This window comes from Perissodus microlepis, chromosome 10, assembly GCF_051167445.1.
Source record: "Perissodus microlepis isolate ML-2025 ecotype Zambia chromosome 10, ASM5116744v1, whole genome shotgun sequence".
NCBI classification, from domain to species: Eukaryota; Metazoa; Chordata; class Actinopteri; order Cichliformes; family Cichlidae; genus Perissodus; species Perissodus microlepis.
The window spans coordinates 22,471,338-22,579,541 of record NC_140470.1 but is presented as its reverse complement, the minus strand read 5'-3'; the positions used below and the strand labels follow the sequence as shown (position 1 = coordinate 22,579,541).

The 108,204-nt window shown below is 38.1% G+C and overlaps 4 protein-coding genes and 1 long non-coding RNA gene across 6 annotated transcripts; 4 read left to right on the top strand and 1 right to left on the bottom strand.

The window, feature by feature from the left end:
- The first annotated feature begins 10,978 nt into the window (after nucleotides 1–10,978).
- Nucleotides 10,979–19,515, top strand: LOC146379438 (uncharacterized). The gene is made up of 9 exons (XM_084940700.1): nucleotides 10,979–11,222; nucleotides 11,412–11,472; nucleotides 13,400–13,484; nucleotides 13,659–13,716; nucleotides 14,048–14,368; nucleotides 14,714–14,980; nucleotides 15,309–15,575; nucleotides 16,340–16,471; nucleotides 17,999–19,515. Exons 1-9 carry the CDS (start codon nucleotides 11,195–11,197, stop codon nucleotides 18,097–18,099), a joined length of 1,320 nt encoding a protein of 439 aa, XP_084796826.1. The 5' UTR covers nucleotides 10,979–11,194; the 3' UTR covers nucleotides 18,100–19,515.
- Nucleotides 19,516–22,095: 2,580 nt separating this feature from the next.
- Nucleotides 22,096–23,605, top strand: LOC146379437 (uncharacterized). Its single transcript, XM_084941106.1, has 3 exons — nucleotides 22,096–22,477; nucleotides 22,883–23,149; nucleotides 23,562–23,605. The coding sequence occupies exons 1-3, from the start codon at nucleotides 22,099–22,101 to the stop codon at nucleotides 23,603–23,605; spliced, it is 690 nt and encodes a 229-aa protein (XP_084797232.1). The 5' UTR covers nucleotides 22,096–22,098.
- A 4,030-nt stretch (nucleotides 23,606–27,635) lies between these two features.
- On the top strand, nucleotides 27,636–28,917 carry LOC146379436 (uncharacterized). The gene is made up of 3 exons (XM_084940882.1): nucleotides 27,636–27,650; nucleotides 27,747–27,805; nucleotides 27,912–28,917. The coding sequence occupies exons 1-3, from the start codon at nucleotides 27,636–27,638 to the stop codon at nucleotides 28,915–28,917; spliced, it is 1,080 nt and encodes a 359-aa protein (XP_084797008.1).
- A 12,842-nt stretch (nucleotides 28,918–41,759) lies between these two features.
- On the bottom strand, nucleotides 41,760–86,192 carry pdlim4 (PDZ and LIM domain 4). The gene is made up of 7 exons (XM_084940698.1): nucleotides 86,091–86,192; nucleotides 76,058–76,209; nucleotides 66,109–66,190; nucleotides 54,446–54,711; nucleotides 52,396–52,553; nucleotides 45,681–45,819; nucleotides 41,760–44,191 (listed from the first exon to the last, which is right to left on the bottom strand). Exons 1-7 carry the CDS (start codon nucleotides 86,181–86,183, stop codon nucleotides 43,987–43,989), a joined length of 1,095 nt encoding a protein of 364 aa, XP_084796824.1. The 5' UTR covers nucleotides 86,184–86,192; the 3' UTR covers nucleotides 41,760–43,986.
- Nucleotides 86,193–86,467: 275 nt separating this feature from the next.
- LOC146379434 (uncharacterized) lies at nucleotides 86,468–98,821 on the top strand. 2 transcript variants are annotated; one of them, XR_014801433.1, is made up of 4 exons: nucleotides 86,468–86,630; nucleotides 89,918–89,980; nucleotides 93,495–98,120; nucleotides 98,204–98,398. It is a non-coding gene; the product is annotated as an uncharacterized LOC146379434 (long non-coding RNA). The 2 variants fall into 2 exon arrangements; XR_014801432.1 differs by having other exon boundaries at nucleotides 89,918–98,120; nucleotides 98,204–98,821.
- Nucleotides 98,822–108,204: the final 9,383 nt, after the last annotated feature.

The window sequence follows — 108,204 nt, the reverse complement described above, 5'->3', positions numbered from 1 at the left end:
TTTGAAAGATAAATTGAATATAATCTGTTTTGTAAGCTATTTTCTTTTAAAATACACTGTGTGGGTTTTTTTTTTCAACATCGTAATTATAACACTCCATAATTATGTGGATATGCATATTAGATATTTTAAGTGAAATACAAGCCCTCCAGAAAGTTACTTACTTACTTTAAAACAAAATATGTTCCCCAAAATGGTGGGCAGAGCTACAGACTCATGACACCCTTACCCCTTACCCAGTTAGCTAGCGGCTAATAACCATCACTACTTAAGCAGTTAGTAAAAGGACAGGTAACGTTTTGTTGCACTGTTACACACACAGAATTTGTTTTGTTTTAATTCTTCAGCTGCAACAAGACAACTTAACAATGTATAGTTAAATACTATTGTTCAGGGGCACAGGCAGGACTGCCTGATTGTAAAAACCCTTGATGTGAAACACTAGAGTTGAATTGCAAATAATGTAATGATCTGTACTAGCCACATGATGGGGCCAAAGTCCCAAACTGGAACTTGAACCTGGGGCCAAAACCAGACTGTAAAGACTCCAGTCTCACTCTACTGACATGGTATGCAAATTTATAAGACCTCTATCGTTTGAACTACCAAAGCTTTTTCTCTCCAGTTTTACTTCTTTTATTTTTACTTTTATTTTTTTGTTCTTTCTTTATGTCTTAAAATATACACGAGTCAGTTAGTGTATCTTCGGCAGAGACACTTAAAATAGAAAGCGCTGTGGTTTTAGCGTAATCTGGTTTTAACATCCCACATTAAGGAGTTAACTGATACTTTCTCTTAGCTTCTTTTCACAAACTCTCATAATGTTGACATCATCTACATCGCAAGGGCGTAAATGAAAAAGAAAAATGGATAAGTAATTTAATGGTATGTATACAAAGATCCAGACTTTGTGGACCATTCTGACTTTTTAGCCTGCAATGTCAGACATTCAAATTTATATTGTTTTTACTGAGAGTGTCTTATCACCATTATAACACTGGTCCGGGATCAACTTTGCAACTGACAAATCATGAAGTTGTGATGTCATAGCTTTGCAATGTGGGGGAAAAGAAAAAAAAATACTCTTGTTTATTTAAAACTCTCTCCTGTATGGAAGCCCGTTTCCGCCACTAAATAAAAACAAAAAAGCTAGTATCCATAACTCGAAATTTCGACTTATTAACTCGAAATTTCGAGAAAAGTAACTCGAAATTTTGAGAAATATAACTCAAAATTTTGAGTTACTTTTCTCAAAATTTCGAGTTAGCTCTGCCAATCAAAAATATACGCGAATGAGGTCGCTTTCTTGTTACCCGGAAGCCTATGGCGCAGAGGAACGCGCACTCAAAAACGGATCCCAACAAATTGGCGCTTTCGCGAGTACGTTTGCTGATAGTAACACCATGTGATTCAGCTAATAACACAGGGATTTCATCATTTGTGAAGCCAGGCTGAAAACACTCAGCAATCTGTGCATTCACGACTGGATGTAATACCGGTAGCTTAGCTGTAGCATTTGTAGCTGAGGGCTTCAGCTTCCGGGTAACAAGGAAATGACGTCATTCACGTAGATTATTTTGAGTTACTTTTCTCAAAATTTAGAGTTAATAAATCGAAATTTCGAGTTAATATGTCGAAATTTCGAGAAAATAACTCGGAATTTTGAGAAAATAACTCGAAATTTTGAGTTATGGATCCTTTTTTTTTTTTTTGGGGGGCGGAAACGGGCTTCCATACTCCTGAAACAAATAGTAAGCATTTCAGTTGCTTTGGTTTATTTAATAATTTATGCAATATAATAAGTATGTTATCAAGTTACATTTTCATGTTGATTTTCTAGTGATAGTTTTTAATAATTTATTATCCATCCATCCATCCATTTTCCTCAGCTTATCTGGGGCCGGGTCGCGGGGGCAGCAGCCCAAGCAGAGAAGCCCAGACCTCCTTCTCCCCAGCCACCTCCTCCAGCTTATCAGGGGGAACACCGAGGCGTTCCCAGGCCAGCCGAGAGATATAATCTTTCCACCGTGTCCTGGGTCTGCCCCAGGGCCTCCTCCCGGTGGGACATGCCCGGAAAACCTCGCCCAGGAGGCACCCAGGGGGCATCCTTGTCAGATGCCCGAACCACCTCAACTGGCTCCTTTCGATGTGGAGGAGCAGCATTATATAATGCTAAATAAATGCTCAGACAACACTGACAGCACTGGTCAGTTGCAATGCTGATCTTGGACCAATCTTGTTATGAAGACGTAGGAACAATACTAACACAGGATATCAGATTTTGCTTTGTACGTACTGTAAAACATACCTTTGAACAGTCTTTCCTGTGAATTATTATTAACAGTTTAATCTGGAGATGATTTCTGTGCCTCTCTTGTACTCAACTCAACTTGTACTCAATACAGCAGCTTGAAAATGCATATTTAAAAAATGTATAGCTCTAAATTAGCCAGCTACTACAGTATATGTACATATTTGTACAAGTACAGAAAAAAATATGATACAACACTAAGTGCCTTAGTATGACATCAGTGACTTTAAATAGATGCTTACTCATTTCTGTCCAAACCAAAAGACCATAGCTTGTCCCACCCTGCTGCCACAGAGAAGGACTTCTGCTGCAGGTCAGTAGTGCTAAACTTATGTCTCACAAAATGTAGTGAAACAACTGTACTTTGAAAAAACAACAAAGAATTCTAAAATATATATATATATATAAAAAACAACCTTGAAAATTCATGCAAGAAATCTTTTTACAACTTCCTATGTCCTCATGTTCTTGCCTTCTATTTTGGAACCACATATTAGTTGTGTTATGTCATATGTGCAGCAGAAACAATATTCTAATTGTATCTCAACAGAAAATGATTTTGATCTACATGATTGTCACAGCTCCGGCAATCATTGCTGTGGCACAAGGTACGCTTCAATTATTTATGTAGATAAAAAATTCATACAGCTTTTCAATCAATTCACAAAAGCATTTAAATATTTGATTGTATTATTCATTGTGTGGTCTGATGTCATAAAAGCATACATAACTATATATATATATATATATATATATATATAAATGCTGTATAACATTACATTAGATAATGGTTTCATTAGTTGTTGTATTGCCCTGCGACAGACTGGCGACCTGTCCAGGGTGTACCCTGCCTCTCGCCCTATGACAGCTGGGATAGGCTCCAGTGCCCCCCGCGACCCTGAAAAGGATAAGCGGTAGCGAATGGATGGATGGATGGATAGTTGTTGTATTGACATTGTCATTAACAAGTCATTTCAGGGACATGAGATGTGTTAGTAACTGTAAAAATAAACCATTTGAAATGTATAATATTCAAAGTATATGGTTTTCACTGTAGTAAAAATGAATGACAATGGTTAATTTCTCCTTTTCTTAATTTTCTCATTAGGGTTATTGAAATGCAATCTAACTGAACCTCGACCCCAGACGTGTTTTGGATTTTTAGGAGAACCACTCATTTTTTACTTACCTACTATTCTGCATACAAGGACAAGCTTGACAAAGAATAAAGATGTAATTTTAAGATTAAAAAATAATTCATTAGTTAATATAAATGAAAACTTCAAGAATCGTACATTCTTTGGAAATGGAATATTCAATCTAACAAAAGCAACAAAAAATGACTCTGGAGAGTACACGATGGAACAATACGATTCTACTGACGGTGTATTATTGCACACAGTTAACATCTATCTGGATATACTAGGTAAAACCAAACAATCACTGCCTTCAAATAACATATGTGCAATACTAAAGTAAATGTCAGAATGTGTTATGAAGCTAAAAACAGAGGGGAAAAGAACTTTTTCAAACTGAGGACTTTATGTCTGAAAGGTCACAAAATTCAAAACCTGCAGTTTTTTTAGTCAGTTTTGCAGGTACATACGAGTTTCAGGATTATAATTATAGTATTTAATACATGTTATTTTATTTTATTATAATTGGCAGTTATATATTATAAAAGACTTCCAATTATAATCAAATCAAATTAGTGTTCATATTCATACATATTTCAAACATAAGTACGTATATATTTAGAAACAGATCACAAGTTGTAGAGCTGTTAATGACATATTATAATTGTTGTTGCATCTATATGTGACTGCGTGTTTGTGTTGTCACCAGACCGCCTGACAGTCAGCTGCTCCTCTGAACAATATGACCTGGAGTTCATTTTCTCTTTGGACACTAACATGCTGATACAGACACGAGCAAAGAGTCCAGAAAAACAGAGCATTTCAAATGCTACCATGAGCTTACATGGGCAACTGATGGGAAAGCTGATGTGTATGATTGTCCAAAACAATGTCAGCAGAGAACAAACCACCATTCATCTTACAGGCTGTTCAGGTATTACAGTTGTTTTTTTATTAGTTCTTTTGTTTAGTGTTTACTACTACTACTACTACTAATAATAATAAATCTCATTGCTAAACCCTAACCCTAACCCCACAATGGATTTTAAATGAAACAGCTCTGATGCAGTTAAAGTGCAGACTCTCAGCTTTAATTCAGTGGGTTGAACAAATCTGCCAAACTGTAGATTTTGCCACTTCTAATATTGCAGTGATTTCTTGGATGTTTTTTTTTCTCTTTTCTCAGCTGGCAGCTTTTGAGCTGCATGGAGAGCTTCTTTTGTTGTCTGTTTACAGTGAAATCTTCCAAATGCAAGCACCACACCTCAGATCAACTTCAGTCCTTTTATCTTCTTAATTGATAATGACATAACAAAGGAATTGCCCACACTTGCCCAAGAAATAATCTTCGAGTCAGTTGTCCAATTACTTTTGGTCCCTTTAAAAAAAAGGTGGCACATGTTAAGGAGCTGAAACTCTTAAACCCTCCATCCAATTTGTATGTGGATAACCTCAAATACAAGCTGAGTGTCTACAAATTCTGTCTATGTCCATCATATAACTCTAATTGGAAGTGTTTTAGTAAACAGGTAAAAAAACAAAACTTGTGTCAATGTCCAAATATATATGGACCAAACTGTACGTGTGACTTGAGGTAATTGTAGCCCTTTAAACTATATCTTCATCTACAAGAATGTATTATCTCAATGTATTCTTCTTAATGATTTTATTTTCTAGGTACTAAGTCTCCCCTCTGCGTTGTGACTGTGGCTGTGGTTGGAAGTGTTGCCATTCTGCTTATTTTGGCTATGTCCTTTGGTACTCGGCATTTCAAAAACACAACTGATATCATGACTGTTAATGAAGGTAAGATTTGTTGTACATGTTAAATTAACTCTACTGCCTTTGTCAGTTGAGTCTCATTGAATACCACACTAAAATTACGCAAAGATTTCCTAAATTAATATAAAACAATGCAGGTGTCTCGACATTCCTGAAAATAATTTTGGAAAACATGAAATTCATCTAGTTAAGTAAGTTATTCACCTTACAGTTAGAGCCATGGCTTGTTGCCCAAAGACACAGTTTTTGTTGTTTTGTCTCTGTATACCACAACAATGTATTTTAAATAAAGTAATCAATATGTGATTGAAAAACAGTCTGTGGTGGTGAGGAAGACTGCCAAGATGGTATTTGGTTTAATTAATGAACAGAGGGAAGAAGACAAGGAGATTTGGTGTTGGAATGAGTAAGCACCAGAAAGTACAAGGCTGGGAAAGAAAAAGTCAAAAGGTCGGGAAAACTTGGTATCTAGTGTACAGCGAAGAGAGAGGTGACAAAGGAAAAAGGCTAAAAACTGACGTGTATGTGAGGCTGGATACTGAAGAAGGAGGAAGTGCCTTGTATTGACTTGTTATTTAAAAAAAATGAGCTGGAAAGGATGTGCAGTAAGTTAGAGTGAGTATTTTAAGGACCACCTTCAGAAAGGAAGGCCTCAAATGGAGTGAAGATAGTGAAGAAGGAAGTGCAAAGGATCTGTACGGAAGCGTTGAACTCCAGATTACATACCTGTGAAGATATGATACAAGATACAGGGAAGATACTTGCAAAACAGACTGAACCATTCCCTGAAGCTGTGGGAAGGTGGTTTTTAACATTAGGTTAAGGAGGGATGAGGTAGTCATATGTTAATGAGACAGTTTTGATAGAGAAGTATAGAGAAGGCCATAAGGAGTTGCACTGTGCCTGGGTGGAGAAGAGAAAACAGGGCACTATATGAGGAAGAAGAGTGTCCAAGAACTATATGAGGGTGGTGCAGGACATGTATGAAGACAGTGAGACAGTAGTGTAGTGTGAGGAAGGAGGTCAAGGTGGGGGTGGGATTACATGAGGGATCTCAAAGAGCCTCTGAGGTGGAGGTATGCATGGCAAGAAGAAGAATGGCATTGCTGAGCCAGCCAGTGAAATCCTTTTTTTAAAGAATGTACCTGTTTGTTTGAATGTTTACTGACTTCTAAAGTTCTCCTAAAGTTTTGATGGCCTGCATCAATTTGGGTCTTTGGGATGCAATCTAACATCAGGGTTCAATAGATCCAACTCATAAACAGCTAATGCAACACTTTTGTTAAATTCCCTAAGTCTGGAATTCAATCATATTTTGGTTGTTTCTTTCAGAATCCATTGCAGTGGTGCACATAGCACAAACTAAACTGAATCTGACAGTATCCTAACATTATTGTTAAGTCTTTCATATATAATTGTAAAATCTTTTGACTACCTAAAAATCAATTTCTGTTTCTATGTGTTTCAGATGATGCTGAAGATGACATCATTTACTCAGATGTTAAAGTGAAACAGCGTACAAGAAAAGCAACACCACGTTCAAATCAAGATGCAAGTTAGCTTTCCCCTAATACATTCTGACCTAGCACCAGTCTTAAACCTGTTCATGCCAAGTTAGCAGTTTCAGTTAGAAGCTCTCACCAACATCTTACATATAACACTGGAGATTTTAAAAGCTGTGGTCATTAGTGTTTGTGCATTTCTTGTGCTCTTCTTTGTATATAAAGCAGATAACAGCAAAGGTGAGCTGTGCCTCTCTAAGACAACAGCAGAGTCAAGCATCAACCATCATCTCATAGCTTGAACATTTTAGCTAATATTCACTGTGTCTGTCATGACCGTAAAACAATGAAACCATGTGATACTAACTTAGTTGCACACGCTGAGAAAGTGCATACTATACATGTATCTTGCGTAACACTGGCCTGATTTTACTATTAGGAATCATAGCAGATATCAAAATGCCCACTTGTTCTATGTAACAATACAAAAAACATGAAAGGCTCACTCTAGAAATACTTCTCCTGTTACAGTTTGTTATTTTAGTCATGTATTCTCAGTGCATACAGCTTTTTGCCTGCAGCTTAGAGTCTCAGTATTGTATGTCATGTTTTGTGATCATGTGACATTTTGAAAGTATAATAAAACTTGTGTTTTCCTCGTGTTCCACACAATTCCTTCTCAATCAGCATACTTTATTAATCCCAGTATTAATCCCAACATTCTCAAAATGTTGCATTTATTTTCTGTGTTTTGCAGTACAAACTATAAACCAAAGCCAGGCATAAAGTGGAAAGAGACAAGAGTGTAATAAACTCACCCTGTAACTTGTGAACAAGAATTATTGTTTTCTTTTATAATCAAATCAAATCACTTTTATTGTCACATCACATTATTGGCACACTGGTACAGCACATGCGAGAGAAATTCTTGTGTCCAAGCTTCACAAACAACAGTGGTGTGCAAAATACAAGAAAAATAAGAAGCAAAGCAAAGTATAAGAATAGGAATATGAGAATTTTAAGAATAAATATATGTACAAATATAAGAATGTATGAACATTATTAAATATGTATACCAAATATATATGTATGCATGTGTATATATACTAGGGCTGCCACAAACGATTATTTTGATAGTCGACTAGTCACCGATTATTTTTGCGATTAGTCGACTAATCAGATCCTTTGGACATAACACGTACAGCTTATTGCACCAGCATGCATCTGCTCTTATATAACTATCATTAGCTTACAGCTTTAAGTGTTTAAGGTATGTGCTAACTAAAAATAAAGACAAGATGATAGTTTATTAAATTTTAATGAAATTTGCAGATTGTTTCGGTGAAGTTTAATAAACTCCTTGCTATCTAAAATATAACAGGACACTGGAGTATATTCTCGAGCATCTCATGCTTCTGATAATCAGTTGTCTGCTTGACGTTTATTCAGCTGTGTAAAAACTATAACTTTAATCTCAGCCAAACCGATTTACTCAGGAACAAATAAAATACTAAAAAAAGCCAAACAATAACATTTTAAGTTATCTAAGTGACTTATATATATTTAACCTGAGTAGCGAAAGACAGCGGTGGGTTTGAAAACGATTTGCCCGGAGTCCGGTGTTCTCACGGGCTCTAGTGAGCCGTGCCCCCGGATAGCTATCGAGCTAGTGGGTAACAGACGTCTCCGAAAACGTCGGAGCGCTTTTGAAAATATGTGGTGTCTTGATAAACTGAGCAGATATTTGAGGTTTACACAGCTACATTCTCGCCTGAAAATATGTTAAACGTTTATTTTGTGACACAGAGAGAATAATAAGAGTAATATTAAAACTAACTAGCTGCCGCCATTGTTGGAAACTGAGCTGGGCTGTGCTATGAATTCTGGGACAGAGCTACTTCTTCGGGGTTTAACGGCAGCTGGCATCCTTGTACATTCAGTGCTGCCATCTTCTGTTTCAGTCCATTATTGCACTCTTAAATCCTACTACTTATTCCTGAGTCTTTTGTGATCTTACAAAGCTTCAAACGACTCGTCGACTATTAAATCAGTCGTTGACGATTTTGATAGTCGACGTAATCGTGACTAGTCGAATAATCGTGGCAGCCCTAATATATACATATATATAACATATAGAGAAGTCGGCAGTATGAATATTGTGCAAAAGAAATGGCATTTATGTGCAATATGGAGTGCATAAGTGTCGAAGTTTCGGTAAGTGACAGTGAAGTGTCTATGAAATGTTAGTGGTCAGTGTTGAGCAGTCTGATGGCCTGATAGAAAAAGCTGTCCCTCAGTCTGCTGGTTCAGGACCGGATACTGTCGTACCTCCTGCTGGACTGAAATAGTTTGAACAGTGTGTGACTGGGGTGACTGGAGTCTTTGATGATCCTCCCCGCTTTCCTCAGGCACCGCTTCTTGTAGATGTGCTGGAGGGAGGGAAGCTCACCTCCAATTATCTTTGCTCCACTCTCTGGAGAGCTTTGCGATTGTAGGCGGTGCTGTTGCCATACCAGGTGGTGATGGATCCAGTGAGGATGCTCTCAGTGGCACAGCAGTAGAATATACTAGTGTGTGATTAGTGTTGTTGTTGTTCTGTCATATTCTGGTAAAATCTGTAAACTTTAGTAGTAAAAGTAAAAATACTTATGGTGAGAAACAAGTTTTGAGTTGCAAGTAATGCATGAATCAGCACTCACCTCATGAATCCAGTGTTATTTACAAATATCCAGAAGCAATAAAATGCAGAACACTTGCAAGATCTTGTTTAATTGTGATTGTAAAGGCTATTACTGCAGTAATTCTTTTGTAAATTTGAGTGGATAGTTGTGTATTTGTACCTCAATCCATGTTTTCCTATTTACAACCATATGTGAGAGATCAGATTTGTAAATGTGTAAACAAATATCGAAATTTAAACAGAGATTTGTGAAAGCTTTGTAAATGTGTAAAATGTTCTCAAATATAAACGTAAATGTGTCGACAACTCTGATGCATGCATAGAAAGGAATGATTTACAACTGACATGTGTTCTTCTCAAAGCACTGAAAAGAACCGAAAACTCCTGAGTTACAGCTTCTTTTAACAGTCTGTTAATATTAACCCTGGGATGAAGCATTACAAGCTCACCACCAGGTGGCGCCAGTACCAGTGATTTTAGCCACTAGCTGCCTAGTATACTGCAAGTGCTAGTTGCATACATATAAAGCAGACTTACATTGAGAGACTATACATGTATGCTGTAAGTACATGTTTATGTTATTTTTTTAGTCTAAGTATAGTTTAGCTTTGTAAAAACTGAAATGTTATTGTTAATACAACAACTGTGCTAGCTCAGTTTATGCTTCCGCTATCAAACCCATATACCAAGTGACAGAAATGAGCAAACTGGTGGGTTCAGCACCAGAGTAATAGTATAACCTTACAGCAGTGTGTTGGAGATAATTTGAGTTAGTTTTGAGCCAAGCTGGCTTTGGCTTATCATAAAACTACATCACCAAGAAATGAATTAAAAGCAATTCTTTCTATCTGTCTGTCTAACATAGATAAAAAATAGAGTTGGCTTTTTAAGTTGATTTATTTTAACTCAGTCTTGGAGAGTGAGAGGATGGCTGAGGAATGGAGAATTGCACTGGTACTAGTTTTTACGAACATGAGTGATGTATAGTGGATGAGCCATACCATGAAGATAAAGGAAAGTTTTGAAGCTAGGTTAATAAGAGAGAAAGTGACGAGTGAGTAGCAGTATAGCTTAATGCCAAGAAAGAGTGCTACAGATACAGTGTTTGTTTTCAGGGTGTTGATGGAGAAGTATAGAGACGATCAGAAGGAGCTTCACTGTGTCTTTGTGAAGTAATGTCTCCAAAGTATAAACAACTCTTAATACACAAACATTATTCTATTACTTTTATACCAGATCATTTAACTAACCTTAATATATTATAATCACATTTCTCTCCTTGCAGTTTATATGATATTGTACCCCTCTCTCTCACACTTTGTGTGGGTGTACTAGTTCACTTTCTTTGTATCTTTAAATATAAACTTCAATCAGTCAGCGCATCTGCAACAAATTTAAAATGGAAAGAGCTGTGGTTTTTACCTAACATAGTTTTAGCATCCCACATTAGGGTGTCAACCGATACTTGCTGTAGACCATGTTGATGAGTTCACATTGCAGGACGTGAGAATAAAATCCTTTTAAAGGCATATAGTGCTTCATTGGTATGTTTACAGAGATTCAGAGAAGCATGCGGTATCACAGTCAGTCTAGTGAGAATAGAACATGGGATTATCTGTGTTGGGTGTCTTGATGAATTAACTTATCTAAACTTTTGTGATGATATAGTAATATAATGGGACATTTTCCATGATTTAAAGGAACCCTCAATGCTGTCTTTTTGCATATATTGCAAAACACACCTTAAAAGATTCTCTTCTATTATCAACAGTTTAACCCCGAGATGATTTTCTGGGCTACACTTAGTAACTGTAAGTAAAGATACTCTTTTTAAGTTCCATCCACAGCAGCTCAAAAATGACTAGTGATACTCTAATTTGTCTAACTACTGTATTTACATGTTTGTATAAGTAAAGACAAGTATGATGAGACACTAAATGCTTGAGTAAGACTAACATGACTTTAAATACATGCTTACTAATTTCTGTCCAAACCACAAGACAAACACAGCAGCCCAAAGCCCGTCATAACTGCCGCCACAGAGAAGAACTCCAGTTGCTGGTAAGTAATGCTAAACTTAATTCTCATCGGTGAAATTACTGTACTATAAAAACAATCTAAAAAATGTAAACATTGATTGATTGATTATGATTGTAAAAAACACTAGATAATACAAAAAATGTTATGAAACCCTTTTGATTGGTCACCATAGCTTTGGTTTCCACAGTTCAGACAAATATGTCATAAATAGTGCTGATGTGTTGACGACAACAGTAAAATTTAAGCTTAAAGTAGCAATTTGAAAACAGTTTTCACATGTAATTATTGCTGCAAAATATTCATTGATAGTTATAATTTGTTTGATAGGATAGTTCTAATATGGCGTTCAGAAAAGAAATGTGGCCTCTATCAGCGAGCACAGAAAAATTTGTAATTATCAGCCATATAACAATTAATATAACAATTAAAATGAGAGTTACTAGACTTGTTAAAATAATGGGAAGTCTTATACTGTGAGTGCTTCCAACAAAAAAATGTGATTTTTAGAAAGTATCTGACATACAGGTACAACCCACACATATGCACACAGAACTTTAACTAAACGTCGTACATCGTCTTAAAGCATGCTCAGTCATCCAAGTAAGTAAATCCTCAAAAGTTGATTCTGTTCATCTGGACGTAGCGTTTTCAGTGGGAGAAACGTTTGTCACTCATCCAAGTGACTTCTTTAGTCTCAGCTGACTGTAGATTGCCCCAATCTTATAAACATTACATTAGCATAATGACTGAAACCAGCACCACTGAAGGAACAATGGGCTGGGAGGTTATTTCCACTCTCAGCTTCGACCAAGTGTGTTTGCTTTTGGAACTGTATCTTAATTCCACCTATTTCACATACAAGGGTCAGTACTACAGGCAGAAACATGGGTGTGTCATGGGTTCACCAGTTCCACCCATCGTGGCCAATTTGTACATGGAAGAAGTCGAAAAGAGGGCTTTGGTATCCTACCCTGGAACGTCCCAGGACATACCACAATTCATGGATAACATTAACTCGGTGGACCGACACATCAAATTCACCAGTGAGGATATGAAAATTGGCAGGTTAGCCTTCTTAGACTGTGAGATTTCCATCAGTAATGGGGGACATCTAAAAGCTGATGTGTACCGTAAACCTACGCATACGGATCAGTATTTAAGGTTTGACTCTCATCATCCACTGGAGCATAAAGTGGGTGTCATCAGGACGCTACAACATAGAGCCAACACCATCCCCACAGACACAGCGGCCAGGGAGGCAGAAGAACATCACATCAAGAAGGCCCTGAGTAAATGTGGTTATCCCACCTGGACATTTGTCAAAGCTGGTAAGGCACCTAAAGAAAGCTCTAGCCCAGGGGTGTCAAACTCAAATACACACTGGGCCAAAATTCAAAACTGGAACAAAGTCGCGGGATAACATTAATATTTATTGAAAAAAAAATCTTCCTCCAGATATAAGAATGAATCTTTTCTTATGGACTCAAATAAGTTTTGCTGGAAAACTGAATATGGAACAAGCAAAGCTTAATACTAAACAATATATATATTAGCTGTATAATACCAGTAGGCCAGCTCTAATAGTAATTTGGTATGGCTTCGCGGGCCAAATGTAATTAGGCTGTGGGCCAAATTTGGCCCGCGGGCCAGAGTTTGACACCTATGCTCTAGCCAATCCAGGAGAGAAGGACAACTGCTGCCTAAGCAAAAACCCATAGTGATCCCGTATGTGTCAGGAGCATCAGAACAGCTGAGACACATTTTTTCTAAACACCGTGCCTTGGTGGCTTTTAAACACCCCACACAAAAAATTGGTCCACCCCAAGGATCGGGTCCCCAACATAAACAGAGTAATGTAGTGTACCAAATTATTTAATATTTGCAGTGAGTCTAGTGCTCTGGTTGTGATGAAGGCAAATAATGTCTTCCTCGATTTTCTTCATGAAAGGGAAAAAAGACCAGAAATATACCATCCAGGTGCCAGTGGTGAAGTCACATGCCAGAGAGTAAGAAGACATCTTATTTTAAATATGGTGAGTGACTGTAGTCATGGCGACATTAGTTAAAAAGGAAAAAATGTCTAGTATGTCAATAGTTGTTGCATTATTTTCCAAAGTAAGAACAGTTTCTATTGATTCATTATGTAGATAATTCACACGTTTGATAGTACACTACACATGCAAAATAATCTGATTCTGTCCAAACAGAAGATGATTTTGATCATCATCATCATCGCAACTCCAGCAATGACCGCTGTGGCACAAGGTACACTTCAGCCAGTAAACAGTACCTAGAAGAACAAAATGAATCCATATTGTTAATCCACATTAACCAGTTTAATGTTTTATCTTATTATTTGTTATTACTTAGATGATTTATTGTTTAGTCTGGTGAGAGAACATTTCTGTTTGGTATAGTGCTACATCAGATAACGGTGCCATTAATAGTATTACTCAAGTTTCATACACATGAATTTTGTCAGTAACAATTAATTGGTTACATATATACAAAGTTTATGGTTTTATATTTAGTGCAAATAAATGATAGTTATTAATTTCCCTCTTAGTATACATTTGTTTATTCATTTTCTTACCAGGGTCTTCAGAATGCAATCTCACTGAACCTGGACCCCAGACGTGTTTTGGAGTTTTAGGAGAACCACTCGTTTTTTACATACCTACTAAACCACATATGAAGACAAGCTTGAAAAAGAGTACAGAAAAAATTTTAACCTTAATAAATGATAAATTATTTGGTCTCAATGAAAAATACAAGAATCGTACTATATTTTTCCCAAATGGAACACTGAAGCTCGAAAAAGCAACAAAAAATGACTCTGGAGAGTACAGCATGGAAACACACAGTTCTACTGACGGTGTGTTATTGCACACAGTTAACATCCATCTACATATACTTGGTAAGACCAACAACTTATTGACTTATTGAATAACATCTGTGTAATAACAATGTACATGTCAAAATGCGGTTTAGAGCTAAAACTGGAAATTTATAAAAGCAGGTAGTTACATGAACAGATTATAGATTGTATTTATCGTTGTTCTTATTGCTGGTTATATATTATAAGAGAGTTATCAAATTATCATTAATTTTGTGCACACATTTTATATAAGTAAGCTATAAGTAAGCACTTACATAAAGCCTGTATTGGTATGTATTTACACTCCTTAGAGTAGCAGTGAATCTGATATTGCAGTTGATACTGTGTCTATACTATATGTGACTATATGTTTGTTTTTTTTAGCTCCTGTGTCAGAACCAGCTGTTATGCAGATGTGTTTGTCACCAAAACAGATGACAGTCAGCTGCTCCTCTGAAGGAGATGAAGTAGAGTTCATTTTGTCTTTGGATGATAAGTTGTTGATACAGTGTACAACCAACGGTACAGAAAACAACAGCGTTTCAAATGTTACCATCAACTTACCTGGTCAGCTGATGGGAAACCTGACATGTGTTGCTCAAAACAATGTCAGCAGAAAACAAAATATCACCCACCTTACAAGCTGTACAGGTAGTGTGAAATATATGTAATAGAAATGAAAATGTTAAATGTATTGTAAAGCTAAAATATATCTTTGGATAATCAAAAACATTAATAATTTGTAAGATTATTTTTAAAGCGGCATAGATCTGTTTTAAGATTTTGTTTTAAAAAATATCTATGTTGACAAACTCTCCCAAAGATCACAAAAATTGCAACATGCAGTTTTTTTTAACAATAATAATTTAGCAGGTACGAAGAGAAACAGAGTGTCGATATCGACCACTGCAGAGCTGACAGTGGATGTTAAATTGCAGTTTGTATTGCATCCATATGTGACTGTATGTTTGTCTTTCAGCTCCTGTGTCAGAACCAGCTGTTTTGCAGATGTGTTTGTCACCAAAACAGATGACAGTCAGCTGCTCCTCTGAAGGAGATGAAGTAGAGTTCATCTTGTCTTTGGATGATAACTTGTTGATAAAAACCCAACCCAGCATTGCAGAAAACCACAACATTTCAAATGTTACCATCAGCTTACATAGTCAGCTGCTGGGAAAGCTGATGTGTATCGTCCAAAACAATATAAGCAGAGAACAAACCATCATCCACCTTATAAGCTGCACAGGTAATATAAAAAATTATTACATTCTGTTATACTTAAATAGTCATTTATTTTATTATTTTATTTAGTATAGGTATTTATAGGAGTTTTTCTCATTTTAAATGATTTATTTTTCTTTAAAAAATCATTCAGTTTTGCATTTTAAATACTGAAGCATAAATTGGAAGTACGTATGACTTGAAGACTCTTGGCTCTTGAAGGAGGCGGTCGCACTTTCTCCTTCTCCCTCTCCCTTATCTTTGCTGCTTGGCTTCTCATGTCTTTTGTATAGTCTCGCTTATTCTCTAACCCTAAGAGAGTCTCCCAGCCTGATCACGGAACACACACACACACACATGCACACATACGCATATACACTGACACAGACCTACACTCACCCCCCCACCCCCTACAAAAGCTTTTGAAGCTTATGTCTTCTATGTTGTGAGATGTGATGTGCTATGTGCTGAGGTGTTTTTTCTGTTCTCAAACTGATCTCCCTGTTGGAGCGCAGTCTGGGGTTCTTTTTTCTCCTTGTCTTTCCTCATGTTGTGCATTTTGCATTGTTATACCTCTCTGACCTGTCTTCCCCATGTGATGTAGTGTAATGTATGTATGGTCGGAAGGGTAAGATGGCGCTGGCAAAAGGTCGGCAGCCTTAACCCAATTTCCTTTGGGGTCAACCTTCGGGATCAATAAAGTTTTATTGAATTGAATTGAACATTGTAGCCCAGTAAACTATATTTACATTATTTCAGTACTTTCTTCTTAATGGTTTTAATTTCTAGGTAATATTTCTGACCACTGCATTGTGACTGTGGCTGTGGTAGTAAGCGTTGTTGCCATTCTACTCATTCTGGCTGTGTTTCTTGGTATCCGGAAATTCAAAAACACAACTGGCATTATGACTGTTAATGAAGGTAAGATTTTTATATTAAATGTGTTGTCTTTATCAGTTTTGTCTCAATGATCACCACACAGAAGTATATGCTAAATTGTTCTAAAATAGTGAGTGGCAATAATTTGTTGGACAAAAGGATATTTTTGTAGCTTTGTTGCAACTTCTGTACAGGACCATAAATGATTTCAACCCAAACAGTCAATATGTGATTGAAATGCTGACTTTCAGCTTTAATTCAAAGAATTTTACAAAAGTTTTTCATTAAATATTTAGTAATATTTACCCCTCATTTGTAAAAGGCTGATGGGTTATTGTCTTCACCCTGTTAAGCAGATGGGCAGGCGGGACACCCAAGTTTGTGAATGTGATAATGTGAGAATAAAGAAACGTAGCAAATGTATCAAAATTTAATTAAAGGCATATCTACCAAAAATCTTGAGTGAGTTCGAATCTCAGTGAAATAGACCTCAAAATCAGAGTTTTCTGAAAATCTTGTGAATGTGCTTGTGAGAACAAAGCAACGTGGGATTTTGAAAGTGATATGATAGGTTTTTTTCTACGTGGACACTGAGGGTAACACTGGCCACCACCAGTATTTTTTTTTATTTCAGTCTCCAGTTTTCAAAGGAATAAAATTTTACTGGACAAACTAACACGATTTAATTCAATCTTGCAGTTTGAATGCCTACAACCCATAGACCTTACAATGCTACTTTTTCTTTTCTTGTGTTGCCACAAGCCATGTGTTGCTAGTTTGTGGCTTATCAATTCAATTATGTATTTAATAGTTGAGTTGGGGTTGCTTCATGATCATTCTACTTCTATCAGCAGTCACATCATCAGCAAGCATGATTGACCCATTTGCCCATAACATTACTTTCACCTAGTAATACAGTCTGGTATCCTCATGAGCTCATGAGCGATTTCACTCCTTTTCCATACTTTCCTCCTCCCTTCTGATACAAGTTAATATTGGTTTCATATGTCCAGAAAATTTCTTTCAGAAACGTGCAGGCTCTTTTTAGATCAAACCTCGCCTTACTCTGTGGAGTGTAACTATTGGTTTGCAGCTTGTAATGAACTTGTTATGTTGTGCATTTCCACCCAGGAAGGTACTTTACTTTTTGGGCTCCCTTCCTTATGCTCACATTTAAAATGTACAGCAAAAAGCTTCAATTACAAATAAGGAGCTTTTGTATGATTTTAGATATGATGTCTGCTTCATTTTTCAGGAAATAAAAAGGAAACAGAACTTGGCCTTAATGCAGCTTGTTAATCAATTGTCTAAATATCCAGTTTTGAGCCTCTGAAAATGAGGGCCTATTTTTTTAAGCCTTGAATTAAAGCTAATTAAAACTGAAGTCTTTCCTTCAATCACACGTTTTTGTTTGATTTGAAATCCACTGTGGTGATGTACAGAGCAAAAAATACAAATATTGTGTCATTGTGAATCTTTGTGAAAACTTTCTTGTTACAAGTTTTCAATGTACAACATCAGCGTCTTTTGATTACACAAGACACAGTTTTCTGTTTCTACTTTTTTCAGATGAAGCTGAAGAGGACGTTGTCTACTCAGATATTAGACTGAAGCAGCATGCAAGAGAAACAAGAGAAACACCACCTATTTCAAATCAAGATGAAAGTTAACGTTCTCCTAAACAGTCTGACATTCTGAAACCTAAACCCTAACATGTTGACTTTCGGTCAACTGTCTAATAAAACTATGGCACTTTAGCAGTTCCATCTTTGCAGTGAACGTGAAGGTAAATATATTTAACAAGTTCTCACTGGATTATTAATTTTGAAGAAAACATAAAGGGGGGAAAAGTTATTTAGAAGGCATTTGATATACATGAAATACTTATTTATGCTTATTTATAAATGCTTTATATTTAAACTACATTTTATTTGACATAATTGAAATAAACTACAACAACCCTGTAAAAGTTCTAACCAACATTTAACATTTAACCTTGGAGATTAAATAAAAGGCTTTGGTCAGTGATGGTGCGTTCCTTGTGTTGTGTTAAGCAGACGTGGGCTGTGCCTCTTGTTTGAGATAAAATCATCAGGGTTTCTTTTTTCTGTGTTGTCATGACATTAAAACCACAAACTATATCCTGTTTTCACTGAGCTGCCAAACTTCTAAACCATGTGACATTACCTAAGCTGCACAGTTGTCAGTGAGAAAGGAAAAAAAACTGTATTATGCATAAAACACTGGCTTGTTTGTTCACAATTGATGATCATAGTAGAGACTTAAGAGATCTGAAATGACATGAAAAGAAGGTTTTAATTTTTTTGAAGAAGTTTTACCTCTCATCAGGTGGAAAGTCCCAGTTATCTAACCCCTAGTAGGGGCTGTCCCCTAGGAGGTGATCATTGACCCACTATTAATCATCTGCGACATGACATTAGCCACAGTATGTAAAAAGGCGTGGGCCATTACCACCAAAGGTTTTGGATGAAACCACTGTAAGACCTTTACCCTATCATGTGACCTTTTGAGGGATCTCAGGACTGCATTGTGGGTAGCTGACAGTTGGTGTCGTAAGCCACTCGCTCTGTTCAAAGGTGGTCGTTCACAGTGGACATAGATGGTCTCTTTTGCTCCTCTTTCAAACCAACCATCTGTCTTTTCAGTCCAAAATGTGAACATTGGCATCCCTGAAAGAGTGACTTTGTCCTTTAGGTGCAGATGTACAGCTGAGTCTTGACCTGTCGAGGAGGCTCTTCTATGTTGTGTCACGTATTTGTCGAGTGGCTATGCGGTTTCTCCAATGTAGAGCTCTCTGCACTGCACAGCATATGCTTTGTTGCTCGGCTTGTGTTTTGGATGACTGAGAACCAACAGAGACATCAAGCAACAATACAAAAACATGAAGGGCACAAACTCCCCTGCAGGCAGTTCTTCCAAGTAGTATTTTAATATAGTTTCATTATCTTGTGTAAGGTGACATAAATCCATCAATAATTTATGTTATATGCTTGACATGTATGAAAAAGTCAGTAAGTGGACTTTGTGAGACACGTATAACTGTGTGCGTTTGGTCGGCAACCTGGTGATGCAATTAAAATTTCGTTGTATTTTCAAATGCAATGATAATAAATGCTTTGAAGCTTGTTGACCAACATTTAGATTTCCAATAATATTTGTACAATAGTACAATAAAATCTGTGCTCTCCTCATGTTTTACATGAATCTGTCTCAAAGTGTTACATTTATTCTCTGTATGTATCTCAACCATACAAACCATTACGTTTAAGTCAAGCATAATGTAGAAAGGGACAACGCTGTAATAACCTTGCATGAAACAAGAATCTGTGTTTTCCTTTACATGTATTAGTTGGTGATTAGTGATAATTCTGTGATGATCTAGTAAAAGCTGTAGCCTTTAGTAGTAAATGTAAAAACGCATAGTATCAGCACTCATCACATCACATTCAGACATTAGTGTGTCTGTAGCAGAGTCACTGAAAAAGGAAAGAGTTGTGGCTTTAATGTAATGTGGTTTTCACACCAGGATGTTAACTGATACTTCCTTTTGCTCCTTGTCAACAAACTTTTGTGATGCAGACTATAGTGATAAATGTACATTGGAGGATATAGAAAAACTAAAAACATAAAATAAACGGTTAATATTAATCCTGAGATAAAGAGCACAGGTTCAGGCTGTCTGCCACGCTGTTCTTTAGTATATAGCACCAGGTCGTGGCATCAACAGTAACTTAAGCCTATTTTAAGACATCCGCTACCCAGTGCAGACACAGACAGACATACTTGATGAGATAAATGATATGATATTCAATTTTTAGGGGTTTACGTAAGTATCTAGTGCTATATCTTTGTTTTAAAAGAACAAACAAACAAATAAAAAATCCTCAAAATAATATTCTTAACACAACTTGGAAAAGGAGTATCTGGACAGTTGAAAATATAACAGGGAGCTATAGTGATAGATAATTACACATTTACATGATAAATAAGAAAGTGCACATAGTATGTTCATAGTGTCAATGCAGAGCTACACACCAGGGCCACTGCTTCATCCACGGATCTGTTTGGGTGATTGGTTCAAACTGTATAAGGTCAGAGCAGCCTTTATGGACCTGAGTATCACCATTTCCAGGCACTTCATTGCAACTGATGTAAACGCTGCAACCCTGAAGTAATTTGTTGTGATTGTGTTTCTTTTTTGAGGAACTGATATAGCAATGGATGATTTAGTTGTACTTGCTGTTGAAGAGTTGAAAAACAACAACACACACACACACACACACAAATGTTGGCATGTACCACCAGCTGTTCATAGCGAGCACTACAGGCTAATCGGATATTAAGAATTAAGTGGTTTATCTGCATTTTTTACATCCAGTTCTCATCTATTGCTCAGGTTCTTGTGGCTCCTTGTCCTGGTACATGTAAATGAAAAGTACACAAAAAATAAGAATGAACATTTTTTAATAATATGAGAGAAAGGGTATACCAAAGCATATTGTTAAATCAACATAAATATCAATTGAAATCAATGTAATGCTCAGTAATTGCATTCACAATAAGTCTAGTACTTCTAGTACTTTAGTTAAGTAAAGAGAGATTCTAACAATGAATTCAACATGATTTCTTTGATCAACATAGTTCAATTGGCAATTTGACTCTGATTGCCCATTATGAATGAATTCCCAGTGTCATAGGAATTACGCACGACTCCTCTGAGCTTGGATAGAGCTCTGAGTAACGTGAAAGAGGCGAAGATTGGGAGGAAGTGTTTTGAGTAAAGGAGTCTGGAAGGGAGAATGACAAATAAGCAGTGAGATTTAAAACACGTAGACTGGAGGCTGATTGGCTTAAAGATGGAGGGCAGAGAGATGATTGGTACAGACCAGTGATGTCAGCAATGAGCTTGATAGCGTGACAAAGTGGAAGTGATGAAAAGCAAATACTAGCCAGTGAACACCCGGGTAGTAGACAGATGTATAGTTACAGATCTTCCTTATTGAACTTACACATAAGCTTCATTAATACTCGATGAAAAGAACTTCTTCCATCATTCTCGCCGCACAACGGAAAAAGACAAGAGCGTATCACCCAGGTGCCAGTGAGGAATTCACAGGCAACAAACTGCAAAAGAGACATATTTTAAAAGTGGTGAGTGACTTCTTTGACTGTTGTCATGGCATGTAAACAGTTGGCCTATATGCATGTATAAACTCCTGTTGATCTACTATGTAGATAATCCATACACACATAATCTATATTATCCAAGTGAAGTGTTTATTAAAGTGTCTATTTCTAGATACAACTGAATTTGGCTGCACACTACACATGCACAACACGAAATAATAAATGTCTTTGTTGTTTCTGATATTCTGATTCTGTCTCAACAGAAAATGATTTCAATCTACGTGATCACAGTAGCTTTGGCAGTGACTGCTGTGGGACAAAGTACACATCAACTTTTTAATAAACTAAGCGCATATTTTGAAGTCATTCATAAAACAATTTTAGTAAACAATGGAACAATGGAATATTTGTCATTTTAGCTTACTATTTAATATGTGGTCTGGTGTTTTTAGGGATATGAGTTTTGTCAATAATGATAAACACAAATATCATATATACAGCAATTTCTATTTATTAAACAAATGACATTATTAATTTCTATTTTGCATGTCTTTATTTATTTATTTATTTTCTTACCAGGGTCTTCAGAATGCAATCTAACTGAATTTGGAGCCCAGACGTGTTTTGGAGTTTTAGGAGAACCACTCGTTTTTTACCTACCTACTAAACCACATATGAAGACAAGCTTGAAAAAGAGTACAGAAAAAATTTTAACGTTAATAAATGATAAATTATTTGGTCTCAATGAAAAATACAAGGATCGTACTATATTTTTCCCAAATGGAACATTGAAGGTCGAAAAAGCAACAAAAAATGACTCTGGAGAGTACAGCATGGAAACACACAGTTCTACTGACGGTATGTTATTGCACACAATTAACATCCATCTACATATACTCGGTAAGACTAAAAACATATTCTCTTCAAATTTATGTGCAGTAACATAAAAACTAAATGTGTTACAGATCTAAAACCAGAAATTAAAAAAAAGAAAAAGACATTTTATTCATCTTGAAAAAGGATGAAGGTGTTAACAGTGTGTGTCAGGTCCAAAATTCAAAACCTGTAGTTTGTTAGACAGTTTTTGCAAATACGTACATGAACAGAGTTTTCAGATTATGCTGATCATTGTTATTGCTGGTGGCTGTACATTATATGAGAGTTGTCAAATATTGATTTTTGTGCACACATTTCAAACACATGTGTACACACTTATAAAGATTATATAGCAAGAGATGATCTGGCAGTTGATCTTGTGTTGCAACTGGTACTGCCTCTGTAAGTGACTATATGTTTGTCTTTCAGCTCCTGTGTCAGAACCAACTGTATCTCAGGTGTGTTTGTCACGCAAACAGATGACAGCCAGCTGCTCCTCTGAAGGAGATGAAGCAGAATTAATTTTGTCTGTGGACAATAAGACAAAATTACAGCCTACAGCCAATGGTAAAGAAAACAAAAACATTTCAAATGTCACCATCAACTTACCTGGTCAGCTGATGGGAAACCTGACATGTGTTGCTCAAAACATTGTCAGCAGAGAACAAACAATCATCCACCTTACAAGCTGTGCAGGTAGTGTTCTTTAATGTATTTTATCAAATTAAAAGTTAAGAAAGAAAATATCTTCAAAATTGAAAAACACGCTATATTTATTTTGTCATTTTGTTCAGCAAAATGTCTGAAGATTTTGCAAAATTTGCAATCTGCATTTTTTAAATACATTTTGTGGAGACCTATATGAACAAACTTCCTGGATTATATTCATAATGGATCTTGATATATATTCTTTCATGCAGTATTGCTGGTTATTTATTGTATTTTTTCAGACACATACATAACTACTACCTAGTATCTACATGTATCTCTCATTTAGGTGTACATAGGCATCACACTTTGCAGAGCTGTCAGTGAATGTTATATTGCAACTGACACTGCTGACTATATTTGTCTTTCAGCTCTTGTGTCAAAACCTGCTGTATCTCAGGTCTGTTTGTCACCAGAACAAAAGACAGTCAGTTTTTCCTCTGAAGGAGATGAAGTAGAGTTCATCTTGCTTTTAGATGATAACCTGTTGATAAAAACCCAACCCAAGATTTCAGAAAACCACAGCATTTCAAATGTTACCATCAGCTTACATGGTGAACTGATGGGAAAGCTGATGTGTATCGTCCAAAACAATATAAGCAGAGAACAAACCATCATCCACCTTATAAGATGTGCAGGTAATATAAAAAATGTTCTACTTAAATATTCATTTATTTTATATTTTTCATTTTTTTGTTTAGTTTCTGTATTTATAGGCATTGTTCTCATTAAGTTATTTATGTAATTAGAACAATGTTCTATAGACCAGTTACTTTATAGATACTGAAACATAAATTGCAAGTGGCTTGAGGCCTTGAACAAACCGTCATCCACCTTATAAGCTGTACAGGTTTGTATTTCATGGAAATATAATTTTTTTATATCTATAGCTTCCACCTGTATGGATAGGTTGGGTTTCAGAAATTTAACAGTCTGCTGTATTAAAAGCAAGGACAAATCTAGTACAGCGAATTGTTGTAACTCTTTATGTACCATCCAGCATATTTACATGATCTCAACTCTTAAAGCATACATATTTGATTTTTCTAGGTACAAATTCTCCAGTTTCTGTGGTGATTGTGGTTGTACTAACAAGTGTTGCTGCTCTACTTCTCACTTTACTTTTGACTGTTAATAAAGGTAAGAGATGTTGTCTCGTGTCTTTATTTGTCTCTCTGAATTTTGAAAATTAACCAAAATGTTGTCAAATCAGTATGTATGCACATATACAGTATATTAAACATTAAAGAAAGTAATATAGTAAAGCAGGAAAATTATGTTTGATGAATTATTTCTGTTACATCACTACTGTGCAGTATGATACTTTAACACTTGGACTGTTTTTACAAGCTTTTAATGCATCATTAACACGATGTGACTACACCACATTTACATTTCTGTTGTTACTTCTTTCAGATGTTGCTGTAAATAAAATTTTTTACTCCAAAATTGTATATGAAGAAAACATCACTCACACAAAGGCCACAGCCAGATGAGGGAGTCAGTCTGAGGGCTTTCTTATTTGGAGGAAACAGTGCGAACCACCACGCCACCATGCTGCCTCTGCTCATACATTATTACTTATTTACAAGTAGATAATCTGCACATTTATAATTTTTATTCTTTTTAATAATGTTTTACATTTTTGCTTGGTAGTGTATGTTTTGATGTGTATGATAAAATATAGTTCATATGAGATATCCTTGGATATTAAAACAAGGCTCTGGTCAGCAGTGTTGGTGCTTTGCTTACATTGTGTTTTGTTTAGAAAATGTGAGCTGTGCCTCAAGCATCACAGCTACTCTTCACTGTGTGACCTTAGAAACCACAAACTATATCCTGTTTTCACTGAGCTGCTAAACCACCACTGCTGTAGCTGCACAGAGGTCAGTGTGCACCTACAGAATCGGTATCATGCATAACAATGGCTTGTTTGTTCATTATTACAAATCATAGTAGATGATCCATAATAATAAATGCTCACTCATTCTTATGAAGCAACAATAAGAAAAACATGAAGGGCACACGAGGCAGCTGGCAATGAATTTACACATTATCCTGTTTCATTGTGGAAAGAACTCTAATTGACTAAGTAACATTTTAATTAAAATATTTTATGTGACACAAATGCAGCAGTGATAAGAATGTTTGTTGGTTGTTTTATCCATAAAAGTTATTACAACAAAAGCAAGCATAACAGATAAGAGAAATAATGCTGCATTTTACTTAATACACAAGTTGATTTTTTCTTTCTTTTTTACATTTTCTTTATTTGTATTACTTTATCATTATCAATTGGTCTGTGACAATCTGTAATGTTGGCTAGTACAGGGAAAGAACAGTGCAAGACAAGACGAAGCTTGATTTGCATTTAATGCAGTGATCAGCACTGACCACATGATGGGGCCAAAAGCATTTCTAAGTAACTAACAGTGCGAAAGTTTCATATTAGATACAAACAGTAATGATCAACTGACAGTGTGATTTACATTTGCCTATTTTTTCATCTTTAGTGCAACATGGCCTTAAATACATTTGGGTAAAGTGTGCTTTTCCTGTAAAAAATAGATATTCCAGTTGATAACTATTTTTTTTAAAGGCTTAAATGGCATCAACCATCAGTGACAGCTCTTCATGTCAGTTTTTTTTTTCCAGTGGAGTGAAATATTTACCACATTTTTTTTCTTTCAAGCTTCATGAAGGAAAACTGTCATCTGTCACTTGTCGGGTTGAAGGAAGTAACTGAGAAAGAAAATGGACAGGACGGCAGAGTTTAATCGGTGAAAATTTAGCGTACATAATTTCTTCAAACTCACTCTCACATCATTATTTACACAACAGAACACTACAGTTGAAACCACATCCTTTTATTCCCCAGAAGTTAAGTCATCTTGTCTATATTGAGCCTGCACTCTTTTTTTAGTTGTTCATTTCTTTGTTTTGTTTTTCTTAATATAGTTTTTCATTTTCTTCAATACACATACATTTTCTCACTTCTCATGTATATCAGAGTATCCCTCAGTGCTTTTCTGTTTTTTCATGTGTTTAAATGTAAAATACAATTTACAAAACTATTATATTTCATTCACACTCATCTGTACATTCCATGAAGTGACCTAGTCCGCAAAAAAAATCAGCATCTCCCTTAAATTATTTGCACCTGTTGATTGATAATTCAACATATCTGCCATGGAAAAGGATTAGAAGATTGAATTAGAAGATTTTTATTTACTTTTTCCAAAGACATTTTCTGAGGATAAGCAAAACATTGCAATGCATTGGGGGGTTTCTCATTCTCTCTAACGTCCAGTATCATTTCTACCAGCTTCCACTGGCTGAGACAGAGGTGAAGGATGGGTTTTTTGTCACTTCTCAAGCTTCCACTGATTCAAGGCGGGCTAATTGGACTGTAGCTTATAGGAAAAAACAAAACAAACCAACAAATAAGCAAAAAAACAAGGGAAGACAAGCCCCCAGACGAGCTCCTGCTCTGTAGGACGTAACAAAGCACTTTACCATATACAGATGACATGCACATAAACATAACCAAGCATGAGTGAGAGCAAAGTGAAATATGAAAAAACTACTGAAGGAGAAAAAATAATCAAAAATGCAAAAATTAAATAATAATGTAATTTTTTAAAATTACATGTATATTATCAATTTTAATAAACACTGCTCAAAAAGTATTATGTTTTTAAATGAAAGATTATTTAATTTAAAAAAGAAAAAAAAAACACTTCCTGATCAGAGTATAGCATCAAGTCAGTTAAACTGCTGGGATATTGCTCTGGACAGATCTATCCATCTAATTAAAATTAAATTGAAGTGAATATCATGTTTATGAGACACTGTCAGTGTGCTGTTATATAACTCTGGTAATTTTTAAGGCCTGACTTGTTGCATTGATGCCCATTGCTTTACTGTCCTGTTGGATGTGTAATGTCAGATCCCTTGTATCTGACATTTGATTGGGTATCACTGTGTTGCTATGGCATGATCCTGGTAGTTATTGTTATTCAAACAATAAGAATAATAAATTCAAATTCAAACATTGCTGCATTCTTCTGTCACTGACAATTCCAAACCTGCACTCAGTCTCCTCATTACACTGGTTCTGAACAGACACAACATTGGAGTCTGTGCAAAACTTTGTTCAAAAACAGCCACTATTTGACACAAAACCACGACTGACAGCAAGCACAGAAACTTCAAACAAGTCACTGAAGTAAGGATTGAAAGATTTGCTGTTAAACAATAATGATTAAGACCTTTCTCATAAGGTTGTTTTACCTTGATTGCCAGCTGTTACTGTTTTTATCTTCATATTTATCCACCTAAACAATGCTGTAATGATACAGTTTGGTTGGATATGCATTGTTGAAACTGACTTGAAAGTGTATGACAACTGTCCTGTAATGTTACACAGAGAAACCAAATCCTGCGTGGATCTTTGTCCTGACAGACGCCTAAAATGGCTCGAGCTGTGGTAAGTTACTCTTCACTGTGTCTGTTTCTAAACATTAAATCATGTGAATTCTTAATGAAAAATACAACAACAATAATAATATGTAACTTTTTGAAGGAAAATCCACATCTTAAGAGGTTTAACTCACAAAGCAGCTCAGATGTCAGCAGTGAGAGGTATGTTTGCTTTTCAATTTAAAAAAAAATAACGACATTAAAACACCTGTTTCCATCATATGTTGCAAAAATAATCAGCTGCTGATTTTTCTTGTTATGTGTGCAGCAAGTACTGCTTCCAGGATGTGGGGATCTTACCGCCTCCTAAACGTATGAGGCTGATGACGTGGGATCTTCCCCTGCCTCCAAGTCCTCCATCATCCCCTGTGAATGATGACAATACTGATCAAAAGTGTATCAGCGGGCTGCCTTATGATGTTCCATTGCCTCCGCGTCCTCCACCTTCTGAAAAGAAGTATGCTTCCCTTCGTTCCCTTGAACACGAGAGGTCTTATTTGATGCCTCTAAGTGTCCTGGCTAATATTCCGCTGCCTCCAAGTCCTCCACCATCCCCTGTGTGTGCTGAATACACGAATCCAAAGTGTGTCAGCCCTCTGCCTCATGAGGTTCCACTCCCTCCAAGTCCTCCACCTGTTGAAGCTTTTGGTCCCTGTGGAAAGAATCCAAGTTCAACAGTGTGGTCTGTAGGTGATGAAGAGGAAGAGTTAATGCTTAAGCTCATTAGGCTGACGCTTCATGATGTTCCACTGCCTCCATGTCCTCCACCGTTTGAAAAGAAATACGCTTCACCTCATTCCCTAAAACACAAGAGGTCTGATTTGATGCCTCTCAGCCTCCTGGCTAATATTCCACTGCCTCCAAGTCCTCCACCGTCCCCTGTGTTTGCTGAATACACTGATTCAAGGTGTATCAGCCCACTGCCTCATGAGGTTCCACTGCCTCCAAGTCCTCCACCGTCCCCTGTGTTTGCTGAATACACTGATTCAAGGTGTATCAGCCCACTGCCTCATGAGGTTTCACTGCCACCAAGTCCTCCACCTGCTGATGCCTGGCCTCAGTCAAAGGACACTCATAAGGTCCTGCATCCAGATCTAAAATATGGCTGTTCTTCCCTGGACGATGAAGTGGCCTTTTTCATGTGTCCCACAGAAAAGCCTCCTGGTGTAACCGCTCTTGACGTTTCACCACGTCCACTTTATGAATTTCCACACCTTTCAGAGAAGAGATACCTCAACTTATCTACTGTTGCTTTTCCTTGTCTGGATGATTAAAGCTGTGTTTGTTGTAATAAAATAATTTTTGAGCAAATACATGTTGAGATGATTTGGTTACTTATGATGGTTATAATTATTCAAACAGCATTATTGCTGATAAACGTTTTCTACTCATTTTCTCCTTGAGCTATTTTGATGTCTATTTTGAAGATCCACTCACATTATTATTAAATATGCTTATTCTCAGTAGAGTATATAGCTATATCTGAACAAGGAATAAATTAATTTCTACCAGATACTCATTAACAAGTTACCTCAACATGAACCACTTAAATAAAGCAGGCATTAGTGGAGTGCACAGATGGGAAAAAATGACTACATGCCAGCATTTACCCACAGACAATATCGGATACTGACTTTTTCCTTAGGTCATGCGGAATAATGTTTAAGATGTCCCAACTTTCTCTCCTTGCTTCTCTACGCTCTGTGTTTTATGGGGTGACTGCAGGAGAAAAAAGGAGGGCTTTCCCCTCTGCCTTACACCCCTTCTTTGAAAACATGTGGCCTGGGAATAATTGGGTTACAACTGCAGCAGACCAATGAGTTGGCCTTGATTTGGAGAATGACTCCATTTACTTTTGTCTGACTGCCTGCTGCTCCCACAGCTGCACCTTTTATCCTCTATTCAGGATCAAGATTTTACTGTATATGCCTGGCAGGCAGCCAGATGTGATAGTGGAACACAGACTGAGCATTAGTATACAGGACTAACCTATTTCTAAATATTTTACATGTATTCAGTTATTAAAGCATCACTTTGTCTCAATTCCATTTTTAAAGTTCAAACATCATCTTTTCACACATGTGGTCATTTTAGTGCCCCTGAAGTCCAAGAAGGTCTTGCAAAGTGACTTCTTTCTACTCTACAACAAAACAAAAGAACAGTGTTCTGATGGTCACCAGTGATGAAGTTTTTTAATTTTTAAAAATGTGACTCACTAAACACTAAATCACACTACATTTAGACTAAAATATGATGAATTAGATTAGAATTAGAATTAGATTAGACATGAGTCTCATTTAACCCTTCATGATTCATGAATATGCCCAGGACTGCCATGATGAAAGAACTGGACTTGAATGTGTGTTTATGACAGGGAGAAAACGTTCATTAATAACATGTTCTGTCTGCTGTTTAAACAATAGCTAATGCATTAGTAAACCTTCCCTCCAGGGCAGTAAAAAGGAACATTATTTTGTTTTCATGGTCACCTGGCAACAAACTTTGTCTGCTGATTGGACCGTTCCATATAAGGACCATCAGAGGCCAAGGTGCAGAAACCGGTCAGCAGATATTATCAGATCCTTTCTGCGTGTCTGTTACCACAAGTTGAACCTTATGAACTGTGGCAAGGTTTCCTCATGCCATCTGTCTTCTTTATCCAAAACTTTTCCACCAATCAAAACAGACCAAACCTTTTCCAGCCCTCCTCCCATTTCCCATTTAGAACCCAGTAGCTGTTGGTTTCTTTTCAGCTGGGAATAGGATAAAGGAAGGTCAAGGTCTCTGAGCACTGTAATTAATGTGAACTCATTCATTTTTGGAATAAGCAGCAGCTGGGCCTGCTTAGTCTCAGTCAAATTCTCAGGGTCAGTCAAACAATGAAGGCTCTTATCTTCAAACAAAGCCTCCTTAGTTAATGAAGTAAGTAAACACAATGACACACCCAGCTAAAGCTACTTCAAGATTCAAATCTAAAATATAACTGAATTAAATGAATTATACAAAAATAGCTTTAGGGAAATACTCAGTGAAATGAGGTTACTTTAAGTTTGTCAGAAACACTGTACAGCTTTGCAGCTTTGATAACTTTTCGTGGTCACTATCCATCCTGAATAGCAAATTAATTAACTGGTCAAGTAAGCATTCATGCCAGTGTGGAACACAATACATCCAGTGTAATCTCTGTCCAAAAATGGAACCCTGTTTTAGTGCACAAGCAGACCCTTCCAGAAAGTGTCATCTGGAATTTCACAGTAATGAACCAGCGCTTGAACCCATGTTCCAAATCGTTGGCACAGTAGGCCAGATGAAATAGTCAGTTGGATAAGCCCACACAAGCACAGTGCATGCACAGACTCGCAAATGCACACAGGAGAAACAAAACACATGTACATGCTTATATACATGCGTGATATGAGTATAGGCCCCAAATCCAGTTTCAGTCATTTTGTACACTATCAATCTCACTCACTCACTCACTCACTCACACACACACACACACACACACACAAATACACACAAAGACCTCCTTTCTGACCATGGAAACCATGGAGATGCCAAGCAAACAAGCGCTCTCATTTGGCTGCCCAGCGGCTGGCAGGCAGCTTGTTGGCCTGTGTCTGCACCAAGTCACTGTGTCAGATGTGTGATGGGACACCATACAAGCCCAATTCAACCATTAAAATTCATTACTTCATTCATGGGCGGTAAGGTAACTTAAATAGATCCACTTACCTTAGAGGTACTTTATTAAATGAAAAATTGAGATGGGGTGATCTGTATTTTTGTCAAGGCAAGTATTAAACTTAAGTGTTTTGGGTATCTGACATTGTCCTTGATGCAAGTTTGTTGGGTGTGTTGACGAGGAATGCATGTGCTTACAATTAACTACATTTCTGAGCTGGGTTGTGCTGATCGCTCACATCCATGCACTGTTATGTTGTGTTTAAGGGTCACAGGGTTTAATTGGGCTATTTTCATACTTTGTTGTCTAGTTTTAGCATGCTCTCTTATTCTATAACATCACAAACCAAATTTCTTAGTGTCTGCTGTAAAATTACAACATCATTGTTGGAGGGAGGCTATTTGAAGCATTTTAATTCCTATTATTGTTGTCAGCTGTTGATTGTTTTTGGTTATATAAGATGACTTGAGGCAAAGCTTGACATGATGATTGTGGATGAGAAATGTGGCGGTATAATAATTATGGTATAATTCTTGGTAATAGGACTAATGTTGGCTTTTAGGAAAGAGCATGGTCTTGAAATTAGTGCTTATTTTCTCTCTCTGTCTTGTTTTTTCTCTTTGACTGCTGCAGATGGTCACATCTTTTTTTGTTGTTGGTGTTTTTGTTTTTTTGTTTGCAGATGATCACATCTAAGCAGCCAGGTTAACTGTACCACATATGAAGAATGATTGGAAAAATGTTGGACTCTGGGCCCTGAAAACCTGAATTGGTTGAGCAGCTAAAAATTAATGGATTGATTGGTTCCTTTGTTTGCACAGCTCTATATGTGAATTCATTTTAATACTGTGACAAACTTGTGTCCTGGACCCCAGTACAACACACACATACAATGCTGCAGGGTAGGTGGATATTTTTTTCAGCAATAATTCACACTTGTTGTTCTGCCTTCTATAAGTTTTAGAAGTTACAGTTTTGTAAACTGACCGAGAGCTGCCTCTAGTGGCTGCTTTGTAATATTGTTTGATTACTTTGGAAAAAGCAAAATAGTAGTGATGGGATTTCCGGCTCTTTTTAGAGAACCGGCTCTTTCGGCTCGGCTCACTAAAAAGAGTCGGCTCTTTCGGCTCCGAACCGGCTCTTCGGGTTGTTTTGTTGCTTTAATTAATTTATTATTAACAATAATATAAAATTATGCACAAAAGGAATTACTAATGTAAAAGAAAAAGTGGTTTTATTTATATATGTTTATATATAAATATATGCGATGGCCCCTTGAGACAAAGCACGTACAAACTCCAAAAAGCATGTACAAATTCCAAAGCACGTACAAACTTGGTACTTGCTGGTTTGTGTGGCCACTAGGTAACAAAAGCTCAACACTGCGCCTAGCATTCTGGAGCACTTCTGTTGTCTTTTGTACATGTTTTGGAGTTTTTACGTGTTTTTGAGTTTGTATGTGTTTTGGAGTTTGTACGTGCTTCGGGGTTTGAACGTGCTTCGGAGTTTGTACGTGCTATGGAGTTTGTACATGTTTTGGAGTTTGTACGTGCTATGGAGTTTGTACGTGCTTTGGAGTTTGTACGTGCTATGGAGTTTTTACATGTTTTAGAGTTTTTACGTGCTTCGGAGTTTGTGTGTGTGTATGCGTTAGTCCCCGTAGGAAAATTACTCCTCTGCATTTAACCAATGCAGCGCCCGGGGAGCAGTGTGTAGGGACGGTACCTTGCTCAGGGGTACCTGAGGGTGGTTGTTCAGTGGAGTCGAACCCCCGACCTTCCGGTCATGGGGCAACCACTCTACCTACTGAGCTATCCCTGCCCCATCCCTGAGTTTGTACGTGCTATGGAGTTTGTACGTGCTTCGGAGTTTGTACGTGCTATGGAGTTTTTACATGTTTTGGAGTTTGTACGTGCTTCGGAGTTTGTACATGCTATGGAGTTTTTACGTGTTTTGGAGTTTGTACGTGTTTTGGAGTTTGTACGTGCTTTGGAGTTTGTACGTGCTATGGAGTTTTTACATGTTTTGGAGTTTGTACGTGCTTCGGAGTTTGTACGTGTTTTGGAGTTTGTACGTGTTTTGGAGTTTGTACGTGCTTCGGAGTTTGTACGTGCTATGGAGTTTTTACATGTTTTGGAGTTTGTACGTGCTTCGGAGTTTGTACATGCTATGGAGTTTGTACGTGTTTTGGAGTTTGTACGTGCTTCGGAGTTTGTACATGCTATGGAGTTTGTACATGTTTTGGAGTTTGTACGTGCTTCGGAGTTTGTACATGCTATGGAGTTTTTACGTGTTTTGGAGTTTTTACGTGTTTTGGAGTTTTTACGTGTTTTGGAGTTTTTACATGTTTTGGAGTTTGTACGTGCTTTGTCTCTAGGGTACCGTAAATATACTTTTATTTATTCACCCCACATAAAATGTAATAAATAAATCATATAATACAAAAACCAACTATTCACATTTCAACTTTTAAATATTTACATTTTCAGCTTTTTCCTTTTAAACAAATTTAAAGTGAAACAACACAAAACACTGCAAACCACAAATAAATATAAATTAAAATTTGAAAACAAAAAGAAGATGTACATTCTCTGTCATATGGGCCTACATGAATAAACTTTCTGAATCCTTTATCATCTGCAACTGAAAATAGTTGTGGATGATTACTATACCTTTCTAATGTGCCATTGTCCCTGGCTCTCTTTCTCTGTCTCCCTCTCCTGCTCTGTTCCTGTGCTACTGCCAGTGTAACTACCGCCCCTCCCCCTCTTCCCAGCGCAAAGCACAAGACTCCATGCGGAGTGAAGCGGAAAAAAAGTGGTGAGAGGGTGAGAAAAAGAAAAAAAGGAAAAAAAAAACACCACGGCTGGTGATAAGGAGCTGGCTCGCGTCCTTCACTTCAAAGACCCGGCTCTAACAGCCGTTTCGTTCGCGACCGACACATCACTACAAAATAGAGAAAGCGAAAATCCCAACATGGCTGAACGTAATGGCGTAGTATTATTGTTCTAAGCGGATATGGACCTTAAAATGTTGTTGCTTTGTTGTCGCTTTCTTATGTTTAAAATGGTATGATAATTTGTACATTTAATTGAGTATGAACGTGTTATTTTGTAAGCTTGCTGTAAGCGTGTATCAAACTAATTTACAATGTTAGTTAGCTATTACAATATTTTATATGATTTCAGTTTAACAATCGTCAAATAGAAGGTCAGAGGCCATTCTTCAAAAACACAAAAAAGAAAAATACCTTATCTCGCTTATCTTGCTATCTAGCTGGTGAAAACTAGGAAGCTCAGGGCGATGACAGCATACTTGTGCTTTGCAGCTTTTCAGCCATATTGCCTCTGGCTCAGTTCTCCCCTCTTCTCTGGTCCCAGCAGGCCAGTAAAAACAGGGAAAGCACGATTAGTCGATTGATCCCAGGTGTCCTGCCAGCCTCCTTGGCAGTGCCCCCAACCCCAGCACACCATCTCTTCCCTGTTGTGGAGCTGCAGACCACACCTCACCCATGTGTGCCCATGTGTCCAAAGACCCTGATGACAGAAACCTGAGATATTGATAGCCCAACTGGGGAGAGCTGAACCCCTTCACCAGCAGGTGAACAGTGAATACCAATCTTAAAGCAATGTGGGTGTATTTGGAAAGGCTTCTACAGCGCTACAGTATATTCTGTGTGCTGCTCCTCTGCCTACTTTAATGGATACCACTTTATTCAATAACTCGAGTTAGTTCAAGAAATTCTGCACATAAATCTTCCCTCTGGTAACGTAATGTTGTGTTTGATGTATAAATCACCTTTGAAGTGAATATGACTTGAAAAGAAAAGGCAGCAATATGCTGAGTGTTTATGTTCTTCTTCTTTCGGGCATCAATCAGTCAGCAGAGCGATTCAGTGCATCTGGGCAACAGATCCTTTTCCCATTCACACTCAGTACATTTATAACCAAGGATGAAACTGGTCGGCTGACAGTAAGACTTTGTGCCACTTTCATGGTAGGCATTAAAGTGGGAACTGTACAATTTATTACACCTGTGTATTTTTTGCAGGATTATTCATATAAAATCTTTATATCTTTTTTTCACAGCAAATGTCTTTTAATGTATCTTTCCTGTGAGCTTCTCTACCCGTGCACTGGACAATACCTATCTTTTAGTACTCTTCTCATCTAGTATCACCAATATCCTAGTTTACAGAAGAGTTCCACATGAACCCTCTTTCCCTTCAGTTACATTGCATCCATTGTGTGTCCATTGTAACCTTTCACCAGAGAACATTAAAATGAAGTTTTGAGGGCTGTGCTTCCTTTAAGATATTTTTCTTGTCTATGTAGGATGACCTCCAAATAACATTTAGATGAGGTAACATTAACCTTTGTCCTGAAACTAATCAATATTAATGACATTCTTTTGCCTGGGTGGCTGCCAGCTCCTCAGGGCAGGGCCCACATTGGCAATGCAATAATAGCTGGAAAACCTGGCGATTTTTATTGTTTCACCAAAAGATTCCTTACTGACTTCAGGTAACAAGGTTAAAACATGTCTTTATATTTGTTTTATCATATTGCAAATGAGAAAGCTCATCAAGTTAATTAGTTCCATTTCTGTCCGTTTCTTTTTGTGAGTCTAATACACATTATTCCCAGTAGGTTAATAGAGTTTCCCACTGCAAATCTTTATTTAATGTGCTGAAGTGAACTGGAAGTCCGGCATGAAATATTCACTCTTGAATGCACATGAATCAAACTTTGTGGTAAGTTTGAGTCATAAGTCTGAACGTGGGGATGAGCTCATGTTTGTTAGCGACATGGTCTAACTCATTGGTTTCATCAAGGCAGTCTAAAGAAAACCTCTGCACATCTGTGGATCTATCAAACATTATGTCATATTAACACAACTATAATTACACAATCCCAGTCATTGGCATTGGAATGGAGTAAACTCAGTGTGTGAGAGCGGGTGGTTTTGGAGTTTCTCAGTGTAATTCTTCGATAAGCTGTTCACAGTGTGGCCTTTAACTTTGAAAAAACATTTTTTGTCAGTCTTTATAGAAATATTGCCCAAAGGCTCCTGTTTCTGGTTAAGGAAAAAAAGTTTTGAAATTAAGTAAAATCAGATGAATATCATTGTTTGATTGACTCCTATAGTCAAAACGTAACCATATGTTGTACTAAAAGTTCTTCTTTTTATGAAGATACAATACAGCCATATCTCCAAAATTGTCTTTTGGGAAATAAAGCCATTTTTGGGGGGGATGATAGAGTGAATGCAAATTTATTCCAAGTCAAATGAGGCACAGAGTACACTATTATAAGATTTTTTTTCTAAATAGATAAGGATTCTTGCGAGGCTGGATGACCTCATTTTATCACATTCACCTTGATCCATTCATCAGATTTCCATTTTTTTTCTAGTCTACCTTCTCAGGTACGTGATGTATTATTTTGAGTTGCTGAACTTGTGTATCTACTTTCTGTCTCTCTTCCATCTCTGCTCAGACTTGCCCTTTCCACCCATATCATTGCCAATCACCCCTTTGTGCAGTCTTTTGTTCATAGTTTTTGTTTATAATTCTTTTTTTTTTCTTGATTTTTGAAATTAATATTCTCACATTTTGTTCGAAATATGAAATCCCTGATACATTGATGGCATGGACCAGTATGTAACCTGAAAGCATCTTTGTCTTTTTAACTCAGAGGGATAAGAAAAAAAGATGCAATCTCACTGCAAGTATGGCAAGTGATCAAAAGATTAAACAAATAAAGTGAGAGGCTGTATGCACCTTGAACTAGTCTGAAATTAAGTAGAATCTGATGAATATCATTGCATACCAGTCTATCACAAGACAGTTATTGCTAAATTCACATGCATACAGCTCATTTTAACACACATTAACGTGACATTTTTGGATTGCAAGTGATGGTTTCAGCTTAGTTTCATCCATAAACAAAAGTCAGAAGACAAAATACAAATTTAGGCAATCCTGATATCTGAAAAAATCCCCGACTCTCTTTTAATGAAGAAGGACTCTTGATGTGGAAACCGATCCACTGCCTCCATCTGTCGTAAAAACACCTCATCCAGAGTCAGGTTTTGGTGAGAGTATCCAAAACATAGAGCCATCTGTTTGCTTATTATGTTCACTTTTTTTTAAACAGACTCAACAGGGCAGATATTTTTGCACTTTTCTGAAAAACAAAAGATCTTCTAGCAAAGCCCTCTTGGCAACTGCGTGACAGCTCCTCTGACCATTTATATTCTTCAGAATAAACAAAAACCTCACAGGGTATTCGTTACATGTAGCATATGGCCTGCATATCTTTAACACTATGAACAAATATCGGCTAATTCCCGATCTGTCTTCGAATGCCATCTTATGTCATCTGTTTGCGGTACACTGTGGATTCTGTTACCCTCCAGTCAAGTTAGTCCAAATCTTTAAACACAAATGACATGCTGTTGACACGATTTCCAAGTACTTTATGTTTCTTTGCTGCAAAATTAATTTGTCACTCTTGTTTTGTTTAAATGTGAAGTGTTAGCTCAGTTCAGTATAAGCAGTTTAGTTCAGGGCGGGGTGACATATGATTAGGCAACTTAGCTTAAGTAACTATAAGTCAGTGAGCACATAAGGTAGGTCTGACAAAGGCTATACAAATGACTAAACTTGATACATTTAATCTATTTCAAATCAGAAACATCCATGAAACACATGCCAAACTTTTTTATTTGAGTGAGTTCATGAGAAAAAAACAAGTGTTCAAAAGTGAAGCATGTGTTACTTGGTTACTTTCTACCACGTTTTACTAAGATCTATCAAAACAGTTTACATTATTTTGCTAAGCTGTATGACTGAAAAGATCCTCCTGAGGTTTGGTTCAGGAGGATCTTTTCAGTCTCACTTGAGTGTGAAGTCCAGACTTATTTCTCATCTAGTAGCTAAGTGACAGTGAGGTCATGGTGTTGCTGTCTCAAGATCAGTGACTGTCTCTTTCTAAATCCCCTTTTAATGAGAATCAAAGCCAAGCGTAATCCAAGCTTCAATATCTTTTCAGGGCCAACTTAAACATTAAGAGGATTGAGAGGCTTCCATGCACAAGAATCTCTGCAAACAAACCATGGGTGTACACAAACTGTGTGGCTTTTTCATGCTTTTGTGAAGATTTTTACCACTACTATCCTTCTATTCTTTTTATACCCTATTTAAAAAAAACTCAAATACCTTCATGAGTAACAAAATTGGTCCTGAAGTCTATCCATACTGAGGCACACAGTTTTCTCCAAGTCTGAATTAAAACAACTACATTCAAAGAAGTTTGCAAGTTACTTGTAATTACTTTGTGCAAACAAACATAGAAGTCTAGAAACTGGTTTAAAAAAGGTTTTTTCACAGAGCAGCAGATTTTCTTCTAAAAGAATTGTGTGCGCTATACAGACAGTAATGCAATGTGTGCAATGTGGCCAGCAAGTGGTCGGACATCAAAATAAAAGAAATGCTGCAATGTCCCAGCTCTGACTGTAAAGTTCTTCTCATGTTTTAAAGTGGTCAACAGTAAACCTTTCTGTTGCAGTGCAAAAACAGTCATGTGTCTTAATATCGCTGCATCAGCTTCAGTAACAAAGCTTTGAGTGCTTTATTAGACACCAAAGTGCATGTGTTTTCATAAAGCTACCGACTCCTTCATCACACTCTAGTCTTCCACCAAAGCCAAAATTAAGTTACTGTGTGCTCTTTGTATGCGTTTTTGAATTATGGAACATCTTCAGTTTCTCTGTGAAAAGGAATGGCTAGAATGCTGTTCTGCTGCATGTGCAGTCACTTAAAGCCAAATGCAGCTTGGGTACTCGTCCAGAGAGACTCTGCAAATCATGGCTGGCACAAGCAACAGAGTCATATTTGCGGAGCACAAACCTGGAATGAACACTATGCTCAATAAAAAGGGAATGAAGTGCACAGATTATAAAAGAGAAGATAAAGCAAACAGATGTTGTCTGTAAACACAAAGGATGCACTGTATTATTAACTTTCTGAAACCTAATGTAAATTATAAGAAGAATCATCTGTAGGTAAGTGTGTGATGGAAATTCATTGATATCTCTAACAGCAAAGTATAGAAAACAACAGGGTAGAATGGATCTATATGAGAACGTGTAAAGAAGGAAAAATGGCAACTTGATGTATGAGGTAGATCCTGCATGATGATTAGCTTCTGTATATGTACAGAAAGAGCTGTCAAGCCTGTACTTCTACCAGAGGGCTCCAGAATGACATAGCCCCTAACTATTGCAGCCAAGGATTAAATATATTGCATTGGGCGTGTCATTAAACTCTGATTTATTGTTCCACCATAAAAAAGTATACAGAGTCTATTCTGATTTATCCACAAACTTATTGTGAGATGTCTATACTGTATGTGGAAGCGTTTTCCATGAAGTTCAACACAATAAACTTGGCCGACACTGGCTAGATTTCTGATCTGGTAAGTAATAAAATTGCTTAGTCAGCTTTCACAGTCTTAGTTGCTTAGTTTGTGATGCTGCAGCCTGCAGAGCAAAGCAAGCTGTGTTTCTGAGCAACTTGAAATGTTTATCTTTAAGAATGTTTATTGCTGAAGCAGAACTCTTAGCACGCAACAGCTGTATATCTCACTGCCTGTTTTCATTACACCTCACTGTGTGGGTCTGGGAAGTTTTTTAGTGTGAAGGGAATCTGCACCAAAATTGAGGTCATTTTAATTTTTATTTCATAAATTTCTCTGTGTCTGAACCCTTGCAGTGGCACAAATATATTTGTATAGTATATTTGTAGTATAGTAGTAAAACAAAAAAGATATGGATAAAGTAAACATTATGAGTGTTACGGGTGTCTGAAGCATTAGCAGCTGTGAAGTAGGAGTGAACTTAGCCCTTTGCTTCACCGTCTATCATTCTTTTAGATTCCTACTGTCCTTCAAATATTGATTTCTCTTTCACTTGCTGAAGTTTAACTCATTCTAATAACAAATTATATATATATAATATATATATTATACACATATATTAGGTTTTAGCTGTTCTTATTCTGCTGGATGGAGACCCCTGTTGTTGTACCTGGAATCTGCTGGATCCACTCTCCTTGTTTGGGGGTTCCTAATGTTCCTACCACTGGGACCACTTTGGACTTCCAGATCTGCTCCAGCTGTTCCTTCAGCCCTGGGACTATTTTCTCACATTGCTGTCTAATGGTATTGCCACAGCTATCCCAACTGTGATCTTCTGCTCTTTGTCAACCACCAGTGTCTGGTTTGTTGGCCATCATCAGCTTGTCTGTTTAGAACTGTGTTGTTCTCACTGACCTTTGCTGATGTCTCCTATTGGGACTTGGGGACTTTTAGTCCATATGTGGCACAAATGTTCCTGTCCCACTTGGTTGTGCTTTAAAGTGTACGCTGTCCCAACTTTCATCCTACATCCTGCTATGTGTTGACAGTCTCTGGGCACTTTTGCACAGTCTGCAACTGGGGTCCTGCTGGCTGTGGTAGATCTCTGCCTGTATGGATATGCTGGTTAAGGTCTGTTTTTGTGACATGATCAGATCCGCTCTACTGTCCTTTTTCTACCCAGGGATAGGACCTCTTGTCCATCACTTCCCCTATTTGTTTATGGTATACCCCATGAGGGGTTGGTCTTCCATGATAGTTCTGCTTCCCGTTCCTCATGACTGTCTGTCTTCAGCTGCTTGAGGCACTCTGGGAGCCATTATGTATACATATAAAGGGGCTTCATTAATCTGTTTAGCTACATGCTTATGCTTTAAGTACACTGATCAGCCACAACATTAGAACCACCTGCCTTACATTCTGTAGGTCTCCCTTATGACACCAAAATTGACCATTGAGGTATGGACACAGGACACAGTCAGGCACTGGTTGGGGATTTAGGAGAGTTTTGAGAAAGTATTTTCCACATGAATGCTAGCAGCCAAAGTTTCGCTGCAGTATCAGCACTGTAATGAAATGACCAATGCTGTTCATATTAGGTGTCAATGATGGAGGCTTACTAAAGCAACGAACTAGGCATATAACCACAGGCAATATCCTCTTAGGTGTGTCCAGTCAGCAAGTGTAGTTCATCCTTGCAAAATATCCATTTGAAATTATATTAAAACTACACTCGATAATTAAGAAGCTGCTTCTCTTACCAAATTTCTCAGAAAATCACACAAAAGTAAAAGTGCCTTTCTAAATCAAGACTTTCTTCTTTTTTATATTCCATTTAAGGGTTTTGTAATGTCGTACATATTGCAGTCTTGTGGTCTAACATGCAATATGAAGAAAGGACCATGCCAGAGCTAGGGTGTAAAATTAAGACAAATTGAGTCTCTTGTGTTTTTGTACATTTTTGTGGTAAAATCCAGCAGTTAAGCCCAGGAAAGAATGTGAAAGATCATGCCATCATAAAGCACTTTTTATTTTATTTAGAACCTAGAAAAAAAAGAGCAAATAAGAAGATCCAGAACAAAAACATGTGTTGGTAGAACAATAAGTTAAATACAAGGAGAGGATTTGTGTCTCAGAAATTATTTAAAGACTAGACACAGGGTTTGCGAAGGCACGCAAGTGACATGATCTATACTGTGTGTTAAAGCAATCACAATGAAACAAATATGTACAATACCAAAGACACAATGTGGTAGCAATATATTTTTCACATAATTTACACGTAACTAGCTTGGGTAGATACCAGCAGCTAAACATCACTGCTACTATCTGGAAAACAGAATGGAAATCAGCGATGCAAAAATTTATTCCCATTTCAAATTACAGAAGTATTTTTGTTAGCAATATTTCTAAAATTAAGGACATCATCGCTCCTCTGCACCACGTTGACTCCACCACACATTACATTATTTCACAATAAGCTAAGACTGATTGCTACACGTTTCTTACAGAAAGTTTTTCTGTCAAGAAAACAAAATACATGTCGTCCCCACATTTCTCTTTCTCACCCTACCTGAGTCCCTAAATGTATTTCCCCCCTTCTCTCTGAGGAAATGTAGAAATATATTTCATTAGCCCTAAGGGCTTGGCTGTAGAAATCTGAAGCCACTGCGGGAACTTCTGTCTTTTGCTCTCTTCCAAAAAGTAACTGTATGAATTTACAGTATGTAGTGGGGTCACAAAAAATGAAGAAAGAAACAAAGTGAGTATTGCTCCCACATGTTGTAGGTTGTGAAGTCCCAGTTTACACGGTCCTAACAGATTTCTGTGGCTATGTCTCCAGTCTCAAATGCACACAATCGTTTTTAAAAGCTGTCATGAGAGGTGGAGAGAATTCTGATGTCAACCTGAAGGCTCAGCGCCCAGTGTACTCTGTGCTCTTGTGAACAGGAATTCTTCAGTGTGAGAAGTGAAATTCCTCTTGGAGTCAGGTGCACAAGCCAGAAGCACCACCTACCTACACTGTATTCGCAGATGTGCATCACACCCGCTTAAAAAATGTCCAAATGCATGCACTGCATTCAACTAATTTACTTTAGCATTTAAGTCTTATTTCTTCACATCTGGGGGGGGAATCATTTTTTGAAGTTGACTCCCAACAAGTTCTAGAGTTTCTCACAGAGTTTTCAGGATGTTTCCAGCAGGGATTTGTTTACCTTTCAGAAGGTGGTGCTTGCATAGCTGCAAACGGAGGCATTTATTACAAGCAGAGGTTCAGCAAACCCAGTCACCAAAACATACTGACACATTCCAGACATTGTTAGAGATATGCTTCAAGTGAACTATTGCTTATTTTGTTTGCATAACTGACAAGTGAGCAGAAGAAAAAAGTGGAAACTAAACAGAAATGTTCCCCGTTTTTGCAACAGAAAAGGTAAATTGCATAAATGTGAGTTAGAAATGCTAAAATCCATCCAAAAATAAGTATATTATTGAATTATAGCAAAGGAAAAAAAAAGCCTTTTAACCCATAACCAGGACTTGAACAATATATCAGAATACCTTACAGGACTTGGAATATTATGTGGTGAGAAGAGAACTGTGAAAATTAGTCCTCAAAGCTAATAACCACATCCTCGGCACAGCTCATCACATCACATCCCAGCAAATCAGCTCAAAAATATTTTGTGATAATGCACATGGTGTCTTAAAGTTAGTGTAAGGCTTAAGTGGGAGATTACGTTTGTAATAACCTGATCAGTAAAAAAGCAAGAGTAGTCATATCTGTTTTCTTATGAGTTTTGCCATGTGTACGCATCTTATTGCCTACAGCATTGCATTGAATATTCTGCTACTGTGAGTCCAATGTGAATGTGCATATGCATTTTTCCTGTAAAACACTGGTTTCGAGCTTAGGGCTGCCAGTTTAAATACTATAACATACAACGCTAACCTTTTAATAGTCTGGAGATTTGCGATGCTTATCTTACCAAAGCTGTATTCTGTCAACAGATTTCGATATGCTCAATATAAAAAGCATTAATCAAGTCTGTCAGTGTGGAAGCACTGATCTGGGATCACTCAATTGCAAATTTCACTCTCCTAAAGTCAAAACTGACCCAAGATAAGCATTCCTGCTTGACAGACCCTGATTAGTTTAGGCGAGTAAACTCAGTAGCCCCATTATACAATATTTTGGTTTACCAGTTGTATTACAGTATAGCCCCCCCTCTTTTATCTCAGACCAGCTCCACCTTGGAGTTGGGGTACACAGCAACAACATCATAGCCCTCGGGAGGTTGGACGCGGGCCTTTGCATGGGTTTCGCAGTACAGATTGTCTTCGATAAAGAAGTAGCCTCTCTGCTTTAGGTTGATGCCGCAGTCGTCGCAAATGAAGCAGTCAGGATGGTAGAGCTTGTCCCGGGCCTTCACGATGGTGCCACTACATGTAGAGACAAAAGAGGACAAAAAAGAGTTTACTGTACTGTAAATAAATGTAACAAGTTGTAAAATCCTGCAGCTGCAGAAGTGAATTACTGCAAATATTACCGCAGCTTCTACTGGATCATGATAAACACTGATTACGTAGTTTGGTTAAGCCTGTTATTCAGTCCTGCTCTTTAACATTTATTAATGTCCTAAATAAGAGTGCACACTGTGTTCAAGGCTTATATTTCACCTTTTTAGCAATAGAGGAAGATATGAATGCATAAATGCGTGATCGGAAACTGGACAGATAAGCAAATTGCAAAATGCAGTTTTCCTTTAAAGGCTGTCTGACTTTTTGAAGGCCAGTTTAAAAAAAGATGTCCTCATCACAGAAGAGGTTAAGCAAAAATGAATGACTCACAGTTGTTCATCAAATGTTGCATTATCTATGCAAATCAGGAATTATACTTTATAGCCACTGTACCTATGCAAGCATTTGAATACAGCTCATCACATGCCGTGTGTCAGCTTCAGGTGGCAGAAAGGTTACACGCTGTTAAACAGTACACATTTATTCCGCTGCATGGCTACTTATTGGCACCAGTGAATTTAGAAGAACTTTGGTCAGCTGCACGGTGACAAGAGTGTTAGGGACGTTGTTCATTCATAGTTTCCAATTAGATTTTCCTGTCTGGCCTTGAGATTGGGGCCAACGACCATTAAATCATAAACTTGGTGCTTTGCTTTTCCAAAGTGGCCGCATGACTCGCAGGATAAACTCCTGACACAGTGTTCAATACATCTTTAAAGACTGTAAAAAGCGCTTAGGTCACAGCAGCCGTATTATACTGCACAAGCTTCCACAATGTTCTCTTGTTAACACTGAAAATAAGCTTATGACATCATTTTTTTAACATTTCTTTAACCTCCGCTGCTTTTTTAGAGAGGGGATTACCGGTGTATGTGGTTAGTTTGTCAAAAGGTGTGTTCAATTCACAATACGTGTATGAAGAATGTGTGCATGGGAAAGGGTGTGGAGGATGGCTTGGTTTAATCATTAAAATGATAAATGGGAGCAGAGCTTTCTGAGGACTTATTCAAAGTCCTGTCGGTGCATGTCAACCAGTGAAAGATCACTTCTTTGTTTTCAAAATCGGGGAAGAACCTTGACTCACCTCGCATATTCTTAAACTTTATGGCAGCAGACAGAATGATAAAATAAGTGGGAGATGCATAACTTCCTGCTGAACCTCACAAGCATTTCAACAGAAAATCGATTATATCTCCAATGTCATGTTTATTTTGTCTGTACTGTACCGCAGCAAATTTTCAAGTTAATCACTTTTATGGCTTCTTGAAATGTAAAAGTAGATTTTTTTTATATTTTATGCACATGTTTTTATATTACACACAGCCCAAAGAGTCCCTCGCCAATATGACCCCATTATTTTCATATTATTGTCATGTTAGGATATACAAGTCAGAATTTGCACAATACTTACACAATACCATTACAGCACCGTGTGCACTGGGGTAGTTTCTGAAGACCAGACATAGGGCTGGGGATGGGGCTTCCCAACTTGGGGATTGGAGATCTGACGGGAGACTTTAAGTTTCTCATTCTCTCCGTTGGTGACACACCTATGAAAAACGATATGTCGTTAAGAGACATACTTGAAAAATAAGCAAGTACATCATGCTCCAGGGATTCTAGACACTGAGATATCACAACACTTCCTCTGTATCCCTCTGGTAAGCGTATTTTATATATGTCTCCATGTGTTTGTAGGTTCTCACTCATTCAGGTCATGGTAGTTTTGGGAGCTTGAAAAACAAAGTGATTGAACTTCTTTAAGTTAAAGTTTAAGAAAGTCCAGTTGCCATCTTTTTTATCTCTTCAGACTGTATGTCTCCATATTTCTCTGGCTTTCTTTCAATTAAAGTTACGTTAGCGTTACTCTGTTAAATGAAGGTGAAAAGTCACATAGGTTCCTGAAAGGGAATGCTACATCAGTTGTCTGTAGTTTCTGTTCACCACTCAACCATTTTTCACTTTGTGTGACTCCCAAGCGCCTTTGTGAGATACACTTGGAAGAAGTGTAACTGAGATAGTTTCTTTTTCCTCAGTTGTTAGCACAACAAGCACACTGTTACTAATCAGTGGTTGTGTTATTATATTATTAACAACACATATGAAATACACATAGTGTCTGTTGGATATGAAGATGTTTCTGCTGGTTTGTCCAAGTACATGCAAGTGAGCAAAACATCCAACTAATATTATTACACTTTAACACTGAAATGAACAACATTCACTGCATTAACCACACAGCAAAGACCCAGCAACTGCCCTGAACCCCTGGTTCATGGTTGCAGGAACCAGGGGACAAGTCATGGTAAAGCTTTAATAAAAAAACAGTAACATTCTTGCTCTTCTTCAGCCTCGTTCTATTGAAACTGCAAAAACTGTAGTACCGATGTACACAGTAATCCTACAAGACATACTGATAGAAACATTTGCCAGTTTTTCTATGTTTTTTTTTTCCTAATATGGGCTCTGCTTGTCTGTTCTCCTTACATCACATTCACAGAATTCCTTCTTTTCTTTCCATTTTGTGTGCCTCTTCTGTGTCTCTGGCACCTTCCCGTGAGCCCTATTCAAGTGTCACATTCTGTAGTGCCTTTCCTGGGAGGAATGCATCAGTCAGCCTGGCTCGACACCAAGCAAGGAAAGTACCTCATGGAACCTCATCACATCACATCGATATGCTACAATCACACGACGCATGTGAAAGACGCAAAATGGTTTGTAAAGAGATTCATCATACTGCTTACAAACGGCTTAACAAATTTATCAAGCCATCCGTTATAGAAAAAACAAAACCTGCAAATCTTTTTAAAAATACTGTTAAAAATTGTTTAAAATTACTGTTATTTATTATGCAAGTAACAAACTGAATTTGTGTTTTTATGCATAAAATGGACTGTGAAGAAGTTATTTAAGAACAACATTCTTAACTACTAAAACTACTTTTCCTGTTCAGGAGTGCAAGTAAATACTGTAAAACAGTGAATTTTAAGAATCATGGACAATCACAATAATTATATTTTAGCATTAAAAAAATATTATTTTGATCAAAGAGCATTTGCACGCTGGTGGATAAGTAAAGAAACATAAAAAAATATTTTTTGTTAATCAACAATACAGTCATTTAGGGCAGTTCTGGCATAATTGGTATTGATATTAAAAAAAATACTGAGATTCAGAATCCTTCCATGGATGCATGCTTTGAATTGTCTTCTTTCAAGATAAAGCTTAATGCTAATTTATGTTATGATTTTTTAAAACAGATTTTAGGTTGTTTAAATGGTGGTACTGTGGTAGATGCATGTTACTACCTTCCCATGGTTGTCATTTCTTATTAGAAGTGAATTCTAAGACAATCAGGTATTTAGTCATGCCTGACTGGAACGCATTAAAGGGTTTATTTTATAGTGGGTATCTGGAGCCAGTACAATGCTTCCAAGCGCAGCAGAGTAAATCAGTAGAGCACAGCCACTACATGACTTCCCTTTGCTGATGATGTGCCAGCAGAGGCCATTCAGCCAAAAAGGCCACCTATGACTACCAGTAACCACAGTGTAATTACCGTACATCTGGCACCTTTCTCAAAGTGATTTCTGTCCCTCAGTGTCAGTTAGCCTCTGACTGCTTCATAGTGTGTTTAAGAGATGATATTATCAGACCATGTTATTTCTGGGATGAATGCCTCAGTTGCCCATTAAGGCACTCTAACGGAACCATGACTTTTTAACAAACGGGAAGGCTAATACATTTTTTGTACCACAGTCATAAATAAGTGCAAAAAGGGGCTTTTCAGCTCTTGCTTTACCTAAAAAAAGCCATTCCACACAGGCCTGCTATATTTTGCTGCCAAACACACGAATCTATCGTTTGATCAACAGTGACAAGTTGGCCATTTGCAGCACATATCTCACCCCATGTAACATTCACACTGCAGTGTGTGTGTCCTATAATCTGTGACTAATGTCAAGCAGACGCACTGTAAAACAGACAGGCACACTTGTGCCCACCATCCATGTCAAACGCAGAGTGCGAAGCATCACAGAATTTAAGGCAGTGGGAATCAGTGTCGTTTTCGACAGCTACTGAGAGGTACTGTTTCTACAACTCTTCAAGGACATCTTGATTTGTTCCTGAAACATGTGTTGTGTTGGTTTGATTTCATCCAAGATGTTTAAAAGGAAGGACTCTATCAAAAATAATCTGTCAAAAATAATGCCAAGAAAAATATGACGAGAAAGATCAGATGAAATGTTTTAGAAAGATTTGCTGTTTTTATATGGGGCCACACATGCAGATGAAAAAAAAAGTATAATTAAATGTAAGCCAACTGACAGAAGCGTAACAAAGTACAACGGGCTGTTAACACCAAATATCAATTACGTCTTTTTTCATGTCACATCACCGTGAAATCGCTTCACACTGCTAGAATCACATGTTTAGCCACCTAGAAACCCTCTTTTTTAGATGCATTTTGCTTCTCTTTCACACCCCCAACCCCTCTTTTTTGACAATGCCTGGTAAATTGGGACCCCAAATAGTGTTATGTTCATTTTTTCATCATTTTACCCTTTTCAGTTGTGGTCATTTTGGAGAGATCCTTTAAATATCCCACATGTTAAGTAAAAGTATTAGTGGTGTAACCCAAGAGGCAATCAGAAATGTGATGAATGTTATACTTTGAAAGTAAAACAGTCCTGCTGATTGATGTGCTCTTGAGAGGTCTTTTCTGAGAAAGGACACAGCCTGAACCCGTCTTGGAAATTTCTTTAAACAAACAACATTTGAGTCTGGAGTATTTTTCAGGGGTCACTGGCACTGTGTTTATTTCTTTTTCCAACTGTTAAAGAAACAAAACACTCCCTGGTCTGTGTTCCTTCAAAATTTGCCTCAAACGATCAGCAGTAAAGGTGAAAATTATAAAATTCAATCTGCAACAGTGCAGATTGAATTTTGGTTTGTGGCACAGCTTAGTATTTGAGTGTTCTTATCTTTAATTCTTCATGTTGCTGTTTTCCTTGCTTTTATCTTTCCACATTTCACATCTTTGTGTTTGTATGTGTCCTTGCTGCTAAAACAATGTCCTCTTGTGGAAAACAGGATATGTACTCAAGTGTAATGTTGTTGCAGTATTTCCTAAAACACCCCAACTTTCCTATTTAACAGTCACACCATCCACATTGCAACCAAACCATGGAAGACTCTGTGGAATTCTGGGTAAACTGACACTTTTGTTTGCTTTAACTTTAAAAGCCCTTAAAAGTCAACACGACCTCTACACTGGCTTTAGCCTCCAAAAAGGAACCAACTCCTGCAATTTAAGACATTCATTCAAATGCAGTATTTTTTTTACTTGTTTCACAATAAAAAAAGAAAAGGAAACAAGCAGCATCTGGAGAAGGATTTAATTCTCTAACACAGAATAGAAACGAAGACACAGGTAGCTTTTGAATCAACAAAGGCACAGATAGCTTGATGAAACTTAGAGTCTCTGTTTCATCGAGGATTTAGTCTGTCAATCAACCTGTCAGTCACTCAAGCCGAAAGGCAGATGACAGCAGACAAAAGAGGTCCCTTTAATCTCTTTAATCCACCAGTCCTAAAATCTGCATTTTCATCCAACCTCTTTCATCTGTTGTTAGCATCTTATTGCTTTAACTGCTATAAGAAGTGACAAATTATGAAAACACTCTGGTTTGGCTCCGATCCAGGTCTCCCCACAGAAGAAGTTTACATTGTTCCCTGTGCTGTTAATTATCCTGTCAGCTCTCACATCAAAGGCTGATCCTGAGATGTAATAACCAGACAACGGAGTATTCTACAGGGAAAGAAAACCTTTAAATCATGCTACTTCAAATTATCTAAAACTCTTAAACATTATATAATGCCAGTTCAGAGACTTGATTTTTTTAAAAAACTATTTTGTGTTTTATTTGTAGTAAATATCCAGTGCATACTGCTGTCCTGATAAGTTTTACTTCAGATTTGGTGCCCTTTTGCGTTAGCCCTGGCATTAAGGTGAGATAATCTTCTTTTAAAGATTAAAAACGTCCACATTTGGAGGTTGGAGGAGTGGCAAAAGAATAAGTCACGAGTTTGCCCGCCAGCTAAAAGAGGTTTGTGTCTCATTCAGGAGTTTTGTGTTTTGCTCATTAGTTTACTTTTTCCTTCTTATTTGATTACACTTCCTGTATAAATTCAGGCACCAAAAACGACTTATTTGGAAATGATCCTGTTTGATCCACAAGGCAGCAGTTGTGAGTTATATAATCTTATCTAGTAAACATGGACTTGCATTTGATGAAAAACACAAAACAAAAAAAACAAACAGAAGACATTTTCATGGTACAAATGAATTGAAATCTATATCCATACTGATTTTTTTTCAATTTGTAGAATAAAAATATTAACATTACAATTAAATAATACTCCATACTTACCTCAAGCAATACCTCTCTACAACCCAGCACATCTGATTAGCAGAGAATTGTTTGTTCTTTTATTTTAAAATTTTATTGTCATTTTAAATTCTGTTTTGATTTGTAGATCCTGAAAAAATACATTTATTTATTTATGTATGTATATATTTACTATAACAACAACAATAACAACAACAATACTAATAATACTAATACTAATACTACAAATAATAATATATTAACTGTGATAACAAATAAATTTCCCAAATCTTGGATAACTGGCGTATATCAAAAGCTGATGTAATAGTAGGTATAGTCAGTATGTAGTATATGTATAGTCAGTTTGTGTACCCTCTTTGGATGGGGGACGGATATTTGAGTAAGAATTAGCATTACAAAGATGACGTACTTACTCACTACAGCCTTTTTATAGCAGTGGAGAAGTTTATATAGTGTTTTTTTGTTTTGTTTTTTTTACATGTAATTAGGGTTAAAGGACTTTTTTTAAAGATGTGTCAATGTTAATATCTGAGGTTTAGAAAATCTTTAGTCACTGGTGACAGATCATTTTCTCTGAGGCCCATGCTATTTGTGTTTGAACATACCAACAGGCTTGCGCTGCATTAACAGTAAACATGGAACGTGAAGAGAAGGTTTTAGTTCCAGGGATTAGCTTTTCCCTGCTGCTGTCAGCATCATATGACTCCCTTCTCAAATGCTGGAATTCCAGACGGTCAGAAGGCAGACGGGAAAACCATATTTCTCACTTTATTGGCCTTTGTAAAGTTGTTTTTGCAGTAAATTGCCCTACAAAAACTCCCCCTGTCAATCTTCATGCAAGCTATTTAAAGCACTTAATCTTTCTCCTGCTTCCTTTGTCTTGGGTTTGTTTTGGTTTTTTTACTTTCTATCTTGTTTTCCTCCCCATGTCTTCCTATCTGTCCCCTAACCTTGCTGTCTGTGTATTTCTATAAAAGGAAAACTATGCTACTTAGACAGAGGAGTTCATAACAGTCAGTGAACGAATGCCTGTGCAAGAAGTCCCTTTAACTGGAATCACAAGACTCATCTGCATTAGAGGAAATAGTTACTCAGAAATTTCCACCGTTTACATTTATACTTATTTTATATTACATAACAGTCATGCACCAATGCAGATGGGCATGTGCAGATACTTTGTGCATTATACCTGTTTGGTATGTGGCACCGACAATTATTCTGACAGCTGATATTATCATTGCTGTAAAGTATAAATGTATTGTTGTTTGTTTGGTTTCTTGCATAACAGCTTGTCATAAATAGAGAAAATATACACAAGTATTTTTTGATGCAAATATTGGATGGAATATTATTTTTAAACTGGCAGTTTTAAAGCTTTATTTCTTCTCTAACATAAAATTATCTACTCGTTTTCAGGCTTTTAAAAGCAATATATATGTATAGTTTTTTGCTTTGAAGTATCTAACTGAATTGCTTGGGCTATTTTTGGAAATTTAGTGGGCAAAATGGTTAATCAGCAAGATAAAATGACTTTACTTTCACAATAAAGTTAATTGGTGCAATAATGTCAACAAGAATCTTTAGCAGCAATGGGCGATCTCTCCAAATAAAGTTTAAAAGGTTCAGTGAGTGAACACTCACATGCTTTTTTATGCCTCCTTTTTGCACACATGATAAGCAGACACAAAAATATGCAAACACATGATTCCATACCTCCATCCTCAGCCTCCAGGATTCCCTGGAGGTATTTGAAGGAGCCGGACTGTTTGGGTTCTGAGACAGGTTCCTCATAGTCCTGCAGCATCTTGTAGACGTCTGACTCCGTGTCAAATCCGTTACGGCTCACAGGAGACTGTATGGGAGGCTCTGGGCTGAAAGATTCAATGAAACCAATATTCAGTATAACCCATTTTCAATTCAACCGTGACAAGACATGAAACATAAATTTATTTTAGTGATCCATCAAGACTGTAGACTATACATAAAAATAGGACATCGCCACCATGATGTCACCTACTGTTTTGTTGGCTTTTGTTTTGAAGCCCTCTGCTTGGCGTATTAGCATGATTTCTCTTTGAAACCAAACATAATGAGTGAGGTAAGGAATCGGATGAAAAAAAACAAGGATACTACACACTTATAATTTATTTATAAGTTATTCAATAATGAAATTATACCCTAATAATTTTTTTTTTTCGGAATGCAACATCAGAAGAGAATCTACAATAAAAAAACGAGCTGAAATAACTGATTGCTGCTTATTGAGGTGACAAATGAAGTGAGAAGTAACATTTTTCTTGATTTTCCCCAGGCCACTACTGCTTTGGCTTAACTTTACAGATATGGAGATTCCATCTTCTAAATACTAGGATAAAAAAACAAAAACAAAACAATAAGTATTCCCTAAAGGATAAAGTTGTGAATCCTGGGAAAATCTATTTTTGTTTTTAAGCAGATGTCAAATATAGCCACTTCATATTTTTGTGATGTCAAAATGTGTTTTGGGACCAAGGGAGGAATAAAAGTTTCAGATGGCTGCAGCCATATGAGGTAAGGAGAAAGAGTAAGGAAGAACTACAGTATTTTTCTTTTCTAATTAAAACTGCATATATAGAGCACATCGGTGCATCATTTTTTTGTATTTCTGTCTCAAGGCATGAAGTCTTAATCAAAACAGCTTTGTATTATACTTCTGTTCCTTATGTCATCTATCAAATTATTCCCAGTGCTTCCCTTCATTTGGAAAAGTTTAAACATTCTAACTTCTGGAAGATGACTAGGACTGCTGACAGATGTGTGCAAGTCGAGACACACTTAAATACAAGTCTGTCTCCAGATGCCCTTTCAGGAGTCTGACTGTGTGTCTGAGAGAAAAAGCCTGAGCTGTCATGAAAGTGAGAGTGATTGAGAGAAAGCGAGAGCAGACAGAATTGTGTAATATGTGTGCAAGAGAAACTGACTGACAGCAGGCAACAGAGATAGTGTTAAAACACTTGAGTGCAACTTTGTGTGCGTATGTGGGGGCTGTGTCTAGGAGTGCTCAAAAGCATCTTCACCGGGAGACTGAACATGCACATTTATTGCCCACTTGAGGGGATACAAGACAGCAAATGCCTTTTACAGTCCACAAGGCTATCTGTGCAGTTGTATCAAAAGACATCCAGAGTGTGTTTGTTTCTGTGTCTCTGTGTTAAGTGTCTGCACAGGGACCCGCGAGGAAACTGGTGAGGCTTTAATAATAGATAGGATGATTGTTTTTAGGAGCAGTGGAGGGAAAGGTAAAGCTATTTCCTTGTGTGATTTTCCCACAGATATAATGTGTGTAAAAAGGTCCATGAAAACTCATGAGGGGGATATTTTGAAATCTGATATAAACAGCTATTATATACACGTGGTTCATTGATTTCTTTTTTTTTTTGTTAAGGTAAACACAACAACAAATTGGATTTCTAGCTAGCTAAGTAACCAAAAACTTGGAAAAAGTGCACAAGATAAGTAAAAGAAAATGTTGTTGCATTATAATAATAGACTTTAAACTAAATTTGAAGATTTTTTATACTTATTTACTTATACTTATTGGATTTTAGAACATTCAGAATAAAAACTGGTGTTGCTTCTGCATTTTTTTTTAAAGAGGAGGGTAAATATTTGAAAATAACAAGCGCTACAGTAACTGTAGATTAACCTGTCAAAAGTGCAAGTAAGGTGTGGCTGGATGCTTATGATTTACAGTCCTGGAAAGCACACGGTATTGCTGTCTCACCTGTGTGTGGCACTGATGCTGAGACCTCCCATCTTGCTCGGCAGTGATCTGTCCCCATTGCTTCCATTGTGAGCATATAGTCCTGCAGGGTTGTTGTACTGAGAGTGCCCGGTTCCATTGCCATACCCATAGCTGTGTCCGTTGTTGGGTCTGGAGTGTCCGTTATTCAGGTTAGCGGGCTGAGGAACCTGAGGTGACTGGGGTTCAGCGGTATATGAAGGTTTACGGGTGTAACTGGCATATCCGCTAGTGATCGGACGAAAATTCTAAAACCAAGGAAAGAAAAGAGGAGACACGTTTACCAAACAGGAAGAGCAGATGCCAGCATCACAGGAAAACATCACAATTTTATGGTTGAAAATGTATGCAGTTACAGAGAAACTTTGATTCTTTGGTAAGTTTCCTACATTAAGGGAGAATTGCTAATGTAATAAGGAAGGAAAAAAGGATAATGAGCTATTATAGCTCATACAACATTATGTTCTGGTTCAGGAAATGAGAATAAAAAGAGAACATGAAAGAGAAAACAAACCCGGTGGTGTCCTGACTAGAAAACCACAAGTCGTCAGAGAGAAAATGAACAGTTGTTTGCGAATGAGGCTTTGCGGCAATGAGGTTTAAATGAAAAACTTTTTCCACTTCATTTGTGTTGTTCCCTGTTTAATACCAAGGCTTATTAAGAAGGAGCTCGCATTAGATTTCCTGCAGATGTTTCTGTCAAAACAGATTAACTTGTGTATTTTAAGTACTGCTTTTTGGCTACTTCTGTGAGCTGAAGCCTTCATGGTTGATGACAGAGCTGAGATACTGCAGAAGATTAAATTATCATCTTTCTGACATGCTGCAGCAGACTTTCTAGACTCTTGCCATATAATTTCTGTGTTCAACGTGTTTGAAAGAACGTGCCGGACTAATGCAGGGCAGATGCAGAGACAATTACAATCTACAATTACACCACTGTATGCGCAGTAAGTGTGTTTATGGCTGGGTCAACGCCCTTATCATGAATTTGCACCAACACAACACTGACAACAGTGAGACACTCTGTGTTTATCAGCACGCTTCAGTGATAACACCCACTGCCAGCTTGGCTCATCCATATCAGACAGTGAACTTTACAGATAAGGTTTTATTTCAACATTTGCAATGATGTCACCACTTCTCATGGTGTTTTAGTGCTTTGAATATGAGAGCTAAATAGCAAGCTTGAATTACTAAAGACGAGGCCCACGCATACGCATGAATTTAGACTATACATATTTCAGCTAAGAATAAAATGACTTGTTTACAAGTTAAGCAATGCACCAGATTGTTGTTGACTGTGAGACACTAGAAGGAGTTTGAGTGCGTGCATGTGTGCAAGTGTATGTGTGGCTATGTCTGGGCTAGTTGAAAGGGCCTTAGCCACAGGTGGTGGAGGTTCACCGCCTCTGCAGACAGGACACCTGTCATTTCAACAGAAGGGTCCTGCTGGATGTCATCCTGTTCTCTGCCCTCGCCTGGACCACACACACACACACACACACACACACACACACACACACACACACACACACACACACACACACTTTTTAATTACTACTTCATAGCGCCTCTTCGTCACCAACAACCCCACATCCTGGTCTTCGGAAAACACTTCGCCATTCCCTCCTGCAGTCAAGACTGATGACTTTCAGGAAATTTAAAACATCTCATCTGACTCTCCCAACAACCATGGACAATAAAGACAAATATAACTCTCACAGTAACTCTCTGGGCAAAGTGCTAGCAGATAGCCATTCATGGTAAAGTTGAGACAAGCAGACAGGAGATTCAGCACTCTTAGAAACCAAGAGCCAAACCCTCTTTGGTCGGGATGTCAGAAACACCCAGTTCTCTGCGGCTCTCTCTCCAAGCAAATGAGACAAGCCGAAGCCTGATTCTTACCACTGAGTGGAATAGCCAAACCAGATTCCAGTCGTTATCTTTAGCCCTGTTTGTACAGATGGGGGACTTCATGGGAATTTAATCAAAGTTACCCTCATTCGCCTTAGCTCAAACTAAAAGGTTCCTTCAGATCGTTGGTTGTCTGTCTATCCACAGTGGTCTAAAAAAACTGCGAAGAGGAGGCAAACTCCACATCATTTTTGAAGTGCTCAAACCCTAACCCTAACCGTAGACCAGTCCAATCCAGTAGGTAGAGATGACTGTCAACAGACAGGCGACAGTGCAAGTAAGCATGGAGAAGAGTCCTACACTTGTGCTCTTTACCCTACTTTATTACTTAAATAATGTGGCTGCTGGTAAACAGTCAACTGAAAGCAAAGTGATTTCAAAACACAAAAAAGGCTAAACTTATGGTGAGCAAACCATTTTTACAAGGTCATCTGAGGAATGACCATGATATAGATAAACCCTTGTTGACACTCAACCAATCAGAAATGTACAGTGCTGCAAGCCCCATCGTCATCCAAAAGGAATGGGGGTGCGGGGGTACAGTAACACACTTTCTCCAAAGGTTCTGTATTTCTGACAAAAATGAAGACTCCCTTGGAAATTTACACTCAGTTCTTAGTTCTATTTACAGTATGGCAAGAGAGAGGTCAGCTAAAAATATAGTCATAACACTGGTTTCGATGACTGTAAATATTGTTTAATGGTTTACAGTATCACACGGCTGCTCGAATCCCTTCCCTCCTTCCACTTTGACAGGTTTTCTTTTTAAATTTCCAATACGATGATTTACTGCCGGCTTTCTTTTTATTTCAACCCTTTGAGAACTTACTGTTCCTTAAGAACATACCAAGCGCTACAAAGGTGAAGTTCTTCAGAAGTCACTGTTGCTACATGTCTTTTTTAGCACTCATTATTCATTTCTCATATTAATTCAGGGGCTAAATCTGTAGATAAAAATCAGAACAATAACTTTCAACAAGCAAGCTCATTCGTGTAGGTGATTCAGGAAATTAAAAAAACCCAAACAAAACACGTAAAGGAAAATCCCTGAGAGTGTATTACGTTACATGCCCCTGCAGTAGAATGACAGTAAAGGCATTACAGTTATGACACTAATGTGTACAAGTGAGATGCGAGGGATAGGTAACCACATGTTAATGTATAACGTTATCTTTTCTATCAGAATGATTTTTTTTTTTTTTAACTGACTTCAAATATCAATCTTGTCACAGATAAGTAATCTGTGCAGCACAAATCACCCTCTGGCCTAAGGACAAGAAATACTCAACTGCTTTTTCACATCTGAGAACGTAACAGGTTTTGGGAAGTACGACTGCAAATTCTGATAAAACCAACTGAGTCAAAATCGGCAGATCGAATGTCCCGAAAAAATGTGAATATGGAGTTAGCAAATATCTTTTAATTATCAGAAATTATCAGCAGTTGAGTTGCATGGTGCGTGCTTCGTGCACTGCATTTTGACACAAAATAACAATACTGGAGATTAAAAGAATCATCTTCTTCAAATGGTATCAGCCCATTAAAGACCCATTGTCAGCCATCGCCACCCCTATAATTATCTTCAAATTAAGCACAGCACACCTAGTAATAGCTCAGAAGGTGTGTATAATCCATTCCAAACATTAATAAATAGGACAGATGAGATATATAATCTCTCTAGCAGGTTGTGACTCTACCCTGGGGTCTCCTCCCAGTTGGGTGTGCCCAGAAAAACTCCAAAGGGAGGTGCCCAGGAGACATCTTAACAGATGCCCGAAACTCTTCACATCATGCAAATGTGTGGATGTAAAATGAGCTGGTTTTGTCCAGCTCAGTATCAAGCTAAGATGTATAATTTCCAAGAGAATACTATCTCAGTGAAAAAGGGGATCAGAAACTGAAAACCAGTCTTACATGGGTCATAACATTTCCGCGGTGAAAAGAAATGAGTAAAACCAATGCCAAAGTTCTTAAAAAGTCTTGTTTAGTTAGATTTCTTTCTTGTCAGAAGCAAGTACAGATTTACCCATTTTCACCCTAACACCCTGTATGATATGGTCTGCTTCCTTTTGTTTCAAAGGGAACTGAACCACATACTCCAGCCATTCCGTTTTTTGTTCTCCTCATAACACTCTTTCCTCTCTTGTTGTGCACGTCTGTTCCACAGATATTTCCTTTGGATGGATGGTAGATTTATAAGGCTGCACATCTGGGACTTGCCTTATAAAAATGCCAGTTTGGTAACATTCAGAACCTTTTAGTGCTTTCATGTTGCTCTAAAAGTATAGTGCCTTGATTTTCTTTTTATTACAAATATCAGATTTAAGCCAACTTCCCCATTACAGCGATTTATTCTTCTATTTCAAAGGTGTACTAGAGGTTTAATGGAGATTTTGCCTTAAAGTGATAGCTGCATTAATCTTCTGAATGCCTAATCGCCCCAGTTCTGCTCATTCTCCATTCTTGCTTTTCAAATCTAGTCATAGCACTTTAAAATTAATATGAGCAACTTTCTTCTTCATCTTTAGACCTCAACAAAATACATTTACTGAATGAATTTTTTCTCTCTTGAGAGTAGCCACACTTTCTCCTAAGGCTTGACTACATTCCTCTTGCCTAAGAGGAAGAGAAATCACAGGAACACAGAATGCAGATAAGGAACCAATAGCAGTAACTATTGGTAAGAACCAATATCATCTATCGCTGTATGCTCATAAATTTAGGCTGCCATCTGATTTTACTGACCTGTTTTTCAGTGGTAACCAAGCATGGCTAATGCTTCAGGAAGGCTGGCCATGTAAGAGCATATGTGCCAAAAAAGTAAAGAAAGCGTAAAGATAGAACACTGCTGGGTTCTGCTATTTGTTACTGTTATTAAAAGTTACTGTGATTAATAAGAAACTGAGTGGGAGATGATAGAGGTTTTACCTCCTGTCCCAACTATATATTAGCTAGAAAGTGGTAGACACACGACAGGGGGATGGGTCGAGGAAGAGAAAAAGGTTGTGGGCCTTAATTGAAATCATATGTCTTTAACTGAGGGCCGAGGCCAGTCACACATGCTCAAATTCCTGATAATACACACACACAAGCATACTGCTTCCCTCCTGCAAGGTTTAATCCCCCTGGACATTTAAAATTAAGCTTTTCACATGGCGCTCTGCACCACTAGTCAGACACAAACCAGCCCTTTAATGGCTCCCTTGTCCTGGTCATGGGTGCCTCACTGGGAGGGGAGGAAGGCAAGCCCGAGAGGAGGTATCAGGGAGCAGGAGGTGAGTGGGAGAGCATGGAGAAAGATTTTAAAAGATGGTGGAATGTAAGGCTCTAATCACAAAAATGTGATTTTTTATTTATTTATTTTTTACCAATTTTGTGCTATTAAATTAAACAATTGAGATAATGTTATGTCCACGTTAACTTCTGTGCAGTGCACACTGGGTTGAAATTAAATTTGTTATGAAGTAGCTATCTTTAGCATTGTAATGCATGACAGAGATATCAGGTGAATCCAGCTTATTTCAAATGTGAGCATTTAGGGGAACATTACTATTTGGTTTGGAATAAGTTTATCTCGTAGAGAAAGTCAAATGATTTAAGTAAGGGAACTAACTTTGTTGCGTAACGCGCAGGCAGCTGTGAAGGCAGTAAGCTGTAAGAGACTTGTTCCATACAACAAAATGCTTTACAGAAGATATACTTTTTTTGTTTGTTTTTTTTCTTTTTTTAATCATTAAAACAGTTGATGTTATTTTAAAAGATGTTATTTTTGGACTTCATATGATCACATGATCAAATTACTTTAAAAAAAGGACCAACAGGTTTATCACTGTTGATTGTTTTGCTCATTTTGGTTGCCATTTGGAGTTTAGTACTTTTCATGGCTAACTAATTACAGATCAAAGTTCATCAAATGACCTCAATATAAAAGCTACGTACTTATCCTGATATCAGTATGAGGCCTTGAAAAAGCAGCAGAAAATTACAAAAATAAAAATAAACACACACAGGTACGTTGCTCTATTCCCTGACAAAGTTGATACAGTTTCAATTTTCTAAATATGAATGAGCCCAGACTCCTGCAGTCTCTCTGGACCATAAGCAAAGAGGGCTTAACGACTTCACTCCCTCAATATGATGGCAGCCAAGCGGGGCAGGAAAGGCTCCATTAAGAAAACCTGGAGACTGATTTGACATTTCTGGGGATGACTGGTTGATTAGTGAACACAAACAACCAAATAGGTGGGGTCACAGGCCTGACATCTAAAATGCCTGTGGAGCTGCTAAAATGACTTTCTCTTAATGCTTTACTGGTCTGCTGATCTGAGTTTTCCCGACAGGGGATCAAGTAAAACCTGACCCATTCAACATGCTTTGGTAACTCATGAGAATAGCTGAAATCAAGTAATAACTCCATGTTGTTAAAACACAATCAGAATGTTTATGCGGTAAATGGCAATCTACTTTGTGTTAACAAAATATATCAATCCAGTAGCTCACCATCTGTTTTACCTGAGTACAAATGTGAAGAGTTTAACATTTAAACTATATTTGGGTTTTTAAAAAGGCAAATTGTTCTTAATGCTTCTTAATTGGAGAACAGTAGCCTTGTGCCATTCATTAGAAAAAAATATTCATATACTCTTGTTTTAAGAGTAAAATCAGATCCAAACCAAGAAGGAATTAGTCATGCAAGGTCTCTATCTGTCAGCCACTGTTAATGTTAACTTGGAGACTTCAATTTCAGCTGCCAGCTCCTGGGCTGAGACTGGAAGCTCGAGTGACGTGTGATCCAGACCTCTCAGCTTCTGCATTGTGGAGCCTCATTCTTTCCACAGGGCCACAGCACTCAGCCACAATAGCTATCGCTGTAATAATAGGCCAGTTGCCATGAATGGCATTTACATACTGCCCTGCCAAATAATACTGTTAGACGAACATTGAGTGCGAGCCATTCCCACCTACTTGAAGCTGCCACTGTGTAATTTAAGGCATGGAATTTTGAAAACCCAAAATGTCAGTAACCCATGGTATTGCATTACTCCTCCACTAAACCATTCCAACAGTAAAACTGACAATCAAGTGCTAAAATTCAGACGTAAGGTTAGATAACCATTTACAAGAGGCATTTTTTTCTTTTGGAAAAGGTGATTGCATTTGTTATGCAAATCTGTTATTATATTGCTTTTACATCAGCTGTGTCGATGAAGCTACAACCTCTGGGCCACTCTTAATCTTTGAATTCAGGTGTTTTTAGTCCAATTGCCACAGGTGGACAAAATAAAGCCTCCAGCTACGCAGTCTGCCTGTACAAACACATGTGAAATATGGGTCGTTCTTAAGAGGTTGCTGATTTTAAGCGGATGCCATCATTGCAACCAGTTTGTGAAATTTCTTCTCTCCTAGATATTTCACGATCAGCTATAAATGGTACCATTGCAAAGTGGAAGCATTTAGCAACCACAGCAACTCAGCCACGAAATGGCAGCCCACATAAAGTTACAGAGCGTGGTCGCCAAGTGCTGAGACACATGGTGCATAAAAGTCACCAACTCTCCGCTGACTCAATAACTGCAGGGTTCAAAATCTCCTCTGGCATTAACATCAGCACCAACGCCATGCTCCAGGAGCTTCATGGCACAGGTTTCCATGGTCGAGCACCTCCTCTGGCTGCAATGTGTCGCAATATTTATTTTAGATTTATAGTGGGGTTTTTTTTGTCTTTATTTAATAGTTCAGGAGTGAAGACTAGACAGGAGGCTGGACTCAAACCTAAGTGCTCCATTTTAGCCACAGGGCATATGGGTGCCTGCTCAAACAGTGAGCTAAATTGGTGCCCTGTACCTGAGTACTTTTGTCCATATAGTTTATTAAGTACTGAGTCAATATTGTACATGAAGAAGAAATCATCAAAGTGGTTCTAGGCTATCAAGATCTGGGGCAAGAAATAATGTTAATTAGAGATTTATGGGTTTCTGACAAGAAAAAAAGATGCTATAAGATATATTGGCTAAAGTGCTTTTAGGTGCTTTCATAGTGAGGGTATAGGGTATAAAATATCTGGCACTTAGTTAGCTTTTAGTATTGAATGAGAAGTGAAACACTGTAAAGCACTTAAGACTACCTTGACATGGAGGACTGAGATTCTTCTGGCACCTTGAAGATGAATTAAAAAGGTATTTTTTATTACTTTTTCCATGTATGGAGCTTGATTTGTATCCAGATTATTATATTAATCCTTTTGTTTTGCATGAAATTTGGAAGTTGTGCCAAATATCTGATTATAGTTCACTAACCTTCCCAGAACTGTACAGTAAAAGCTTAGGTAAAAACTGGTTGTCATAGTTACTCGTGTTATTTCTTCTGTTATGACAGTTACCTCATCACTGCTTTATCTCTCTCTCCACCCATTCTTTATCACATTCATTTCTATTTCAGGAAGTTGTGTATGGTATCCGGTAGTTTGTAGACACTCTTGCAAAGACATGAGCACTCCCTGGAAACACTCCCTTGTCCAATTGAAACTAGTAAAAGAAACCCTCCAATATTCCCAAAACAGCCCCATCATACAACAGTATTAAGTCATATGCTTGCTTAGCGCATATCCAAAAATACATCATTTGCACACCGACTTTTATGACAATCTCCCGTGTTCCCAAGGTGAAAGGAAACACTTCATTCCTTCCATGTGTCACTTCCTGCTCAGTAGAAAATTCCCACCGGTGGGACTGGAATTTCCAACAAAGCCAGTTGGTCAAGGAGTTCATGAATAAAAAGGAAAATGTTCAATTTCAAAAGGCCTGAAGGATGCCATCACTGGATTTGTTGAACTTAACTGGATTAAAGTTATAGCCCTTCTTTTGAAACATTCTTAGTTAACTGAGGTATGTGGCGATTTTTCTTTTTTTTATTACAATATGTGAGCCTAAGTGTTCTTCTTTGGTTTCATTTCTCACCCCAAAACAAACTGCTTCAGCATAAAATATGCTGCAAGTTAAGTGTCATGCTGTAAGGTAGGTTTTGAATGATGGATTCACTGCTTCAAGCCTTAAGCAACACAATCTGAAACAGTGACTTTCAGCTTGCTGTCCACACTAGCTCAAGCATCACGTCACACAAGCTGGATCTGTCAGGACAGAAATCGTGGTATATACACACGGTTTCTAAAGTATCTCATGAACAATCAGCATTGTCACGTGGGCAAACTGAATCAGAATACAGAAAGAAGGAAACAAAGAAAGAGTGAGTTCTTTATGTGACTCTAGGGAGTGGATGTTTCCTCTTGTAAAGCACAGAAGGTTCCACCTGAGCGTGACAATAACGTGGCCCTCACTTGGAGGTTTCCAGCTGTCCGCGTTTACTTCATAAAATGAGATGCCAGAGAACATTTTTAGACTTCAGTAAGGAAGAAAAGAAAGACTGGAAAAGATGTAAAGAGAGATGGAGAGAAGAGATAAACAGAGAGAAAAAGCATGAGGAAGACAGATTTGCCGCTCTCATATTACCCTCACGCAAAGCCCTCCTGTCATGCATGTCTGTGTTTGTAGAAATTCCTGTAGCTGTTGGTTCCTCTCACTCCAACTTCGTATTTTCTTATTTTAATCAAAGCAAGACCTGAGCTGATAGCCACACTGTTAAAAGGTTGCCATAGAGTTCTACCTGTGGTGCTGAAAACATGAAATTTGATCTGTCTATGAATTTAAATGTACAACAAGCCACAATCTCTGGTTAGTTTTTCGGATATACAAAATAACAGAATGTAGACACAAGGACAATATGGACCTAATGCTTTTCTAAGATATCTTAAAGCCTATCATCACACTTCTATGGCCACTAACCAAAGACACCATATTGGCTGTAGCTCAGGTGGTAGAGCAGGTCATCCACTGATCGGAAGGTTGGTGGTTTGATTCCTGGCTTCCCCTAGTCTACATGCCAAATATCCTTGGGCAAGATACTAACCCCAAATTGCTCTCCGATGCATCCATCGGAGTGTGAATGTTAGCTATGGAGCACTTAGAAAGATGTCCTGGTGTGAATGGGTGAATGCACAAGTTGTGTAAAGCGCTTTGAGTGCTCAGATGAGTAGAAAAGCGCTATATAAGAACCAGTCCATTTACCATATTAGGCTGTGCTTTCAAACATCAGCCAACTTTTTCTGAAGCCAGTATGACTTGCTCTGATTCAGCTGGATGACTTCTTTCCTTTGCAGTATTAAGCATTGCAGCATATTTTTTCCATGTGGGAGTTTTCTTTTTGAACTTTTGTATCCTGCATGGGAGTGCTTTGATTCAGTATTGAGTTTTTATTTGGTTAGATTAAGGCATTAAAACTACTTGCTTGAGTTGAATATAATGGTTTGGATTAAAAGCTATGACACTTTGAGTAGGAGGGTGCGCTCCAACGTGATGTCAGGGAGGTTCTGACTAACACCATACATATAAAACCTTCTGAGTTGCCTTATCTCAGATCTTTCAAGATGGATGGAATTAAAGTGGAAAATTGTTCTTTGGTGATAAATTAAAATCAACAATTAAAATGTTAGAAAAATCAGCGTATCAGTGCAGTTCTAAAGCCTCATTCATGATGGTATGGAGGTGCATGAGCACACATGAAATGAGGCAATTTGCACATTTGTGAAAGCACATATGGCATAGGGCAACATGTGCTGCCATTCAGGCAACATCTTCAAGGAAAGACTGCTTATTTGAGCAAGAGAATGCCAAACCAAATTCTGTGTGTATTCCAACAATGTGGCTCATTAGTAAAACAGTCTGGGTGTTTCATTGGCCTGCCTGCAGTCCAGACCGGTCACTCACCGAAAACATTTAACGCATTAGGAAATGTAACTGAGAAATTATTTAATTAGGTTTTAGGTTAGATTTACCAAGCAAACCAACCTTTTGGAAAGTCTATTTCTAATAAACTATCAAAATCCTAGATAAAGAAATTAGAATAGAACCAAAACCCAAGCTGATAAATTGCATCCGTAACTACTGGCTCTTACCCCAAAAACAACACTTTTTTGTAATATACGAGACACTCCATCATGAGGGGGCAGATAGATTTCACTTCGGCTCTTTGTATGCCTGTCCCACCCTTTCAAGCACGGATATGCTGCTACAACGAGGGCTGAGACAGATCAATCGCAACTCCATAACTACAACAACACAATACTTGACGAATGGACATCTCTCACATATCCGAAGCACAATATCCCCATTGTCTGTCTGCCTCAGTCACACAATATCCATACTCACAGCTTATGTGCACACACACTCACACACCTCCTGTTTCCTCCATGCTCAGAAACCTGCTAGCCTGCCAGCAATGGAAAACTTGGAAAAGATCATCTGCTAGAGTTCATCATGCCTTGAATGTCCTTTTGGCAGCTCATACATTTGGAGAACAATCAAGATACTATTTCAAAACTATTCCAGTTAACAGTGGGATGCATTATCTCATTTATAATCATGTGAATGATAGCACACATGCAATTTCAAGATTGAGTGTTGTGCCTGTTTCCATGGATTCTGTCACTGAGGAGAATTGCGTCTCACACCCAGGAAACTGTACTTCAAAGTCATGATGCAGTTATAGCCATCGCTCTGGTTGGCAGCATGACAAATTCAACGAGAATTCTGACTGCATCCCACCTCAAGTGAATTCAAATCTTAAGAAATGCATGTGACTTGTGCTTGGGGAAATCCGCTGTAAACAGTGGTTACCTGTGAGTCGGGCTCCCTGTAAGGGCTTGTCTTGCCATCTTCACTAACTGTTGGTGACCACACTCTGTCTCCCGATCCTGATCTGAAAGACAATACCCATGAGAGAGAGAAAAAAAGAGAGTCTCAGATAAATCCAATGCCATCTGACACCCAAGCTGAAGCAATGATTTCTGCTGAGAGTATGGATTTTTCTTTGCTGACATCTTTTTATTTTTTCCCCCAAGGAACCTACAAAGTATTTGTGAATGTCTGAAAATGAACCCAGAAAAATGAAAGTAATCTGTATGCTCTAATCGTTTTAGAATTGATGTAAGATGGGAAAGATGTCAGCTTTAGGATCACGCAAAATCCCATAACTGTTACTGAATATTAGCAGTGCAAGATGCCTCTGTGCCAAAACACTCACAGTACTCAAGGTAAAGTCTGAGCATGAACATGCATGTATATGTGGATTTCTATGTATAGTTGGCAGGTTTCACATTTTTAATGGGATGAAGCTACTTTCCTCCCACTGATACCAAGATAATGTCATCATCATTATATCATAAATCCACTGTTTGAACTACCACTGGAAGAGCACATTGTATCTTGGGCTGTGGATTTGTCATAAGTAGTGATAGCTGAATTACTGGAATCTGAGGCTTACCCCTCTCATGTTTAGATTGTCAGTAATTGACTCCAGTTGCATATTCTTAAATAAAAGTAAAAGGACTTACTGTCTGACAGCAATGATAAAACACATTACTTATAGCACTGCTGAATGAGCCTCTATGAAAGCACACGGTAAGCAGGGGCACAGAGCAATTTTTCTTTTTTTGAAAGACCCAAAATAAAATACTCTGGTGAAAATAAGGGCGTGTAACTTATCTTTCCAGCTGATAAACTGGTGCTATTCATTTCCAACGGCATTAGTAATGGTTCACTAGGAATGCTATTTAACTTTCAAGTTTCACATTCAACTAGAGGAAGTTTTCCGGTCACATAAACGAATCAAGGGGAATTCTTTGGTTCATCTGGCTTTTGTTGCTATAGTGTTGGCTGTCAAGTGGGAAAACATCCCACTTCCAAAGCAGTAACACCCAGACATGACGCTGAAGGACAGCAGTGTGTGTGTGTCTCTGTGTGTGTGTGCTTTTCTTCACTTTCCTATTCATCTACAAAGACATAAAAACCATTAACAGAAGTAGTGCGAGTGCATGAATGCATTGTTGACCCCCACAGGGGGGAGGGTTGACGTCTAAAGAGGTGAGGTCATTGGGCTGGCAGCTGGCACATCATTGCATGAGCTGAGCCAGTGCTTCAGATATGAACCATGGAGGTGTTGCTATCAAGGACGCTCTCATGAGGCGCCGAGTGTCTGCAGATGGACAAGCGCTACTGCGTAGGATGAACCCTGCACCCCCCTCCTCCACCAATTCCTCCACGTTTCAGAAATTGAAAGCCTTCATGTATCCAGAATGTTTGGTTGCGATGGCTACCATACAAACACCCTATTGAAAGGAGTTCAGTCTGAAGTGGCCTATTTAAATTGGTATTTGGTGAAAACCAAAGACAAGGAATTTACCGAACATCCATCTTAACAGTTTTGAATGCAGAGGCGTAAGTGGAAAGTATGAGAGACAGACAGTGGTCATTATACTAGAGGTCACTCTGAAGAGGGATGTCAAAATCATGTAACCATCTAGTTAAAAAATATGCACTGCACTTGAAACAAAACTGTGCCACAGCTGTCGTTTTGTCTTCTGGAAACAATTTTGGCAATGTCAAATGCAACATAATGTATGTTATGTAATATAAAAAATAGCCACACAATCTGTTGCAAACAAGTGTGATGTGATGAGGACACCCAGATTACCCAGGGCCATGAGGATCCTACATCCAAAAAACTTCTGCTAAACATTCATTAATTAGTCGATTGTCTCTCTAACTCTAACTTTCCACTTGATTGTGCGCATGCGTCTGTCTGATCCAGGCCTGGATAGTAAAATGTGTCTGGAAATATTCTTTGAAATAAACTCATCGTCACAACAGCACCATGATGTCAAAGCATAGGGGTGAATACTCTTACCTCTAATATATCAACTTCAATACAAAGGCAAAGAATTTTTAGATCCCATGGATTTATTTTCATAGGATTAGAATTTAAAAAGAAAACATGAAACACAAAATCCCCCTAAAAATGAAGATTTAGATGTTAGATAAAAATTCATGATAAAAAGAGATAAAAGTGAAAGAGAAAAAATGAAAGAAAGGCGGAAATGGAAACACACAGAAACCAGAACATCAAAAAAAAAAAAAGGTCATCACAATGATTTTCCTATTCTTTCCTATGATCATATTTTCCCTTGCCTGACCTCCCCCTGCCAGGTTTAATTTCCTGATTGGAGAGATCTGGATCTTGGAACAGCAGATGAGTTTACTTTGGCTGCACATGACCACAATGTTCAAAAAGGAGCATGGGGCAGACGGCTGCAAACCCTCAAATTAAGACGGGGCTGATAACTGATCATTTCAGGGTTCACTTAGAGTCTTACTCCATTATCAAAGCCATCTGAAAAAGAACAATTTTAAGTTGTTTTGGTCATCACTGGACCTGCCCGTATGTCCTTTTTCTGTGCAAGGACTTAAGTGGGGGTTGTTTCTGTAGCATTTAAGACAAGGCAATAACTGTCTAAAGTGTAGCTTTAGAGGTCTCATTGGCAGATCTCAAAGGGACACTTCAAAAAGAAATCTCCATCTGTGCGCCGACAAGATCACCCAAACTCCACTGATGTTACAGTTGTAACCACAAAAAAGGAGACCTTTGGAGAGTGTGAGAGGAATGATGAGATGAAGAAACAGGAGAAAACAGCCCTGGTAGTGGAGGGGTGTAGACAAGTTGGTTCCTTTGGAGGTTTCTTTTTGTTTTTGTCCCTGCTGGAGTCCTGTGCTCCTTTGGTCCCATGCAGCCTTGTGCATAATTCTTCATCTGTGAATCATGGGTCATTAAGTCAAAGTGAGAAGGAAGGGGCAAATTCTACACCAAAGGGACCTCACTCTCTGTCTTTTCTCTGCCTGATTTCTCTGTTTGAATTCAAATCCTCTTTCTTGTTTTGGTTTTACTCTTCAGATCATGATCAGAATTACATATATATACATATATACATCTAATTGCATCTGTAGGGCTGAGATATGCACTCATACTACATGCGTTACCCATCTTATTCCCCTAATCATAGCCTTATATGACACCATTGCATGTCTAACCACACCCAAAAGCATCAAAGCATGAGTGGAAGTCATTGATGGTGCATGTCTAGTGTGCCTGTAAGCTTTTAAAAACCCAGTAAGTGAATCCTGGACCTATTTAATCAACCATCACTCGCTACAACTCTTTTTCTGACAAGTGTATGCGAACCTAAGTATTGAAACACAAGATTAAAAAAACCTTTGTAACTTGGCCCTGGAATTTTCTGCAGCTATGTCAATAAAAAGAAGATCAACAGAATGTATTTATGATTCTCTGTATAAAGTATTTTCTCAGTAACCAGGATATTTTTTCTTTCAGCTGGTGCTGCAACTTTTCTGTCACAAGTGAAACTGAATTGACCACAATTGTTGGAAGTGGAAGCCAAACCCCAGAGATGAACGAGCTGAAACTATATACACATTTGGAAATGCTGCTTTTATGTTATTTGGAAGAACTGACTTTTAAAGGTCTAAACCATCAGTGGTGCAACTTTTCTTTGCACCTGGACCTATTTCTAACACTGACAGTTCAAAATAAGTGCAACAGGCCATATATATTTCAGATGTTTTACAATAGCAAAACAAGACAGTCAGAATTACACATGCAGCCCAGGAATCATGACTCATTTTTCAGCACATTTAACTTGCCATCCCAGCACGACTCTTTCCAAATAGCCTGACCAATAGTGGAAAACACAAATCCCAACCACCATCATCTGTTTCCCAGGCATCTGAAGAGAAAGTGTTCTCTCCAATAAGCTCTGGCAAAAAGAGGGAAACTACAGGGAGAAGAAGGCTTCGTGGAAGCGACAGAGAAGGAAAAACCAAAGTGAAGAAATAAAAAGAAAAGTGGTTTAGTTGAATGGGATTTAGGTTTGGAGAGGGAGATAACAGCATGGTAACAAGAGGTCATGGACAAGGATGGTAAGACGTGGAGAGGTTAGAAGAAGAATGAGCATGATTTTCTCATGCTCATTTTTCCAGGAGAAGTTTTCTTCCACAGCTGGTTCATGTATTCGCAGATTCTATTTATGTCTGGTCAAAGCAGACATGACAAACTCCAAAATGGGCCTCATGAGTCAGCCAGGTCCTCTGACGTTACATGAACTTGGACACTGCGTGTCTGTGGAGGCGATATAAGCCATTTTTCCTCTACCCTGAGATGACACGACTCCATATGAACACAAGGAACTGAGAAAAACTTGCAAGGGTGTTTTGCCTCACAGCAGAGCGTTGACAGGCCTGCTGGAAAATGGAAAGCTGTGTGTAAGTGTTGACCTCGAATTACCTTCCTTGCTTCCTCGTCCACGTATTACCTTTTTTTAAATTCCTAATTTTCCCTCTGTTCTTTTTTCTTCTCACCACTTTGTCCACTTCATTCAATCTCAATAATCTTTCCTCCTGTTTAACTGATAGTTCTGCCAATACGATGCCAGAAATACACACAAGAGCACACATTAATTTTAGGCTACATTCTATTGCAGTGTAATTCTTTTCTTCAGTGGGTAGATGGCTCAAAACATTTCAGTAAAATATTGCAGTGATGTAATAAATGTGGACACATCCAGAATATGGGGGCTGAATGAAAGTTTTGATAAGTATGAAAATTATGTAAAACATTCGCTTGCTACAGCCTTCATGGTAATCATCTTGATGCAGCTCGACAACAGTGAGAGATTTGTCTGAGCCAGTGCTTTCCACCACCATCCAGGCAAAGTAAGGTCTGGGTTTAAATCTGCCACTTTAAAACATTAATCTCGTATGCTCAGAAATTACACTTAACCAGTAGCCATTTTAAGGAGTCTCTTACAAGAATTCTTTAAGAATGAGAACTAGTACCATGAACCAAGTGCATATTTATGACATGAGCAGGTTTGATCAAACTGTAGTACTTGACACCCTTGGAATATACAGACAAGCAGCCATAAGTGAAACTCTTTTGAAATTAATTTTTACGCATATGTTAAAATCTACATAAAATTTTTTTTTTTTTTAAGAACACACCCTTTCTAAGAGAACAGAGCTGCAGCACCAACTTGCTGTATGAAGAGAAAATAATGTAGACTATGCCAGTAAAACCACAGTGAAGCACGGTTAAACCTGTTAACATGCAAGAGTTGATGATTTAGCCCAAAGTAACTGATAAATATATCAGTGCTGAAAGGCTAAAACACAACTAAGCTATAAAATTTGCATGGCTTGCTTTTATTTGTCAAGATTTTCAACTGAAACCCCCCTTCAAGTTGGATTTCCAACTTGGAAAGTCGGAGTAACCTCAGCAATCCTGTCTTAACAATCGAAAGTGGCAGCTGTGAACGTAAATCATCACAAAACTGACAAACTTTTCATCAGTATTACCAGTATTGCATATTTGTGATTCGCTAAACAAGCTATATGCAATGCACTGACCAGGTTCTAGCCATGAACATGCTACATTTGTGTGCAAAAAACCCATTGTGCTGTATTGCTAGTGATATATGAATGGTTCTACCTTGCCAAGAAGGAAAACTCATCCTGTTTTTTTCTGCTTTTCTGAGTTTTATTACTCTAACAAGCTCAACTCAGAAGTAATGCCATTCCCAACTCATTTGACTTCCGAGGTAAATGCAAAAGCATTAGTTTTTTTTACAAATAAGGTGTTGACATTAAGAATTACATGATAATGACACTAAATGAAATCAGGAGATGTCCAAGGTTACCTGTAGCACATTTAGTTATACTTAAGGGAAAATAAGTTTAGTAATATTAAAAAAAAAAAAAAAAAAAAAAAATTATATATATATATATATATATATATATATATATATATATATATAACAAATTACTATGTGCATTAAAAGTAGATATTAATCAAGATAAAAGCACAAATTCAAACATTTAATTTACCACAAACTGTAAAGAAATTCTGCACAACCAGAGCTTCTAATCTCTTTTCTATAATCACCCTTTAAATCTTATTTAGCTTTTCTGAGTCCCCAGAGACACCTACCAAGAAACTCCCTGAAGCTGAGTGCTTTTAAAAAGGCTCCATAATAGAAATTGTGATAAATGGGGGTTAAGAAAGTTATAAACGTGAACACATTAGAAGGAAACGTTCTTGTGTTACACGAGACCTCAAGCTCAGATGCGCGCAGCGTACTGTAATTTTGGTTCACAGCAGACGTGTAGACTCATATATTTGTCCATCGGCAGCAGCACAAAATTACAGGTCTCCTGTTTCTCGTGACTGTTTGGAGTATTTTATGGAGAAGTCTTTTAATGAGGGCTAAGAATTGCTGTCCTCTAAAATATTATTTTCTAGTGAGTCAGCATGGGTTCTTTGAGTCACTCCCATTTTCAGCTATTGACTCCAAAATGAATGGTTACAATTAAATAATCCCTAGTTATTTCTGTAGCCCACAACTGAGGAGTGTTTCCAATAAACAGAAAAGGTCCATATTTCAAATCTCTTGCAATAAATGACAGACATCTTTTACATATGAACATTACACCCCCATTGAAGGATACATTTTGACTAACCACTTTAACCTTCTTCACCAGCCAGAGAACAGGCTACCATGTGGCTGATTTTTATAGCTCACTAAATCTGGGAATTTTTTCAGTCCAATATTTCTGATTTGTTCTGTATTGTTTACTTTGATTGGTTTCTTAGTAGTTTTGGCAAAATCTCTCATTTTTGCCTGTTGATTTTTTTTTTTTTTGGTTTCTTTTTTAAAGACAGCGCTATTTTGTTTGTTGTCATAGTGACAGATGCTGCTTATTAACATGATGCCTTTTACAAAATTTTTCATGGGAAACAGTGGTGATGCACAAGCTCAGCACACATGAATAATTCATGCAATTATAGGTCTACTTTGAGGGAAATTTATAACGTAATAATCAGCTACCTCGCCAATGAGCCCCTCATCTTGTATTGAAACTGCAGCTTCATGAAGCAGTTGAATGATATTGTGGACCACCACGAGAGCCACCTTTTTAACCTACCAGTAGAGAAATGCATGGTGGGAAATGACAGCTTTCAGATAAAGATAAAAATAAAGAAAAAGAAAAAAAGAATTGCCAACTAAATAACTGATTGCAGTGTTATTCTCTCAGATGAAAAGAACAAAAGAAAAAAATCGGAAGTATAATTCTGGTTTTAGGTTCTCTGAGCTAAACTGTGTTTAAACTGTGTTTACCAGAAATACATAAAGCAAAAAGTACTGGTTGTCAAACAGCATCCTTGGAAGCGTAGAGGCAGTTCTCTCTTGTTCTCACTGATTCACTGCTCTTCTTTTTGGCTTTAACCTCCAAGCTTATTGTTGCATCGTCTCTTTCTGTTTTTCAAATTCTCACTATCTTTTCCAGCCATCTTAACTTTTAACACCGCTTATTATCACCGTCTCTTATCAAGTCTCTATCTCACAATCCTAAACTTTCACATGATTTTTTACAGTATTTGTTCTTCTGCTGGAACCCCTATTGCCTCCACTTCACCAGCAGCTCATTTCAGCTCTGTGCACCGCAGCCAAGGGTGCATGCCTATCTCTCATACTTGCTTTGCCCTCCTCCTGTTCACCAGAAGTGCAGCTTACATTGTAATTATTTAACCAATAACAGCACAAAGGTCACATTCCAGCAGCTAGTCTCGTCCAGCCTCTTATTATATTGTTCTGTGTCCAAATGCTATCTTATCAGTTCAAAGGGGTATTAAGGAGGAATGATGAGCAAACATGGCTGTATCTTGTGGTTCACTTGTGGGTTTAATTTAAAAGTAAGTTAGTTAAAAACAGTCAACAAACAACAAAAATCTTGTAGCTCAAACTTTTTGCTTTTATAATAGATCTACAAAACTAAACTGAATTTAAGTTAAATCGATTCTGATACTCTTAAAACGACAATGTGGCATTTTCATTTCAAATCATTTTAACCTCAATCCAACCCATTACAATGTTTAAGCACTACATCTATTTAAATTATGGCTAAATGCATTCTACAAAACATTGGGAATGTGTAGAAAAAAAATGTCCTCTTATTTACTGCCACAAAAAAATGACACCTAAAATTTGATAGCCACTGTAAACATCCTGTAGCTGGGCCAATGTGGTAAAACAAACAGAACAAAGAAGGAGCATGAGGCAAAGATTCAACTAATAGAATCTATTCTTCTGTATGCTGGGTCTCAGTCATCACTCTCAAATGCTCCTGCTGTTTATCAAGCTAAATGACTAAATTACTTCTTACTTCCTTAATTTGTTAAACACATTTCGCTACTTTAGGGCAAGTTTAAGCTGAATTTAGGAACATTAGGGTGCCAGTAAAACAGTGAGAGTGGCCTGTTTTTGCTCCCACACCTACAGATGATCTCTGTTAGTCTTTGTGCAGTATGTTATTTCATGTATCCTCAAATAAATTTACAATCCCTTTGTGGACAAACCACTTAACGCTCAGTTGCTCAGCTTGATATATGGGTAGAGGGTTCCTACTACAGGCTGTGGGGGTGGAGGAGGAGTTGTTATGCTAGAGTGGATACTGTAAAACACAAATACAGTACAGAAACAGAAAAAAAAAATCTGAATTTAGAGTTCCTTTGTGTCTTTTCTGATCTGATGGGTCTTACTACTTCAGAAATAATTCTTGTTCACACTCCCATCTGCGAGTAACCATCATGTTTCTAACCAGACAAAGGGAAAGAGAGGGAGAGAGACTGCGTTGTCTTCTGCCCTAAAAGGAGAACGCTGAAGCACCAGTTGGCAGTTGTCACTTGTAACTGAGGCTGAAACCACACAGTGTTCTCCATCTGAGGGGATGGGATTTAGAGATTGCCAGATTCGCTCTGCACTTTCCAGTACTCTGGCAACCCAAAGCAACCATCTAACAGAAATGTGGGAAGTGACTGACATTTCAGATTTTCCTTGGTTTTAACCTCCAACCACCCCTGACCTACCCGTCTCCCACCCCACTCCTTCATTAAATGTTTAGATGGATGATCTTTTTTCTGCTATGTTGACAGAAACGTGTTGTTCCTGACCTTCACTTGAGGTCAGTTCATACATCTTCACATACCAGGTCGAAAACGATGATCATTTTCCAACTCGTGAAGCGCACCAATGCACAATATCGACCCGAGAATACCATTTGAAAAGGTCACAGTTTGACTCACTGTGTGTACAAGCCTCATTGATTTTGACAGCGCTTTCTAGGTGAAGTGACTATATCATTTTAACTCTTGTAAACCCGTCACTTGTCACTGTAACTCGACGGTGCCAGGCAGAACAGACGAATCACCAACATGTTTTTCTGGATGAGAGGCAATAAATGACCTGAGTCATACAAAAAAAATCTGTCAAGGTTTTCAACTCAATTTTCTTAATGAGCCTCAGAGCAAAACTCATAAGCTGACGACTGATTGGAAAGCTCAGCATTTCCTGATATCCAATTATTCTGAACCTTAAAATTCCAGTGAGGTCACCCTTCATGGAAAATATGCTTAATGTACAGTGTGTCACATGAACACAACTCACAGATGCCACACAGCTAGCTGGCTAATAGTAAACTACTATTCAGCTGGTACAACAGCTGTGTACATAGTGTTTCTTCAAAGATTCGCTTTCTTTTTTTTTCTGCAATGTTTTGTGGCGCTAAATATAACCATTCCCCCAACTGAAAGAGTGTGATTACAGGTCAATTTATGGTTTAAACACACCAGTTTTCCAGTGAGGGTAGTCTCATGTTTCCATACCTGCTGATGCTGAGCGTAAGCTGCTGAGTGCAGGTTTTGATCTTGTTCTGAGCCTCCATGTGAGTCATGTGTTCTGTCGCGTCACCGTTGATAGCCAGAATGGTGTCGCCTGGACACAGGTCACCTTGGGCTGCCTTGCTGCCAGGTGTCACCTAACAATATTCACACATACCGGATATGCACAGACACACAACAATCCAAGCACACCCAAGAAAAGAAAAGAGAAAATAAAGAGCCATTATAAGTGGTTTCAAAATGTTGGTGAGAAAAAGAAAAAGAGAATTAGCCTGGGAGCGTCAGCACAGAGAAGCCCGTCTTTGATTTATGTCACAGTGCCTGGGGCAGCGCCTTCAACAATGACACAGGTGAATAGTCTTCTCACTTTTAAAGGTGGTGAAATACCTGGAAGGAAGGGTAACACTTTATATACCCGGCCTTTTCAAATTCAGTAAATCCATATCAGGGGTTTTCATCAGAAAAGTTGCTAAGCCGTGTGTGGGTTGGGGGAATTTAATGAACTCCAGTTATGTAGCACCATCCATGCAATATAACCATCTATGTGCACAAGATGAAACAAATGGCTAAGAGTATTTGATTTGGTTCTTTATTCCCCCTTTTCCCCCCTTTTTTCATATGTGTAGAATGGTTAAACAGCAGGCCAATAAGCAGATAATTCGGTGTATGCTACATTAACTAACCTAATGGTTGTAGCTTTTGCCAAAAAAAAGAAATTTCCAATACCTCACTGAGGCTATGCATGTGTAATTTTATAATCAGCTCAAGTTGAAACAGTGAAGTTTCAAGTCTGGGGAGTATGTTACTTTTAAACCAGGCTTGCACATGAACCTTGAACAACAATGTATCTGTGTAATGTTAGACTCGTTTCCAGGCATCTGTGCAATAAGTTCTTTATATAATTAATGCATTTCCTTTTGTCTTTTTTATTTCTGCACAGCATGTCCCCACCTCTTTAATGTGGATTTTCTTTCAAGAGTTAGAGAGAGCAGGTTCTTCTCTGTGATCTCTCATTCCTAAAAACTCTCCTGGCCAGTGGATATTTGAGCCCCAACGGAGAGTAAGGGGGAGGGCAGTCACATGTGATATCAATTTTGCGTTATTACACATACACAAACATGTGCCTCTGACTGATCATATGGTTTTGTCTGACATTAATAAGAAGAAACTGCAGCTTATTTCCTCCGCAGTAAAACAAGTCGCTGTCATCTGGCAGGCTGCAGAGCAAAAAAAGTCTTTTATAGCAGTGAAACAAAAATCATGATGCAAAGTGAACAGTTGTCATCATGTCTCTAGTCTTTTTTGCATGTGTAATGTGCTGTGAACAGTGACCTGCATGGCTATTAGTTTGTCTGTATTTTCCCAGCCACTATATGCGAGATTCCTGCAGCTGGATGATCATTTGTGTAGTTGCACCATTTTGGGGGGAATATTAAGCAATAATATGTTACATTTTTATATCATCTGGACTTGCTTTTTCCAGTTGGTCACAAGGGCTGTACTCAACCAAGCAAAATCTTGGTTGACTGAAATCATTATTTCTCTTAAACCAAAAGATTGGTCCCTGGAGGGGGTGGAGAAATGGTCTGTTTCCTCTAAATTAACTAAAAGAAAAAAGCTACAGTGCATGACTGCACACTAGCCTGCTAGCCCTATTATCCTAAAGAAATTATGAGGCAACCTAAAAAGCAGAAACCTGCTTTTCATTTATCAGGATAAGAAGATAAGGAAACTGATGGTTTTGGAGAGCATCCTGTTATTACTCCTGTACATCAAAGGTTTGTGACTAATCTTAGTTTCATCATGCGAGCTGGTAAGTGCATCACTCTTTGAGCTCATTCATCTTCATACCAGACTACTCTCTGCCTAACTCCACACCCTCTTATAATGTCTACTGCAATGACAGCTAAACCTTAAGATATACTGTCTCTGGAGGCTGAAAAACCATGATCTAACACATTTTCACAAGCACTTTTCAGTAATCTAATTAAAGCTAAATAAAGATATGATTGGTTGAAAGTCTGGAAAAATAAACAGAATCCAAAGAGAGTTGCATGTAAAAGAGAAGCAGACTCACTAACTGGGAGGAGCCTTTCAAGAGCAAAGGCATACAAGTTCACGCTCCACGAAGCACTAATAGCTGAGTCGTGTGGTTCAAATGTGGAATTCCTAATTTACAGCCTCTGACCGCCCAATGTCCCTGACTCAGTTCCGGTAAACTGTGGGGAGTATGAGTAGGTTTGTGTGTTTCGGTGAGTCCCTGGGAAATGCAAACCCACCTAAGCTTGCACTGTTTATAAGCTGCTTCTTGTAGAAGCCTGGCATAAACAACTGAGCAAGTGTAATCTAAGTTCTGTAAATTCAAGATAGATCCTTTCAAAGGAGCAGAGGCACAAACAAAGCTTTTCTTGGAGTTGGAAACATAATGGATTCTTGTTTGTCAGTGCCTGTTTTCACAGACACTAACTGGAGGTTATAGTTTGCCCCTGTCATTTAGCACAACCTCCCCTGTGAGAATGCATGTCAGATGTTTGTGTGTGTCTTTGCTTTATGTCTGGATTGTGTCAAAGTGGAATGAAGGACATGCAATAGCAACAGAGTAACATCACCTCAGCATCAGGCCATGCAGCATAGCAAATTACTCCAATACATTTACTAGTACACCTAAAAACAAATACATATAGTAGTATGCCATGCACCACAATAGCATGACTATGGAGTGACTAACAGAAAAAGATTCCCATCTGCAAGGAAATGTAAGGATGATGTAGAGCTACACAGTTCACCCATACGCATAATGTGCTATATTAACTCTGTGTGTGATGTAATTACTTAGATCTACAGAGCGTTAAAGTTTACACGATTGCGAAACAGCTTTTAAATAACAAATGGATATTTTGTTTATCTATGTCATATCATTATGGTCTTTTTACTCACAACAGCATACCACAAGTTAAGTGATCCATTTCCTATTGCTTCATATGTTGGCAGAAATAACAATAAAAAATGTAACTCAAGGATGAAAAGCATCAATCTCCTCAAAAATGATGTGACCAAATTTGTTGTGAACAATGAAACGGGGTTTCTTGTACAATCTGGAGGGGGAGAAAAGACATCATTTAAACAAAATGACCTGACTTAGAGGCTTTATATCATTTGGTGTGAATTCAAATCTAATTTTCACCTAGTAAACCTACTTTCCTGTCCCACAGATATCTAAGGATTTAATTAAAAACAACAGCAATCGTGTTGTTTTTTTAGCTGCTAGAGTTTAGTTTCCGTAGATTATTCTAAATGCATCAATTAACTGTCATATAGTCTTTAGAAAGTTGGGTGAAGCCATTAGAAAGTGGAGTGTGTGACATATGGATCAAATGCAGGACATTCACCCAGGAGACTGAGGTTTATATTGCAAGTGAGACCAAAAATCAGTGTTGACATAACATGATCAGGACTTCTTTTTTTATTATAATTTTTCCTTTTCTTTCACAGGTTTGTAACTTACAGGCAACAAAACCACTTGGTTACATTTAGAAAGAAACCATAACACTAACCAACTGTTAGAACCTTTCTGGTAGAGAATAATGTCACAGTCACATGAGTTATCTACAATGCTATCATCCTTAAAGGGGAAAGCTGAGCTAAGAAAAAACTGTCATGACCTCAATGGATTACTTTGACATACGTTGCTGCAAAGAGGCTAGTGCTAAAACCAAGTCTACAAAAATCTGCATTATCTTAACAAAACCCTTCCTGCGTGGGGCTGTTAATGATGCATGGTTACCCACTACCCAGCTAGTGAGTGAACTGGAAATACATCAAATTGCTATTTGATTGAATCACAATCAAGTCATCGTATTTTTTTCCTCAGTATGTCTCTTTATCATCTGTAAAGAAGAAATTACATTTAACCTAAAAAAAAAGTGGTAAGACATATGTCAAGTAGAGAGAAATTTGGCACTTGTTGTCAAAGGAGCTTGCAAAGAAAAGCGTCTGGACTTCTTTAAGTTACTTGAAGACGTTTCACCTCTCATCCGAGAAGCTTCTTCAGTTCTAAGGAAGAAGCTTCTTGGATGAGAGGTGAAACGTCTTCAAGTAACTTAAAGAAGTCCAGACGCTTTTCTTTGCAAGCTCCTTTGACTACGATGACCTGGATGACTGAGAACCTTCACAGACATTTTGGCACTTGTTATTGCGGCAAGGTCACTTAAGGTGTTCAAGCATAAGACAGGCAGTCATGATGGCAGGGAAGCATCAACAGTGCATAAAGAAACTTTAGCAACTGGTTATTAGGCAATCCAAACATTCATCCCCATTCCCGTAAGAAGCTACTCCACAAACAGTGACACAGTTAAATGCTAACAGATACAGCGGTTAGCAAATGACAGCCTCATGTCACACAGAGTCATCATGTGGCACGCTGAGGTTTGGTGAGTATGCTGGAGTGCGGTTTCGCTGTGGACGTGTACTCGAGAGAAGCAACGAGGCTGAGAACACAGGAAAGAAAAGAGTCAATGTGTAAATGTTTGATTATGTGTGTTTGCACGCGCTGCATGTGCTGCATCAAAACTCATTCAAGTGTGACATCATCTTCATGATGAAGTAATCTGACAGGTTATATGTTATTTTTGTATTTTGTTTTCTCACAGTGACTTTAAAATGTCCTTTGGTGTTTGTCTTAGTTCCTGAAAAGTTCCTATTTGCTCTGCAGTGATACTTAAAGCTGCAGTACGCAAAACTGTTTGGAGTGAGTGGGTGTCACAAATAATACCCTTTTATCATATTCTCATTCAAGTTCAGTCTTTGGAAAACTTACTTGGGCCAATCACAAGTCTTTTCAGACCAGGTAGTAGAATAAAGAAATAGACTAAAGATTCACAGATAATAAGGTGTGGTGGCCTACAGGAACATACAGGATTACTGATCAGAGAGCTAGTACACAGACAATAGTTTACATAAGACTGCTGTATTGTTCCACCAACTTTTAAAAAGCTGTGTAATTAAGATGTGACTCACAATGAATTACAGCTATTTAAACACTGCTAAAGCAACAGTTGTTTATTCTGGGAAGTTTCAACCAGAGCCTTCTATCTAAATGTCTCCTCACCTGCAAATCACAAGATCGACACTTAAATGAGAAGAGCCTGTCATTTTTAAATGTTGTACTCGTGTATAAACTCCACAGAGAGACTTTGAGCTGGGTGGGAGCGCCGAGTTGCACATCTTAGCAACAGAGAGAATAATTTTCTGGCAGTGTCTCAGGCCTTTGTTTTCTTGTTGGACCTGAGATAAGAACCATGGTTATGACCTTGAAAAGCCAATACATCGCCTGGAGTGTGAGGCTCCAACTGGTTTGTGTTATTCACACTCAAACAAAGAGGCTCAATCTGCCAAGACCAATAAGCAACACTGAAGTTGATGATTAAAGATGCAGACTTAAATGAGAACCCAAGTAAATGGGAGTGCCCTGTTGAAGTAATTACAGTTTACAATGCATTCAAGTGCATCTAGAATGGCAGAGATGTTCCAGTCAATCTGATTTGTAATCAGATTAGCAGAATAACTGACTGTTTTGTCTTCTGTTTTTTTGCACATGTGCTGTGCTTTCTCTGAAATTTTCTTTCACCATGTGATGCTTGAACATGTTGTACAAGATCATGAGACCACCAGAAGATTCTTTTGCAATTTTCGCAGCAAATACACTGAAACAAACGTGTTTTCTGAGAATATGAGCAGTCGCCCAATTCTTTCCCCCTAGAGAACACTTGAAGTCTAACTGCAGCATGGATATCATAATAACAACAATCACTGAAATCCACTTTCATACATCAGATAACCAGATGAACAGGAAAAACTTAGAAACCACCCAAGGACTTTCATTGTTCCCTCTGCCCTGTACTGTTTCAAGAGCTCAGCAGCTTCACTGACAACAGGAAGTTCTTCAAGGGTACCCATCTGTTATATTTCGCTCAGTTTGTTGTGGAAATGCAGCATCTGTAATTCTAGCCTAGAGAGAAAAAAAGGCTCCCAGACAGCAACTTGAAGCTGATTATTATACACAGCAGTGTCTGAGAAATAACCCATGTGGCTGTAGGTCGCATGTCCTGTCTCTGCTATATGACAGATGTACAGTGAAAGTTCAGAGGGTGCAAATGGTGTTGAGGTTCTGTGATATATACCTGCAATGCACCGAAATTGCATTTGCTCTTAATTCATTTTCAGTAATTCCAGTGTCCTAATACAAGCAGAATAACAATTGTGGGATGACATGACTTGGTTGAGTCATTTAGTCCACTGAGACTAAAGATGTACTCGATCATATTCCAGAAATGATTGTGATAGTGTTGCAGAACGTGAGCAATGACGCATGGTATGACTGATTTTCTCTTTGTGCCCCTTATCTTGTAAAGTCCTGCAAACACCAGCCACAAAGACAGAAAGTGACTAGCTGCAGTTCATATTAGTTTTCCTGCGAGTGGACTATGATTTAACACCAACTCTAACCCATCTTTGACAGTCAGAATATGTCATTTTTATTGGTATTATAATCTTATCCCAGTCAGGAACAAATAATGATCACAAACTTTGCCTTTTTCCAAAAATAGAGTTTAAGGCTGGATTAGGGTTATGGTTGCCTAACTTTAACATATAAAGGCTTAGACATTAGAAGATTAAAGAGTCTTAACTTGGAGATCTGTATTTTTGTGACAACTAAAAGAAGAATTTGATGTGTGAATAACTGGCCTTTACATTCATAAACAAAAACTAAATCCCTACTGTGACTTGTCTGAAAACTTCATCTTGCAGAGGCCATGCAGCAGGTTGAGCAAAAAAGAAGGAACGCAGAGACACTGTGCACTGCTTGGATCATTATTCACCCAACGCTCGGTTGTGAATTCCTGTCCAGGAAGGTGACTGTTTTCCAGCTGGCAAATCTGACAACTGTCCTGCGTTACCTTCTGTCTGGAAGTAACTTTAACAAAATGGCTAATATCACAGCTTTCACATTCAACATGTTCTCTTTAAATGCTTCTACAGAGATATCAAGGAATGTTTTTTCAGCTATTTAATGTCTCTCATCCACACCAAGCCATTTGACAACCAGACCCACCATGCCTACACATGCCATCTGGGCAAATGTTTCTAGAGTCAAATAAACATATCCCATTAACGAGCTGAAGCCCTAAAGGGCTGGCAGGGGACTAATCAGCTTATCCAGGAAGATTATCACCTTACGCAAAGACCCAGCTGCTGCCATCATAACTTGCTTTCTGGTATTTACAACTTTCAGTGTGCAGGTGTTGCATGACATTCATTTTTATACTTGCTGAAAGACATTAGATGAGGGGAGGGCTGTGTAAAGTAATCTAACACTCAAAAACTCCTAATATTTAGTTCTCATCTTCGGCCTTCTCTTCTTTTCTTGGATAAGCCGACATACTAAGAACGATCTGAATAGTCCAGCGTGTGTAATGCTTACATGGTGCTTAAATACCCTCTAAGGAGGCATTCTAGTTACTGTACTACATGAAGTATCTTTCTCTGACACACACAAACATGCTCTTCCTCTATAACTCTTTCTGCGTCACCATTCAGTGCATTCAAACTGCTGTCTTGGGCATGCACCGTACAGCAAGAATGCAACAAGTATGTCATGAACTGCAGGTTTACGAGATACTCCTGCACTTCAGCAACAATAAATCACTTCACACACTTCCGCACCAGAGAATCAGTGTCACATATTTTCTGGTTTTTATATCACTCTGAATTTGAAGGATCAAGTTCTGTTATTAAAACACATTTTTTTTGCTTATGTTTAAAGCCAGTGTCAATTGGACATTGAAGGGGTTTGTAATGACCGGCAAGAAGCAAATAAAGGTCTTTAAGTGGCAGCGTAATGACGAGACTTTCAGCCAAATCACTTTGTATTTAGGCCTCTGATATTACATATTTGGCTAAATATGCTTACATCTCAGCAGCTGCTTCCTTGTCTAAATATCAAGCCAAGTTTTTGGAGTTATTCAAAAATCCCCTATTGCTGTTGCTGCAGCTCTTCCATGTGAGCACAGTTTTTCATTGCCATCTCTTTCTGTAAAATATAACCTGCAATTAATTTTACTGATGCCATCACCACAGAGTTATGAAACTCTTTCACAATGCATGCCATGCTTTTTACACTGGCACCCACATATACACGCACAGATTAATCTGGTGAGAAATTGTGTGATTAATTACCCTGAAACCACAACTTGCTTGCTGAACAAATTATTTAAGAAGTTAGGCATGCATCGGAAAGCCTGAGATGCCATTGAAATGTTCTAAACAACTCAAGGAGGTTGCAACAGGCTTGTTAACTCTCATTCTTCCCAAAACAATTATTGCCTTGGCCACTACACTAGTTGAAAAGAGACAAAGAGACAGTAAACTTGATGATTCCTGAAGATATTATATATTTGATATTAGGGCTGCCACAAACGATTATTTTGATAGTCGACTAGTCACCGATTATTTTTGCGATTAGTCGACTAATCAGAGCATCATCCATTGGACGTAAGACGTACAGCTTATTGCACCAGCAGCATCTGCTCTTATATAACTATCATTAGCTTACAGCTTTAAGTGTTTAAGGTATGTGCTAACTAAAAATAAAGACAAGATGATAGTTTATTAAAGTTTAATGAGATCTGCAGATTGTTTCTGTGAAATTTAATAAACTCCTTGCTATCTAAAATCTAACAGGACATATATATGCTGATATCATGATTGATGTCTATTTTTTGTTTAAGCTGCAGAGTTCAACTACCTTTTAAGGTTGTTTGCAGAGTCAAAAGCGTCAAGTTAGCAAGTAAATCTCTCGAGGTTTTACGACACCCTCTGAGTCAAAGCATGCCACATCATTGTATTACAACTTTTTTTAAAAAAGAATATTTTATTAGGTTTAAAAAGAACGCTTTGGGTCACCTTCTGGAGTTCATCTTCTTCTCTCAAAGTTGTTTATCAGCCGTCATAAATCTAAAAGGTGAACCTCTTGTCTGAGGTGCTGCAGGTCTGTAGTTAAAGGGTAGTTTTAGGCCTGGTGGTACAGCTGAGCACAACACCTGGAATCCCTCAGCAACACCAATGAGCTCTGATGAAAAACAAATGTCAGTGCCTCCCCTCCGTCCCTTCTGTAAGGCCTGCAGCAGGACCGGGCTGTGTTTATCCTGGCCGAGATGAACCTTTGGCTACTGCCAGATCAAACTGCCAGCACACTGACTCCTGACCCATATTGTGAGGGTCAGGAAAGTTCAGGTGGTTTTGTGATTACTATCAACAATACATCTACTGGTTCTGGTACTACCATAAATAATATTAATAGTGATTAATTAAGATTTATTAATATAGTGTAATAATATATATTTTAAAACTAATACAAATGCCATTTCTTTAAAAAAAATATAGGTTAATAAAAGAAAAAAAACTAAAACCAGTTGAGTTGAGTTGTTGCCAGGTTATCCAAATGTAGAATAGTTTATAAGTATTTATAAGTATTAAGTATTTAAGTCACTGAGTTTATATTACTATGAAGGATAGGTTCACTAGCATTAGTTATCCTTAGTTTCATTCAAATTATAAAATACTTTTTCTAAACTATATAAATATATCCCTGTGTTGTGCAGTTCTGTTTATGTTGAGACTGATGATTTTGAACGTCGATAAGTGTTGTTCGGCCAACTGCAATGACTCACTAAACCGTACTGGCAATTTCAGCTGCCAGAAATTAGACGCCCCCATCTGTCTGCTTTGAGAGTAAAGCTCCCGTTTATACACTGGCGTTAGGGATAGCAGACCTCTGAGACCTGTTAAGATGAATTCATTGAGCAACTTCCAACCTGACTCAGTTTATATATATTAATTAAATTATTTTTATATTTATTTTCCTACTTCACTTAAAGCAGCCAAATATCCCCTGTCTGTTCCCACAGCTCAATGAATGGATAAACACGCAGACGCAAGAGACGACAAAGTTACTACCTACCCTGGAGACAGTTAACGGGGTGCTGAAATCCCGTCCTCCAACCAGCCGAAAACCCCACGGTGAGGGTCCCTTCAGTGTCACGGTCTGGGTCATGATTGCCAAAAAGACTGTGAGAGAATATCAGATAAATGACAGGCAGGCTGAGAAGGGGAAGTGTCCGTGGTTCCTCGATATACGGATGAAAACAGGGAACGTGAACTAGCCACAGTCCTATGCCTAGCTGCTAGGCAACGCTGCCCCGGCTCTGAAAACTTTCCTCCTCGCTTGATTCAGGTTTAAATAACAAAGCCGCTTCTGACGTAGGACGACGGGCTGCCGTGCCCGCCTTCGCCCGGTCCATAGCAGAGAGTGGGAGGGGACGATGCTGGGTGTCGTGGCTGCTGCGTGTGGAGACTTCCAGTGGTGATATGCCACATACGAGGCAGTGTTTGTGCAAATGTTAATGGAGTGAATATAGTGTGCATGCCATTATCAGCTAAATGTATTTGACTTGTCATTCATTCACTTCTACTCCATCTACCTCAATGAAATTAACAAAAGGTAAGTCTTTATTCATCTGCCACTTTCTGTTCTCAACTGCTTCTTTAGTAGGGACTCTTTTCCATTTGTATGAGTTACAGTTATACATGCCATTCTTAGTACACTAGTTTAAGGCATAATTTGTTGGACAAAGACACATTTTGTATTGCCTCTGTATCCCACCACAGAGGATTTTAAATCAGTCGATATGTGTGCAGACTTTCAGCTTCAAGTTAGGGGGTTTAACAAACATTTTCCACTAACTGTTTAGGAATTACAGCCATTTTTATACACAGGCTCCAATTGTCAGATTAACTGAACAAACAAATTAACTGAACAAACTAACATCATTTTTAATTTGAGGATTGTTTTTCATTCTTAGTTTCAGTTTCTTCATTTGCAGTCTTTGCGTTGTGACTACCTGAATCCTACAACCTACCGAGGCTTTACTGTTTCTTTTACTTGTTTGTGGGTCTCTCAGCATTCAGTTTTGGATTTAATAACAAAAAGCATGCTCTGCTGAGTTGAGATCAGGTGACTGACTTGACCATTGAAGAATATCCCATTTCTTTCCCTTGAGAAACTTTTGGGTTGTGTTTACGCTTTCCGTCATTATCCTTTAACACTGTGAAGCATCGTCTGATCAGTCGTGCAGCATGTGGCTGAATCTGAGTGGAGAGGAAAGCCATGTGCACTTTACAGTTCATCCTACTAATTTCTCTGCTATCAATAGTGGAATCATAAGTAAACACTAGTGGCCCTGCTCCACTGTCAGCCTTACATGCGCATGCCCGTAACATTGTCTCCACTATGTTTGGCAGACTGTTTCTCTCCTCCAAACTTTTATATCAGTCTGGTACAAGGTCTGGGCTTCATTTACGCAAAGAGAGAGACTGTGCAGACTCTTTCAGATGTTTTCTGGCTTGGTCTAATCTGGTGTTGTTATTCTTGAGTGTAAACAGTGGTTTCTACCTCGTTGTAAACTCTCTGTATTTACATTTACGAGGGCGTCTCATGATTGTTCACCTTGACCACAATTCGCCTACCTCCTCGACTTCACTTGGTTAGATGTTATGAAGTTGTTTTTCTTAACCACTTGAATAGGATTATGCACTTTGGTTGTCTTCTGTGGCCTTTTGGGGCTTTTGGTGTTACTGAGCTGGTCACTGCAATCATTCTTTTTACAAATATACCATATTTCATTTAACCACTCCTAAATATTTTGCTGTTTCTCTGATAGGTTTACTTTGTAATATTTTAATGGCCTCCCTAATTTGCATTGACATCACTTGAAATTAAAAGCTATAAAATGCAAATTCAGCAGTTTCAATAAACTTCAGATATTATGTCTTCTTCATTTGCCATTGAAATAAAAAGGGATTGAGCCTCACCTGGCCGTGCTGTCACGCAGTCAGTCAATTGTCCAATTCATTTTGAGCCCCTGAAAAGGACACTGTGTGTGTAAAAATGGCTGTAATTCCTTAACAATTAAAGGACTTTTTAAAAAATAAAACCCCTCGAATTTAAGCTGAAAGTCTGCTCTTTGATCACATATAGACATCTTTGATTTAAAATCTTCTGTGTTGGTTCACAGAGACACAAACAAACAAAAATGTATCTTTGTCCAACAAATTATAGTTATAACTGTACCAAGCTTTAACGTTAGCATTGCTCTAAGTAATTGCTACTGTAACTGATTTGCTTTTTCATGCATATAATCTTTCCGTTACTTTGAACATAAAAAGATGCTTAAAAATACACAATAACCAAGTCAGTCTAGAAGCTCTGTCTAAAATGTCTAAACCTGTGAGAAGCTATCTATTAGGATACGCTTGAGCTTAACATATCAGAGTGTTACTGTAATTTTCACAGTTATTAAAAACCAAATTTTTAACAGGTAACATGTTAACCAAAATATTGGATAGACTGATGTTTGGATCTGATGCCAAGGAAAAGATTTTTAAGATAATCCATCAAAGAGCTGTTTGATTTGATATGGTTGAGGTAGGCATCTGTTGATATTTATTGGCAAAACAAAACATAGCTTTTGGGGAAGTTCACAAAATATCCTTGCCTTTAGGTGATTGAAGGATAATCTGTGCGTGCACCTAAAACTAAGGCCAGCCAATAACTTGCTTATCTGGGTCCTCCAAAAAATTCTGTATAGCCTGAGTGTCATAGAGTAGCAAAAAAAGATGTTATGCTGTAACTTGAATGCCTCACTAGCGGAAAAGATCTCTCCCATCTGTCAATGGATATACTAGTATCCTGTCTGCCCCACTTTCTGATTCGTTCATGTCCCCAGCCAATTATAAAGTGAGTCACTGAGCTAGACTATGATTTTTCTGCTGCAGAGGGGATGATCTCATAGACATTCCTGGGAATGTGTGTTTTAGACAGCTGTAGACATGTGGAGCTCTGTCTGAAAATCTGAGTCACCTTGAATCAGACACCAGCCTATCCTGGTTACTGTGTAACAAAGTGGCACTGATGTCAGCACAAATGCAGCTCAGCATCAGGTATTTTGTGACTGTTTCTGCAAGCCTGTGTAAACTTTGCACAATGAGCTGCTGTGATGTAACAGAGTTGTGAAAACCTGAATGTATGCAGATCGTAATGATGCAAGGTGTGTGATTGTTTTAACAAGAGAGAACAGGAGAACGCGTGAGAGCGCGTGAGAGGAACGTTAAAGAAACATGAATTCATTGGACTTCCTTGAGAAAAAGAAGGCATTTTGATTGATTGCTATTATGTTTCACAGAACATTTGAATATATTATTCTATTGAGATTTAAAGAATTATTTAAGAAACTTTTGAGCATAACTAACATGCAAATTATTTAAGGCCAAACATCTTAGTCAAAATAATTACTTCATTATTGAGTCCCGTCAGACATTTGTCCCACACACAATTTCCTACAATAATGTCTGACATTCTCAGGAGAGGCACAGATCTAAGGTCACAGTGACCTAGTAACTGTATAACATATGGATTTTGAGTTAAAGCTATAAACACATTTTGTGAACCTTTACTTTTAGTTACAGTTAACTGATAAATAAATAATTTAAACATGTGAAAACTGTCTGGAGTTTGTCAACGTGGAAAAAACAAAAAAACAAAAAATTGTAAATACAGGAAATAGTTTTACTATTTGGTAATTTGGTAAAAATGTATTGTGGCGGAGGTGTGGTCCCGGGCGCGGCTGCAGGGGAGGAGTGGTGCAGTGAGCTCAACGGGGCGGTGCTGGAGACGCAGGTGAGAACAGCTGATGGCATTTGGACTGATGATGGTTTCCTTCCCTTTTATAGTGAGACGGGAGAGGAGCGGAGGGGAGGCTGGAAATCAGCTGAGACCGGAGCTGTCAGACTGTGGTCGGTGCATTTCACAAGTATCATCTTAAATTGCCTGATGAGGCTTTGTTCACATGTTTACTGAGAGTTTGGATGTCTATAAGTCTGCGAGTCAGCTGCTCTTAAGAACTGTGTTTTTAATGGAGTATTTATACTGATTTTCCTAAATCTTGCATCTGGCATATGCCCCAAATACAGTAAAACTTAAAAAGTTTTAAACTCAGACTGAAACAAATTAAAAAGGAAACTAAAAGTAAAAAGTAAAAGTAGAAACAAAAAGTCAGAATGAGTGAAAACAAAACCTAATTACAAAATACTGCTTTTAACAAAATTCTGACCAGTTCATTCCTGAATCCAGGTGGATACTAGAGCCAGACAGTATTTCCTGCAGAGAGATTCAAAAGACAAGAGCAGATATGAGATCATAATAACCTTCTGCTTCTTTATTATAATGATCAGAGAGAATTTTGTCATACTAGCACGTGAATTTTTGAGTTAAGGCCACAGTGTGTTTTGTGAAGTGATAACAACCTTGAATTTTGACCCTTGAACCACCGAGTTTAAATCAGTTCATCCATCATTTTATGGCAAATCTGAATCAAGGTATTCCTAAGATATTGTACTCATTGGTTTCACAAAAAAAATCAAACCATGTATTGGTGATAGCCATTCATGGTTATCACCAATACATGTCCATACATTTGTAAACAGAGTACTGATGTTCTGAAATGTTTGACCAAACAGCATTCACAGACTGCTCTTTACTTGCTATCAAGGGCACATCAAAGGATGACTAACCAAAAACCAAGAAAGGCCGAGACGGCTGTAGATTTATTGAGCAAATCAGCAGGCTGACATCTTCTTCAAAGCCTGTCTGCAGTAAATCTGTGTCAAACTACAAAGACCTGCCATCTCTCTGTTCTTTCCTCCCTGGATGGTCATCATTTTGACGTACCCACTGCAGAGTCAAAGAAGCCTTTTCAAATCACTGCAAATCTATTTACTCTCTTATTTTCTTTACAAAGCTAAGAAGTACCTGAGGGGAAGCAGGTAAGACGAGCAGTGATGCAATCATGAGCTGTTTTCCTCCACCTGGTTTTTTTCTCTGCAGTCTGGGAAAAGTTTGTCATCTGTGCTATTACACAATCACACAGCTCCTTCATTATAAATAGTTAGAGCATAATAATTATGATTATTATCAGAAAATATCTACAGATGTCCAGTAAATATGTTCTTCTGAAGTGATAAATACATCTAGTAAACAAGGGTTTTTTTTGCCCTAGGTGTTGTTATTCTTATCATTGTTGTTTTTTTAACAGAACACATCTTTTCACTGGTTTGAATGTCCAAAGAAAATAACTCTGTGAATTGTATTTAAACTTTAAAACACAACAAAACCAGAGGTTGGATTAATGATATCTGATATTATGTCCTCAACTAGCAGCTATTATAATAACTCAATCTAAGATCTGACTTTAAGTAATGTGAGACAAGTCATGCATAAGACAAATCATCAACCAAATTAGTTGTTTTCTTTAAATCTAGGGACTATTTTATTCCTCTTTGGCTCAATCTTACTATTTTCCTAAATGCAGCATCCACAGCACAGCTGATTTTGGCAATGAAAAGCTTGAGAAACCAAAAGAACATAACCTGCCCAACACCACACAGTAAAAGGACAGTTAATATGTAACTGGTGGACATAGTGGAGCAATTAGCGGCTAAAGAGCCAGATGTTTTCCCCAGGAGCTGATGGACAACAAACAGGGCTAACATGAAAACAAATGTTAGATTTTGTTAGAAACGTGGATCAAAGTGAAAATCAAAGCTAATAATAGGCCTTTCCCCCCCAGATGAGCAAGGGCACATCCTAATAAGTCGAGGCTGACTTTGAATTCAAGCTCAGCTCTCCCAAGGGGAAAGTCCTTGGTTTAAACCATTGCGCCACAAAATCTTACGATCTGTGAGTGGCCAAAATCTTACGTCATGGCCTCGATTTTCTATACCCTGAATAAAGTGCCTAGGGGAGGAGGTGCAGGAGTCTAGTTTCCTGTTAGACCACTTGAATTACATACACTGAAAGGCTGGAGGGTTCTCTTTTTTCCCCAAGATTGCCAAAAAACGTCACCTACACCCGGCCCTTCCCACCATGGAGAAGGTGAATGAGAGCTAGAAAAATAGAAGCAATCACTGTCAGTGAATGACGGTTCGTGTTACCCATATTATCCTTTCCTTTCTACAGGAGGTGGTGTATTCTTTCTCTTTTGGTGGTTTTTCTTGTCTTTGTCTTTGCATTGTTTAGGGAACCCTTAACTATCTGCCCTCTACTTTCACCCCATATTCTTCAGCATTCATTACTTTTATTTGTTCTCTATTTTTTTAGGAGTTACTTAGCACTCATTAAAAAAAACCCTGCATGTATCATTTTAATACCAGAATCTCATGAGGCAAGCTTTTAAAGAAAAACCACAATTTTAAAAATTCCTGCAAGCAAATCTTGCAGCAGATGTAGCTCCTGATTGGTAACAGACTTACCGCATTCACGGGAAAAAGTTTGACCCTGCTTTTCAGATCACACCACATTTGGTAGCTGTATGTCCCTGCATTGAAAATGGTTAGCTTTGTAATGGCAAATGCTGGAAACAATAGTGACACGTACAGTGCTGGAGCGCCTCATGGGGAAGCAAAAAGCTGCAAGGAAATCATGAAGCTTAATTCATGTGGCAACAATATTGCTGAGTCAGAAATGAAAAACAGATGACGCTATAACAAAAGACCACCGCGGCCCCATGGCTGCCTCAAAAGAATGCTGCAGACCTATACACCTAACATTAGCAAGATGATATGAACATACAGAAAATACATTTATGTTTACCTATATCTGAAGATGAACATGCCTATTCCACGTGTACTCCTACATCAGAATCTTAAACCCTATATGTTCAGATTGAGAGGCTAATTATGAGCAGGTGTTTGCGTTTATATAAAATGCTGCTAAAATGTGATATGATGGACATCAGATTGAACTCAAATTCATGCAACTTCATTTTGGAAAAGCATTTCGGTATTGAGGTTTTAATTTGCCGAGCTCGTGAGAAAGTTGTTAAAGGATATGTTACAAAGTAATTCATCATCAAACTGGCTACATTTACTGGACACACACATGCACACTGACCAGATGCTGGCAATGAATAATTGATCTGGTGCATTGCTGTTGTTGGAAATAACAAACAGATGCGAATGGATCTTTGAAAGGATTGTCCAAAATTATGAGTTAAAAGTGAACAAGGATCGTACATCTGCCAATGTGCTGGCACAAAAGCAAAAGAGGCCAAGTTTGACAAACAACCTTTCAGTTAAACAATAAATTATAATTCTGTAATGGTTTATTGTAACATTTATTATGATATTTGTATTGCGGTATAATAGTTTGATTCCTTTATATCTAATCCTGCAGCATTTATTTGTCTTGCTCAGCATTTGACAATCAAATGAGAAGTTCTTGGTAACTGATTCCATGCTTTTTCCTTTACAGGCAGGGTGCAACAGCTGGGTGTAAAGCAGTCAAAGGAATATGGAAGATCAGGACCTGAGCCACTAATTGTGGGTAGTCAGATACTTTAAGCTTATTACAAAACCAAGCATAATTATTAACAGTATGGCAGTGTGTTAATGAGGTGTTCACATGTGGATTAGTTTATGTTATTGTTTAGTTTTAGTTGGATGAAATACATTAACCATGATTTTAGATGATACTAAAGCTGGCTATTAGAAAAGTTTGATGAGATGGGGATGTTTACCTTATGTAGACAGGAGGAAAAATTGTTACCTTTTTTAAGCATTTGCAAACACCAGACCATTTTGCATTTTTCCATACAGTTTTGTTCCCCTTCTTTAATCATATTGTTATTACTTAGCTCGACAGTAAATGAATAACTTTAATCCAAATCATTGTTATATTTGTATTGGAGCTGTCCATGAATCATGTGGCAACTCATTGAACTGTTTTGTTTTTTCAGTGATGATTTGCAAATGTGGACGGCACAGACTTCCTTTTTCTCGCATACAGAGTATCTGATGAACATACACATGTATATGCTTACAGTCAACTATCCACTGAAATGAGTTTCAGATAACTTACCTACAAAGTCACAAAGAAAAAAACACAAATTGACACCAAGACGACTCTTTGTACCTAAATGAGCCAATCTAAACTACTCATCAGACAGTGCTATAAATTCCTGTGTACAGTTAGCACAGCAGGTATAGTTGAGCCCGACAGCAAATTATTTCACAAAAATCAAAAATTGGGTTGTATGCCTCTCCCTTCTTTTTCAAAACATAAATAGTGTCTCTGTGGCCAAAAAGCTCTGCCTTTTTCAGTATGCATTTTTTCTCCAAATGTCCTTTGCAAACTTCAGTCTGGCTTATAGGTGTATCTTCATTGGTGGAGTTCTGCTTTATCTGCAACCTCGCATTCCTGTGCAGGTTTAGGGTTATTTGTCAGGTAATTTATGACTTGGCTAAGTCATTTACTGGTTTCTTGCCACTTGTTCTTGGGCCTTTACATCTGCACATTTCTCACTAGTTTTCTATCAGCATCTTTGAAATCTTGCTCTTCCTACCTCTGACAAGCTTGTCTTGTAACATGTGGCTGTCTTTGAATTTCTTGATGATACTTCTAATTCAAGTCCTTGACACTTGGAAACACTGAAAGCTTTGTCCATTTTGACTTGATTTTACAAGATTGGGGCATCACAATGTTGCAGCACATCATTGCATAGAAATGATTTGTGCTGTGGCTCAATTTAAAAAAAAAAAAAAAGTCATCTTCTCCCTTGTGCTGTTAAAAAAATTTACATTTCAGCTAGCACTACTTAATTTAATTTTAATTTTCAGGAGTATGCGTGCTGTCTGTAAATGTCAATCTACACATATTTGTGTGTAGTTTGGCTGTTTATTAGACTTAAACCAGAGTTCTGTTTATACAACCAGCCCCAGTTTATGAGTAAAGTTTATCTGAGTAGTCTTGAAAAGACATTGAGGAAAACAAACTACCTACAGAGATAAACAGTTTGCATCTCAATGTCAGATTTTATCTACTACACAAATAATTGAATGCAGTTGTGGTTCCATGTGGAAGATGGCTTTCTCCGGAACAAAGTAAAATTCACTTAAAACCAGGAACTAGACCCCTGCTGGTGGAGATAAAGATAAATTAAATGAAGGGAAACTCTGCTCCAGGCCTCTAGTTAGCCTTTTAAATCATCTGATCCTGGTTCTGCTCTAAATGAATCATTAGCAAATGCCCCACATGCAGATATTAGACCCGATCAACACTCTAACAATGCATTCTTTGTCCTGTGCTGGACGTTTCTGATCCGGGAAAGACAAACACATGTTTTCCATCTGTGCACGTGCCAGCTGTTGACAACTGAGTTCAGCACATTCACGGCTTTGTTTGTACTTCCAGTAGGACAATACTGCAGAGTGAGCTATTGATCCCAGCTGGCAAACCTGCCTTTTTAACTGTCCGTCTGTTTATGTACATATTTAGCGTGACTTCTAATGTTGTATATGAGCATGTATACCAACTGCATACTAAGATGAATATATGACACACATATAATGCATAACATAACACTACATACAACATTTTGACTCATTAAATAATCAACATAAATTAATGCAATCAAATAATGATACAGTTGTCTGATGCAAAGTGTGTGTACATCTGTGGATCTTTATTATTACTTTATGATAACTTCATAATTCAAAATAAAGATATACCTTTGTATTATTAAGCATTAAACAGTGCAATAGTAAAGATTAAATAATAAAGAAAGTTACTGATTTATCTTAAATATGCTTCATTCTACTGCTGTTTGTTCCCTGGTAATAAATTTTACAACCAAAGATTTTACAAACAAAGATTTTACAACCTCAAAGCTCCAATCACTCTTTAATCACTTGGTTAGCTGTGGAAGTGAATTGGAAATTTTGGTGTGGGGGTGGGAATGATACCAAACTCACTCTTTAACTGTGCACAAGAGATATTGGTTTGACTGTTTGTATTCCTAAGACAGTGTTTTGTAATAATTCTGAAAATGTTCTTTAGATTAGATGAAACTTTATTAATCCCTCGGGTGGGTTCCTCCGGGAAATTCAGTTTCCAGTAGCACAGCACCGGCAGAAGTTGCATGTTACAGATACAATAAGGGGAATGAGAGTAAGGATATAAGCATAAATATACCATATATACACATATACACATATATAAATACAGAATATATAATAGGGATAAATAGGATTGCACATTTGAGTGAGTACGCATTATAAAGTAGGATGAAAAGGAAAAACATAAATCAAAGATAAGCTCTCTGAAGACACTCCTATAGAGAGAGAGAGAGCTTAGTCTGTGTCACCTGTGTTGCAGCTGAATACAGCTTAGCTTTTATGAAGTCACTTGTCAAAGATTTCTCACGAGGGCTGCTATAGTTCCATTTAGAAACTGGACAGTTAATTGTCTTGGAAATGTGGTATATGAATGATCAACACTGTAATATGAGTCTGGAACCTCGACACCTAAAACATTCATCCTTCTTTTAAAGGTTAAACCAAACGTCCTCTGTAATTCTCATTTGATGAGTTTTATGTAGGAGTTGATATTTTTGATGTTAATGATCTAGCAGCCCACTCAGCAAGCAGAGCGCTTCTAAACACCAGGGTCTGATTTCATCACAACACTAGTGCAACTCAACAGTGCGTGACCACCCACCCAAACAAATCTACACACACACACGCCTCCACTTTTCTCGGCAAGCCTGGTCATGAATATCAGATAAGCAATTATATGGTAGACTTTACAACAAGACCTGGATGCCGGAGCAACTTTCACATGGATAGATCTGCGCACACACACACACACACACACACACACACACACACACACACACACACACACACACACACACACACACACACACAATTTGTCTTTCCCACGAGGCACTGACACCAACAGTCAGTTATTTATAGCAGTTCCTTTTCTAGACTGTGTTATGATGATTTGGTCCTGCTGGGTATAAAACTATATATATATTTTGCACCAGAAAGGTGATTCTGTAAGAGCTATTAGCTATTATATTTTAGGATAGTGTGCAGTGTGTCCTTAAAAACTTTGAGGAAACTGGGCAAATGGAGGATAGCAGAAGAAATGACAGACCTAAAAAGAAAACTGCAGCAGATCAACAGCATCTAAAAATCATGTCCACAAGAAATCGGGGGCAAAAATCCAGCAAAGATGTGACACAGAACATGAAAGATGCTGGGCCTGGTGTTGGCCTTCAGGTCATCCATCTACTTTTCGCTGAAACGTGATCATAAATGGAGTCAGTGGAAGGGCAGCTGTCAAGAGGCTGTAAAGGGAAACGTGGAAAAAACATTGAGGTCTGCCAAATACACAGAAATTGGACTAGAATTCAGTAGCAATGGGTCTTATGGGGTGATGATTTTGGTTGAAATGATCGTCAGTATATACAGAGGACGTCAGGAGAGAGGGTCAAGATTGAGCAAAACACTATGGAGGCTCGGCCATGGTTTGAGTTTGCTTTCAGCCAAACATCTTATCACCTGTTGTCAGAGTAGATAGAACTGTAAATGCAGAAAAGTATAGTTAGAATTTTCTTCTTGAAAGCATCTGATTAGCAATGAAAGTGATTCCAAACACATGCCAGTACAGTCAAAGCATATCTGGAAAGAAAAACACACATAGGAACACCATCAGTCATGGACTGGTCTCCCAACTCAACATTAATTGTCACGGACCCGGCTCTGGGGACTCGGGGTCCGTGGGCAGTGGGGACTATGACTGTTGTTGTTTATTATTATTATTATTATTATTATTATTATTATTATGTGGTGTGTTGTCTGCACTGCCCCTGTGCACATCTGTATGTAGGCAGGTGTGTGTGTGTTTGTGTGTTGCCTTTCTTCTGTGGCCAAGTTACAGGCACCTTCAGCCCTGGGGGCGTGGCCTGACTTGAGGGCTGGCCACACCCGAAGTCCTGGCCGCACACCTGCTCCTCATCTGGGCTCGTCGGGGGAGCTATTTAGATGAGCGATGGAGCTTCCACCGACGCTGGATTATTGCGTTTGACTACATGTCAGTCTTCTAGCACAGTCAAGTGTGAGTGTATGCCTGCTGGGACAAGTGTGTAATGGCTGCCTCTATTGTTTTCCCCTCAGGAGGAGTGTGGGACGAGAAGGAGCAGTGAGCACGGGGAGTGCAGGGACACTGGGGCAGAGAGCACTACACGGGGACTTTTGGGAAGAAGACACTACCCGGGAGTCTGGGAAACTGGGGATTTATTGTTGTTTACTTCACCACCTTGTAAATAAACACTGTTGCACTGAAAAGTCCGGCATTTGGGTCCTATTTCCCCATCTCCCCACGTTCTGCCAGCCAGACCGTGACATTAATAGAATAGAATAATCCTTTAATTGTCCCACAAGGGGAAATTTGGTTGTAACAGCAGCCAAAAAGACAAATATACAAACAAACAGTACACAGGACACGGAACAGAAACATACACAATTTTTCTTACATATTTACATTAAGGACAATGGTTACCATAAACAGACTACTGTACAGTTATTAAATTAAATTAAAATAATTACAGGTAAGAGGCAAACCAGGTTGTAGTAATGAAGCAGTGTGGGATGATCTTGACAGAAAGCAGAACAAAAGGTTGGCAATATCCAAAGAAGAGATTTGAAACTCCTTCAAGGAGCCCGGAGAAGTATTCCCAAAGACTATTCAAAGAAATTACGATTTGTTTAGGAGAGTTCAGACTGTGTTGGTGGCCATGCAAAATATTCTTTTTTAAGCTCTGTTTTTGCCTTATTTACTCTTAGTTTGTGTTTGTACCTATTTCCCAGTTTCCTAGAAAAATATAAAGAAGAGAGAGTGGCTCAATGCTTTTGCACAGTAGTGTAAATTCAAACAGAATCCTCCACAGACTCTTAACAATCTACAGAAAGTGTGTAATGAGTAAAAATTAAGTTGTTACAAAGGCAAAAAAAGAGAGAAAAAATCTGTTTTGATTTAAACAACTGGCCATACATATATATTTGAATAAAACATACATGATATAATGTATTTAATTTGTTGTGCAGAATGAAAGTGTTCCTTTTTTGCACTTTTGTGACTGAACTCTAGCTAAACCTTTTCTGGTCATGTTGTGGAAAATGAGCATGCCCTAAAAGACTGCTTAATGACTCATATTTTAACAAATGTATACATTCAACATGTAAGTGAGGGGAACAGCCCAGTCAGTGCTGTAGTTTATGAGGAATGCTTGTCTGTGGGATGAATTACAGCTACTGGTCAGCAGCTGCTTTTTAAAACCCACCTTCATCACCCACACACTACACACAAACACACAATAACAAGACCCACTAACAAGCAGACCATAGTGGTACACTGAGGGAGTTCTTGTTTAGATGAGCCGCCTGGCTTCCCAAAAACATCCAGGCAAAAACACGCTAAAACAAAAAGAAAGGATCTGTGTGGTCTATGATAAAAAACCTGGAAACTAAATTGTTGATATAAATGTGACTGCATAAACAATGTACCTCCTAGCCTTCCTACTATATGTGTTTTTCCCTTTTTTTTTGACTACTTTAGCCTAACTCTTTGCAGGAATGCCAAATAGCGGTTGTGAGAAAGAAACATGAAAGAGATGACCAAACAGTGCACAGACATCTAAAGCCATATACCCACAAACTCTCAGGAAATTAACCAGTCTTGCTTTTGTTTCAGTTTATGTCCTAAAAGCTTGTTTATCTGCATTCATCTCTTTGCACTTAATCCATTACCTGTGCTGAACCAGGCTGTAGAATGGAAAGGGAGCTCTTCCAATATATTTACAAGGTACCATAGCAAATGTTTCATTCACTATGCAGGTAAAAGTGTATGTTTAAAGCTTCCGCACATGTTTGCGGGATGTGTGAATTGTTTAGATGAGGGGGGAGCTGAACAGACATCCCTGAAGAATGCTCTTAAAACCTGTTTATAGCCTTCTGGGGGCTTCGGGGACTTCGGTGGCTTTAGGAAGACTGAAAGAGGGAGAGTTAAACTCCTTTGCATAATGACTTCCAGACTATCGCGTGTTGCTTCTCTTTTATGCTGCATACCCCTGTCAGGGTCCATCAATGAGTTTATCCCTCTGTGAGACAAACGTTTTATGGCACAGATTTGGGGTTTGACGGATTTATGTCTCAGACAAAACTGCTTGGCTTACTAGAAAAGAAAGAGCAAGACCGTACAGATACATCAGATACATTCAGAAAATTTTGTTGTTAAAGCTTTTCATGGTGATCATACACAGCTAACTTTATTTTTCCAGGAGATGGGAACAAACCACGCTTTTTGCGCTGTGGCAGCTGGGATAGGCTCCAGCCAGCCTGCAACGCTGAATCAGATAAAACCTCAAGAAAATGGATAGATAAATGAGATAAGATGAGGTTGTGCTATTACAAAAATTGTTATTTTGTGAACCTTAACCCATCTTCCTCCCGTAGTTCAAAAAACTTATTGTGTAGAGTAAAACACTCTCCAGTGCTCACATTTTCCAAATACATATTCGTTTTTTTCCTATAATCTGATTATAATGATGTTTCTCCGGCTTACATGCAGAGTGTACAGAACCTGCTTCCTTTCTGATGAGTAAGTCAGCATTTTGTCAGTCAAAGTCAGCACATGAGAGTAAAAAGGACCAGCTGAGTTTTGGGTACTGTGGCGGATCAGCCCCTGCCAAGAGTAACAACCCATTCTTTTCAAATTTAAGTAAGTTCCAGTAAAGTCAAATATATTTCCCAAACGACCCCCCCCCCCAAAAAAAAGGGCTTCATACATAAATGCAAAAATGGAAAATGCTCACACTGACTGGAAATTTTTGGAAATCACTCAGTAGCTAGATCCCAACACTCGGGCCACTTTAGGTCCATTGCAGGCTTCTAGTGAGATGTAATGATATAACTGAATCTCCGCTCTCTCTACGTTGAAAAGCTAACTCATTTACAGGTGCGCTAATGTTTGCCCTCTGGGTTGTTTTGGTTAGCTCTTTCAGATGGTTCTGCTGATTTTGGTGACATCATGTCTGCCCTGGTTTAAAACTCTGAAAGAAAAAAAAAATCAGGACTGCAGACAGACACAATAATTTCAGTTCTGCTTCTAAGGGTTTATTCATAGAGAAACACTAGAAAGTACCTAAATATAACTGGCTGAATGAGATATCTGATTGGGACAACTCAAACATTTTTCTTTCTCTTTCACTTCTGCCTAACTCTATTGCTGTCATTCTCCCAGAAATCTGCCGTACTTTCTTCAACTGGCTGTAGTTTTAAGGCACACGCAGTTTTTTGGACTCAAGTGAGCAGTTTGGTTTTGCATGAAATCTGAAGAACACCTAGGGGCCTGCTGTCTTACTCTCTGCACAAGCTACTCTTTGAAAGGTTGCCATCTTCCCTCTGCTCCTTGATTGCTTGAGCACATGTTTGAGGGAGTGTATTTTTCTATGATTCTCTGTGCTGTTACCAGTCAAGCACCCTTTTCTAAATGAGAACAAAGTGCTCTGGATGTCAGTATAACCTGACAGCCAGCAGCAGTGCTACAAATCCAGGGTCATGCAAAACTATGCTTTTGTGGATTTAGTGGGCTCATAATTTACACATTGGAGATGATCTGACCACCTTGCTCACTCGGAACATTTTAAATGCCAAGCTGTGAGTCAAGTTTAATTGTGTAGTCTTGAGCCACAAAGATGATCTCGTAAGACTGTATATTACTCACGTTCTGAGTGTAATGTATCCTTTTTTTTAAATTAATGGAACTTGAAAAATGAGATAAAGACAATAAACATGTTAATAACGAATGAAACAAATACTTAAACACAGGAGAGGCAACACAGCCAACTGGGTCATGGAACACCAGTCACCTACCAGTACAAGAAGGAAAGTTAAAAAAAAAGAAAAAAAAAGAGCCAGCCAGTGTCTGTTAATCTGCCTTTCTCATTTGTGTCTTTTATTGCTGTGGGAACTTATGAAACAGCAGACAGAAGGGAGGTTTCCAGTCCTTGTGCGGTATTAAGTGTGCAACCAACGGCCCTCTGTGGACTAAGAGTTGTTCTCTCTAGAGAAACAACCTCTTGGGTCATGTTTGTAAAGGTTTACTTGGTCTTCCCCCAGACGATGACTGCTTTGTTTATGTAATAAAGTAACTTACACAGTAAAAAGAATTTAAATATTAAAAATAAAATAACAGAACAGTGCATCATTTTAAAATGGAAGAATTTACCATATAATTTTTTGTGGATATTTTCGCATAAGCTTTTTAACCACAAATTCACTTTTATCATTTTTTTTCATTAACAGAAACTTTATTTTAATGAAAAAAAGGTTGCAGATTATTAACTATTAACTTTTTTCTTGCTTATTTCTTTTTTTTTTTCATGTTTTCTTCACAGTGTGGGCCCAGATCATAATCCTAGGCACACAAAAAAATACAGTTTACATGAAAGATTTATACTAAAAATAGATGCAGCCGAGCGTTGAAGACTTTTTAAGTTATTTTAATGTTGATCATTCTTCTTTTTGAGTATAAATGATTAGCTAAATAGCCTAAAATACTTCTAAAAAGTAGTTGCCTTGCTCTGCAAATATCCTCTGGCCTTTGGAAAAGTTTGCTCTTCATTTGGCCAACTGCTAAAATTTGAAATTGTTTAATTTTTTTAAATATTAAAAGTATAACCATATTTTCTCTATGGTTTCTAAAACCATAAAAAGATCAATTAAAATAAGAGCTAATGTGTTTTATTGCACATCCATGCTATTAAAAAAGGTCTCTTTTTATTTTTCCCAACAAAATATAAGTTTGAGTCAAATTTCCCATTAATGTCAGTGCGATATATTTAGAGTCATATAACATGCATCCTGTAGGAAGTCTCTTTAAAATAAATTATCTACTAGAGCCTGGTAGGTCAAGGAAGGCCTCACCCACGTGCCCTTCCTCTTGTATTTCACAATAAGTTACAACCTGTTGGTGCATCTGCCTAAGCTGCCTAAGCTGCCTGTTCTTTCATTAGAAAGAGCTGTGTCAATATTAGTGTACAGAATGTACAGAAAGTTATACAGAAACGAAACACTATGTGTGTTTAACGGGTGACCTCTGTGGTTTCTCGGGATTATTCCTAAATTTGTATTATAGATAGATAGATAGATAGATAGATAGATAGATAGATAGATAGATAGATAGATAGATAGATAGATAGATAGATAGATAGATAGATAGATAGATAGATAGATAGATAGATAGATAGATAGATAGATAGATAGTATAATCAGCAATTAAAACATCATTGTTAAAAGTAAAAGTACCACAGGTTTGCAGGACCCACTGCACCAGCATAAGGTCAGACAGTGGGTTCAAGGATGTCATCCCGATACTTAATGACAGTCAGGGTGCTGCTGCCTAGCCTGTAAAGGTCCATCTGTTTCTGATTATTTGATAGAGAAGTTTACACCAGTGCCCTGCAGGATATCATTTTGTTATGCTTTGACGGTGCTCATCCTGTTCCTCCTTGCACAAAGGAGCAGATATCCGTCCTGCTGATGTGTTAAGGACCTTCTACAGCCCCTTCCAGCTCTCCTAGAGTAAATGCCTGTCTCCTGTAATCTCCTCCACACTCTTGAGACTGTGCTGGGAGACACACCAAACTTTCTGGGGTTGATTTCATTAACACAAAAGCAGCTAATTGACAACTGATTAACAACCTCCTCTGCTACTTAACTGACCTTATAAAAACCCCAGAAGTTTAACTGACTTCATGCTATACAATGAATAAAAAGTGTTCCTTTATTTCGTTTTATTTGTCTGATTTACCAGAGTTATTAATTTATTTGCAGCTTTAATGCTGCCCATTCCCAAATTTCTAGGGTTATTTCCAGTTTTTCCTGTTATCCTCAAGTGTATTGGTTAATTTAGGGTTGTCTGAATTAATATGAGTTCTTCTAACTGCTTCTTCTGATGTATTTTATTGACTAATCACTGATTCTCATGCTGAACAGTATTTAGTCTGGCACGCCCTTTAACCTTTATTGATTTATTGCTGTTCTTTTCAGTAAAACACCTTGAGGCCACTTTTTGTTTTGATTGGTATTATTTGCAGACTTGGACAGAATGGTCTGCACAGTTAAAAGACACCCACCCCTAATGGGTCTGACTTGTTTTTGACCTTAAATGACCCATAGTTGCAAAATTATGTTTGTCTGCCAGATAGCCAGGCCTGTCCAGGATGTAACTTTCATGCGACCTTTGCTGACCTGGACAAGATAAGTGGGTATCAAAGAGAAAAAGGTCCACATTGTGTCAGAGAAGCTGTCAATAACACACCAGTCAAGCCAACTTTGCAACGCATTCCTGTGATTTTTTTAAGGGTATCTGGTGTCAAACGCCACCCATTTGGGAATCCTAGCTCCTAAAAACAAATGTTAGGGATTACTTCCAAATACTATTTGACATCTACGCATTACCCCTCATGTCCTGAGGGGGCTCATTTAGTTTGTGTTGATAGACAGCTTGTGTAATCCAATCCTCAGGTACTGCAACCTGTCCAGAGTCATTACTTTGTGCTGAAGTACACACAATGCTGCTTTTTAATGTAAATTGGTAGTGATTTGCCAGACATCATTGGTTGTAAAAAATAAAATAAAAAAATCTCATTACCAGATAGAGAAAAAATACAAAGAAGACACTTTTTTTTCTGTTTCTTACAGGATTGTTCACTGTTGAGCTCTTGAACTCTGCTGATGATGAGTGATTGCAGCTGCTGAAACCCAAAACTTGCTCTCTGTGTGTTCACTTTCAAACACTCTGCCACACACGTACGTACCAGAGATAAGGCGTACAGCACATACAAAGAGCTCACACACTCAAGTGCTATGCTTTCTCTCAATGTGTTTCCTTTCTAAATCATCCATACACAATAAGGAAGCTTCTTGTGGCATTTCTGATGCACAACTTACCAGCTTGAGCCTACTAGAGGATGAACTTTGATGTTAAGAAACATGTGGAAAACCTTGATCTCAAATAAATGAATAGATCAGAGTAGATGATTGGCTTGTTGTGGTTATTTTGTCATCAGGTGACATATTGGCATTGGCATCGATCTAGAAAACATATTTTGAGGAAATGTTTCCACATAGTGTCTTCAAGAACGTAAATCAAAAAGGAATGACATAATCTTCATACTCTCAGATGGGTTTCTGTTGGACAATATGACATGCCAAGCATTCACTTCCTCTCATGTAATTGCTGAATCAGTTTCACAGTCTGTTTTTTTCAGGAACAAACTGTATGTTGAGGTATGAAAATGACTGGTTTGTTTGTCATTGCTGAAGCATGACAGCATGGGGAAATTGCTGTCATTATTTCCTAGCAATAAAAGAGTCCTGTTATGTCATCGGCAAGTTTCAATCTGTATTATTATCCTGTAAACAGTCAGATAAGCTGTTTCATGTGTATTTTAATTGGAAATGTAATAGAGAGCATCTTCTGTGTGCTAAAACCAGCACAATGTGAAGCAGGTGAAGACCAACACCTGTTGACCAAACAACAAGAAAACAGTTTTATTGGTTGCACAAATCTTGTCTAACCTGTGCCCAGGACACAGGTTAGACATTTCTACTAGCTGTGACTGGCTCAACTAATTAACCATTACTCCTTCAAAGATTTCAAAATATGTTGCAACGGATAAGGCTGTATATTAGCATGAAAACATAAACAGTCAAACTCACGTGTCATTTAATGACAATGATAGTCTAATATATTTTATATTTCTTATTCATTACTTTTTACTTTTTTTTTTTTAAATACTAACACTTTTTTTTTCAAAATGTGCCACTGTTTGTTTTTCATTGTTAGCACAGCATGTGAGGCTGGCATGACTGCAATATTATTATGCTTGCACAAGAAAACAAAATAACAATTAAAGTTTTGACTCTTGAATCTTGCATAAAGGGTTTCTGGGAGACAGTCTGCACTAATTCCTGCTATGCAGGCAGAAAATAACTTGGTGAAGGGGCCTGAGGCTGTGAAAGCAGGTTTGTTTATCCATCCACTGAACACTGCTGACACCAAGTGGACCTTAGTGAACAGTGCATCAATGTTGTTAAAAAGCTGAGGTTGAAAGCTTACACACGCTCATTTTTCCTTCCCAGGGAGTGATTTACAGCATACACCTTTAATGACTTAAAAAAAATCCAACTTGTGAAGCAAGTGGTACCTCACCCAGATGATTTTGGTAGCTATTAAGAAGTCAGGATTGGGTATTTGACTAACTTTTTTGGCAGAATTGGCAAAGTTCTTTAAATTAGTTGGTGTCAGACCTGGGTTGAGGCTGGTGCTGGGGATCATTGTCCTGTTTGAACTGTGTCCAAGTTTCAACCATCTAGCTCTTCAATTTGGATGTAGTTCTACTTCTTCTCATTTTTGAAATATACCAGGACCACTGGCAGCCCAAGATCATGAAGCTACTATCACCATCCTTAAAAGCTGCTAAAGTATTCTTAGATTTAAAAGCCTCACCTTTACGCCTCCAAACTCTTGTCACTGTGGCCCGATAGTTTAATCTTTGTCTCATTTGACTCTAAAACCTTTGTCCAAAAGGTGGTCTGCTCAGCCATGAGGGCAGCTGCAAATTTCAGTCATGCTTGAATGTGCTGATTTTGGAGCAGAGGGTTTATTGGTCATCCCATTTCAGTTTGTGGTGATTCCCCAGCAACTCATTCACAAACTGGATCTGATGGGGATCAGCACCTCACTGTGTAACTGGCTGCTGGATTTCCTGACAGGAAGAAAGCAGACAGTACGGGTTGGCAGCAACACCTCCAGCACAAGAACACTGAATACAGCGGCTCCCCAAGGATGTGTGTTGAGCCCCCTTATCTTCACTCTGCTGATGCACGACTGCACACCATCACACAGCTTCAACCTTTTCATAAAGTTTGCAAACAGCTGTGGGAGGTCACATCAGCAACAACGATGAGACCTACTACAGGAGTGAAGTTAAACATATGGCCGAGTGGTGCAGCAACAACACCTTGTACCTGAATGTGGAGAAGACTAAGAAGATCATCATAGACTTTAGGAGACCCTGCACGCCCCACTAACCATCAATGGTGCTGCTGTGGAGAGGGTAAGCAGCACCAAGTTCCTGGGTGTGCACATCTCAGAAGATCTCTCCTGGTCAAAAAAACCCCCCAAAACACTGCATCACTGGTCAGCAAAGCCCAACAGCGACTCTACTTCCCCTGCAAACTGAGGAGAGCAAGAGCCTCAACCCCCATTATGAGCACCTTCTACAGACGCACCATTGAAAGTATCCTCACCAGCTGCATCACTGTGTGGTATGGCTCCTGCACTGGGTCCTGCCAAAAAAAGTTACAACAGTAGTGAGAGCAATGAAGAGGATCGTGGGTACTTCTCTTCCCTCCCTCCAGGACATCTACTGCACCCGCCTCTGCATTACAGGTGACTCCACTCATCCGTCCAACAGCTTCTTCAGTTTGCTGCCATCAGGAAGGAGACTGAAGAGCCTCCAGGCTAGAACCACCTAGCAGACTGAGAGACAGCTTCGTCCATCAGGCTGTCAGGATGCTGAATTCACTCCATGCTCTCACACACACGAATTTCAGACCTGCATTCACCTCTTCCCTCTGAACCCTCGACCCCCCCCAAAAATACAAATTCTGACCCACCACCATTCAACTGGACTTTCCCATTGTTCTGAGTATTGGTCAATCCAATGAGTGCTGTCAAACAAATCCTTTTTATGCTGCCAATGAAAAATAAACAGATGTATGCAATCATGATCAACTAATCAACTAATGAGTAGTTAATCGGTTTTGGCCTTGTGAAGCTAAAAGACATCATAGAGTCTTCAGCATCATTATTAAAAGATTTTTGGCGAGTTCAAACATGTGTATCCAATTCTTGCTTCTTAAAGTCATTAAACATGTAAGCTGTAAAATCATTAATTTAAGACCACATCTCTGTAATTCTTTCTTCACATTTAAATGTTAAAAAACACAACTTTAAAAAGTTAACTGTTAACAGTTTGGATTTTTTTCACTTCTTTGTAGTTTTTACCGTGGAAATTGTGTAGAAATTAAAAATAATCTCTGTTTGT

Excerpts from the sequence above, each read along its gene's own strand:
- LOC146379438 (XM_084940700.1), top strand. The coding sequence starts at position 11,195 with ATGATTTTCTGGGCTACACTTAGTAACT. Across the intron at positions 13,485-13,658 it reads GACATCTTATTTTAAATATG|AAGATGATTTTGATCATCAT; the intron begins GTGAGTGACTGT and ends CTGTCCAAACAG. Across the intron at positions 15,576-16,339 it reads CCACCTTATAAGCTGCACAG|GTAATATTTCTGACCACTGC; the intron begins GTAATATAAAAA and ends TTTAATTTCTAG.
- LOC146379437 (XM_084941106.1), top strand. The coding sequence starts at position 22,099 with ATGACATTATTAATTTCTATTTTGCATGTCTTTATTTATTTATTTATT. Across the intron at positions 22,478-22,882 it reads CATCCATCTACATATACTCG|CTCCTGTGTCAGAACCAACT; the intron begins GTAAGACTAAAA and ends TTTGTCTTTCAG. Across the intron at positions 23,150-23,561 it reads CCACCTTACAAGCTGTGCAG|GTCTGTTTGTCACCAGAACA; the intron begins GTAGTGTTCTTT and ends GCTGTATCTCAG.
- LOC146379436 (XM_084940882.1), top strand. Across the intron at positions 27,806-27,911 it reads TCAGATGTCAGCAGTGAGAG|CAAGTACTGCTTCCAGGATG; the intron begins GTATGTTTGCTT and ends TTATGTGTGCAG.
- pdlim4 (XM_084940698.1), bottom strand. The coding sequence starts at position 86,183 with ATGACCCAGACCGTGACACTGAAGGGACCCTCACCGTGGGGTTTTCGG. Across the intron at positions 76,210-86,090 it reads CCCCGTTAACTGTCTCCAGG|GTGACACCTGGCAGCAAGGC; the intron begins GTAGGTAGTAAC and ends GAATATTGTTAG. Across the intron at positions 54,712-66,108 it reads ACAGGGAGCCCGACTCACAG|AATTTTCGTCCGATCACTAG; the intron begins GTAACCACTGTT and ends CCTTGGTTTTAG.